At 45.6% G+C, this 141,862-nt stretch overlaps 3 protein-coding genes and 1 pseudogene across 8 annotated transcripts; 3 read left to right on the top strand and 1 right to left on the bottom strand.

Moving 5' to 3' along the window:
• Positions 1–14,958: 14,958 nt before the first annotated feature.
• Positions 14,959–20,998, top strand: CYP1A1 (cytochrome P450 family 1 subfamily A member 1). 2 transcript variants are annotated; one of them, XM_020873608.2, is made up of 7 exons: positions 14,959–15,074; positions 17,476–18,338; positions 18,885–19,011; positions 19,100–19,189; positions 19,281–19,404; positions 19,550–19,636; positions 19,800–20,998. In XM_020873608.2, the coding sequence occupies exons 2-7, from the start codon at positions 17,502–17,504 to the stop codon at positions 20,083–20,085; spliced, it is 1,551 nt and encodes a 516-aa protein (XP_020729267.2). In that variant the 5' UTR covers positions 14,959–15,074; positions 17,476–17,501; the 3' UTR covers positions 20,086–20,998. The 2 variants fall into 2 exon arrangements, with proteins under 2 accessions (XP_020729267.2, XP_020729266.2); XM_020873607.2 differs by having other exon boundaries at positions 14,990–15,074; positions 17,479–18,338.
• A 31,859-nt stretch (positions 20,999–52,857) lies between these two features.
• On the top strand, positions 52,858–109,942 carry EDC3 (enhancer of mRNA decapping 3). 4 transcript variants are annotated; one of them, XM_020873573.2, is made up of 8 exons: positions 52,858–52,990; positions 59,378–59,478; positions 75,995–76,206; positions 78,787–79,106; positions 87,963–88,298; positions 99,686–99,839; positions 104,850–105,067; positions 107,471–109,942. In XM_020873573.2, the coding sequence occupies exons 3-8, from the start codon at positions 76,043–76,045 to the stop codon at positions 107,803–107,805; spliced, it is 1,527 nt and encodes a 508-aa protein (XP_020729232.1). In that variant the 5' UTR covers positions 52,858–52,990; positions 59,378–59,478; positions 75,995–76,042; the 3' UTR covers positions 107,806–109,942. The 4 variants fall into 4 exon arrangements, with proteins under 4 accessions (XP_020729232.1, XP_070333655.1, XP_020729233.1 ...); XM_070477554.1 differs by lacking the exon at positions 59,378–59,478; XM_020873574.2 differs by lacking the exon at positions 59,378–59,478 and having other exon boundaries at positions 52,875–52,893.
• On the top strand, positions 92,246–92,388 carry LOC139038811 (small nucleolar RNA SNORA70; annotated as a pseudogene).
• A 408-nt stretch (positions 109,943–110,350) lies between the features above and the next one.
• Positions 110,351–124,560, bottom strand: CLK3 (CDC like kinase 3). 2 transcript variants are annotated; one of them, XM_020873575.2, is made up of 13 exons: positions 124,260–124,560; positions 120,462–120,613; positions 119,610–119,826; positions 117,694–117,790; positions 117,351–117,417; positions 114,948–115,064; positions 114,175–114,341; positions 112,844–112,938; positions 112,619–112,748; positions 112,286–112,368; positions 111,665–111,744; positions 111,403–111,493; positions 110,351–110,762 (listed from the first exon to the last, which is right to left on the bottom strand). In XM_020873575.2, the coding sequence occupies exons 2-13, from the start codon at positions 120,611–120,613 to the stop codon at positions 110,586–110,588; spliced, it is 1,473 nt and encodes a 490-aa protein (XP_020729234.1). In that variant the 5' UTR covers positions 124,260–124,560; the 3' UTR covers positions 110,351–110,585. The 2 variants fall into 2 exon arrangements, with proteins under 2 accessions (XP_020729234.1, XP_020729236.1); XM_020873577.2 differs by having other exon boundaries at positions 124,217–124,324.
• Between the last annotated feature and the right edge of the window lie 17,302 nt (positions 124,561–141,862).

The following is a 141,862-nucleotide window of genomic DNA, read 5'->3' as shown; positions in this document are numbered from 1 at the left end:
TGGAAAAGACCCTGGCACTGGGAAAGATTGAGGGCAGAGAAGGGGACAACAGGATGAGATGGTTGGATGGCGTCACCGACTCAATGAACATGAGCTTAAGCAAGCTCCAGGAGACATTGAAGGACAGGGAAGTCTGGCAGGCTGCAGTCCATGGGTTCACAACAAGTGAGATGTGACTTAGCGACTGAACAACAATGTTCTGGCCACCTCTGAATTCCAGCCTGGGTCCTTAATCTGAAAATAAGAGATGATGAGGATCATATGTTCTAAAGAGAGGCTCCCTCAGCCTCCTCCCTCTTGGTGAGAGATGGTAATAGTGTATGAAGAAAATTCATGCTGTGGGCTCTTCTTCACAGCAACTAGCTTGGAATCTTCAAAGTGGTGGACTTCATTAAGAAAAGAAAAAAAAAGACAAGGGCATTTCTAGAGCAAAGAGACTAAAGAGACACAACTACCAAATGCAATATGTGAAACTTGGTTGGACCCTGGATTTTAAAAAATGTTTTTTTTTTTAAAGCTACAAAAGATATTAGGGGGAGAACTGAAGACATGTGAACAAAGATTGGAGATTAGATGATATTATGGAATTAATGTTAATTTTCTTAGATACAAGCCTAGTATCATGATTAGATGGGAGAATATTTTAGAAAATATTCTTAGGAGATTAATATTCTTAGAAAACGGATATCATAAGGTTTTTTTGGGGGTTGTGTTTGTTGTTTCGTTTTGTTTTTGGCTTGCCACGTGCCCGCCACCAGACTGCCAGGGAAGTTCTCAATACCATAATGTTTAGGGGATGAAGTGTCAGCATGATTTCTGCAATTTACTTTTAAATGGTTTTCTTCAAAAATATACCATTATCTGTTTATCTCTATAGAGAGGAGAGAGTAGACAGGACAGATGTCAGCTCTCTGAGAAGGTATGTGGTCCTCTGTGGCAGGAAAGGGAGCCTCGAGGTGGAGGGCTCTTGCTTGGTAAGGAGTCCCCTGCTGGTTCTCTCCTCCGCCAGGTCATAAAGCCAAGAGACGGGGTTCTAGGAGACCCAAACCTTAAGAGCGGGATACCTGTGAGAAGGGAATGCCCCCGCTGTAAGTGCAGACGTGGAGAAGTGGGGCGAGGGAGGCCTTTGTGTGTCTGTCACACACTTTACAGCACTTCATGCTTATGGGCCCAGTGTTGTTACAAGAGCTTTATATTTGTTAAAAAACCTTCCTACTAATCCTATGGAATGGAAATTAATACTATTGTTAGATTACAGTGGAGCTGGGTTGGAGACCCGGGTTCGATCCTTGGGTTGGGAAGATTCCCTGGAGGAGGGCATGGCAACCCATTCCGGTATTCTTGCCTGGAGAGTCCCCATGGACAGAGGAGCCTGGCGGGCTACAGTCCATGGGGTCACAAAGAGCCGGGCATTTCTGAGCGACTTAGCACCACACGCAGCAGTGCGTTAGAGTTGGGGCTCTAACCTGCAGGAGACTGTGCCCCCGACCACGGCGTGCACCTGCTCGACATGGTCCCTGGATCTGGGGAGACTTGTGGACACGGAGGCTGAGCAGAGCAGCCTGTGAGGACAGGGGTAGCAGAGGGCAGCCTGCAGAGCCCAAGCAGCGTACCTTACCAGGACCTGAGCCTCCTAAGAGCTGGGGTGTCATGCTGAAGGGAGCTGGGTGAGACCTAGCTGCAGAGGGGAGGGGACCCCAGCAGCGACAGGCTGCAGGGGGCACCTTGTGGGAGTCAGCTGAGGGTGAGCAAGAGGTCAGCCAGAGTCCAGCAGCTGCGTTAGGAACTGTTTGACGTGGAGGACACGTTGGGGCTAACAGGCACTCGATGAAAAGCTGGCAGTGGAATGTCTGCTGCACACAAGGGTATTCGGAGCTAAGAGAGAAGATAAACAGCACCAGACAAACAGAAAGAGATTGGTTCATCTTCCAGCACCCTCCCTCTTTCCTTTCCCTAGTGGGGGGTGAGGAGGGTGTCAGGTGGGATAATGGGGGGGGGTGTCGGGACATAGTGGGGACAGGGGTGGGGGAGTGGGAAAAGAAAGTGCAGAAAGAGAGAGTGTCTCTCCTCTTCCCACAAACCAGGAATTTCATGTGAGAAGCACATTTTTATTTACTTAGGACTGACTGGGCTTTTTAATTCCTAAAAACGAGAAAGCTGTGGGATCAACCTGTGAATCTGACAAAGGCACAAGGCCTCTTGGAAGATTGTGGCTGAGAGGAAAGGAAAGCTGTTTTATCTTTGTATCTGCATTGGGTTTAGCTCACTCTTATAAAATGATTGAGGTTTGAGGTTAGGGTAGGTGTTGTAGAAATTGACTATTTCTCTGTCTCTCTCTCCTCCTGTCTTTTCCTTCCTCTCTCTCTCTAATGATCTAAAGTCATACTTCATTCAAATTTTTGTAGTTTTTCCTAATGTCCTTTTATCCCTTCCTGTTCTCAGATCTCATCAAGCAGGACGATATGTTACACAAAGTCACTGTTTCTCCAAGTTTCCCTTGGTTGACACTTTTTCAGACTTTGTTTTCTCAGAAGAACTGGGCAGATATTTGGTAGAATGTCCAGCTATTGGGATTTGTCTGATGCTTTCCTCAGGGTGAGACTGGGGTTATGAGCTGTTGATAGGAAGACCGCAGGAGAGAAGTGCCATTTTCATCACATTTTACCAGTGGTACGTATTGTCAACCTGACAGGAAGGCTGATGTTCGCAGTGCTCAGCTGACTGAAGTAGAGGTTACCAGATTTCTCCACGAGGGCATCACTCATCCTTGCTCTTCATACTGTGCTGTTTAGAAGGAAGTCACGTGCTCAGTCCACATCTAAGGACTGGGGGTTCTGCTCCCCTCCCTGAGGATGAAATCTCTATGTAAATTATTTGGACTTCCCTGGTAGCTCAGTCAGTAAAGAATCTGCCTGTCACCAACTTGGCCAGTGGTCAGAATGTAGTAACTGGCAGCCTTTTCCCCTGCTTCTTGTGGGGCGATTCCTTCTCTGTGACCCTCATCATTCCATTCTCATCTCTGATGTGGCTCTGGCCACTAAGAGCTGTAGTTTAGGGCCAGATTGTCACTTAATCTAAACCTTAAATCAGACTATGGGCCCCTCAGAGACAGAGGCTGAGGCCCATTCATTTCTGTGCCCAGACCTGGCAGAGAGGAAAGACCTTGGTGGACACAGGTGCTGCGGGAAACACCAGCAAATAATTAAAGCTGAAGGGGGAGGGTGTCTCATAATCTATTACATAAAGACCGGGAGCTTCAGTCTTGGACATCTAATCACCTGCTGCATGTGTCCACCCAGAGGCCCTGGCATCCTCAACATGTCCAATGGATACTGTCAACCTCCCTGCCCAGACACCTTCTCTCTGGGTTATCACCCTAGCCAGAAACCTGAGAATCCACAAAGACTCCTTCTCTTATTCACCTCCTACCAAACTCTCAAGAGTCTACTGCCTGAACATCCCTTCTCTCCGTCCAGGCCCTGGAGATGACTCTTAGCGTCACTTCCTGCCTGCACTTTTGGTTCCCACTGTCTTTAACTGGTCTCACTGGCTCTAGGCCAGTGTTGTCCAGTAGAACATTCAGTGATAATGGAAATGTTCTATGTTTGTGCTATTCAGTAGGGTAGCCACCAGCCACATGTGGCTGCTGAGCACTTGAAATGGCTGGTACAACTGAAATATTAAGTTTTTAATGCTATTCAATTTGAAGTGTATGTGGCGAGTGACTACTGTATTGGAGGGTGTAGTTCTAGGCTCCTCCCATCCCATCCCTACTATCCAGGCTGCATACTGTCACCCAAATGAACTTTCTGAAATTGCACATCTGTGCAACCATGTGTGTGCTCAGTTATGTCCAATGCTTTGTGGCCCCATGGACTGTAGTTTGCCAGGCTCCTCTGCCCATAGAATACTGGAATGGGGTGGAGTGGGGTGCCATTTCTTACTTCAGGTGATCTTCCTGACTCAGGGATCAAGTTTGCATCTCTTATATCTCCTGCACAGGTGGATTCTTTATCACTATCAGCATATCCCTAAGTAAAATCCCTTAGTACTGATTTCTTAAGACATTCAGATAAAAAAAAAGACATTCAGAAACCAAACTCAAACTCCTTAGCTCAGCATGTGAGTCATTTCCTACTCTTCTTTCACCTCATTTCCCACTACACTCTTCCTCTCATGTGTCTTTCCTACCAGTCAGAAGGAACTCTTAGAATTCTCCTAATTTTCTGCCTCTGTGCATTGTTCCCTCTGCCTGGAATGCCCTACCCTCCTCCCAACCACTTCTTCCCCATTTGACAAACAGTCTCATGGAAATTAAATGCTTCCAGGTTAAAAATGCTTACTTATATTGCAGTACTATGGTGCATGCATGACAAAGCATTCTCATCTCTCCATTAAAGCAAATCCTCCAAAACTCAGCTCCAGGTCCACCTCCTGCAGGGTGTCCTGAGCCCTATTCTGGGTAAGATCCTCCTCCATTGGGCATAGCTCTCTTACAGAACAAACACCACAGTGCCATATTACTTTGGTTTCATTTGCTCTCTCTAGACTATAAATAACTTGAGACAAGCTGTGTTCTTATTCACTCAGCTTTTAGTACAGTGCCTGTTACATAGTGGATGTCCAACTGTAGTCTTTGAGCATAAATCATGTTCCCAGCCACTGTTCTAGGAGGATACTTATAGCAGTGAATAAGACAGACCTTGTCTTCATAGAGGAGAATGACAAGAGAACAAACAGATGAACAAGATTATTGCATACTGAGCTTGGGCTGAAAATCCCCTTTTTCCTCCACATTCACTACCCCCGCCCCTTCTCCGCCCTGCTCTATGCACTGAGAGGCTGATCTCTGCAGACTACGTCAATGGGCTCCCCATCTTCTGGCTTCTTGTTTGGTTCTGTCAATGGGAGGCATTGACATGAAATGGGAGGGTGGGAGGAGTGAAGTTGGGGTATTTTTTCTCCAGACCCCCCCTGCAAAGTCACCACGCTAGGCCACAGCTCCTGTCGGGTAGCTCTCCTTTTACTTACAGCCTCTCCCTCTGGAGCCAGAAACAGATCCTTCCTCTTGCCCCTTCAGGCCCAAGATAGTAACAGCTCCTCTCTGCTACAAGTCATATGGTATCACAATATCCTATGTTAGTTTCTCTATACCCTGTTCACACCTTTGTAAATAATCCCATTATTAAACTCTTCTCAGTGATCTAGCTTGAATGGATTCTGTTCTTGCAAGGAACTTGAATAACAAAATGATTCTTTGCAAATTTCTTTTTCACCATCCCTGGAATATCAGCCTTTCCCCTAAGCTGTCTCCCTTAGGGTCACAAGATGGCTGCTAAAGTTCTGGCCATCATATCCAGACAGGACAAGGGTCAGAGGGACAAGAGTGCATCTCTTGTCATGTATCCCTTTTAAGAGTGAGGAAATCTTTCCTCAATTTAGTCCCAGATCTCTACTACATAACATTGGCCAAAATCATGTCACAGATTCATCCAAGGCAAGTAGGCCACAATGACTGGTTCAGAGCAGTCAAGACTCATTCCCTGGCTGATTCATGTCAATGTATGACAAAAACCACTACAATATTGTAAAGTAATTAGCCTCCAACTAATTAAAAAAAAAAAAAGACTCATTCCCTGGAGCCCACCTCCCCAGAAGCACATAACCCTGCAAAGAAAGATGGAAGATACTTGGATAAAATTGGGGTGGGGAGGGTGCTGGGAAGGAGGAAAAATGAAAGTGGAGGGAATGGTACTTGGGTGTCGACAAGTTGAGAAACAGTTGGGAAAGGATTCTAAAGTTAACTGAATGGCCTGCATGGGCTGGTAGGACAGCCAGGCTGTGCACTGATAGGTCTGAATAGGGCCACCTCCTTGGCAGAGACTGTGCGAGCTCATCCAGGAGCACTTGGCTGATGAAGCAGGGTCCTTGGAGACCTTGCTCTGATGAGAGGACTACAACATTCATTATCAGCAAACCTCTGTGTTTATACGTAAAAGGGCATCTCTTAACTTGGAAACAGAACAGTCCCCTGAAAAAAAAAAAAAAAAGAACAGTCCCCTGAGCTGCTGAACTTGCCCTTCAGTACAGTAGCGCAAACATTTCCCTGCAAGGCTGTTTTCACAATTTGTTGGCTCAGCAAACATTTCCCCAGCAATAAAGGCAACTGCCAACCAGAGCTGAATTAGTCAAATCATGATATCTAATGTGGGTCTAAATTAATCATATTTGGTATTATTGAAGGAAGAAGAGAAAAAGGAAAAAGAAGGTTTGCCTTTATCTCCATTATTTTGTATTTGGAGAACCTCTGCGATATCCCTTAGCCCCTTCTCTGGGCAGTGTCCCAGGGTCTGCACTGTTGCAGCCCTTCCCCACCCATCAAAATATGGAGCCCTCTTGTCCCAATCCTTCAGAGCTCTCTCTGCTGAGAGTAGCTACAGTGTCTGCTCCTTTCTGATTTTTGTGGTGGAGCCGGGTTATGGAGAGAGAAGCCGAGACCTGTTGAGAGGAAACAGGCAGCTCTGAAACTGAAAGCAGTTGAGGACTCCTGGTGATCATGGCCACGTGGTCAACAGTGAGACGCAGTCCAGATGCTGGCCCTGGGCTAATGTGAAGGTGGCATGAGGCAGGTGCCTTAGCTGGGCCAGCCTGAGATGAGCTTCTTAAGGCAGGACCATGCCTGATCACGTGTCTCCTGGCAGCAGGATGACTAGCACTCACCTGGCAGGTGCTGAAGAAAGGACCTGGATTTGGAGAGGAGTTCCATTCAGCTGGCCATCTTGGACTGGGTGCCTTGCCTACCAAGACTCAGAATCTCCCCAGGCCACTACCATTTCAAACCTGATGTATTTTCCTATTTGGAAGTTTGACATTTTCCACTTGCTCCTTGGAAGAAAAGCTATGACAAACCTAGACAGCATATTAAAAAGCAGAGACATCATTTTGCTAACAAAGGTCCATGTAGTTAAAGTTATGGTTTTTCCAATAGTCATGTATTGATGTGAGAGTTGAACCATAAAGAAGGCTGAATGCCAAAGAATTGATGCTTTTAACTGTGGTGCTTGGAGAAGACTCTTGAGAGTCCCTTGGACAGCAAGGAGATCAAGCCAGTCAATCCTAAAAGAAGTCAACCCTGAATATTCATTGGAAGGACTGATGTTGAAGCCAAAGCTCTAATACTTTGGCCACCTAATGTGAAGTGCCAACTCATTGGAAAATACTCTGATGCTGGGAAAGATTGAGGGCAGGAGGAGATGAGGGAGACCTGGGATGAGATGGTTGGATGGCATCACCAATTCAATGGACATGAGTTTGAGCAAGCTCTAGGAGATAGTGAAGGACAGGGAAGCCTGGTGTGCTGCAGTCCATGGGGTCACAAAGAGTCAGACATGACTTAGTGACTGAACAACCACAACAATTCATTTATTTAACAAATATTTATTTGGCATTCACAATGTGCCAGTTTGCTGTTGATGAAGCATTGGGCACAACAGACAAAAGTGCCTGTTCTGCAGGCACTTACATTCTAGTTGAGGAATATAGACCATACACAGCATTGAGAAGTAAAATACATAGCATGTCTGAAATTTTCAGCAGCCACATGTGGGGAGCAGCTACTGTATTTTTAAAATTTTATTATTTATTTATTTGTCTGCACCGGGTCTTAGTTGTGGTACTCAGGATCTTTCAGCATCTGGGATCTTTAGTTGTGGCATGTGAACTCTTATTTGTGCCACATATGGGATCTAGTTCCCTGACCAGTGATCAAATCTGGTCCCCATGAATTGAAAGAATGAAGTCTCAGCCCCTGGACCGCAAGGGAAGTCCCTACATAGTACGTTCAAAGTTTGTTCAGTGCCACAAACCTGTCAAACAAGTGCTACGAATAAATATCAAGTCAAGAAGAGGGATGGAGACTATGATTCAGGGTAACAATTTTACATAGGATGGCCAAGGAAGGCATTCTGAGAATGATATTCGGGTAAGTAAGATATGAGGATCCCGGGAGAAAGTGTCTCCAAGTGGCAGGAACAGCAGAAGCAAAGGCCGGATGTTGAGCAGATCAGTCGATACCACCCACTTGCCTCTCCAGACCACTCTCCACTCTTCTACTCTCAGTCCCTGAGGACTGACTTCCATGGGCTACAGGAATGGACCCTCTGCTTTTTGGCTTCTAGGTAGGTTCAGTCTGTGGACATCAGAGGGTATGAATGGAATGAGGTCAGAGTATTCAGGCTCTCTCCCTGTAGGGTCTTGGCATGCTACCTACAACTCTCCCAAAGGCCCCAGCTCCTCTCTATAGCTTTACCACAGCCGCCTTCTCTGGGTTCTGTTTTCTGCTCCTTCCCCCCATCACTTCTGGCCTTGCTGTTGCTTGCCCTGGGCTGCTGCATTGTCCTACTGATTTCCCTAAACCTCGAACCTTTGTGAGTGGTCCCTTTATCAAATTCTCCTCAATGACTCAGTTTAAGGGGGTCCTCTGCTTCCTGAAAGGACTGACCTTGACAGATACGGGGAGGGACTTGCCTGGAGTGTCTTAGGAACCTCAGGCTGCTCTGGTGCCTGGAGAGGAGTGAGCCAGGGAATGGGGAGGGATTGGAGAGGGATAAGAGGTCAGAGAGATTATGGGAGCCACAGCTGGAAAGGTCTTGTGGGCCATTATAAGGACTGTCTCCTCTGAGATTCTTCAAAAACTTTAATTGGGGAAAGGATGGTATATCTTTCTCAGCTAGCAGCTGGGAGAGAAAATAGGGCACCTTCCTTCCCAGGGTGTCTCCCAGCCAGGGAGGGTATCCGCCAGCCAGCAGGGCATGAACTCTGCTCCTGGTGCAGTGAGATGGCATAGACTCATTTGATGGTCTCTGCCTCGAGCATGGGTTCCTTCCAGACACTCCCCAGCCAACAACTCCTCAACTCCATCATGGGGCCTTCTGGAGATAAAGCTAGCTTCTCACAATGGTGCTGATGGTGGTATTGTTGGCACAGGGGCAGACCCGTTGGCACAGAAGCTGGTAGATAAGAGTAACTCCTTAGGATTCTGTCCAACCTGCCCAGGACTTCTTGGCTCTGCCTCAAGTGTTGAGGTTTAATCATTCAGCGAGCACTGTTGGGTAAGCCTCTCTGGCCTGCAAGTTTTGGCTCTAATTCTTTCAGTTGCAAGCCCCCAAACTCAACTCCTAGTAGAAGAGAAAGATGAAGAAGGGGGCAGGGAGAAGGAGGAGAAAGAAGAGGAAGTGGTAAAGAAGAGGGAAAAGGGGAGAAAGAAGACGGGAGAGGTGGTGATGCTATCAATTCACATAACAGAGAAGTTCTATGGTGAACTTCCCTGGTTTCAGGAATCTCGTTGTTCAGTGTCATCAATTCTTTCCCTCCCTCCCCTCATCCCTCAGTTCTGCTTTCCTCTAATGGGCTTCTTAAAAATGGCCACTGGTAGGTCCAGAATTATTTTATAACCAGCTTAGCCACTTCTGGCAGAAAGAGAACCTTGCTTTTCCAACAATTTCGTTAAAACTCCCATAAAGGGTTCTCAGTGGTTTGGCCTGAGTCATGTGTTAGCCTGGGGGCCTGGGACCAGGTTAGTTCCACCAAGCCTATCAGCTAAGTGTAGGGGTGGGGTGGTCCCCAAAGGACAAATGAGGTGATATTTCCAGATGAAGAGAGAATGGATGCTGGGCACACAAAACTCCTCACAGGTCTTCTATTATCAGCTGGGGTAACCACATAATGTATGTCCAAGCCAGGACTCATTTTTAAAAAAATATTTATTTATTTGGCTGTGCCTGTCTTAGTTGCGGCACACTGGATCTTTGATCTTCATTGCAGCATGCAGGGTCTTGTTGGATCTAGTTCCCTGACCAAAGATTGAATCAGGGCCCCCTGTGTTGGGAGCCTGGCGTCTTAGCCACTGGACCACTACAGAAGTCCCAAGTCAAGACTCTCTTGAGAATGAAAGAGAGAATTTTTAATATATAAGACAACAGGCTTAGACCAAGACTATCCTGAGAAAGTATCATTAGCCTGACTAGAGCAGCCAAGAGCCAGAGAGCTGGGGGCTGCCCCGATTTGAGCCTTGGATCCTGCAGACTGAATCTCCCTCTTTCTGGGCACAGGTAGGAGAGCGGAAGGCACTCAGGGCTCAGATCTCAGGCGGGGTGGTGGGTAGCTTGGTGGGGTGAGGACACATTGGAAGACAAGTCCTATTTCTCCATATTCACTTAAAGCCACTCTTCTCAAACTGTGTCTCGCCAATCTTCCACTCCCATGCTTTGTTCAAGTTACAGCCCCGCCTCATGCCAGGGCTGCCCTTCCTATAGTCCTCATACTCCAGGACTTCTCTCTAGCCCTCTGCTCGCCCCTAGGGCCCTCATCCTTCTCACAGCTCCTGTAGCATTTCCAGAGTTAGCCTAGGCTCTGTTCCAGTGCCATTCCTGCTTCCACAGCTGGGTCGGGAGTTTGTTCTGGGTCTGGTTGTCTCCTCATCCCCTGACCACATAGCCCTCAGCAGTGAAGACTGAAGACTCTAGGCTAGGCTGGGCTAAAACCCTCAGCTGTGTCTAGCCCAGAGCCCCCTCCTTTCTGCACTGCCCACCCTTTCCTCTGTGTTCCTGGTATCGATTGCTAGGGAACTCTAGCCAAAGGGCTTCTCACGCAAAGGCATACAAACTTTGACCCAGGATTGACTGTTCAACTCTAGGTCAAGGTCCTCTAACCTCCCTCCTATCTCCCTCTTTGTCTGCCCCGGTGCTCTGAGGGCCCCCTTCTGTCTTATGAGCTGTTCCCCAAGACAGGCTTGGTGATGAGAAGTGCAGGGCCTCCCATAATCCCAGTGCATTAGACTCTTGTCCAGGAAGATGGAGACAAGGGGGTACCCTGACCGAGGCGCTGAGCCTGTCTCCCTTTGGCCCCCTGGGGCTTTGCTGGTAGTCTGGGACAATAAATCACGACGGGAAGAGCTCTGGCCTGGAAGCAAGGGCCTGGGTTCTGTTTTGATTTGTCATTTGTCCTTCAGCTTTCTTTGTTCTGGTTTCAGTCTCTCCAGCTGAGACGTGGGACAGGAATTGGCTTAATTAGCTAAAATTTCTTTGGAATCAAGAGTTCCTTGGAGGACTTCCCTGGTGGACCCTGGTAGTCCTGTGGTTAAGAATCTGCCTACCAATGCAAAGGACACAGGTTCGATCCCTGGTCTGGGAGGAACCCACATGCTGAGGTGCAACTAAGCCCGTGTGCCATTGTGCCACAGCTACCGAAGCCCACACACCCCAGAGCCTGTGCTCCTCAACAAGAGAAGTCACTGCAGTGAGAAGCCAGAGCACCACAACTAGAGAATATTCCAGGCTTGCCACATCAGAAGAAGGACTGTGCACAGCAAGGAAGACCCAGCAGGGCCACAATAAAAATAAAAAAAGAATCCCTTGGAAAATGTGAGGAAAGCAACCTATCGTTTACCAAGAGAAGAGTTTTTCTGCAGATGGTCTTTCAACCATGATGAGCAGGCTGCCATGAGCCTTCTTTTATTTTTTAAATTTTTATTTATTTATTTAGGCTATTCTGGGTCTTTGTTGCTCCACAGGCTTTTCTCTAGTTTGGGAGAGAGAGAGAGGACTAATCTCTAGTTGCAGTGCACGGGCTTCTTATTGTGGTGGCCCCTCTTGTCGTGGAGCATAGGCTCTAGGGCTCCCGGGCTTCAGTAGTTGAGGCACACGGGCTCAGTAGTTGTGGTTCCCAGCTCGAGTACACAGGCTCCACCACATGTGGGAGCTCCCTGAATCAGGGGTCACACCTGTGTCTCCTGCACTGGGAGGTGGATTATTTACCCCTGAGCCATCAGGGGAGCTCTGCGATGATTCTTTAGAGCTACAGCATTGCTGGGGACTCTGAGAGCCAAAGGAGAGATTGGGCTACAGAGCAGGGTGATGGATTTGGAAGTGTCTTCCTTTGTTGCTACGGCTTCCACATAAATTCTTTCCACTCTCTGTGGCTCTAGCTCCGACTTGGTGTAAAGGATAGACCTTTCTTGGGTACTGCAAAAATTCTCAGACTGAACCTGAGATGCAAAGGTAAAATGAATAGAAGGATGCTGGACAGAATGGAAGCCCAGCAATACCTCGCTGTATCCTGACTGTTCTGTTACCTAAATTCCACCATTTTATCATTAGCACTTTGGGCTCAACACCCTGGTCATGAGCCTTAATACAGCTGGACTTAACTCCTTTACCTGTTATTAATATCTTGCAAGGTCTTGGCTTATCAGATCAATTTCCCAAGGCTGATTTTCCTCCATGTTAGAGCATGGAGGATGGAGTGACAGTTTGGGTCCGTGTCCTGGCAAGAATCAAATGTCCTGAGAATTACCACAAAGTAATGCTGGAAATAGACCAGGAGAAATCTAACTTGCTGTGGAAAGAATCCAGGAGGTGTTCTCAGAGGAAGTGATGTCTTAGCTGAGGCTTTAAGTGGGAAATATTCAAAGTAGAAGTGGGCATTCCTGTTAGGCTCTGCAAAAGATTCTGATTTCTATTCAGGTGGGAGCTACTGAAGGGGCAAGGTGGTGATGGAATGAGATTTTGCATTTTTGAAAAGACACTTGGGATGCCACAGGGTAGACAAGGAATTGGGGGCACTGAAAGTCAGATGGTACCCAGGCTGGAGGTTATTAGTACTCTGGGGAGCAATGATGGGGGCTTGGATGAGGATGGACAGAAGTCAAAGTGGAGAAATGGGTCCTTTACCCCTCAGTCTGTTCTCAGAATGTTAGCCCGTGATCTTCCTTGACTCAGACCTCACAGTGCCTCTATCTCACACAAAGGAAGCACCTTCTCAGCAGGGTGCTCTCAGCATCTAGGTCAGGGCTGTTCCCCACCCTCAGCATCCTCACTCCCACCAAATTCCAGGAGAACTCCCCGGTCACAGGACACTGCACATTTCCAATGCCCCAGGTACTGCTCCTTCTTTCAAGGACCACTGTGCAGGGCCTTGAACTTGCTGTTCCTTCTGCCAGTTGCACTCTTCTTCCAGATATCGATGTGCCTTGATTCTTGGCTGGGTGTCTGCCCTTTCTGCCTGGGCTGGGTGTCCTTTTCTCAATGTCCTTTGAATTGCAATCTGCCCCTACATGATTCCTATCCCTTCTCTGTCTTATTTTTCTCTATAGCACTTTTCATCCTCTGAGACTCTCTAGGCATTTTCTGGCCTCACCTCCCATCCCCCGAGCCCCACAATGTAAGCTACAGGTAAGCAGGAGTTTGTCAGTTTTGTTCACTTCTGTATCAGTCTCTGGCATCCAGAACAGTGTCTGGTACATAGTAGGCGTTTGGTAAATATTTATTTGTGCAGTGCCCGAGGTGGCATCTGACTGCAGTGGGAGGTGAGGGGGTAGGATGAGGCTGTTTTCTGGAATGGGCCAGCAGATGGCAGTGCCATTCGTAGGGCTGGGGAGCGTGGTTGAGCTCGGAGGGAGTGTGATGTAGTTAGTTGGAGACACATAGAGCTAAACAAGCTGTTGTTTTTTTGTTTTTTTTGGTCTGGCCATCCTACATTGGGAAGGCTCGGCAGGGGCGGGGACAGATCAGCCGACCCAGGCGGTGCTGGGGCTGCGTGTCCCGCCACAGGCGTGGGCCAAAACTATGGACACACTCAGACGTCCGCTTGTTTGCAAAAGCTCAGCTCTGCACGCAAACCTAGGTCCTTTGCACCGCCCCACCACCCATCCAATCACGCACCCACGAGGTTTCGGCGGCTTGTCTTGCTCCACCTCTGCCCCCACGCTCCGCTAGAGACTGGCCCTTTAAGAGCCCCGCCCCCGACTACCCCCCTCACCGCTCCCCGGTTTCTCCCCCCCCAACCCCCCCGCGCTCGCGTGACTGTGCCAGGACCCGAGCCGGGCCAGGGAGTTGGGCTGCTGGGTGGCTGCGCCGGCCTCCGGGTCCTTCTCACGCAACTCCCGGGCACCGCGCCCCCGGCCAGGTGGGGCTGGGATGGGCCGCGTGACCTCTGCCCCCTGGAGGGATGTACCAGACACAGGCACGCTAGCCTGGGGAGGCATCTGCGCCCGCCCCCTTTAGTAGTCCCTGGGCTCCCTTTCTTGCCCCCCACCCCCACCCCAAGGTCTCCTTCTAACCCTTTCCTCGGCCGCTGGGAGATCCGCTCGCCGCACAATTGCTCTGCCTTGCCAAAGCGCTAGTAGCCCCAGGAACCTCGAGGGCCCGAGGGTCCTGGCTCGAAGTACCCTCGGTTTGCAGAGTGGTCCTAGGGGCGTCTCCACGGGTTCAGCTAGTGCGTGCTCAGCAAGGCTGCACATTCTCCATCCCTTCCCGCATTCCGGCTCTTCCATCAGGGAGCGCGGACTTCTAGTCGTCCGGGCTCTGGGGGCTTTGGGGGTCGGGGAGGCTCTGGGGAAAGGGGCCAGCCCATCGGCGCCTCTGGCCTTCCGGCCCTAATGACCTCGGGGCTGGGGTCGCAGTGCTTCTCACGCGAGCCGAGACTCAATAACAGGGGTTAGGAGGTCATCACTGGGCAGCTCCGCCCCTGCCTGCCAGCCTGGTTCCTATCTGCTGGTAGAGAGGAGGAAGCACTCCCAGTGTTCAGTGGGTGCAAAAATGAGGGTGACTGGTTCCCGTACCCCGGGATGGAGCACCCCTATACCCTCTTTCGGTCTATCGTGTGATTTCTTCCCCAAACTCCTCCCTAGCTGGGCTCTGAGCTTGTCCAGGGGTACCTTGGAACTGAGGGTCCCAAGTGTCCCTAGCCTTTACCCCTTGAAGAGACAGCACTTGATCGAGGCATCCCCAGAGTTGGTTCTTATCTATCCCCCAGCTTCCTCTCTCGCCCCTCCCTCCTCCGTCCCAAAGCTTCCAAAAGCGACCAGTTCCCCCCCCCCGCCCCCCGCCCCTCCCTCTTTCCCATCCCCGCGCTCCGGGAGGCGTGGCCACACTTCCAAGCCGCGTATAAAGGTGGCATTGCTTTCACCCTCACTCTGAAGGTGACAATTCCTTGGAGCCTTCCTTGGTCTTCTTTGGGGTCCCTGGCTCCAGAGACCATTCTTCCCAGCCCAGCTCTGCACCCTCTCACAGCCGCAGGTGAGTGCTGGGGGTTTCTGGATTGTCGCTTCCCTCGCCAAAAGGAAAATTCTATTGCCTCCATGTCTTCTTGGTCTAGCACCTCAAAAAAGAAAAAAAAAAAAGGAGGCTATGAGTGTCCTTAGTAAGGAGGCAGTCCAGCTTCCCTCACTAAGTGGGGAAACTGAAGCCAGGGGAAGGGCTGGACTTGCCCAAGATTCCATGGCTAGTACCAGAACAGCTCCCTTCTCAGCATTCCAGGACCTAGGCTCCAGCTCATCCCCTACTGACTCCTGGAATGCCTAGGGGCTTCCCCATGGAGGTCATCTGGAAGGTTGGAATAGGACACAGGTGTGAGAGACTGGGAGCCAGTACAGGACTTCTTCAGGCTCTGTGAGGAGGAGGCTTCTCCGTGGTCAGGGTGGATGAGGGGGCAAGTTGGGTTCTTACCAGCTGTACCCTGCCTTATCGAAAAGCTGCTCCTGGCTGGAGCCACCCTCCCAAGGCATAGCTTGTCAGTGCTGAGAGGTGTTGGCTGGACAAGGGAGGCTGATCTGAGAGGGACTTCTGGGCATTGTCAGGGGCCCTCCCTGTTCAACTGTCTTCTTTGGCCTCTGCTGGGGGCCGATCAGTGTGAGAGACTGCGCTCTGCAGAAAACTTGACCCTGAAAACTCAGCAGTCACACCTCTCTTGGCCTCCTACCGTCTTATTAAGGCTAGGGGTCTTTGGAGCACCCAGTGTGCAGAAGGGGACCCCATGTCATGCCAAGGCCTAGCAGTGTCCCCAGTTCACTCAAGGAGTCTGGACTCAAGTGTGCTTTGGGGTTCAGCTCCTTCAGGAAGCCTCCCTAGACAGACAGCTATAGTAGTTCAGATAGGAACCATACAACCTCCCCATTTTGGGTGGCTCTTCTGTAGGGAAACTTCACTAGTCAGACTACGCTTAACCTCATAGGAAAGATCTGAGTTTTCTCTTATCTGAGATCAGCTGGGCACCCTGAATCAGAGATCATGTCCCATCCCTTCTCTCAGGTGATGTGACTGAAGCCCAGAAGGGTAAAATGAACTAACCAATCCAAGGCCATGTCATAAAGCCTGGAACCCTTGTGTCCTGACCTCCAGTTCAGGGCATCAGTAAGATGCCCCTGTCATAGCCCCATGTCTCGAAGAGAGGAGTCCATGAATTTGCACACCCTTTCTAGTCTGAACCTGGAGAAAGTATTGTGTCAGTGTCAGTTAAATTCAGCTCCATTACTAATTTCACATATTCCAGTCCAGAGTTTTCTTACAGCCTTTGCCTGGTAGGATCCTTCCATTTATTCACAGCTCTAGAGTGACTGGCAAATGGGGGAGGTCCAGACTATTCATTCATTGAGAATTGAGCCCAGTGAAAACCTTGGCCTGGAATTTTGTGACCAGGAGCCTCAATCTAGTTGGCCTCCAGCTGCTTTTAACCTGTGAGTCAGCAGAGCTCAGAGAGCTGGGGCTAAGGGCACTGTGACTTAGACAGTAAGGAAGTGAGGCAGTCCCCTTTCCCCTCCCCCATGTGTCCCGGTGTCTGGCCAGATTCCCTAGATCCTGGGTTTGAACAGTAGAGAACTGATGGTACTGAGAAGATGCCTTGTCATCAGTTGATCTGACCACTCTTCAAAGAGAGGTACCTATGACAGGAACATAGGAACAGGGAAGACTGGGCCATGAATCTTCCCAGGGAACTTTCCCTAAGAGGTCTGAGTCCTGGCTCTGTCTGAGAGCTGGGTGCCTTTAGCCAAGTCAGTGCCTCCTCTGGAGTTCAGTTTCCCCAGATGTGAAATGAGGCTGAACAAGAGGGAATCCTTAGTTCTTTGGTACCCCACCCTAAGTTGGGTGGGTAATACTCAAGGGGAATTGGGTGATACATATCGATTATGTGCTTAGTTTAATATACATTAGGGGAAAAAACAAACCTGTATTTTCACACAGATGTTATTGTGTGAAACGGTGCTAAGTGGGTGGATTTAAAGTTGATTTTAGAAAAATATGAAATAAATAATAGTATAGGTTTTCTATGGAAATCACAGACTGACATTGAGATTGGTATGGCAGTTAAGGTGGTCTGGAATTAGACAAATTTGGATTGGGATTTGGATTCTATCGTTGCTGGCTGTATGACCTTGGGCAAGTTATATACTTTCTCTAGGCCTCAGTGCCACCTACCACAAAGGCTGTGGCCAGGACTGAATGAAGAATGACTGAAATTCTTGGTATGGAGTTGGCAGATCAACAAACAGCTTCTCCTATCTCCTCTCCCATTTCATGCCCAGTGAACAGTTCTGGATAAGGTTTTCCCTTTTCTTGACCGGTGTGCTGACATTTTAGGACACTGGCTCCTTCCATCTCCCCGTCAGATCTTTTGACCTTTTCCTCCCATCTCACCTGTCAGCAGCCACCTTGGAATCTACGTGGATCATGTTTTCTGTGTTTGGACTCCCCATCCCTATCTCGGCCACAGAACTTCTCCTGGCCTCTGCCGTCTTCTGCCTGGTATTCTGGGTGGTCAGGGCCTGGCGGCCTCGGGTCCCTCAAGGCCTGAAGAGTCCACCGGAGCCCTGGGGCTTGCCCCTGCTTGGGCACGTGCTGACCTTGGGGAAGAACCCACACGTGGTCCTGTCACAGCTGAGCCAGCGCTATGGGGACGTGCTGCAGATCCGCATTGGCTGCACACCCGTGCTGGTGCTCAGTGGCCTGGACACCATCCGGCAGGCCCTGGTGCGGCAGGGCGATGATTTCAAGGGCCGGCCCGACCTCTACAGCTTCACCTTGATCTCTGATGGCCAGAGCATGACCTTCAACCCAGACTCTGGACCGGTGTGGGCTGCCCGGCGACGCCTGGCCCAGAGTGCTCTGAAGAGTTTCTCCATCGCCTCAGACCCGTCTTCCTCATCCTCCTGCTACCTGGAGGATCATGTGAGCAAGGAGGCTGAGGCCCTCCTGGGCAAGTTCCAGGAGCTGATGGCAGGGCCTGGGCACTTCGACCCCTTCAAGTATGTAGTGGTGTCAGTGGCCAATGTCATCTGTGCCATATGCTTTGGCCGGCGCTATGACCACGACGACAAAGAGTTTCTTAGCCTCATTGACCTGAATAATGAGTTCGGGGAGATAGCTGCCTCTGGGAACCCAGCTGACTTCATCCCTGTCCTCCGTTACCTGCCCAACACTGCTCTGGACCTCTTCAAGGACCTGAATCGGAGGTTCCACGTCTTTGTACAGAAGATAGTCACGGAACACTATAAAACGTTTGAGAAGGTATAGACTAGGGAGAGCCAGGTGGGTGGTAGGGAGTGGGTAGAGTCAGGGGTCAGGAGTCAGAGATAGCTGGAGCAGAGTGGAGTTTGACAGGCTCTCACAGGTCTTTAGCCTGGGATTTTGAAGCCAGTAGTGGAGGGGATGCCATCCTTGGCAGGAAAATAAAACTTTTTATTGACCAGCCCTTCTAACTTTCCATCAGACAGCAGTATCTACTGTAGAGCCAGTCTGTGCAGGACCCTAAGCTAGTTGTGGTAGGAACCAAGAAAAGTTAAAGAGTTGGCCTCATGGGAGAGAAAGGTGTAAAGGGCATGTGCAGATGATAATGTTACTAGACTCTGTGTCAAATGTCCTTTGAGTTGGGGCTGCAAATATTCTGGGTCAGGAGAGAGCCTTGGAGAGACAAGAGAAGCTGGGGGTGGTGGTGGGTGGGTGTGTGTGGTCACCTCTTGGATGAAGATGCTAGGGATGGGAAGGGACCAGGTCTGGATGGAGAGGCAGTTCTGGGTTTGGGATCTTCCTTACCTGTGGGCCTTCCCTACCCAGGGTCACATCCGGGACATCACAGACAGCCTGATTGAGCACTGCCAGGACAAGAGGCTGGACGAGAATGCCAATATCCAGCTGTCGGATGAGAAGATCATTAATATCGTCATAGACCTCTTTGGAGCCGGTATGAAATTCCCCATTATACCATTCCTATGGCCAGCTGCCCTGACCCACCAAGCCCCTAACCGCTCCTTCTGTTCTCCCCTGGCCAGGGTTTGACACAGTCACAACTGCCATCTCCTGGAGCCTCCTGTACCTGGTGACAAGCCCCAGGGCACAAAAAAAGATTCAGGAGGAGCTGGGTAGGTGGAGGCTTCCCTTGGAGCGCTCATGGCAGGAGGCCCAGCCAAGGTCTGAGCGGCCCCTGACTGTCTGGTCCTCTCTGCTCTGCAGACACAGTGATTGGCAGGGCGCGGCGGCCCCGGCTCTCTGACAGACCCCAGCTGCCCTATTTAGAGGCCTTCATCCTGGAGACCTTCCGACACTCCTCCTTCGTCCCCTTCACCATCCCCCACAGGTGAGGCCCCATGGATCTGCAGCTGTCTGATGCTGGGCCTTACTTCAGTTCATGTACCTGATCAGGGTGGTGGGAGGGACAGGGTAAGGGAGGCAGGGAGATCTCCTTGTGGCCCTGAACCTGACTGAGCTTCCTCCCTCCTCAGTACCACAAGAGACACCAGTCTGAGTGGCTTTTACATCCCCAAGGGGCGCTGTGTCTTTGTGAACCAGTGGCAGATCAACCATGACCAGTAAGTTGAGAGGGGGCAGGGAAAGCTCCCCTGCTCCTGAGCTTCACACTTTGCTGTCTCTGGGCCACTTGCCTGAACCCTATTCTTTTCAGCTGGGGCGCAACCCGCTTGATGGTTCTGAGTCCCCAGGCTGCCTCTTCAGCTGCTTCTCTCTGATTTACAGGAAGCTATGGGAGGATCCATCTGAGTTCCGGCCAGAACGGTTTCTCACTGCTGATGGCACCATCAACAAAGTACTGAGTGAGAAGGTGATTCTTTTCGGCTTGGGCAAGCGGAAGTGCATCGGTGAGACCATTGCCCGCTTGGAGGTCTTTCTCTTCTTGGCCATCCTGCTGCATCAGGTGGAATTCCGTGTGACCCCGGGTGTGAAGGTGGACATGACCCCCCTGTATGGGCTGACCATGAAGTACACTCGCTGTGAGCACTTTCAGGTGCACATGCGCCCTTAGGGGACAGACAGCTCTGCCCCTGTTTGGGCAGCCAGGCCAGGGGCCTAACCCAGGGGAGCCTAAAACCCACAGACTTTGTCAGGCTGATTTTTTGCAGTCTGAGCTATGGGCAAGCCTGAGGGATCATACCTGCCCCCCACCCTGGACTTGTCCTTCTGCATACTGACCACAGATAATGGACACATCAGGGGCCACACAGGAGCTGATGGAGCCCTTCTGAAGTTGTGCTGGAAGGGCTAGAGGGTCCTCAGGCCTCTGGAAACCTCCAAAGAGCTTTTGGGAAGCCCCTGGGCCCAGCACACCAGCTGGTTGGCTTTCCATGGAGTAAACTGGCTTGAGAAACATTCAGAGCAGGTCACACCAAGGCCTGACCAATCTCTTTGACAATTGGGAGCTGTCAAGACTGAAGGGGAGAGGCAGTCCAGAATACTGACACGGAGGTGGTCTCCCTACTTAAACAAGGCTGAGTAATCTGATCACTAGGGTCTGGGACACTGTGCCTGGGAGACGACCTTCCCCTCTGCAGGCAGGGGTGGGGCTGCTGCCTGGCCTTTCGAGGCCCCTGTTCCTGTCCAGGGAGGGCTGAGGACTTGTGTCTAACAGGACCAGAGAGCAGAGGGAGGGCCCAAATCCAGGCACCAGGACTGGATCAGGAGGGTGGGGGTGGTTATCGCATCATCTTCTACTGCATCTCTTTTCAATAACCCTGTGTTAAAAAAAGTCTTTTAAAAGTGTTTGTATGCAAGGACCTTTTCATTTTCACCTGTATTGTACTTGCATGTTTGTATTTGCCATATACGAGAGCTTAAGAGCAGCTTATTGGAAGCCATGAAGAAAATTCTAACCCAGGTATCCAGAAATGTGTAGGAAATATCTATCTACCTGAGCTAAATAAAGATATTATTCAGAAGTCCTTATTGGTGGAGATTTTTAAAATCTTGAATGAAGGCATCTAACGTGCCCAGTCTGAGCCTAGTCTTGTGTTGGGTTTTTCTGTGGGAGGACACTGGGGGCAGGGGAGGCGGCGGTGCTCTCAGGAGCTCTCAGAAGCCACTGCTCTCAGACAGCTCGCAGTCTGGTTTGGGCACAAGACTCTGTCACTTCACTGACTTCCTCCTTCTCTAACTGATCACACATTGATGAAGAACATTCTCTGCAGCAGACATTGGGGGCGATAAAGTGAATGAAAAATGGTTTCTAGAGCCTCCTAACCTGGTTGGGGGAACTAATTCATTAACACATCATCCAATTCATTGTCCATGCATGCATGCTAAGTCACTTCAAGTTGTGTCTGACTCTTTGTGACCCTGTGGACTATAGCCTGCCAGGCTCCTCTGTCCATGGGATTCTGTAAGCAAGAAAACTGGAGTGGGTTGCCGTGCTCTCCTCCAGAGGATCTTTCCAATCCAGGGGGGCGGTGGTTCTCAGCTCAGAAGTCATGGTCTGCTTGCTCCTCACTAGCCATGCCAGGCTCAGGTCCTGCATTAATATTAGATCCCATGCTGGTCACAGATGGAGAACAAGGTGTTTGATCATCAGGTCCCATAAGCTGACTTTGGCCCAGATTTCAACACTAAAATCATCCTTCTCCATCCGGGATGGCAGAATAGTGGTAACAAGTAGGGACAGAGGCTGGACCTACACGCTATGCTGTGCTTAGTCACGCAGTCATGTCCGATTCTTTGCAACCCCATGGACTGCAGCACACCAGGCTTCCCTGTCCATGGGGATTCTCCAGGCAAGAATACTGGGGTGGGTTGCCATGCCATCCTCCAGGGGATCTTCCCAACCCAGGAATCAAACCCAGGTCTCCCACATTGCAGGCAGATTCTTTACTATCTGAGCCACCAGGGAAGCCCATGAATACTGGAGTGGGTAGCCTATCTCTTCTCCAGGGGATCTTCCCAACCCAGAAATTGAACCAGGGTCTCCTGCATTGCAGGTGGATTCTTTACCAGCTGAGCTACCAGGGAAGCCCCTGGACCTACATAATCTGGAGCTATTCTGGCTAAGGGACTCTGAGAGGAGATGCATCTTGTGCTGTAACCCCAGCCCAGCCTTCTTCCTGAAGCACTGTGCAGTGACCAAGTGTTGCCATTCATGCACTGTGCTGTCAGGAAAGTACTCCCACTCATCAAAAGTTTCAGGCTACTTCAAGGAAGGAGCTGAAGTCAGCTGAAGCAACGCTGTTTATATAGGAGGATGAGGAATTTGGCATCTGACCATTCTTACATTGATTTATTTTTTACTTAAAACAAACAAACAAACAAAAAACCAACTTGTAGGACTTCCCTGGTGGCCCAGTGGTTAAGAATCCCCCTGCCAATGCAGGGGATGCAGATTTGATCCCTGGTTGGGGAAAATTCCACATGCACTGGGCAACTAATTCCCTGAGCCACAACTACTGAGCCCGAATTCTAGAGCCCACAAGCTGCAACTACTGAGTCCCTGCGCCACAGCTGCTGAAACTTTCATGCCCTAGAGCCTGTGCTCCGCAACAAGAGAAGCCACAGCAGGAGGCCCATGCACCACAACCAGAGAGTAGCTCCCACTTGTCACACCTAGAGAAAGTCCAGCAGCAATGTGTGCAGAAAGTGTGCAGCAGTGAAGACCCAGCACAGCCAAAACTCAGTTTAAAAAATCAATAAAATAAAAAGCTTATATGATATAAAATAAATGAGCCTTCAAATCATGATGCTAAGTGAAGAAGCCAGAGATAGCAGGCTACATATTGCATCTTTCCATTTATATGAAATGTCTAAAACATGCAAATGCAGGGAGACATAAAGTTTTGAATAGATTAGTGGTTGCCAGGGGATAGGGGGCGGGGAGAGTGAAAGGTACAGGATTTTTTTTCAGGTTTGGTGGAAATATTCTGAAATTAGATAGTGATGATGATTGTATAAATTTGTGAATATACTAAAATCCACCAAATTATGCAGTTTAAAATAGCTGAAACAGTGAAAAAAAGAAAATCTATACCAATCTTTATTCTAAAGAAGGAGCGGAATGGAGACAGCATATGCACAACAATTTAGGAAACTGTTCTCACTAAATCATATTGGTAATGGTAATACTAGTATTTTTATTTTGAAACTATAGAGCATTGTGGGTTAAGGAGGTACACATGTAACACACAAGAGGTTAAATATTAAAAATATATTGTATATATGTAATATGTATTATATATTATTATATTACACATCATAGCTCAGTTGCTGAAGAATCTGCCTGCAATGCAGGAGATCCCGGTTCGATTCCTGGGTTGGGAAGATCCCCTGGAGAAGGGCTAGGCTACCCACTCCAGTATGCTTGGGCTTCCCTTTTGGCTCAGCTGGTAAAGAAACCGCCTGCAGTGTGGGAGACCTGAGTTTGATGCCTGGGTTGGGAAGATCTCCTGGAGAAGGGAAAGGCTACCCACTCCAGTATTCTGGCCTAGAGAATTCCATGGACTGTGTAGTCCATGGGGTCACAAAGAGTCAGACACGACTGAGCAACTTTTATTTCACTTCACTTCATATTATATAATATATCTTATGTATTTATATTTCTAAATGTTAGAAACAATGACCAGCTCAACAGTGAGCATCCTGAATGCCTAAATTACCATCCAAGGCTTCTTGGAGAAATGCTGTTTACAGAATGAGGGCAGAAAATGTAAAAGATGACCTGAAACAGTTGTTCATATCAGATAGCAAAGAAACCACAAATATTATCAAGTTGATCAAGCCATGCAGGAGCCCAACAGAAGAGCCTCCAACAGGTCAAAGATTGGACAACTTGACTGTCAATAATAAAATTGCCGTGGAAACAAAAAATAAAATAAAATTGCCGTGGATGAAAACCTATCAAATATCTTTGAATCTATGAGTCTACAAGGATATATATACACACACATATACACATATCTATTTAGACTAGTTTTTGTCTTCAGAAAAACCAATTCATTACCTTAAAAAATGAAAAACAAAAGCAGAATCAAGCATTCATCCTATCTTTACTATATGGACTGTACTTGCAGATAACCAAATAGTACATAAGAATAAGCATCTCTTTTTTAAAATTTATTTATTTTTAATTGGAGGATAATTGCCTTACAATATTTTGTTGATTTATGCCATATATCAACATAAATCAGCCATAGGTATACACATGTCCCCTCCCTCTTAAATCTCCCTTCCACCTTTCACCCCAAGAAGAAACATCTCTTAATGAAAATATTCCAATTAATAATTGAAAAAGAATTAATAGAATTGAATTGTCACAACATTGTTAATTAGCTATACTCCAATATAAAATAAAATTCTAAAAAAAATAAAGAAACAATGGAATTGGAATGTCACTATTTTGCATCGACCACTGCTTCCAACAAACACCAGCATCATAAAAGGAGAGAAAACCAGATATGTGGCTCCTGGTAAAAGAAGCCAGTACTTCCCATGGTCTTTCCCATGGGACTGAACCAGAGTCTGGTCAACTCTCTGCATCCAGCTACCAATTTGCAATTAATATAGGAGATGAAGAAACACACTGAATGGAAATATCAGGGGATAACCAATAAAATTCAGACTTTGGAAAAATCTACAGGCCAAAAGCCCTGGGGTCTTCAACTGAAAAAGAGTAAGGAAAAGAAGCAAATGGAAGGAAAACTTGTCGACTTAAAAGATACATCAATTTTTTTTGGTTGCATTAGGTCTTAGGTGCAGCATGTGGGATCTAGTTCCCTAATGAGGGATCGCGTCTATGCCTCCTGCATCATGAGCAGAGCTTAACCACTGGACCACCAGGAAAGTCCCAACATAATTGGATTTTTAGAAATGAAAAATGCTAAACTATGGTATCTAGGAAATACACACTTGGCTGTAAGTCTTATAAGAATGAGGAGGTAATTACTATAACAGTTTGGAAAATGGTTACTTTTGCAGGGAGGGAATGAGTTATATTTGAAGTAGGATATATAGAAGGCTTTTTTTGTTGCTCCTTCGCTAAATCATGTCCGACTCTTTGAGACCTCCTTGGACAGCAGCATACCAGGTTTCCTTGTCCTTCACTAAAGTTCTATTTCTTAATCTGGGTGTGGTTCAAGAGTGCTTGTTTTATAAAAATGAAAGAAATAATATAAATAATTAGTATTGTTCATTGCTTTTTATAAATAGAATTTTTAACATTTTTAAAATTTATTTTTTAATGAAGGATAATTGCTTTACAGTATTGTGTTGGTTTCTACCAAACAGAAATATAATTTATATATGTTGTCAATGTCCTTCAGTCAAAGGCCACCAAGAACACCCCTAGTTAAGCAAGCTGGGTTTCTTATTCATCACAGTGAGAGAGAAAACACATCATGAGGAACTGGAGGATCTCAATAATAGGATGTTAGGAAAGAACTTAAGTGATTTGGGCTTTGTGGAGTGATTTAGGGGAGGGTTAGCTCTAGACTGGATGTTGTCAGAAAGTGGGGAAAATAGGGTATTTGGTGGGTAGCATTGTGACCTTGCTTTTATTTGTGCTTAGACAAAATTATAAAGTAGCTTTGTTTTTTTCCAATAAAAATGTTGGTAAAATACACATAGCATAAAATTTACCATCTTGACTTTTTTTTTTTCCAGAAAGTAGAAGGCAATTTATTGTGAATTTGCTCCTGGCTAAGTTCAGTGATCTGGAAGGCAGCAGAAGTGAGCATCACTGAGTTACTGATCCATAATGTATTTATGGAGGAACTAAAGAGCTTCTTGATGAAAGTGAAAGAGGAGAGTGAAAAACTGGCTTAAAACTCAACATTCAAAAAATGAATGTCATGGCATCCAGTCCCATCACTTCATGGCAAATAGATGGGGAAACAATGGAAACAGTGACAGACTTTATTTTCTTGGGCTCCAAAATGCAGATGGTGACGGCAGCCATGCAATTAAAAGATGCTTGCTCCTTGGAAGTAAAGCTATGACAAACCAAGACAGCATATTGAAAAGCATATTATTTTACTGACAAAGTTCTGTCTAGTCAAAGCTATGGTTTTTCCAGTAGTCATGTATAGATGTAAGAGATGGACCATAAAGAAAGCTGAGCACCAAAGAATTGATGCTTTTGAACTGTGACATTAAAGAAGGCTCTTTAGAGTCCCTTGGACAGCAAGAAGATCAAACCAGTCAATCCTAAAGGAGATAAGTCCTGAATATTCATTGGAAGGACTGATGCTGAAGTTGAAGCTCCAACACTTTGGTCACCTGATGGGAAGAACTGACTCATTGGAAAAGACCCTGATGCTGAGAAAGATTGAAGACAGCAGGAGAAGGGTAGGACAGAGGGTGAGATGGTTGGATGGAATCATCAACTCCATGGACACGAGTTTGAGCAAGCTCCAGGAGATAATGAAGGACAGGGAAGCCTGGTGTGCTGCAGCCCATGGAGTTGCGAAGAGTCAGACACGACTGAATGACTGAACTAAACTGAACTGAATGCACTTATGGCCACACCTTCATGTCTCTTACACTGAAATCAACCATCTTAACCAGTTGGAGTGTTTAAATTCATTCATAATGTTAGGCAGTCATCAGTATCATCCATATCCATAGTATCAGAACCTTGAAACTCTATACTCATTAAGCAGTGACTCCCTATTCTTTCCTTCCTGAAGTCATTCTAGTTCTGTGTCTATGAAGAATTCATTTTATATGTTCTCAGAATAACCTGTATGGGACTGGTGTTCTGTGAGGAAAGAACCAGAGAAGGGGAGAACAAAATGGCCCAGGAGCACCAGAACAGCCTGTAATAATACTGTGTAGTCCAGCTGGGAGCATCTCATCAGTTCCAGCTGTCAGAAGCTGTTCTTTATCCATCCTCCTTTTTGGTCAAGAAGAGACAAAGTTAGGCCTCAGGACATACCTACGTTATATTCAGATTTTCATCATTGCTGAGGTTTTGCTGATTAAGATCAATTTGCTAATTAAGAAGGACCTCCACTGAATGCAACCAGTCATTGAACTGGACCATCTGATATGACAATGGCTGCCCTACTAGGAGTGCCTCAGTGGTACTTAGATTCTGGATAGGCTTTTTTTGTTATGTATTGGAACATAGGTAATTATCAGGATCAAGGTGACTGTCAGTTTTTTTGATAGGTCTGGAAGCCAAGGACCTAGATTATTAACTACTTGCAATCAAAACATGTCCCAGAATTCAACTGGATCTATTTCAGAGAATCAGGTTGCTTTCTCTGTTTTCCCTGTAGTGTTTGCATAAGTGTAGCAGTGTTGACTTTGTGGAGTAGAGAAAACCATGGGCTATGTGATTGTCCATGATAATTCCTATTAATTGATTTATAGTATTTTTTGGGCTTTCAGAGCAGAAGTGGGGTTCTATATGATTTCTGGTATGCCAGAGACAAGTTTTAAATGTTTTTTAGCTGTGCTATTCCCACTCATGGAACTGTAATTGGCAGAGTATGTATGAAGAGGGAATCAGTTATTTCTCTTGGAAGTTCTCCTGAGTAATCTGTGCTTGCCTCATTATGGAGGCCTTGTGTCCATATATCTTAGTGTTCATAAAAAGAAATACTCATATATCACTGTGAAAATGTACAATGATGTAGCTGCTTTGGAAAACTGTTCTTCAGAAGATTAAACATAGAATTACCACATGACCCAGAAATTCCATTTTTAGTTGTGCCTAACATTCTTAAAATTTTTCACATGATTGTTGTGAAAATATTGCACAAAATACCACACAAAAATCTGCACACAAATGTTCATAACAGTGTTATTCATAGTAGCTAAAAAAGTCAAAACAATTCACATGTTCATCACTGATGAAAGGATAAGATAATGTGATATATCCATATTATTCACCAGAAAAAGGAATGAATCACTAATTTGTGAGATAACATGAATGTGCCTTGAAAACATTACTCTTATTGAAAGAAGCCAGACCACACATTATATGCAGGTCACGTATTATTTGATACAATTTATGTGAAATATCCAGAATAGGCAAATCCCTGGAGACAGAAAGTAGATTAGTGGTTGCCTGGGGAGCGGGAGGAATGGAGAGTGACTGCTAATGCATACAGGGTTTCTTTTTGGGTGAGGAAAGCACTCTGGAATTAGCAGTGATGGTTGCACATCTTTGTGAATATAGTATTGTAAAAGCCACTGAATTTCACACTTTAAAGGGGGTAGAAACAAGACCTCCTATATAGCACAAGGAACTCTGCTGAAAGTTATGTGGCAGTCTGGTCGGGAGCAGAGTTTGGGGGAGAATGGATACGTGTCTTTGCATGGCTCCATTGCTCTGCTGTGCGCATGAAATTATCACAACATGGTTCATTGGCTATACTTCGATGTAACAGCTAGAAAAAAGCCTATACTACCTCATCCAAATAAACAAAGGGATGGCTATTAGAGTACACATGTTACGTATCTCAGCTTAACAAATCAGGGACCAGGAGGCCAGAATCAACAACCTTACAGAATGTTGAAGCTGTTCATAGTCGGTGTAAGGGCCAATCAGAATTCTCTCTGCATATTCAGGGTAATATTAACTGTTAGAGGCCTGGCTGAAAGGTTTGGGAAAGATGGTATTTCCAAATGAATGCGCAACTCTATTGCTTGGCAAGTTAAATAAATTCAACTTAATCTTTCTGCTGATCTGCTTATTTTAACACTTTGGAAATTTCATCAGAATGAATGCCCTCACATCGTGGCAATTCCACAGGACCTTCCATGCTTAAGCGCTCTATTCAGACAGAATAGAGCCCTTCATTGTATACCCTTCGTTGATTATTTTCCGGTTTGTCGCTGGGTATGTCTTGAGGACAATATTGAGCTTCACGTATTTCTGCTGAGTTCTCATTGCTGTATTCTGTTATCCTAGGATATCCTAGGCTCCTTTGTGGTTCTCTCTCTGGTTAATACCTTGGAAAGCATTAGGCAATCTTTTACTAAACCTGTTTGTCTTCTGTTACTTTTACTTGATTTGTCAAATGTTTTTTTCCCCATTCCTTGGTAATTTTGCTCTGATTGTTATAAGGGAGCTTTTTTTTTTTTTTTTTTTTAGGGAATAGAGACACAGACCTAATAAGTCATTTCCACACTGGCTCCTGAGAGTTCTAATAACTTTGGGGACACACATACTTTAAAAAAATGTATTGTTTACATCAGTCTAAATTAGCTGGGTATCCTATGTTTTTATTTGCTGAATCTAGCAATCTTAATGATTGTAGCTTCATCAGACTCATGGACAAATAGTGCTGGGCATTTTATGTCTTGTCTGGAGAAAAGCAGTGCCTTGGTGGCAGGAATGTGGTATTTCTTCCTCCACAGTCTTGCTACAGGATAATATGGTGGCTGTTGGAAGTGAGGTCAGAGATCTCTGCACCAGTATGGTACTTCCAAGCTGTGTGCTAGGTTCAGACCTCCATATTTTGTTCTAATCATGCTATTTTCTTCCCTCACCTATTTGGGTTTGTCAGCATCTTACCTCAGCTCCTTTGGGTTAAATTCTTGCTTCATGCTACTTACTTCTCTTTGTAACCCTAATTCCTAAACCCGTTTGGTTAAAGTAGCAATTTTTCATTAAAGATAGTTTGAATCAGGGATGGTTTAGTGGCTAAGACTCTGCATTCCCAATGCAGTGAGCCTGGGTTCAATCCCTGATCAAGGAGCTAGATCCCACCTGCTACAACTAAAAAATCCTGCATGCCGAAGATTGAGGATCCCATGTGCTGAAACTAAGACCCAACACAGCCAAATAAATAATTAAAACAAGATTGTTTGAATCACAGTGGTCATTTTAGGGAACTTTTGTGGATTTTTAAAAATTATTTATTTATCTGTTTCTGGCTGTGCTAAGTTTTCATTGCTTTGTGAGGGTTTTCCCTAGCTGTGGCGAGTGGGAACAACTGTTTATTGTGTGCATGGGTTTTTCATTGAGGTGACTTCTCTTGTTGTGGAGCACAGGCTCCAGCCGCAGGGGCTTCGGTAGTTGCAGCACATGGCCTTCAATAGTTGTGACTTGTGGGCTCTAGACTCTGGGCTCCGTGGCATATGGGATCTTCCTGGACTAGGGATTGAGCTCGTGTCTCCTGCATTGGCAGGTGGATTCTTATAAGTATCTTCCTCAAAACAAAAAGGAAAATAACTCAGTTTTTTAAGTCTTTTTGTTGGAAAGGCTTTCATTTAATGTACACTTTAGGAATATCTAATCCATTTAGACAAATCTAACATTTAAAAAAAAGAGAGAGAAAACTACTAAATCAGATTATAAGGTCCCTTAGAATCTGTAAGAGCTTTGTGTTGTCTGTTATGGACTCATGTGAATGTATAATAAGAAAACTCAAAGAATTTCTAAAAGAAAGAGAAGATTTTAACGTACAGCATTTTAAATATGTTAATTCTTTAAAGACTTAAAAAAAAAATTTGTCTTTCTAGCTGAAGCTGAACTCCAAAGGGGAAAAAAAGGAATAATTAAGTTAATGGCCTTGGTTAATAAGTTGTAGTCAGTCAGTTTAGTCACTCAGTTGTTTCTGGCTCTTTGCAACCCCACAGACTGCAGCACACCAGGCTTCCCTGTCCATCTCCAACTCCCAGAGCTTGCTCAAACTCATGTCCATCAAGTCAGCGATACCATCCAACCATCTCATCCTCTGTCATCCCCTTCTCCTCCTGCCTTCAATCTTTCCCAGCATCAGGGTCTTTTCCAAGGAGTCAGTTCTTCGCATCAGGTGGCCAAAGTATTGGAGTTTCAGCTTCAACATCAGTCCTTCCAATGAATATTCAGGACCGATTTCCTTCAGGATTGACTGGTTGGATCTCCTTGCAGTCCAAGGGACTCTCAAGAGTCTTTTCCAACACCACAGTTCAAAAGCATTGATTCTTTGGTGCTCAGCTTTTTTTATGGTCCAACTCTCACATCCATACATGACTACTGGAAAAACCATAGCTTTGACAAGATGGACCTTTCTTGGCAAAGTAATGTCTCTGCTTTTTAATATGCTGTCTAGGGTTAAATAGAGGTCACTCATTTACCACGTCATTCTACTTAATTCCCCAAATTGTGTGTAATTATTTTATACTGTGAGGTTAAACATGTTCCCATTATGGCTTGCAATTGTAATGACCTTTTATTTTTTGTCTGGTTATTGATTGTGAAAACTGATAAACATCTTTTACTATTGTGATTATGCAACTATCATTCGCTTAATACTATTGTATCATGATTGGTCAACAGAAAATAATAGAATTCTATATCAGTAAAACTATCATTTAATAGAAAAACTTGTAATCACTTTTTAAAATCCAGATGCACAGCAGATTATCTTTGAATTCTATGAAAACTACAAATGCCCAGGTATTGCTATTCTTCTCCAAAGCTCCAGATGTATTTCTAATGAGCAGCCATGTTTAAAAACAACTGGACTATCTGATGATCTTTTACTTTTATCTAGTTTGTTTTACTTTTTAATTTCATATTCAGAGCTCCCATTTCATTTAGTTTGTTTTCCTATTTCTCCATCTCTTTGTTGTTGTTGTTCTTTCTTAAGTCTTTATCAAGCATAGTAAAAAGCTTTTGTACACACACACACATATATATTATGTATAATATAATATATATTATAGAAAGTTTATGAATTTTTGCCTAGCTAAAAAAAACTGTGACATTTTTATTCCACTTGCTTGACTTAGTATGAATAGAATGTTAGATTTCTAAATTATATTCACTCAAAACTTTGATATAATTCCATAGATTTTGTCATCTAGTATTACTGCTAAAAGTCTAGAAAATTTATTAGCTTAGTGATTTAAAAAAATATTTTTTGAAATGAGGCTTGAAGCTTCTAATCCAGTTCTGAGAATATAAAGAAATACTATATTGTAAAAAAAAAAACAAACAAACAGGAAATTGACAAGTGATACATTGTTATTAACCAAAGTACAGATTTTGTTCAAATTTCATAGGATTTTATACTACTGTCCATTATTTGTTTTCTTACCTTATTCAAGACTTCACATTGTGTTTAATTGTATTGAGCAGCTTTGGCTGCACACAACAAATTCTGGTAAATTCTCTTTTCATTTTTATTCCACTGTAAGTATTTTCTAGTTTTCCTTGTTATGGCTACTTAGATATACCCATCATTTAAAAGTGGACATGTAATTTCCAAATACGTGGGATTTTGTTTAAAGTTTTTAATATTATTTTCTCATTTGATACTAATTTATCATTTAAGTGCTTTCTTCTCTGCAATCGCTCTCTGTGTTTTTTTCAGTCTAGCTTTATTGAGGTTTTCAATGGCTAAGTTGAAGAGCTCTCTTGGTAAATGTCACTTTGCTCTTGAAAATACATGGATTATTTTTAAATATCTTTTGATATTAATTTCTAACATAATTCCACAGTGATTAGAGAATAGACTGCATATGACTTCAATATCTTTAGACCACAAAAATTTTTGCACCTTGTTTTATGTCCCTGTGTTCCAGTGACTTCTAGTTTACAGTCTATGGGAACTTGAATAGAATTTGTAGCCTACTATTCTGTGAAAATTGTATAAATGTTAATTATGTTGAATTGGTTCACAGTGTTTTTCAGGTCTACTATATCCTTCTACTTCTCTGTGTATTTATTCTATTAATTTTTGAGAGTTTGATATTGAAACTCTAATTAAAAATCTTAATTTATCTACTTAAAAATTGTAATGTATAGTGGAACTATATGTAACCTTGTTCTTTATTTTACAAGTCTCCTGTAAATGTGTTATTGTACTTTCATAATTTAAAAAAATAAAAATTGAAAAAAATCCAAAAACTTGAGACATCTCACATTGTTGTCCTGCAGAAACCAATACAACATTGTAAAGCAATTATCCTCCAATTAAAAATAATTTTAAAAATAATTAAAAATGCAGCTATGTGAATTCTAAAAATTTCTTTTTTCTGGTAATTTTTCTTATTAATATTTTTTCCTTTTTTTCACTTTATATTAATTGTTTTAAGTAACAAATTTAGTTTTTAAGGTCTATAACTGATTTGATCTCTTGAAAGTTACTATTAATTATAAAGTAAATAAGGCTTCCCTGGTGTCTCAACAGTAAAGAATACGTCTGTCAATGCAGGAGATGTGGGTTCAATCCCTGGTTTGGGAAAATTCCCTGGAGAAGGAAATGGCAACCCATTCCTTGTTCTTGCCTGGAGAATCCCATGGCCAGAAGGCCCTGGAGGGATACAGTTCATGGGGTCACAAGAGTCAGACAACTTAGAGACTAAACGACAACAACGAACAATCATATGATTACCTAAGAAAATCAAAATTTAAAGGACACTTAGAACAAACATCCTAAGGTAAGATAATAGCTTTTTCTTATTCTTTGGCTACATACAAACACAGTTATCCTTTATAAAGCTTAACCTTACCCCCAAGTTTATTATGAATCGCAGCACGCGAGGCCTCCCTGTCCATCACCAACACCCAGAGTTTACTCAAACTCATGCCCATTGAGTTGGTGATACCATCCAGCCATCTCATCCTCTGTCGCCCCCTTCTCCTCCTGCCCCCAATCCCTCCCAGCATCAGGGTCTTCTCCAATGAGTCAACTCTTCGCATCAGGTGGCCAAAGTACTGGAGTTTCAGCTTCAGCTTCAGCATCAGTCCTTCCAATGAACACCCAGGACTGATCTCCTTTAAGATGGACTGGTTGGATCTCCTTGCAGTCCAAGAGACTCTCAAGAGCCTTCTCCAACACCACAATTCAAAAGCATCAATTTTTTGGCGCTCAGCTTTCCTTACAGTCCAACTCTCACATCCATACATGACCACTGGAAAAACCATAGCCTTGACCAGACGGACCTTTGTTGGCAAAGTAATGTCTCTGCTTTTTAATATGCTATCTAGGTTGGTCATAACTTTCCTTCCAAGGAGCAAGTGTCTTTTAATTTCATGGCTGCAGTCAACATCTGCAGTGATTTTGAAGCCCCCAGAAATAAAGTCTGACACTGTTTCCACTGTCTCCCCATCTATTTCCCATGAAGTGATGGGACCAGATGCCATGATCTTAGTTTTCTGAATGTTGAGCTTTAAGCTAGTTTTTTCACTCTCCTCTTTCACTTTCATCAAGAGGCTTTTTAGTTTCTCTTCACTTTCTGCCATAAGGGTGGTGTCATCTGCGTATCTGAGGTTGTTGATATTTCTCCCGGCAATCTTGATTCCAGCTTGTGCTTCTTCCAGCCCAGCGTTTCTCATGATGTACTCTGCATATAAGTTAAATAAGCAGGGTGACAATATACAGCCTTGACGTACTCCTTTTCCTATTTGGAACAAGTCTGTTGTTCCATGTCCAGTTCTAACTGTTGCTTCCTGACCTGCATACAGGTTTCTCAAGAGGCAGGTCAGGTGGTCTGGTATTCCCATCTCTTTCAGAATTTTCCACAGTTTACTGTGTTCCACACAGTTGAAGGCTTTGGCATAGTCAATAAAGCAGAAATAGATGTTTTCCTGGAACTCTCTTACTTTTTTGATGATCCAGTGGATGTTGGCAATTTGATCTCCGGTTCCTCTGCCTTTCCTAAAACCAGATTGAACATCTGGAAGTTCACGGTTCACGTATTGCTAAAGCCTGGCTTGGAGAATTTTGAGCATTACTTTACTAGTGTGTGAGATGAGTGCAATTGTGCGGTAGTTTGAGCATTCTTTGGGATTGCCTTTCTTAGGGATTGGAATGAAAACTGACCTTTTCCAGTCCTGTAGCCACTGCTGAGTTTTCCAAGTTAGCTGGCATATTGAGTGCAGCACTGTCACAGCATCATCTTTCAGGATGTGAAATAGCTCAACTGGAATTCCATCACCTCCACTAGCTTTGTTTGTAGTGATGCTTCCTAAGGCCCACTTGACTTCACATTCCAGAATATGTAGTATAAGGATATTGGCTTCCCAGGTGGCACTAGTGGTAAAGAACCTGCCTGCCAATACAGGAGACATAAGAGATATGGGTTCCATTCCTGGGTCAGGAAGATCCCCTGGAGGAGGAAATGACAACCCACTCCAGTATTCTTGCCTGGAGAATTCCATGGACAGAGAAGCCTGGTGGGCTACAGTCCATAGGGTCACAAAAAGTAGGACATGAATGAAGCAACTAAGCATGCATGTACACGGGAACTTGCTAATGCAATCTTAAAAATTGTTTTCTGGTTATTTTGTATATCCCTTGTCCCTTTTCCCTCTTTTATTGCCTTCTTTTGTGAATTGATGATTTTTCATAATGGTATGCTTTGATTCCCTTCTCTTTATCTTTTCTGAATCAACTGTAGGTTTTCATTTGGTGCTTACCATGAGGCTGATGTAGAGCATCTTATAGATTTAACAGTCTATTTTTTTACTAATTAGAATCTTTTTGTTTCAGCTTGAGTAGTAAGCAGAGTACAAAGATTATTATTTATTCTAGGTCATAATTTTCCCTTAGTTATAAGCCCCCTTTTCCTGTCATATTTAAATTTTTTGCTTAGTAACATTATTATATGGATACATGTAAAGATTTAGTCATACACTACAATGTTGGATGACAATATTATTTGAAGTTTAAATTTAAAGATATAATTAATGTTGTTAACTAATTTTATTGCTATATTATCAGATAGCATATATCACATTCACTGCTATTTTATATCAAGCCCTAATTGAGATAAAGACTTTTCATAACAAACAAAAGCTAAGGGAGTTCATAATCACTAGATTTGCCTCAAAAGAAATGCTAAAAGGAGTTCTTCAAGATGAAACAAAAAGATGCTAATTAGTTGTTGCGGTCCTTTAATGGACCCGAACCTGGTGGTCCGGAGTTGGCGATAAGAAAGCAAAAGAGAGAAAGAGGCTAATATCCCCTGGGTTACGCAGAGAACCACTAAAGCCCTAGGACAGGGCTTGTACCGCTCACGGAGGCACAGGGCATCCTCTCGAAGAGGTCTTGAAAGTCCAGGCAGGAAAGTGAGCTCAGCAGGTTTTTATGCTCCAGAGAATTAGCCAGAGGGAGAGAGAAAGAGAAAGAAAGAACGACACAGGGACCCAAGTCTCTAGTGAAACAAGGGTATTTTATTAGCAGAAATGCAGGCTTATATATCTTTAGTAAAATGATTACTCAGCCATTACAAAGGATGAAATCCCATCAATTGCAACAAAATAGATAGTCTAACACATACAAGGTCTCCGAGGCTGAAAAGAGTCACTGAAGGGAGTTACTGAAATGAATCCAAGCAGGTACCCTTTCCCATGATCTCAGTCCTGAGAACTGAGTGCAGCTCTACTCCTTCCCGGAATAGGAACTGATAAGGAACAGAGAATCCTTGAGAAATGGCACACAAAGGAAGAAAAGTGCAACATATTGGATTCCTTAAAGTTGAATGTCCCCTGACAATTCCCCCTTTTTTATTTTTTCATAATTGGGGGTGACTGTTGATACTATAGTGAAAAAGGTCCTGACCAAATGAGTTTGTTTAGTTTGAACAATTTTAGTTGAAAGGCATCAGTATAATACACATATAACCATTAAAACAATTATTAGCGTTACAATTTCAGATCTAATATTATGTATAATGCTTTGTAACCATCCTCGAGGGTCTAGACCAGATAATTGATCAGCTAGTTGTTCAGCTAAAGTTTCCAAATTAGTGGAAGAGGGCAGACTCTTAGAGAAGGCTTCAAAGATTTCTTTTTGTAATAACTGTACATTTAAGGAAGCATTATCATGTAAGTCTTGCAAATGAAATTTGATTTGTTTTCAATTGTAGGCACTATAGTTGAACTGAACAGGGGTATTACAAAATTTAGTAGAATTTCAATCACATTATAGCAAAGCCCGCTTTGGTAAATCTATTAATTGATCTCCAACCCATTTAATGGCTGTTTTTAGTTCCTGTATTTCATCTTGAATTTCCTCATCTATCTGAGCCTGAGTGGCCCATATAGTGTGAGCATCTTTAGTCCAATTTTGGATAAAATTATGTGTTTGAATTGAAGTTCGTAAAGCAATGCTGGTGATGGCAGCAGTGGTGCAAATAGCTATTAATCCTAAAATGCCAAGAATCAGCCATTCAATGAATTGTTTAGATTGTCAGAGTAATTTAGTAAGTAACCAGGAAGCGAGCTCGGCCATGGGGTCTTCTTCCCAGGGCTGTTGGAATTTACTGGTAACCACAAATTACTTTGAGATCAAAGAATCAAAAGGGATTAATTTCTTAAGGAAATAGAAGAGTTTGCAATTTATACAAGTTACAGAATGTAAAATCTTATTGAATTGTAAGTTTCCTATAGCTATAACAAAAGGATGGGGAACACAAGCTTGTATGAAATATGATTGATTATAGTGAAAAGAAATAATTACTATGACTACAACTGGTCCCTGTGAAATGTCCAGTCCAAGTCCCAAGTTCTTTGGTGCTTGCAGCAAGTTTCCAGATGTCCCATTGTTCAGGCCCAATCTGTTTATCGAGGACGATTCGAGGACAAGGGGGTGCCATTCCACTGTCAAGCCAGCCAAGAAGTCCTTTGTCATGGTAATGTTCCATCGTAGTATTAGTAACTTTCTATGCAGAGTACATCATGAGAAATGCTGGGCTGGAAGAAGCACAAGCTGGAATCAAGATTGCCGGGAGAAATATCAATAACCTCAGATATGCAGATGACACCACCCTTGTGGCAGAAAGTGAAGAGAAACTAAAAAGCCTCTTGATGAAAGTGAAAGAGGAGAGTGAAAAAACTAGCTTAAAGCTCAACATTCAGAAAACTAAGATCATGGCATCTGGTCCCATCACTTCATGGGAAATAGATGGGGAGACAGTGGAAACAGTGTCAGACTTTATTTTGGGGGGCTCCAAAATCACTGCAGATGGTGACTGCAGCCATGAAAATAAAAGACACTTGCTCCTTGGAAGGAAAGTTATGACCAAACTAGATAGCATATTAAAAAGCAGAGACATTACTTTGCCAACAAAGGTCCGTCTGGTCAAGGCTATGGTTTTTCCAGTGGTCATGTATGGATGTGAGAGTTGGACTGTGAGGAAAGCTGAGCACCAAAAAATGGATGCTTTTGAACTGTGGTGTTGGAGAAGGCTCTTGAGAGTCTCTTGGACTGCAAGGAGATCCAACCAGTCCATCTTAAAGGAGATCAGTCCTGGGTGTTCATTGGAAGGACTGATGCTGAAGCTGAAGCTGAAACTCCAGTACTTTGGCCACCTGATGCGAAGAGTTGACTCATTGGAAAAGACCCTGATGCTGGGAGGGATTGGGGGCAGGAGGAGAAGAGGGCGACAGAGGATGAGATGGCTGGATGGCATCACCGACTCAATGGGCATGAGTTTGAGTAAACTCCGGGAGTTGGTGATGGACAGGGAGGCCTGGCGTGCTGCGATTCATGGGATCGCAGAGAGTCAGACACCGCTGAGTGACTGAACTGAACTGAACTGATGCTACTTGAGTAGCATAGTCACACACAGTACTGTCAATATCATCTGAGCAGTTAGATAACCACATACCACGGGGTGCCCAATTGACAATGGTGTGCTTAGCCACAAACATTAATTTTTCTGATTTGGCTTCACACCTGTCCCAATGAACAGGAATATACTTAAAGTTCTTATAAGTAAACCCTTTGCATAATGTTGTTTTGCCTTGTCCCTAGAGTTTCAGTAGTGTTGACATGGTTCTCATTAAAAGAAAAGGCAGTAAATAATCCAAGCAATGTCCAAAAGTCCTTTTTTGGAGTCAGGACGAAAGCCCAAGCTTGTCAGCTAAAGTTAATGCATAATTCCGTCGGACCCAAGCACAAAGGAAGGACTTCATAACCTAGAGAAATATTAATTAGTCTTCCCTCCTCCTCAGGGTGTGGGGGCCCTTTCATGCTCCAGGGAGAAGGCATATGTATGGAATCATTGGTTGATACGATCGGTCCCTTTTTTGTCCATTCTACAACCTGTAATAAAGGGGGGTTGGGTATGTAAGCCCAGTAAGTATGATTAGTTAGTTCAGCTCGAGCGGGGGTCGGGGTGGAGGGAGCGAAAGCAAGCAAAGCAAGCATAGCAACAAAAGTATTTTCAGGACTCTGAGGCATTCCCTGTTGAGAAATCAGATTTTCAGCTTGATTAGTAAGGGTTTCATCTGCCCCCAAGTAGGGAGATCATGAGGTAGATGACGTTGAGTGCGGTGTTTTTTGGAAATCTCTAAAGCCGCCATGACTTGTACTGGAATTTCCTCTTTCCGAGAATTTGGCCTTTTCCTCTTTATCTTGAACGTCGATGGTTTCCTGGGGGCAGATCTTCCGAAGAAGGAGCCAACTGACTTCATTGGATCCATCTGGAGAAATATAAGCATACCCCTTTCCCTGTAAGATTAGTTTCCCAGATTTCCATTGATTAGTTAACCCGTCTTGGTACCAAATGGGCAGAGGAAGAGAGGTATCCTTTAGTTCCTCAAAATGTTTTCCTGCTCTTGTCAAGATATCTCCCTGCAGTAAGTTTTAAAAAATTTAAAACAAATAAAGCTGTATTAACAATAGTTATAGGTTCAAGGAATAGCTTACGTTGGAATCTAGTAAAGTCTGTTTTAGATAAGGAAGACAGTAGTGTTCCTGTGTATTTTCTCTTTTTTAATTTTTTTATTTGTAGTTTTAATATGCGATGTGTTCGTTTGACTATGTCTTGAGTCTGTGGATTATAGGGAATACCTGTAATATGTTTAATAGAAAACGTTTGTAAAAATTGTTTGAAATAACTTGAAGTATAGGCAGGGCCATTTTCTGTTTTTATAGAACTAGGAGTTTCCATTATAGCAAAACAAGATAATAGGTGAGTTATAATGTGTTGTGTAGCTTCACCATGAAGAGGTGTGGCCCAGATAAAAGAAGAATTTGTGTCAATACAGACGTGTAGGAAAGAAGAAGGAGAAAGCTTAGGGCGATGATTTACATCCATCTGTCATAGTTCATTAGGTTGTAATCTCCGAGGACTAATATCTTATGTAATGGGTCAGAGAGGTATGGGTCTACAAGTAGAGCAGTTATTAATAATTTTTTAGCCTGGCGGTATGGGATTTTTCATAGCTGGTGTAGAGAGTCAGCATTGTTGTGCACCAGAGCATGTTGTTTTTTCGGAGTAGCAAAGGAAACAAGTTTATCGCCTGTTCATTACCATGAGTCATAGGACCAGGAAGACACGAATGTGTTCGAATATGTGTAATATAAGTGGGAGAAGTGTGGTTTTTAATAATGGATTGTAGTTCCAAAAAAAAGTTGTTGAATTATAGGTTGATTGGAGCTTATGGTGGAGGTTTTTATATTTTTTAATACAAAAACTGAATATAAGGAATCAGAGACTATATTAATGGGGTAGCAATGTAAGCAAATAACGAATAAGGGCATATAATTTGTTTTGTTGAGCAGAATGGAATTTAGTGTAAAAGACTTTATATTTTTTGAGAGACCAGAATGAGGCTTTGGCGTTTTTAGTCTCATCTATATAGAAAACTTTAGCTTGAGGTATAGGCTGTGGGCTGATGATGCGGGAAATAATAAATTTAGTATTTTTGAAGAAATTTCATAGCTTGTTAGAGGGATAATGAAATGAAATTTTCCCAAAATATTTTAGAAAAGCTATTTGGAAATCGGTAGAAGTTTGTAATGTATTTTTGAATTGAGATTTATTAATAGGTATTATAATTTTATGGGGATCGGAGCCAATTAGAGTTTTAGTCTTAATTTTTTCATTGATAATGATTAGAGCAATTAAGTCAAGTTAGGGTGAAAGTGACTTTATTTTTCTAAAATGGGTATAGATCCATTTCATTGGGTGTTTTTTGGGGGCAAGAAGTCTCATGGGAGAATGAAGAGAGGGGAGTACAAATAATTTTAAAGGGAAATGTAGTCTAATGCAGGTAAGAAAATGTTTTTGTAGTTTATTTTGCACTAAATAGAGTTTTTCTTGTGCCTCTTGAGAAAGTGATCGAGGGCTATTTAGATTAGGATCTCCTTTTAAAGTATTAAATAGATTAGTTAGTTGATAATTAGCAATATCCAATGAGGGCCTAATCTAATTTATATCACCTAAAAGTTTTTGAAAATCATTTAAGGCTGATAATTTATCAGTACAAATCTGTGTTAGTTGGGAAGTAATATATTGCCTGTTAACAACAAATCCTGAGTAATGGTGAGGCGTGGAGGTTTGAATTTTTTCAGGGGCAATTATTAACCCAAAGTTGTTTAAGCATTGTTGAGCTATATCAAACATGTGTTGAGTTTTTAAAACAGATGGAGCTGAAAATAATATATCATCTATATAATGAATAACAAGAAAGTCAGGAAATTATAAATTTTTTAGCAGTGTGTAATTTCTCTTTTGTAAGGGGCCATTGTTCTGTCTAAATAGGCTCGTCATTTTTTCAAGTTATTTTAATAATTGTTTTGTTTGTTAAATGAGCAGTGGCCCCTAAGAAAAATGTGGAATGTATATCTGAGTTTGTCATTGCATAAGTAAATCTCTTTTTATTAGATTAAGGGGTGTATCTATCACATAAGGTCTTAATGTTGCAGGTTGGCCTTCTGGCCCCTCACATGGATAAATTTGAGTACTCTGATAAACCTCTTGTACTTTGGTTTGAGAAATTTTGCAATTTGGCAAGAGATTTTTTGTATAGGCCAGGATTTGGGCCATAAATGTTTGGATATAATAGTAATATCAGATCCAGTGTCAAGGAGGCCAGAAAATCTTTTACCATTAATTTTGATATTTATATTTGGTTGGGCATATTTAGATACCGATGATGTCCATAAGGATTGTTTTTGATCTGTACTGTCGAATCCACCTGTCCATACAGCATTAGAGGAGTTAATAGAAATGTAAGGTGAAAGCATTACATTGCTTTATATAATGTATCACATAGATACATGGTTTGTGTTAAGTAGTCATTCCCCTTTCCTTGTTGAAAATCCATTGACAAGAGATGTAGGGACTTATTTCTGAACTATCAAGTGTAGTCCATTGACCTATATGTCTGTCTTTATGGCAGCACACTTTTGACTGTTGTGGTTTTATAGAAAGTACTGAAATTGGAAAGTGTAATTCCTCCAACTTTATTTTTCTCTTTCCCTGATAGGATTTTGCTTTTGTTCAGTTGCTCAGTTGTGTCCAACTCTTTGCGACCCCCTGGACTGCAGCATGCCAGGTTTCCCTGTCCTTCACCATCTCCCATAGTTTGCTCAAACTCAAGTTTGAGTCAGTGATGCCATCCAACCATCTCTTCCAACAGCAAAATTTCTCAGGGTCTTATTATTTAAAAGAACAATATTCCTTAGCACTGTACTTGATGTTGATATAATTCCAATGAGCATGATTTCTAATATCATAGCCTTGATACTGATAACTGAAGAAGCACCATGTTTGTCCATTTCAAACCCCCCCCCCTTTTTTTTTTGCCATATGTGGCTTGTGGCATCTTAGTTCTTCAATTAGGGATCAAACCCTGGCCCCTGGCAGTGGAAGTGCAGAATCCTAATCACTGGACCATCAGGGAATTCCCTTAAAATCTCCCTTTTGAACCTTTTTAATCTAACAGAAGAGAAGACCACAATATTCTGCTTTAGGTCCCCAGATCTTCACAGCTCTGTATATTCCTTCTGTGTGTCCAGGTGTCATCAGATGTGTTTATATTGAGATGATCCCATAACTGATCTTTTTGCTATCTCTGCAATGTCATTTGATGAATAAGTTTTCAAAATAGTGGTTGTACAGTAGCTTTTAAGACTCTGAGGTAAAAATATCAATTGGTACTAGAAGGAGGGTTTGGGAAATACCTCTAAGCTACAATTTAAGGTTTTTCCAAGACCAAGTCATGAGAATTGAGGTCAAACCTCAGCTCCTTCACTTACTCTATGATCCTCAGTAAGTGATTTAAGTCCCCTCATGTTACATTTTCTTAACTACAAAATGAGATACTTCTTACTTATTCTAAGAATGTGTATACTGGATATATTATGGTAAAGCTGGTGAGGCCATAGGACTATTCAATAATAAGACTTGAAAGAAACAAGCTTTTTCTCTCCCATGGGTCCCAGAGAGGAGGTCCCTGCTTGCCATCAGGGCAGGGGAAGTGCTAGGCTTTGGCCAGTTGCAGAAGACAGGAACAGAGAAGCCTAGGCCAGAATCTTTATTTTGGTTTCCAGAGAAAACACAGGGCAGGACAAATTAAACATCTTAAGACTGGCTCCTTTGAATAATTCCAGCAGGCTTCAAGGCATAGAGTGGTCTCTAATTGCTTTGTACCTTGTCCTGGAGTGTTTTAGGACTGGAGATATATTTCCTTCGTGTGTGAGAGTTAGATAAGAAGACAGTTGTGGGATGTGGACCCTGGATTGGTTAGTCTGTATGTGAAAAACGTGCTTTGGTCAAGCCCTTTTCTATCTGTAAGAACTGATTATCCTTAGGAGGTGCAGTCTTTCCCAGGGTCTATAAGGCTCATAAATGACAGAGCATCACTAATACAAAATATAAGAAAATATAGTTAATGTAATTAACCAATGGATGCCAAAGAGGAAGATATGGAATCTAAGAAAATGCAGAACGATTGATTCTGTGGCTTTTTGTCATCGTTTTAAGGCAACATTGTAGTAATGATAATAGAGACCTTAGAGAGCAGGACATGAGTTGCCTAAGCAGCACAGAAAGCCTATTATTATGGCGATAAGAGAGGAGGAACACAGGTAGAACTATAAGGAATCCTTGTGGGTTGGCCATAACTAAGTTTCCCATTTATATGGCATTAGCCAAACACAGATCTGAACTTTTTGGAGTTTGTAGCAATATCTTGGTGGAATTGTGGAGTATATTAGAAATATGCTCAGTTCAAGGTGGTAGGTCTGAAAGTCATGTTGTTGGAGGATATGATCTGATAAATTAGCAAAGTAAACATAAAGGTTAGTGGTATTGTATATAAGGAGGGGTAGGGATAGTTGTAGTGTCAGAGGCACAAGACAGAAAGTTGTGGTGGAAAGCTGGAGGAGAATAGCAGGAGGAGGCATTGGGGAGTGAATGCTTCTCTTCCCAGGGGGGTGCTGGAGTTGACTGACCTAAGACAGCTGCCTCCATAATGTCCACTAAACTTTAGAATGGCACAGACAGTATTAACCTCTATCAGATTTCTCTTTAAGGTTGAGAGTATACGGGGTCTATGTTTTGGCAAGGAATATACCAGGATCATGGGCTAAGCAGACAGAAGACTTGAGGAATATAATAGAAATCCTTAGTATCAAAGAAAAGCAGAAATGTCCTGTGTCCAGTATGTGTTTTAGGAGAGGCATTCCATAAGCTCTGCTGGGGTGGAGGTTTTAGCATCTGGGGTGAAGCTGTCTTGGGCACAGGGGTAAAGACATCTCCAACTTCAAGGAAGGCCTTGGATTGGGGTGATGTCACCTCCAGCAGTGAGCTTACAAGCCAGGCCAGTGTTGTCTGGGATGTAGAACTTGGGGTATCCTTTCCAAGTGCATAGCCACTTGAAAAGTGTGTATTAGCATTTTAACAAATTTGGTTGCAACAATGATTGGCTTTGGCTTTTGGGTTATAAATCATTGAAAGTACCCAAACCAATAGCAATAAGACCCTGTCCACACAGTAGTGTGAAACTGAACTTTAGTGGTTTGCTACTCCCGTCTAAAAGCCATGTCCATGTCCCAGGCCTGGGACCTGGTCAACTACCCTAAGCACAGAGTAGCCCTTAGCCATTTACTATTTTGTTTCTCTTGTTACTTCTTAGGAGTGGTCAGTTAATGGTGGCCCAATTTTTCTTTCCTTCCTATATCTATGTCCCTTGCAAAGTGACTTTCTATATCTCCTCCTGTAAAGAGGTATAGTCTATTTCCCCAGCACTTGAATCTAGGCTGGCCTCATGACCAGCTTTGGTCAACAGAATGCATTGGAAGTGATGGTATGCTAGTTCTGAGCCCAGTCTCAATAAACTTTGAACATGTCTGTCCTCTCTTGGAATCCTGCCACCACCATGAGAACAAATCCAGGTTAGTTGGCCAGAGGATAACAGACCATATGAAACAGGAAGTTAACTGAGTAAAGGCCACCTTAAAGCAGCCAGACCCTAGTCAACCTTCCTTGCGTGAATCCAGCCAAGACCAACCAGGCCTAGTCTGATTAGCAGAATAACCCAACTAACTCAAAGAGTAATGAGCTAAATAAGTGATTGTTATTTCAAGTCATTAAATTTTGGGGGAGTTTGTTACACAGCAAAAAATAACTGATACACTATGTTAATTTTGTTTCCCTTGTTCAACAATAAGCTTCCTCAGGGCAGGCCTATTTCTTTGTTGCCTCCATCCCAGCTTCTAGCTCTGGGGCTGAGCACATGGTTGGCATATCATAAGTACTTGTTCGTTAGTCAGACCCTCTTGGATAACTTTATGGGTGACTTGGAGCATCTTGTTTTCCTCTCTGGGCTTACTTTTCTCTTGTTCACACCTCTATCTGATCTTTCCAAAGGACTGGGTGATGAGTAAAGATATAATTCCCTGTTGGGACTTTTCCTGAGCATCTCTTGGTGGTTCCTTCACAGAATACTCTCAATCTACTTTAGAAAAAGAAAAGAAAGAAAGAAGAACTTCCCTGGTGGTCCAGTGGCTAAGACTCCAAGCTCCCGATGCAGGGGGCCTGGGCTTGATCTCTGGTCAGGGAATTAGACCTCACATGCTGCCACTGAAGTTCCCATGCCACAACTAAAAAAATTCCCACATACTGCAACAAAGGCTGAAGATTCCACATGCTGCAACTGAGACTTGGTACAGCCAAATAAATAAATGAATACATTTTTAAAAAAGAAAATGCAAACTTGTGAAACAACCCAGAGCATTCTTGGGTTTATCACTTTTTGCAAATGTCCCTGTATGTGAAGTTATTCATCTACCTCCCTCTTTTCCTAGCACTTCCCTTGCAAGGGGAGCATCAGATGTGTCAGGATATGGCTGTGAGGTGAGCGGTAGTGAGGAGGAGAGCAAGAGAGCAAGAAGATAGCCAGTTTGCAGTGTCCACTTATTTGGGACATGGGGGACATGCACAAGTGTCCTGAACTCCTAAACATTCTGCACAGTAGTCTGACTCTTGAGATATGCTTGGGGAGGACACCTAGCTTCTAAGTCCCCAGGAGCACAACAGACCCGGAAGGAAGCCCAGACTGTGGACTGTTAGACCTGGTGAGCTGGGAGGCTTTCCCATTCAACCCCCTCCCTACCAACATTTCTGTTGGGTCCACCTGTGTGTCTGCACAGTGAAATTGCCTCCCCTGAACATTTTAATAGCTGGCTCATAGGACCAGGTGAGAAAAATCAGGAGTGTGTCTGCACGCAACCCTTCAATCTTGCCTGGGAACCTGAGAGTTGTGAAGCTGATGTTCCTGAAACTATTTAAAGCCCTAGGACTCGAGGAAGAAGTGGCAACTCAGTGGCAGCATCTGAAAAGGCCAATTGTTGCTGAGCTGGTTTCTCTCTGAGGATCCCAGAAACAGAAGAAAGGGGAGGACACAGAGGCTGAGGGCTGGAGCTGGGAGGGGCCTCTGGTAAAGCTGCTGCCTGGCCAGTGACTGTTGCTGTCTGTTCTCTTCTTGAACATCTCTTCAGATGGGCAACACACCTACCCCTATTATCCAGCACAGTTCTAGATGCCCTCTGTTCTTTGCTTAATATCTATCCCTGCTCCATTAAAAAAATTAAGGTAATTCTTTCTAGGTTAGACACTGGGAAAGAAGCTTAAAAGAGAAAACTAAGGACATGGTAAGGATTACAGGGTGTGGTGGGAGAGGTGTAGGAGGAGAGAGGACATTGCATTGAGGGAGAGAGATTTCTAGCTGTGGGGGTGGACCACAGATTCCTTGGGATTATCCTCCAAGTCCAACCTCATCTGCAGTGATTCCTATTTAAGTTGATTTCATCAAAATGAAATATAAGGGGAAGGCAGTTCTCAGATGATTTCAGCCAAAATGCAAAACTACCCCTTGACAAATCCAGATTTGTTTCTTTGGGGAGTTCTTGTTTAACTAAGTGAGGAAATTACAACAAGTTTGAGGGGGAGATAAAGTCCTATAAGATAAATCCATTTCCCCATTAACTTCCATGATAGACTTGATGGTGTCTATCAAGTACTTTGCCCATTTTTAAATTGAGTTGTTCATTTTCTTGTTGTTAAGGTGTGAGAGTTATTTATTACGGACACTATATCCCTGTCAGATATATGATTTCCAAATATCTCCCCCTATTCTGTGCGACATCTTTTTACTTTTTTGATATGTCCTTCAAAGCCCCAATTTTCCTTTATTCTGATGAAGTACAACTTATCTATTTTTACTTTTATTGTTGGACCATAAAGAAAACTGAGAGCTGAAGAATTGATGCTTTTCAACTGTGGTATTGGAGAAGACTTGAGAGTCCCTTGGACTGCAAGGAAATCAAACCAATCAATCCTAAAGGAAATCAACCTTGACTATTCATTGGAAGGACTGATGCTGAAGTTGAAGCTCCAATATTTTGGCCACCTGAGGCAAAGAGCTAACTCACTGGAAAAGACATTGATGCTGGGAAAGATTGAAGGTGGGAGGAAAAGGGGACGACAGAAAATGAAATGGTTGGATGGCATCACTGACTCGATGGGCATGAGTTTGAGCAAGCTCTGGGAGCTGGTGATAGACAGGGAAACCTGGTGTGCTGCAATCAAAGAGTTGAATGTAACTGAGTGACTGAACTGACTGACTTTTGTTGTTGGGCTTTTGGTGTCATATTTAAGAAACTCTTGCCTAATCTAAGGTTATTATTTTTAATCTTGATCTTTGTTTAGCATTTTATGGTCTGGAACCTGTTTTCACATGTTAGTTACCTCACTTATAAAATGATGTGTAATAGTTTAAGACACTTAAACATTTGAGATCACATAAAAGATAAATAATCATATAAATAAATAGCAATGCTTGCCTGGCCCTAAAATTTATGCTATATAAATAAGGTGACTATGGATTTTTTGTCTAAGCTGAACATATTTAAGGATAAAGGTGGGTGATAATAATTATTATCAGTAACAGGTGTGAACTGGGACTGTTTCAGGCAGACTGGGACATATTCTGCCTACATATAAGTCATGGAGACCCGAGTCCCAGTGTTGAATCCACCATTAATTTGCTAAGCCCTTACCCATACAATGGGGAATGGAGCAGATAATTTTAAAAGTTTCCTTTCATCTCTACCATTCTAGAACTTCATGACAGGTACTGTCAAGTCAAGAACTATAGAGGAGTATTGTACTGTTACTGACCTAAGACTTTGTTTGATTCTTTGATGGTTGATATCCTTAATAGAGACTGTTAGGGTGGCCAAAAGCACATTAAGGCAGAAGCAAGTCTTGTTAAAACAATTGCTCCTTCCTACAGTCAGGAAAGGCAAGTGGGTGCTGTTCACTGGTTTTACCTACAAAACATTATCTACAAAACATTTACTTCCTGTGTGTATCCTGTAAATGTTGGTGTCCTTCAAAGTTCTGTCTTTGGCCTTTGACCCTTCTTATGCTATGTGTTATCCTTAGATACTCCATTATTGGAAATTCAATTACTGCCTGAGTATTGATGAATTCTAAACCTCATATCTCTCTCCTGAGCTCCAGATCTATATATCCAGTTTCCCACCAGATGGCCACACATTCCAGACTATAAAATGACCTACTCCTGGCATGTGCATGGCCAGGGCCAGAGGACACATGGAGGTCTCTATTCCCCTCCTCTTTCCTTCCTGCTCCTTTCTATGGTAAGGGGTTTTACAGGTTCACACGTGTGTTCCCCTCAGCCTGAATTCCCACTCTTCAGTCTCACTTCTCCCAAGCAGTCCCATTTTTGGCTCCTCCTTGGGCTTGGGGGCGTTGTATGATGGTGAGGTTCACCATCAGGAGGACAGGTCTGGGGAAGAGGCTTGTCTACAGGCTGCAAGTGGGCTTGGAGCCATTTGGGAGATAGTTAGGGAATCCTAGGAAGGCAAAATGGAAGGAGCGGTGTGAGCTCTGAGCAGTCTGTCACTTGAACACCACAGAAAAGTCTTGGTTCAAGGAGTTCAAGGAGTGGAAACTACCTACAGAGTGAGTCAAGGGCAAGGCCGCCAGTGTCCCAAACCTAAGGATTTTAACTGCTCCCATAGTACGTTAAACTCAACATAAGCAGACCAGAATTTATCGTCTTGCTGCTTACCTATAAGATCTTCATCCTCTTCTATTCCATATCTGAGCAAATAGCACCATCAAACAATCTTCAGTCTTAGCCATAAACCTAGGCATTGATTCTACTTCTCCTAAACATCTTTATAAACTGTCTTCTCCTTATCAGCCTGACTTGCTAATGCCTTAGTGTGAATTATTGCCATTTCTCATCTGATCTCACTCCCACCAGTTTTGTTTCTCTTAAGTCCATTCTCCATAACATCAGTCTGACCAGGACATTTCCTTGCTTAAAACTCTGCATTTGTTTCCCATTGCCCTTGGCATAAACCCAAGTCCTGATGGCATGGAAGGTTCTCTGGGATCTGGCTCCTGCCTAACTTTCTGGATCATCACTTCCCCCCTTTTTATGCTTCCCCCCATTTATGCTCCTTCCAAGCTGAACTCCCTGTGTTTCCCTGGGTAGGCTGTGCTAATGCACATTCCCTTGGCCTTCTGTGTAACTCTCCCTTTGCTGAAATGATCTTTCTCCAGGTTTCACCTAATGAATCCCTGTTCATCCTTTGTACATCAGCTTAGATGTTACATCTAGGAACCCCTGTGCTCCCCTGTCTGTGTCTGCTTCTCCCATTTCCTCATCATATATGCCTTCATGGTGCTCTGTGCTTTTGTACCATGCTCATCTGTTAATTCTTTGTTTTTCCTTCTAGAATGGAAGCACCTTGAAAGCAGGGCTTTATTCCTATCCCAGTACCTAGCACAGTGCAGGGCACTTAGTACACAGCTCCTCTACAAATGTTTACTGAACCAATCAAAGAACTATGGAATGAAAATTTTATTTACATTTTAAAATTTAATTTAATTTTTTTTTGGTTGTGCTGGGTCCTCATTGCTGTGTGTGGGCTTTCTCTGGCTATGGCAAGTGGGGGCTACTCTGCAGTGGCAGTTCATGGGCTTCTCATTGCAGGGGTTCTCTTGTCGCAGAGCATGAGGTTCTATAGTGTGGGTTCAGTAGTTGTGGTGCATGGGCTTAGTTGTTCCACAGCATGTGAATCTTCCCTGGAATTGTTTGAGCCCTTATCTCCTGAATTGGCAGGCAGATTCTTAACCACTGGACCACCAGGAAAGTCTCTGAACTTTAAAAAAAATCCTGTTTCTCTATGCTATTAATAAGCTATTTTATATACTATCAATTGCTATAAGGTAGAGGGGTTCTGAAATCAATTTCTAATATGGTTTTTGCTGATGACGATCTTTACATGGGTGTAACCATAAAAAGTGCCTCTGTTGTAATTAGCCTGGATTCCCCCTCTTCCAAACTCTATGTAACTTTTTCTGGATGCCAAAATGTTGCCCTGGGATGGTAATACCTACTGCCAGTCTCAGGCTGCCATGCATATTCATGTACTGTTTTTTTTTTAATACAGACTTTCATTTATCTTGAATAGGAGTGAGAGCACCAGGTGTATGTTTAAATATGTTTCCAATTAAGTTTTCAAAAATTATCATTAGTGACACATGGATCTTAATATATTTGATGAATTTCTTTTGTTATTATTGATGCCCAAACTGTCCTACTTTTGACCAGTGGGAGCCTCTTCAAGTTGGCATCTGAGTTATTTTAACAAAAATGTAGCAGTCTTCGATAGCTTCTTTGCTACTTTGTACAACAGTATGTTTCAGGCACATAGTGGGTATTTCTTGTCCCAGTTAGTGTTCAGTTTTAACACACTGAGTCAGTCTGTATATACGGTGGTTGTAGCAAAGACAAGAAGTTTGGAACAACATTATAGCAGGACTCCCCGGCTTCCCTAACTCTATAAGATGCTTATCTTTAATCTGAATTTTTTGTGCAATTAATGAACATCCCCAATTCTTTTGAGAGAACATACCACTTGTGTAAAACTGTGTGAAACAATGATTCTCTGTTCCAATTCTGAATGTATTTGCCATTCTCTGTAGATCAAAGGAGAAACTCAATAATGCTTAAAAGCTTTAAGAAATTTAAAAGTCTGGGTGATTGATCTTTTAATGAGGTCAAAGTTCCAAAACAATACAGCAGAATTCTCTAAGCAGAGAAATTCATTTAGTAGAATTAAGGCAGTGGTTGATCTCTTTTCCAAAGTTTATTGGCTAACCAACTCAGACTTCAGATCTGAATAGAGACTCCCAGTTTGAGCTCCAGGGAAAGTATATATAGAGGGTCTCTGGACAATCCTTTCATTCATTCAATACATACTTATTTTAGCACCTACTATTTGGCAGGCACTGTGCAAGGTGATGGGGATGCAAGAGTAGGCATAATATCCAACTGACCTCTGGGGTTACAGCAGTGTTTGCTACAGAGAACAAGATGAAAGGTTGATTCTCCTGTGAGTTTAAAAAATAATTTGGAGTGGACTATACTGAAGTGATGGAGCACACATGCATAGAACCATAACCAAAGGGAGGCACAAGAGAATTAACAACCTGTGTGTGTGTGTGTGTGTGTGTGTGTGTGTGTGTGTGTGTGTGTGGAATATCAATCATGGTCAGCAAATCTCATTAATTTCACAGTAACTGTTAGCTATTATCTCCAGAGAGGCACAGCTCCTTTGTAAAAGGATAATAATAATTAAAAAGAAAAGGTAGAGCAAAGATTCAACTCTGAGTCTGATACACCAGGGGTTCCCAAACCTTGGTTTGCTAAGAATTGGCTGGAAGAAACCTTTAAAATAATAGATGCCATGGCCTCTCCAGGTCTACTAAAACAGAATCTTTAGTGTTGGAGGAAGGAAAGGGACAGTTCTTGAAAACAGAAAAAAATTTAAAGTTCTTCAACTTATTTTGCCGAGCCAAATTTGGAACCCCTGCACTCCTCTATGCTGCCTGCTCAAGCAGTGGTTCCTAAACCACTGTCAGGCTTCAGGCTTCAAGATGACCTTGCAAACTATAAACTTCCTCATTACATTCAGTCTTGATCCTAAATGGCTGCTTTTTTCAAAATCCAGACGACCGAGACTCTAAAATGCCACAGGAAGGAGAGTGGCACTTTCCCGTGCGCTGAGTACTAGGGGTGGGAGTGGGGAAAGGTATTCAAGCACAGATTGGCTGACACTATGCCCAAAACGAGCTGAAGCTGATAAACTTTGAAGATCAACCACGAAGGAAATTTTTTCCCCTTTAATCCATCATGGGAGCTTACTAATTGCATCCCACAGCTGCAACTGATCGAGGATAGGGGCCAGGAGAACAGAAGCAGTCTCCTAGCCAAAGTCTTCCGCTCTGGCTCGGCGATTAGCATAACAGGAACTGGAAGGAAAGTCGGAGCTTTCCATCAGTACTACGAGAGGGAAGAGAGCCCCCCAGCAACCGAGCCTGGGACGCAGGCAAGACTCCAATTCGAACCCAGACTCCACCCGATATGGGTAGCCGGGGCACGGGGAACCAGGCCTAGCAGGCGCGGTTCTGGAAGGCCACACATCTGGTCCCAATAGTTATTGTTTCCAAATTCTCAAATTTCCCGGGCGCCCCGCCGCCGGGTTCCGAAGCGTCGCGCCGGAAGTGACCTCACGACGGTGGCGTGGAGAGCAGGGCGCTTCCGGCGGCGGCGGCGGCTGCGGCTGTGGGGGTGGGTGTGAAGAAGACCTTTAGTCTCAGGGTCTTGCGGAGCTTCGGGGCAGGCTTGATGTAGTGAACCGAGGAGGCGCAGGCTCGGTAGCGTAGAGGTAGGCCCGACGGGGAGGCGGGTGGCTGGTGGGCGCTCGTGGGAGGGGTCTTCCGGGGTTGCTGGGAGAGTTTGCTTTTAAGCTTCGTGGTTCCAGGCCTTGCAGACTTCTAGAGCGGTGGGTTCGAGATGGGGGCCGCTTCGGGTGCGCGGGGGCCCATTATTAGGACTTGCCTCTGGGATATGGTTTGAGGTGGAGGTCGAGTGAGCGGGACTCTCAACAGGCGAGGAATTGTGGGAGGTGTGAGGCATTAGCGGCCTAGGCTCTTAGTTTAGCCTGTTAATGGCTCCTGAAGCCCACCCCCTCATTGCTCCCTGCCTCAGTTTCCTTTTGCACAGTGGAGTACGGTGGCGGGGAAGAACGCTAGTGCCACATCCATGACAGATAGCTGGGGGACGGAGATGAATTGGAGTCTGAGAGGGAAGGGTGGCTGAGAAATTAGTGATACTTGACAGGGGCCAGCTTCTGCTATTCCTGGAGACTCCCCCTTGATTCTTTACTGTTGTTGGTGTAAGTCTTAGTTTTTTATTATCAGTACTCTTTATGTGATATTGGTTGAATTGATTAGTGATTGACTTGTTGAATGGTTCAAGTGTTTTGGTGTGGGGGAGGTATAGTCCTCACCTGCTTGGGCAGTTGGTTGTCAACAAACCTCCCAATTCCAGAGGTAGGAGGAGTCCAAACAGCCCACTCCTGCCGTTACAGATGAGGCTCTCGAGACCGAGATTGGTTTTTGTTCTCTTTCCTAGCCACAGACTAAACTGATTTCTGGTCTGTCAAATAGAGGTCTTAATCCCATCAAAACTTAAGTGACTGACTCTGAGCAGGTCACTGTTTCAACTGGAAACTTCAGATGGATTCTAGTGTTTTATTTATTAATGGAAGATTAAGTGTACTGAGCACAGAATTCCTATTTTTTGGTTTCTCTTTATGAAATGGAAATGGTTACAAAAAACATAGCTTTTTGATTGCTAAGATTTTTTAAAATATAAATTTATTTATTTTAATTGGAGGCTAATTACTTTACAATATTGTAGTGGTTTTGCCATATGTTGACGCGAATCCGCCATGGGTGTACATGTGTTCCCCATCCTGAACCCCTCTCCCACCTCCTCCCTTCCATCCCTCTGGGTCATCCCAGTGCACCAGCCCCCAGCACCCTGTATCATGCATGGAACCTGGACTGGCGATTCGTTTCACATATGATAATATACATGTTTCAATGCCATTCTCCCAAATCATCCCACCCTAGCCCTCTCCCACAGAGTCCAAAAGACTGTTCTGTACATCTGTGTCTCTTGCTGTCTCGCATACAGGGCTATCGTTACCATCTTTCTAGATTCCATATATATTCTTTAGTATACTGTATTGGTGTTTTTCTTTCTGGCTTACTTCACTCTGTATAATAGGCTCCAGTTTCATCCAGCTCATTAGAACTGATTCAGATGTATTTGCTAAGAATTTTTTGTTGAAGCCTTCTTGAGGACTGTGGGACTAATAGTGTCTCTAACCTTTGTGACCTGTGACCCACAGTTAATGTATTTTGCATGCTGACTCTTTGTGACCCCTGCATTCGTAAAGTGTGTACACAGGAAACAAAAGTTTGCCTTCTATGTATGTGGTACTCTCTAAACATTTTCTATTTGGTTGAAAAAAAAAGTTGATTGTAACTCACTAAACTGATTCTGACCTGTATTGGATCTGACTGCTGAAGACCTGTAGTTTGAAAAAGGTTCGACTGGAAAATGTTTAATTAAGATGCTTGAGAGTCCAAGATTTGTAAGTAATGCAAGGTGGAAAATATGGCATTTTTCTGTTCTTATCAACCACAGGAGCAGGGTTATTAGAATTCTTCAATCAGAACAACAGGACAGGACGTCCATATTAGTATCTCAAAGGAGTACAGTATCTGTATTGATAATGTGTCTGAATTTTGGCGAGGCATTTGAGTCTTTTCTGATGACCTGGTGGGTGAGATGGGGTGGGAGATTTGCCCTATTGTGGTTAAATTAGGTGACGTCATGACTTTGGGCATCTGTGTCTGTAGGAATTTGATTTATGGATTCAGGTACAGCTGGAAACTTACTGAGGGTCTGTCACTTTCTTATATGCAGTGTGTATTTGAAGCCTTGTCTGAAGAGTGTTCTTATCAAATTTGTTGCCTAATGAAGTGAAGAGAGAAAGTATCATCTGGTTAATCTCAAGATTTGCCCAGTGTAGTTTAATGAAATGGAAGGGTCATCATAAATTTAAGTAATTTAAATATTTAATTGAAGATGGTTTAGTGTGTAATTTCTGTTAGGTTGAAAATATTGACTTTTAAAAAATAAATACAAAGTTTTATAAATCTAATAGCAATTTGATGCTTTAAAAGTATATAGATAACCTTTCTTATAGTAAAAAAAAAAAAAGCCCTCAAAGATATTGCTATGTATAAACGGTGTATTACATTACCTGATTTTCAGATGTTAAGCCAATCTTGTGTTCCTAGAATGGATTCTGTTGAGTCGTGGTGTATCATACTTTCTATATATTGCTGTTTTCAATTTGCTGATATTAAAAATTTTTGTGAGGAATATTGGTCTGAGGTTTCCTTTTCTTGTGATGTCTTTGGACTGGACTCAGTATCAAGAGTAAAATTACCCTCATAAAATGAGTTTGGAAAACGTTACTCTGCTGTTTTTTGAAAGAGTTTATGTAGAATTGGTAATTATTTCTTTACATTTGATAGAGTTTACCACCACAGTCCTCTGGGCCTGGGCTTTTCTTTGTGGGAAGATTTTAAATTACTCATGCAATTTCTTTACTTGGTATAGGTCTATCTGGATTTTCTTTTACTTTATGATAATTTTTTGATAAATTTTGGTAATTTTATCCTGGGAATTTGTCCATTTCTTATTTTTCTTTTTTCTTTTTTGAGCTTGTGTACAACCCACAGAATTGTATCCTAAAACAGGAGTCTACAAACTTTTTCTGTAAAGGGCTTGATGGCAGGCTTTGTGGGCCATGTGGTCTCCATTAGTACTACTCAGTTCTCTCATTGAAGTGCAGAAACAGCCACAGACAGTAAGCAGAGAGCTGTACGAGGTTCTCTTCCAATACTGCTTTGTTAGTAGTGGGCCGGATTTGGTACATGGGTGTAGTTTTCTGACTCCTGTTTTAAGGTAATAAATTTTATGGTTGAAAGTCTTTATTTGTTATCTAGGTAGATCAGGTTTATGATCGAGTGGGGTGGAAGTTGATTCCCTTGCTTGCATATCTTTGTGTACTCCTAAGGATATGTGTAGTCCAGTTCGAAGATTGAGACTTCATTTCCAAGATGTTATAAAGGTAATTTAGGCATTTTTATAGTTTTGTTCAGGTGAGACAGAAGGTGACCCTCGTAGTATATAATTTTCTAGGGCCATAACTCGAATCCCCTATTTGGCCAGTATTCCTTCTGTGAAAAGGAGGTGTTTGTAGGACTTCCCTGATGGCCCAGTGGTTAAGACTCTGCTCTTTCACTGTAGAGGGCATGGGTTCAATTCCTGATCAGGGAACAAAAATCCTGCAAGCTTCACCAAAAAAAAAAAAAAAAGAGAGAGACATTTGAAATAAAATTTGTTACATGGTAGATATTATATAGGTTATCTTATTTAATCTTCACAATGGTTCTATGAGATCGTTTAATTGGTATACAGTTGACTCTTGAACAGTTGAGGACCAGGGCCTCCAACCATCTGCAAAGTTGAAAATCTGAGAATAACCTATAGTCGGCCCTCCATATACGTGGTTCTTCTGTATCTGCAGTTCTGCATCTCACATTCAGGCAACTGCCCATCATGTAGTACTGTTGTATTTAGTGAAGGAAATGGGTGTTTTAAGTGGACCTGCGCCATTCAAGCCCATGTTGTTTGAGGGTCAGCTCTAATTCCCGTTTTATAATTGAGACAGTTGAGACTCAGATTAGGATAATTTGCTCATAATTCTGGCCTTTAATGTCTGACTTCAGAAGTCCATGCCCTTTTCACTATGCTGCCTTTTGTGGAAGATAGTGACTTAGTACTAGGATTGTACTAGTAGCTGTTTTCTTTCAAGATCTCTGTCATTTCCAAGCTTTTGTTTCTACAGACACGTTTCTACATAGATATGTGGGAAAATATCTAGTTTTTCAGAAATCCATAACTAACCACTCATCCATAATTATTGGTTTAATTGTCCTTAGCATATCAAACTATTGGATCTGAATGCTGAGAGTTTGTCTGATGTGGATGAGATAGAAGTTTGTAGCTCTGTAATTGGCTAATTGTTTTTGAATCATTTCTAATGACTACCTTAATTGCATGATGAGTGGAAGACCATTTAGGTCTTCCTGACTTTGTTATCTAAAGGCTTCTTACAAGAGAAATGATACACTAGAGTCTCATAGTGTGGCATTTGGTAGTCTGGAAGTCCTAATAGCATTTGAGCAGAATCATCCTGTGTCTAGCATGTGTGCTCAGTTGCGTCCAACTCGTAACAACCCATGGACTGTAGCCCGCTAGACTCCTCTGTCCATGGACTTTTCCAGGCGAGAATACTGGAGTGGGTTGCTGTTTCCTCCTCCAGGGGATCTTCCTAACTCAGGGATTGAACCTGTGTCTACTCCTATGTAATATGCCCAGCATAAATGGGTATATTTGTCCACTACAAAGGCATATGCAAAACTGTTTAATTCTCTATTCATAATAGCCCCCAAACTGGAAATAGTCTGTCAGGAGTAGGATGGATAAATACATTGAGGCATAGTTATGTAATAGAATACTATATAGCCATGAGAGAGAATGAACTGCTGCTACATGCAACAAGGGTGAATCTCACAGATGTAACATTGAGCAAAAGAAGCCAAATACTTTAAAAGAGAGCTTTTATGATTCCATTTATATGAAGCTCAAAAACAGGTAAAATGAATCTTTTGTGATATCAGAATAATGGCTGCCTTTGTGGGAACACAGTGGGACCTTCTGGAGTGTTCACAATACTGTGTCTTGATTTGGTGTGTCCTCCCTTAGTGTGTTCATCTGACTAGAAATCCATATGTTGGCACTCCACTTGTTTTAGATATACTGTTTTCAGTTAATAAAGAAATTTTCTTTGAAACTATGAAAAATTCTACTTATTAGTTATTATTAACATAATATAAACTTGTATGTGTAATATCAGTGCCTTAAAGATATATGTTGAATGGAGAAGTAAAAGTCTTTTCCCATCTGATTGATTTCTGGCATTTCTAAAATTCCTATTACAGCTTTTTATTTTGCATCAATCTAAGCATCAGAGTAGGATTATGATGGAGTATAAATGAGAGGAAAGGAACTTCATAATTTTGTGACATTAAGTAGACAGGTCAATCAGGAAGGGAAAATAAGCATAAAATCATGTGTATTTTGTGCCTTTTCCCATCATCAGTGTCGTGGAAATTGTGTGGCATTGGAAATTCACTTGATTTCTTAAATTCTTTGATATGTATTGATAATTGTTGCAACTCAGTGATGGGTGTGTGGGGTTCATTATGCTGTTCTGTCTACCTTTGTATATGTTTGAAATACTCTGTAGTAAAAAAAAAAATTATGGATGAGCCTGCTAATGCATTGTTTCTTTTATTGTCTGTTCTGTCAGCATAGTTTTGTGATACTTGCTCAGTTAAATAATAGAGAATTACTGGAGTTTGTCTTTAGGTTTTTGTGTTTCTAATGAGACACTCCTCTTTTTTTTTTTTTTAAACTGAAGGAGTGCTTTTTGTGCTCCTTTAAATATATTTTTGCTGTTTTTCCTTTTTTAGACTTATGTTTTATGTAGATATATTTCTGAAATTAATATTTGAAAACTGTTTAAAATGCTGTTCTATATCTTTTCTATTTTTTGTGGAAAACACTAAGCCAGTGTTTCATTTTATGCTTAGTATTGTAAATTATTGTTGTTTAGTCGCTAAGTTGTGTCTGACTATTTGCAACCCCATGGACTGTATCCTCTCAGGCTCCTTTGTCCATGGGATTTCCCAGGCAAGAATACTCCAGTGAGTTGCCATTTCCTTCTTCAGGGGATCTTCCTGATGTAGGGGTCAAACTCGGGTCTGGTGCATTGGCAGGGGGATTCCTTACCGCTGAGCCACCAGTGAAGCCCCTATGTCGCCTGCTGTTTGCTGACTTCCTTTTGTGTGTAGAACAGTGTTAGATTTCATGTCTTACATAGAATTTCACATAGAATATGCTTAGGGATATTGTGTTTTTGGAACCATTTCCAAGGAGAGCTAAGGCATTTAGATATAAATATTTAGATAACTCTAGATTTTGAGGGATTAACTTCTGTCAAGTTTATTATGTCTCCTTTGATTGAATTAATATTTACTGAGTTCCTCTTCCATCCTAGGCAATCTTATTGGCTGAACAAAACAGACAAGGTCCCTTGCCCTTGTGGAGCTTCCATTCTATTGGGGTGACACATACAGTATAAATAAGATAATTCATATGGTGAGTCATTCTGAAATTATAACAGAAAGTGTTGGAGAGTGATAGGGAGTTAGCTGCGTTAATTTGGGTAGCCAGGGAAGGCCTCTGGTGTGGTGACATTTTCGAAGGTAACTGAAAGACAAGGTAGACTAGCCCTTCTTATAACTGAGGAAGAAGTGTTCTGAAAATACATGGTGCAGAATTTTGGAGGGAACAAGCTTGATGTATTTAAGGAACAGTAACAAGGTCAGTTTGTCTGGAGAACAGGAAGAGGAGTGGTAAGAGATGAAGTTGGCTGTAGCGGTTAGTAGAAATGAGATTGTGTAGGGCCTGCAGTCCATGGAAAGAAAGTTAAGCAGAATCATGACAACTGATTTACATTTTAATATTTGCTCTGGCTGCAGTGTAGAGAAAGAATTGGAGGGGCAGAAGTTGAAGCAGAGATGTAACAGGGGACTGCTGCAATTGAGATGATAGTGACTTAGAGTAGGTAAGTGGTAGGGGAGATGGAGAGAAATGGAGGTATCTTTGAAGTAGTGATAATAGGGCTTATTGATGAATTGAATGTATGGGATGAAGGACAAGAAGGGACTCAAGAAGACTCCTGATTTTTTTTCCCCTTTGTCTAAGCAGTATAGTGTATGTTGATGCCATTTACTGAGATGGGAAAAGCTTGAGGCTCAGTCGCTAAGTTTTGTCCAACTTTTTGTGACCCCACGGACTGTAGCCGGCCAGGCTCCTCTGTCCATGGGATTTTTCCAGGCAAGAATACTGGAGTGGGTAACCATTTCCTCCAGGGGCTCTTCCCAACCCAGGGATCTAACCCACATATTCTGCCTTGGCAGATGGATTCTTCTGAGCCACCTGAAAAGCCGTGAGAAAAGCTTGGGAAGGAACAAATTGGGGGATGTTGAGTGTTAGGCTGAAAAAATTAAGAATTCTGTTTTGGACATTTATGAGATGCCTAATAGAAATCTTTGCGGGGATTGTCCAATGTGTAAGTTTTCATCTTTATGTTTTATGGAAAACCTTTCTGGGAAATTAATCTCTTCTTATTGAAAGAATGACAAAATATTCTGTGTCATGCTATACTGGTTATGTTGGCTGCATATAGTTTTCCTCCTTTTTTAAAAAAAATTAAGATATAGCTTGCATACAGTAATAATGCATAGATGTTAAATGCCCAATTCAGTAAATTTTGCTAGATGTGTATAACCTTGTAACTACAGCATCAGTAAAAACAAAGAACATTTTCATTACACCTCAAGCCCCTCTGCCTCCTTCTAGTCAGTTTTCCTCCCTAAAGGTGGAAGACTTCTGATTTTTCTCACTATAGTTAACTCTTGTAGAAATTCTTATAAATAGACTCATATGAATGTATCTATGTGACTTTCAGTGTTTGAGTATCATCTTGGTTGTATTAGTAGCATAAGTAGTTTGTTCTTTTTTATTGTTAAGTGGTGTTCTGTGGTATAATTAATACCATGATTTGTTTCCTGTCTTCTCCTTGTTTCCAGTTTTTGACTGTTGTTATAAAGGTACTTTGTATACTTGTGTACAAGTCTTTTTGTTAATATATGTTTTTATTTCTCCTGGGTAAATCCTAGAAAGGAAATTTTGGGTCACAGATATATATTTAATGTAAGAAACTGCCAACCTCTTTTCCAGAGTGCTTGTATCATTTTACACTGTCAGCAGTTAAGGGTTGTTTCAGTGCTTCGCATTGTCACAGACATTTGGTGCTTTCATTTTTGGTCTGTAGTAGTGGATATAGTGTCTATGGTGGTCTTTTCCCAATCTAATAATTTTTTAAATGTAGTAAAGTATACATTTTATCATACAAAATGATAAAATGTATCATTTTAACAGTTTTTAAGTGTCCAGTTCAGTGGCATTGAGTCCACCCACATTGTCATGCAACCATCACCATCATGAACTTTTTTATCATATCAAACTGAAACTTTGTACCTGTTAAATAGTAACACTTCATTTCCTGCTCTCCCAGCCCCTGGAAACCACCATTCTACTTTCTGCCCCTGTGAGGTTGACTATTCTCATACCTCATGTAAGTGGAATCATACAAGATACATCCTTCTGTGTCTCATTTCACTTTCACTTAATGTCTTCAAGGTTCATCTATGTTGTAACATATATCTAAACCTTCCTTTTTTTAAGACTGAATGATACTCCATTTTTATGGAGTGTTTATGCATACATCCATCCTGGACATTTGGGTGTCTCATTGTGTTTCAATTCACATTTCCCTGATAATTAATGATGTTGAACAGCTTTTCGTATGTTTATTGACTACTCATATAACTTCTTTTGCCTGCTTTAAAAAACTAATGTTTTCTTTTTATTTCTTATTTGTAAGTATTCTGGATCCTATCTCTTGTGAATATTTTCTCCTTAATTGTGGCTTTCCTTTTCTTTTTTTTCTTTTCTTGTTTTGGTGTGGTTATAATAGAGGGCAGAAACATCTTTTTGACATCATAAATCTGGGAGTTTTCTTGAAATGCTTGATCCTTGGAAGTAGCCTTCACTGGGATAATGTTGAGATGGGGCTAGATTATATGGAATACCTCCCTAAATATTTTTTTTTAACAGTACCTTTGTTTTAAATGTATGATTATCTTAACCCATCTAGAGCATGATTTGGTTTGAAAAAAAATTGAAAATGATTTGTTTTGGAAAAAAGATAGTTTTCTACTATGGTGTATTGTAATCAAAGATGGTTTTACCTTTTGACTGACTGAGGCTTTATCCTGAGAAAATTATTCAAGATAAGCACAGAATGAAATTGATCATTGCTGCATTGACTATAATTATGAAAAATTGAGTTATCTGAATGTCCATTGAGGAAAAAAATGATATGTGAATGCAATGGAATAGCACATACACATGGAAAATATGCTGTTTTACTAAGAAGCTGCCTTTATGCTCTGATTACAAGTGTGTAAATATCCATTATAATCTCTGTTGTAAATTCCCCATCTGTAAAATGGGTTAGTAAAGTAGCTGTCTCATAGGGTTGTCATGAAGATTGAAGGCCGCTAAAGAAGGCCCCTAAAGTTTTAACTCAGTCCTGAGACATAGTAAATGAGCAATTAATTACTAGCTGCTGCTATTGTTACACAATATGATGGTATGTGTGTAAAGGCTGTGGGATTACATGTGTTCCATGCACCTTTTATTTTCTTAACGGTGATTCGCTGCCGACCCCCCCACCCCCCCCGCCCTTTCTGTTACCTATTACTGTGTTAAATCATTACCAAATTCAGACCATCACCTATATCAGTCTTGGTCTTGAATCTCAACTTTTTCCCTTCTCCATTGCTTCTACCTATTCCATCTTGCCATTATCTCTTAAATAGGCTGCTCTAGTTGCCTCCCAGCATCTTTTTTTAACACCTCTTCCAATTTGTATTCTTTAATGATGATTTTTGATGAGCAGGACTTTTAAATTTTGATGAAATCGAACTCATCCAATTTTTTTCCTTTATGATTAGTACTTTTTTCTGTTTTGTCTAAAAAATCTTTCTCTACTCTAAGGTCACTTAGATGTTCTGTTTTTTTTTTTTCCCCCAGTAGTTTTAGTTTTAACTTTTATGTTTAGTTTATTTTGAATTAATTTTTTGTATCTGATATGGGATAGGAATAGAAAGATATTTTTTTCTCATATATATCTGGTTGTTCTAGCATCATTTATTGAAAAATACTTTTTGATTTTTCCATTGATTTATCTTGATACCTTGTGATCAGAAGTCAGTTAACCATGTGTGTACACGTCTGTTTCTAAACTTTGTTCGGTTCACCTGGTTATCTCCTCGCATCAATACCACGTTGATTTCTATAGCTTTATAGTAAAGCTTGAAATAAGGTAGTGTAAAACAACTGCCTTTGTTTTTCTTTTATATGATTGTTTTGGCTATTCTAAGTATTTTGCATTTCCATATAGATTTTAGGGCCAGTTTTCCAGTTTCTCCAAAAAGGCCACCTGAGATCTTTATTTATATTTGATCTGCAGATCAACTTGAGGAGAATTGACAACGTTAAGCTCTTCAGTCTGCGAATGTGTACATCTCTCCATTTATTTAGATCTTCTTTTAATGTTTCTCAGCAATCTTTTGTAGTTTTTATCATAGAGGTCCAGCACAGTTTTCGTTAGATATGTTCCTAAGTTTTTGTGTTTTTTAGTACTATTTTAAATAGTGTTTTGAAGTTTCATTTTCAGTTGTTTGTTGCTATTGTATAAAATACAGTTGTTTATTTTATATTGAGCATGTATCCTGTGATCTTGCTAAAGTCATGCTCAGTTGTTTTGTGTCCTACTCTTTGTGACCCCATGGACTGCAGCCTGCCAGGCTCATCTGTCCATGGGATTCTTCAGGCAAGAATACTGGAGTGGGTTGCCATATCCTCCTCCAGGGGATCTTCCCGACCCAGGGATCGAACCCGTGTCTTTGTGTTTCCTGCATTGGCAGGCAGTTCTTTACCATTAGTGCCACCTGGGAAGCCCTGCTAAAGTTTCATACTAGTAGGATTTTTTTGGAGGGGGGTGCATTCCTTAGGGTTTTCTACATGCACAGTCAACAATAAAGTTTACAAATAAAAATAACTTTACATCTTCATTTCCAATATTTATGCTTTTTATTTCTTTTTCTTACTGCAGTAGCTAACAGCTATAATATAATGTTGAATAAGAAGTAGAACTGGTGAGAGTAGATATTCTTGCCTTGTCCCAGTCTTCAGGGGAAAGAATTCATTGTTTCACCATTAATATGATGTTATCTATAATTGTTTTATAGATGCCACTGCTCCTTTTTTATATCATAGATGATGTTGAATTTTGTCAGATTATCTTTCTGCATTTGTTGACATGATCCTACATTGCTTCCCATTTGTTTTGTTAATGTGGTAGAAGACATTTTTTTTTTTTTATTGACCTTTTTGTTTGAGATAGCTGTAGATCCATATGTACTTATAATACAGAGAGATTCCTTATACCCTGACTGGTTTCCCCTATTGGTAACATCTTGCAAAACAATAGTACAGTGTCACTACCAGGATATTGACATCATGTGGTCAAGATACAGAATGTTCCCTTACCGCAGGCATCCCTCACGTTGCTCATTTATAGCCATCCCTGTTTCCCTGTGTCTCTGCCTCTTCTATCACTCCTGGGAACCACTCTTCTTTTCTCCATTTCTATAGCTATCATTTCAAGAGTATTACACAAATGGAATCATAAAGAATGTAATCTTTTGGGGTTGGCTTTTTTCACTTTTTATCCATACCACGGTTTGTGTTTAACCTCTGACATGTGGAAAGTCATCTAACCTGTTCCAGTTTGAGGCTATTAGAAGTAAACCTGATACAAACTTTCAAGTACAGGTTTTTTTGTGAGTTACGTCTTCCATTCTCTGAGATAAATGACCAGTCGTGCAACTGATGGGTCATGTAAGAGTTGCGTGTTTAGTTTTTTTTTTTTTTAATAGCCTCCGTTTTGGCTATTTATTTATTTTTGGCTGCACTGGATCTTTGTTGGCTATGTGCAGGCTTTCTGTGGTTGCACTGTGCTGGCTTAGGAGTTGTGGAGATGAGCTTAGTTGCCCCACAGCATGTGGAATCTTCCTGGACCAGGGATCAAACCCGTGTCCCCTGCATTGGCAGGCAGATTCTTAACCACTGGACTACCAGAGATGTCTGCATGTTTAGAGTTTTTTTTTAAGTTAAAAAATGTCTGCACCGTTTAGTAGTTCCATCAGCAGTGTATGAATGTATGAGTTATTCAGTTTTTCCACATCCTTAACTTGTAGGTGGTGTGTCAGTGTTTTTTATTTTAGCTGTTCTAGTGGGTATGTAGTAGTGTATCATTGTGGTTTTAGCTTACATTTCCCTAGTGGTTAATGTAATGATGTTGAACATCTTTTCATGTACTTATTTGCCATCTGTATAGTTCTTTGTTGAAATGTCTTTTGTGTCTTTTGCCCACTATGGATTGGATTTTTTTTTTCCATCACTGAATTTTGGGAGTTCTTTATGTATTCTAGATACTGGTCATTAGTCTTTGTCATATATGTGATTTGTAAATATTTTTTCCCAGTCTGTAACTTTTTTTAAAAATCCTCCTAATCAGGATCCTTTTGCAGAATGAAAGTTTTTAATTTTCAGGAAGTCTGATCAGTTTCTCCTTAATAGGTCATGCTCTTGGTGTCCAGTTGAAGAATTCATTGCCTCACCTTAGATCCTGAAGGCTTCTCTTATGTTTATGTCTAAAAGTTTTATAGTTTGACATTTTACATTTAAATCTATGACCCATTTGAGTAAATGTGTATATAAATTATGAAATTTAGATCAAGGTTGACTTTCTACTGATGAATATCCATTACCATTTGTCTTAACAACTGAAGCAAGGTATACAGTATTTGTATTCTTTAACTGGAGATACAAAGCCTGATAAGATTATTAAACTCAGTATCTATATTATTTTATTTTTAAAAATATTTGTTTGCTGCTTGGTTCATTACAGAAGATTGTATTCTCTTCTACTGACTTTTTAAAAATTTATTTTTGAATATTTTATATACTTGTTTTATATTCTACATTATGTTTTGACATAATCAAATTACCTAAATGGAAAATTATAGCAATATATATAATTAGTGAGTTGTACCCTCAGTAATAATATATATTGTTTAGGCATGAATTAACTCTTTTAATGTTTTTGCCTTAATCTTTTATCTGATGTTTTTTACTGCAACCCTTTCATTTATTTATATAATTTGTTCAACTTAAAAACATTTTATTTACAGTTGATTTATAGTGTTGTGTTGATGTTCGCTGTACAGCAAAGTGATCCAGTCATAGATACATTCTTTTTGATTTTCTCTTCTATTATGGTTTATCACAGGATATTGAATATAGTTCCTTGTGCTGTACAGTAGGACCTTACTGTTTATCTGTGTTATATATAATAGTTTGCATCTGCTAATCCTAAATTCCCAGTTCTTCCCTGCCCCACCTCCTCTCCTCCTTGGCAGCAAGTCTGTTCTCTGTATCTGTGAGTTTATTTCTGTTTCACAGATATGTTCATTTGTAGCGTATTTTAGATTTCACATTCAAGTGATATCACATGGTATTTGTCTTTCTCTCTGACTTATTTTGCTTAGTATGATCATATCTAGGTCCATCCATGTAGCTGCAGATGTCATTATTCCATTCTTTTTATGGCTGAGTAACATTCAGCTGTATATGAGTAATCTGTATGTGTGTGTATATATACACACATATATTTTAACATCTTTTTTTTTCTTTTGAGATTTTAATGTAAAAAGTAGAAACACAGATGGGGCATAAATGTGCATTTTATACCCAAAGATAATGTGGATAATTTGGTTATTACTCATAACATTTTAACAAAATAATCTGAAATTTAGTCATTCACATTAGTAATAACATTAAGAGTTCTTAAAGGAGTTCCTCATACATCATCTCACATTGGGAGATGATGTGTGCAGTGGGCAGATAGGAACAAAAAGCAATCAATAAAGAAAATGTGATAAGTAATCTGATAGCGCTAATACTGTTTCTACGAGATAATAGTGGAAGTGCTTTTAAAAAAATTTGTTTTTAATTGGAGGATAATTGCTTTACAATGTTGTATTGGTTTCTGCCATACAACAGCATAAATCAGCTGTTATACATGTATCCCCTCCCTCTTGAAACTCCTGCCCACCCCCACCCCCACCCACTGTTTGTGACAGAGTACCAGGTTAAGCCTTGAAAACGAACAGAGATCATTCTGTCATTTTTGAGATTGCATCTAAGTACTGCATTTTGGACTCTTGTTTCTATGATGGCTATTCCATTTCTTCTAAGGGATTCTTGCCCACACTAGTAGATATAATGGTCATCTGAGTTAAATTCACCCATTCAAGTTCATTTTAGTTCTGATTCCTAAAATATTGATGTTTGCTTTTGCCATCTCCTGTTTGACCACTTCCAACTTGCCTTGATTCATGGATCTAACATTCGTGACATTGTACAAGAGGCAGTGATCAAGACCATCCCCAAGAAAAAGAAATGCAAAAAGGCAAAATGGTTGTCTGAGGAGGCCTTATAAATAGCTGAGAAAAGAAGAGAAGCCAAAGGCAAAGGGGAAAAGAAAAGATAAACCCATTTGAATGCAGAGTTCCAAAGAATAGCCAGGAGAGATAAGAAAGCCTTCCTCAGCGATCAATGCAAAGAAATAGAGGCAAACAATAGAATGGGAAAGACTAGAGATCTCTTCAAGAAAACTAGAGACACCAAGGGAACATTTCATGCAAAGATGGGCACAATAAGGACAGAAGTGATATGGACCTAACAGAAGCAGAAGATATTAAGAAGAGGTGGCAAGAATACACAGAAGAACTATACAAAAAAGATCTTCATGACCCAGATAACCACAATGGTGTATTCACTCACCTAGAGCCAGACGTCCTGGATGTGAAGTCAAGTGGGCCTTAGGAAGCATCGCTACAAACAAAGCTAGTGGAGGTGATGGAATTCCAGTTGAGCTATTTCAAATCCTAAGAGATGATGCTGTGAAAGTACTGCACTCGATATGCCAGCAAATTTGGAAAACCTCAGCAGTGGCCAGAGGACTGGGGAAAGTCACTTTTCATTCCAATCCCAAAGAAAGGCAATGCCAAAGAGTGCACAGTTGCACTCATCTCACACACTAGCAAAGTAATGCTCAGAATTCTCCAAGCCAGGCAGGCTTCAACAGTATGTGAACTGTAAACTTCCAGATGTTCAAGCTGGATTTAGAAAAGGCAAAGGAACCAGAGATCAAATCACCATTGTCTGTTGGATCATCAAAAAACCAAGAGAGTTCCAGAAAAACATCTACTGCTTTATTGGCTATGCCAGAGCCTTTGACTGTTTGGATCACAACAAATTGTGGGAAATTACCAGACCACCTGACCTACCTCTTAAGAAATCTGTATGCAGGTCAGGAAGCAACAGTTAGAACTGGATGTGGAACAACAGACTGGTTCCAAATTGGGAGAGGAGTATGTCAGGGCTGGAAGTGCCTGCTTATTTAACTTACATGCAGAGTACATCATGCAAAATGCCAGACTGGATGAAGCAAAAGCTGGAATCAAGATTGCTGGGTGAAATATCAATAACCTGAGTTATGCAGATGACACCACCCTTATGGCAGAAAGTGAAGAACTAAAGAGCCTCTTGATGAAAGTGAAAGAGGAGAGTGAAAAAGTTGGCTTAAAACTCAACATTCAGAAAACTTAAGATCATGGCATCTGGTCCCATCACTTCATGGCAAATAGATGGGGAACCAATGGAAACAGTGACAGACTTTATTTTCTTGGACTCCAAAATCACTGCAGATGGTGACTGCAGCCATGAAATTAAAAGACGCTTGCTCCTTGGGAGAAACGTTATGACCAACCTAGGTAGCATATTAAAAAGCAGAGGCATTACTTTGCCAACAAAGGTTGGTCTAGTCAAAGCTGTGGTTTTTCCGGTAGTCATGTATGGATGTGAGAGTTGGACTATAAAGAAAGCTGATCACAGAATTGATGCTTTTGAACTGTGGTGTTGGAGAAGACTCTTGAGAGTCCCTTGGACAGTGAGGAGATCCAACCAGTCCATCCTAAAGGATATCAGTCCTGAATATTCATTGGAAGGACATGCTGAAGCTGATGCTCCAATACTTTGGCCACCTGATGTGAAGAACTGACTCATTGGAAAAGACCTGATCCTGGCAAAGACTGAAGGCGGGAGGAGAAGGGGACAACGGGATAAGGTGGTTGGATGGCATCACAGACACAATGGAAATGAGTTTGAGTAAACTCTGGGAGTTGGTGACGGACAGCACGCCAGGCCTCCCTGTCCATCACCAACTCCTGGAGTCCACCCAAACCCATGTCTGTTGAGTCGTTGATGCCATCCAGCCATCTCATCCTCTGTCATCCCCTTCTCCTGCCTTCAATCTTTCCCAGCATCAGGGTCTTTTCAAATGAGTCAGCTCTTTGCATCAGGTGGCCGAAGTATTTGAGTTTCAGCTTCAACATTAGTCCTTCCAATGAATATTCAGGACTGATTTCCTTTAGGATGGCCTGGTTGGATCTCCTTGCAGTCCAAGGGACTCTCAAGAGTCTTCTCCAACACCACAGTTCAGAAGCATCAATTTTTCGGTGCTCAGCTTTCTTTATAGTCCAACTCTCACATCCATACATGACCACTGGAAAAACCATAGCCTTGACTAGACGGACCTTTGTTGACAAAGTAATGTCTCTGCTTTTCAATATTCTGTCTAGGTTGGTCATAACTTTCCTTCCAGGGAGTATGCGTCTTTTAATTTCATGGCTGCAGTCACCATCTGCAGTGATTTTGGAGCCCAGAAAAATAAAGTCAGCCACTGTTTCCACAGTTTCCCCATCTATTTGCCATGAAGTGATGGGACCGGATGCCATGATCTTACTTTTCTGAATGTTGAGCTTTAAGCCAACTTTTTCACTCTCCTCTTTCATGTTCAGGATTCCATATAGATATGTATTAATATAAAATATTTGTTTTTCTCTTTCTGTCTTACTTGACTCTGTAGAATAGGCTCTAGGTTTGTCTACCTCAGTTCAATGGACTCAAATTCATTCCTTTTTATGGCTGAGTAATATTCCATTGTGGCTATGTAGCACAACTTCTTTATCCATTCATCTGTTGATGGATCTAGGTTGCTTCCATGTCCTGGCTATTGTAAATAGTGCTGCAGTGAACACTGGGGTACATGTGTTTTTTTGAATTATGGTTTTCTCAGGGTATATACCCAGTAGTGGGATTGCTGAATCATATGGTAGTTTTAGTCTTAGTTTTTAAAGAAATCACCATACTGTTCTGTATAGTGTCTGTATCAACTTACGTTCCCACTAATAGCGCAAGAGGGTTAGTTCCCTTTTCTCCATGTCCTCTCCAGCATTTAATATGAGGTGGTACCTCAGTGTAGTTTTGATTTGCATTTCTCTAATTAGTGATGTTGAGCATCTTTTCATATGCCTGTTGGCCATCTCTGTTTCTTCTTTGGAGAAATGTCTATTTAGATCTTCTGCCCATTTTTCAGCTGGGTTTTTTTTTTTTTTTTAACTTTTTATATTGTATTGGGGTATAGTGGATTAACAAACAATGTTGTGATGTCTCCAGTGAACAGCGAAGGGACTAGCCACACATATACATGTATCCATTCTTCCCCAAACCACCCCCCATCCAGGCCATCACATAACTTTAAACAGGGTTCCATGTGCTATACAATGGGTCCTTGTTGGTTATCCATTTAAAAATAGCAGTGTATACCTGCCCATCTCACACTCCCTAACTATCCCTTCCCCACGTCCTTCCCCTTGGCAGTCATAACCTCGTTCTTGAGGTCTGTGAGTCTGTTTCTGTTTTTTAAGTAGGTTTATCTGTATCATTTCTTTTCAGATTCCACATACAAGGGATGTCATATGATATTTCTCCTTCTCTATGTGACTTACTTCACTCAGTATGGCACTCTCTAGGGCCATCCATGTTGCTGCAAATTGCATTATTTTTATTTTTTTATGGCTGATTAATATATTGTATTTTTGTACCACATCTTCTTTATCCATTCCTCTGTCCGTGGACATTTAGGTTGCTTCCATGTCTTGACTATTGTAGTAAACAGTGCTGTGATGAACATTGGGGTGCAGGCTTCTTTTCAGATCATGTTTTTCTCCAGTTATATGCCTAGGAGTGGGATTGCAGGGTCATACAGTAGCTCTATTTTTAGTTTTTTAAGGAACCTCCATACTGTTCTCCATAGTGGCTGTACTAATGCACATTCCCACCAACAGTATAGGAGGGTTACTGTCTCTCCACACCGTCTCTGGGATTTATTGTTTGTGGATTTTTTGAAGATGACCGTTCTGTAGTTCTGATTTGCATGTCTCAGTTAGTGATAGTGAGTATCTTTTCATGTGCCTGTTGGTTATCTCTTTCTTTGGATAAATGTCTATTTAGGTCTTCTGCCCATTTTTTTATTGGGTTGTTTGTTTTTTGTTATTGAGTTGTATGAACTGTCTGTATATTTTGGAAATTAAGCTGTTATCAGTCACATTATTTGCAAATATTTTCTCCCAGTCTGTAGATCATCTTTTTGTTTTGTTTATGGTTTCCTTTGTCGTACATTTTTGCTTTTATTTCTGTTACCTTGAAGGCTGACCTAAGAATGTATGATTTATGTCAGGATGTTTTGCCTGTTTTCTCTTCTAGAAGTTTTATGGTGTCATGTCTTATGTTTAAGTCTTCAAGCCATTTCGAGTTTATTTTTGTGTATGATGTGAGGGTGTGTTCTAACTTCATTGATTTACATGTGGCTATCCAGCTTTTCCATAGCCAGCTTTGGTCATAGCAAACACCCTTTTCCAACAACACAAGAGAAGACTCTACACGTGGACATCACCAGATGGTCGACACCGAAATCAGATTGATTATATTCTTTGCAGCCAAAGATGGAGAAGCTCTATACAGTCAGCAAAAACAAGACTGGGAGCTGACTGTGGCTCAGATCATGAACTCCTTATTGCCAAATTCAGACTTAAAACTGAAGAAAGTAGCGGAAACCACTAGACCATTCATGTATGACCTAAATCAAATCCCTTATGACTATACAGTGGAAGTAAGAAATAGATTTAAGGGACTAAATCTGATAGACAGAGAGCCTGATGAACTATGGACGGAGGTTTGTGACATTGTATAGGAGACAGGGATCAAGACCATCCCCGTGGAAAAGAAATGCAAAAAGGCAAAATGGTTGTCTGAGAAGGCCTTACAAATAGCTGAGAAAAGAAGAGAAGCAAAAAGCAAAGGAGAAAGGGAAAGATATTCCCATTTGAATGCAGAGTTCCAAAGAATAGCCAGGAGAGATAAGAAAGCCTTCCTCAGCGATCAATGCAAAGAAATAGAGGAAAACAATGAAATGGGAAAAACTAGAGATCTCTTCAAGAAAATTAGAGATACCAAGGGAACATTTCATGCAAAGATGGGTTCAATAAAGGACAGAAATGGTATGGACCTAACAGAAGCAGAAGATATTAAGAAGAGGTGGCAAGAATACACAGAATAACTGTACAAAAAAATTCTTCACAACCCAGATAATCACAGTGGTGTAATCACTCACCTAGAGCCAGACATCCTGGAATGTGAAATCAGGTGGGCCTTAGCATTACTACGAACAAAGCTAGTGGATGTGATGGAGTTTCAGTTGAGCTGTTTCAAATCCTGAAAGATGATACTGTGAAAGTGCTGCACTCAATATGCCAGCAAATTTGGAAAACTCACCAGTGGCCACAGGACTGGAAAAGGTCAGTTTTCATTCCAATCCCTAAGAAAGGCAATCCCAAAGAATGCTCAAACTACCACACAATTGCACTCATCTCACACTCTAGTAAAGTAATGCTCAAAATTCTCCAAGCCAGGCTTCAGCAATACGTGAACCATGAACTTCCTGATGTTCAATCTGGTTTTAGGAAAGGCAGAGGAACTGGAGATCAAATTGCCAACATCCACTGGATCATCAAAAAAGCAAGAGAGTTCCAGAAAAACATCTATTTCTGCTTTATTGACTATGCCAAAGCCTTCGACTGTGTGGAACACAGTAAACTGTGGAAAATTCTGAAAGAGATGGGAATACCAGACCACCTGACCAGCCTCTTGAGAAACCTGTATGCAGGTCAGGAAGCAACAGTTAGAACTGGACATGGAACAATAGACTTGTTCCAAATAGGAAAAGGAGTACGTCAAGGCTGTATATTGTCACCCTGCTTATTTAACTTATATGCAGAGTACATCATTAGAAACGCTGGGCTGGAAGAAGCACAAGCTGGAATGAAGATTGCCGGGAGAAATATCAATAACCTCAGATATGCAGATGACACCACCCTTATGGCAGAAAGTGAAGATGAACTAAAAAGCCTCTTGATGAAAGTGAAAGAGGAGAGTGAAAAAGTTGGCTTAAAGCTCAACATTCAGAAAACTAAGATCATGGCACCTGGTCCCATCACTTCATGGGAAATAGATGGGGAGACAGTGGAAACAGTGGCTGACTTTATTTTTTGGGGCTCCAAAATCACTGCAGATGGTGACTGCAGCCATGAAATTAAAAGTCGCAAAAAATAAATAAATAAATAATAAAAGACGCTTACTCCTTGGAAGGAAAGTTATGACCAACCTAGACAGAATATTAAAAAGCAGAGACATTACTTTGCCAACAAAGGTCCGTCTGGTCAAGGCTATGGTTTTTCCAGTGGTCATGTATGGATATGAGAGTTGGACTGTGAGGAAAGCTGAGCGCTGTAAAATTGATGCTTTTGAACTATGGTGTTGGAGAAGGCTCTTGAGAGTCTCTTGGACTGCAAGGAGATCCAACCAGTCCATCCTAAAGGAGATCAGTCCTGGGTGTTCATTGGAAGGACTGATGCTGAAGCTGAAACTCCAGTACTTTGGCCACCTCATGCGAAGAGTTGACTCATTGGAAAAGACCCTGATGCTGGGAGGGATTGGGGGCAGGAGGGGAAGGGGACGACAGAGGATGAGATGGCATCACTGACTCCATGGGCATGAGTTTGAGTAAACTCCGGGAGTTGGTGATGGACAGGGAGGCCTGCCGTGCTGTGATTCATGGGGTCCCAAAGAGTCTGACATGACTGAGCGACTGAACTGAACTGATCCAACTTTTCCAACACCACTTGCCAAAGAGATTGTTTCTTCCTTGCTGTATATTCTTGCCTCTTTGTCAAAGAGTATAGGTGTGTGGGCTTTTTTCTGGGCTGTCTTTTTTCCCATGATCCATATGTCTGTTTTTGTGCCAGTACCACACCATTTTGCTTTCTGTAGCTTCATGGTATTATCTGAAGTCTGGGAGGTTATGCTTCCTCCTTTATTCTTACTCCTCAGGATTGCTTTGGCAATTTGGGGTCTCTTATGGTTCCATATACATTTTAGGATTATTTATTCTAGTTCTTTGAAAAATGTCATGAGTAACTTGCTAGGTATCATGTTAAATCTGTAGATTGTTTTGGATAATTATTGCCATTTTAACAGTATGAATTCTCTCAGTCTAAGAGCATGGGATATCTTTCCATTTCTTTGAATCATCTTCAGTTACCTTTATTAGTGTTCTGTAGTTCTCAGCGTCTTTCACTTCCTTGGTGAGGTTTATTCCTAAGTTTTTATTTTTAATCTTTTTTGATGTGATTTTTTAAAAGGATTTTCTGTTTACATCCCTTTCTGATACTTCACTGTTAGTGTAAAGAAATGCAGCCAGTTTCTGTATGTTAACTGTGTCCTGTCACCTTGCTGAATTTGTTTTATCAGTTCTGGTAGTTTTTGTCCATTACCATTTGTTGTGGAAAGATGCATTACCTCCTTTGAATTACTTTTCCACTTTGTCAAAAATCAGTTAGGCATATTTGTGTGGGTCTATTTCTAGCTTTTTTGTTCTAGTGATTGTGTCTATCTTACACTTGTATCACTTTTGGTAACTTGTTTTTCAAGGAATTTCTTTGTTTCTTCTGAGTTGTCAAATTTACTGGCATAAAATTATCTTTTTAATGCCTGTGATGTCCTGTTGTTCGTTCCTGCTATTGAAAATATATGTTCTCTCTTTCTTGGTTAGTCTAGCTAGGGATTTATCAGCTTCATTGATATTTTCAAGAGAACTGATTTTTGTTTCTTGTTTCTTATTTCATTGATTTCTACTTTTCGGTTTCTTTCTAATAACTTTGGTTAATTTTCTCCTTTTTGCCTAGCTTCTTAAGAGGGAAGCTTCAATCATTGGTTTTAAACCTTTCTTCCTTTCTGATATAAGCATTTATATTAGAAAATATGAATATATAAATTTCTTTTCAAATACTTTTTTAAGCACATCCCACAAATGTTGATATGTTCATTTTCATTGACTTTGGACTATTTTCTAACTGTCCTTTTGATTTCTTCTTCGACTCATTGGTTATGTAGAGATAGTTTGCTTAATTTACAGTTATTTGGAGACATTTGAAAAATCTTATTATTGAATTCAAATTTAATTCTGGTTATGGACAAAAAGTATACTCTGTCACATCTCAGTCCTTGGAAATGAACTGATACTAGTTTAAGGCCCAGCATATGTTGGTGAACTTGAAAGGAATGTATGTCCCATAGTTGTTAGGTTTAGTGTTCCATAATGCCTTCAGTCAACTTCTCAAAAAAAACTTTGTCCAGGATTTTTCGTTATCTTTTAAGTGATGTCTTGGTAAATATCTGGTACATGATGGTTGAAAGTACTTAAAAGAACTATATACATAACGATATTGCTCATCATCAGTATGCCTACTCCTAGTGGGAAAAAAACGCTTTATTTTTAATGGTTTATTACCTCAGTTAAGGTTATGATAGAATATGTGTTATAAAGCAGCACCTATTATATAACCTGATATAATGTTCGCTAAATTTAACTGAAGATTTGTTTGTTTCTCAGGGTACACTGCATGATTTCTTCTCTCCACGGTAATCTCACATCTGAAACATGGCTACAGATTGGCTGGGCAGTATTGTGTCCATCAACTGTGGAGATAGCTTGGGTGTCTATCAGGGAAGAGTGTCAGCAGTGGATCAGGTCAGCCAGACCATTTCTCTCACCCGGCCTTTCCACAATGGAGTGAAGTGCCTTGTGCCAGAAGTCACTTTCAGGTGAGCGTCCTAACTGATTCTTCAAATCCAGTCTGGTGATCTGTAGAGCTTGACCTAGGTCTCATTGCCAATATTCTCTTGCATAGGACTACTTTTGTCAGGGGGGAGATTTTACAACCTTAGATCTTCTAGTTTTACTGCTGTTTCAGCAGAGACTTTGTGTAGTAATTAGCTTTCAGCTGATATTTCAGGGTTTGTGAAACATTTTTTTTATCTCTGTCAGACATGCAATATTATATTTAAATGTGTCAAATTTAGAATCATCTTTCTGTTTTCTTTTACAGTTTCAGATTTCCTTTCTCAGTTTCGTGTTATTTGTGCTTTCTTATATCTAAGGCCTTTATTGATTCCCCCCCGCCCATCCCCCCACATAACTATTTCTCTGTTATAATACAAAGATATAATACAAATCTTTGTAGTATAATTTATCTCCAGAGATACACTCGAGCTGGTAGCTAAAGTCCTTAGCTATAGGAATGTTATTTTTCTTTAGTGTTTGCCAACAAATCTCAAGCTTAGATGTTGTCTTCACATCCCTCTTTTCACAAGTTTCATAGAAACCTTCCTTTTCTTAATGTTTTTTTAAAAAAAGACTTTCTGGCAAGAGCTTCCTTGACTTCCTAAACAACACCCAGACCTAACCATTTCTGTAGGTGTGTATCCATCTTATTGCTTACCTCCTCTGAAGTCTTCACAGAAGATATACCCTTTGTGTTCAGGGCTAACCTTATCACATATGCTTTATGTATTATCGTTTTCTATATCCTTTGAGACCCTACCCCTTTTCTTTTGTGTCTTCACTTTCAGCCTTTATACTGTCTCTCTTCTCGTCACTTTCTAACTTCCCCAGGCCCCCCCCATAGTAAAAACACTCCTCCCCTCACCACACACACCTTGCATTTGCCACTAGGTATTGCCTTGACTAATGACACCTTTCACCCAAGTTAGAAACTTAGGAATCATAATGAATTCTTCATTCTCTTGATCTTCTTGTTGAGTTAGTCACCAAATTCGTTGGATTCCAAATGTTTTTTTTGGTTTCATCCTTTCTCTCTTTGTATTGTCACTTGCTGTATACACCCCCTCTTATTTCTGCCTCATCTCCTAACTGGTGCCCCTGCCTCTAGTTTCTTCACTGTTCTTATAGCCACCAGAAAAATCCAGTGTGGTTATGATCTGATCCCTAATTTTCTCTACAGCCTTACCTCCTGATGGCCCTCTACAAGCGTTTGTCTCTTTAGTAACACTATAACATTAACAGTTCCTCACATGGCCTCAGTCTGAGCCTTGGCTTCAGGTGCTCCTCTCCCGCCCATACTCTGCTTGGCCAACTCTTATCTTCCCTCCCCAACCAGACTTAGCTTAAGTGCTTCATCCATCTCTACCAAACTAACATGTATTTTGCTTTGGGGGGCTGTAGTCCCTAGTACACACCTCTGTCATAGTATTCAACACTTTTGATTACCTACTTGAATTTTCTGCCGACCAGACTTTGAGTCTTGTGTGAGCATATATTGCTTTTCATCTTTATATACCCGACTCCTACTGCAGGGGTTACCACATAGTAAGTAATCTGTGTATACCTATTGAGTGAGCAGGTAGGTAAATGAATGAAAAAAGCCATTAAGCATTCTAGAAATCTAAGATATTAATGATGGTTTTATGATTAACAATAGGTCTTTATTAACCTTTATTCTTTATTGAAGTATAGTTGATTTTCAATGTTGTGTTTCTGTTGTACAGCAAAGTGACTCAGTTACACACACAAATTCTTTTTTATGTTTTCTACTATGGTTTATCCCAGGATATTGACTATAGCTCCCTGTGCTATACAATAGGATCTTGTCCATCCATCCATATGTAATAGTTTGTATCTACTAACCCCAAATGCCCAGTCCATCTGTCTCCCACTCCCTTAACAATAGGTCTCTTTTTTGTTTTCCTTTTAAGTTTTTAATTTATTCTTTCTTTTTTAAAAATTTATTTATTTTTAATTGAAGGATAAGTGCTTTGCAGTATTGTATTGGTTTCTACCAAATGTCACCATAAATCAGCCATAGGTTTACCTATGTCCCCTCCCACTTGAACCTCCCGCCGACTTCGCTCCCCATCCCACCCCTCTAGGTTGTTACAGAGCCCCGGTTTGAGTTACCTGAGCCATACAGCAGATTCCCGTTGGCTGTCTGTTTTACATGCGGTAATACATGTTTCCATGTTACTCTCTCCATACGTCCCACCCTGTCCTTCCTCCCCCCTCAGCCGTGTCCATATGCCTGTTCTCAACATCTGTGTCTCTGTTGCTATTCTGCAGGTAGGTTCATCAGTACCATCTTTCTAGACTCCATATACATGCATTGGTATACGATATAACAGTAGGTCTCCTAAAGGTCAGTGCTGTGTCCACTGAATGTTGGTGGCTAAGTCTTGTCTTTAAGTATGCCACCATCTTTTTTAGGTTTTGCCTCTGATGACTCATTGAAATGAAGCCCTCCAAAGGTGTGGCTTGTTGCTGTTGATCTCAGTTTCATCACTGTTATATCTATTATAGTTTTGAGACTTGGACTCTTCTATGTATTTCAGGGCAGGTGACATTACAGAATTAAAAATTCTGGAGATACCAGGCCCTGGAGAAACCCAACATTTTGGAGACCTTCATCAGACAGAATTAGGCTCCTCTGGTGTTGGTTGCCAAGTTGGTATCAATCAAAATGGCACAGGCAAGTTGGTCAAGAAGCCAGCCTCTTCGAGCAGTGCCCCTCAGAACATCCCCAAGAGGACAGATGTGAAGAGCCAAGATGTTGCCATTTCTCCCCAGCAGCAGCAGTGCTCAAAGAGCTATGTGGACAGGCACGTGGAATCCTTGAGTCAGTCCAAAAGTTTCCGTCGTCGGCACAACTCTTGTAAGTTGGATTACATTAATGTTTTTTCTTAACTTGATGTCTCATGTCCACTTATCCACTGCTGTTCTTTAAATAAGTCCTTTATTACCCTAATAAAAAAAGATGCTGGCAGGGTTTCGCAGAAATACAGCATGGTTCTTTTATTCCGGTGCTGTTTCCTCAAGATGTTAAAGGGAAAGGAAATAAGCTGTTTGAGACTCACACCCTGCCCTCTCCTGCCGCTTCCTCTCCTTCAGAGAATGTCAGTGATCCGGCTCCAGTTCACGTAGACAAAAGTGATGTTGGTTTTGATCTGGTAAATGGTGGTAGTAGTGATGTCTAAGTTGAACCAGCATTCAAGCTGTTCTAGGGGGTTCTTTTTTTTTTTTCCATTTATTTTTATTAGTTGGAGGCTAATTACTTTACAGTATTGTAGTGGTTTTTGCCATACATTAACATGAATCAGCCATGGATTTACACGTGTTCCCCATCCTGATCCCCCCTCCTGCCTCCCTCCCCATCCGATCCCTCTGGGTCTTCCCAGTGCACCAACTCTGAGCACTTGTCTCATGCATCCAATCTGGGCTGGTGATCTGTTTCACCCTTGATAGTATACTTGTTTCAGTGCTATTCTCTCAGAACATCTCTAGGGGGTTCTTGAATAAGTTTTGTTCTTGTGGTTTAACTCCCATCCTCAGTTGGAGGAGAGAACGGGATGCCTAGACATCTCTGTGATCTTATAGTTTCTGACAGACTGATAGTTTTAAATTTACTGTGTTCACTGTCCCTGCCAGCCCACCAAGGAGAGCATACACTGATGTGTGTTGATGCTCAGTTCTGTGTGGTACTGACAAATTGTTGAGTGCCGTTTGCTTATTACAGAACTGTAGTTAATTCACTAGAGTCAGGTATGCTCTTTAACATACTTATTAGAATAATGTTATAGTAGTGAATTATAACAGATTCACTAGAAATTTATGTGGCCCTTCAGAAGCCAACATTTTTAAAGTTTTGAAGATGCCTGATTTCCATGAGTATAAACTATTGAAATTTTGGGAAAAAAATTAAAAAAAGAAAAAGGTATTTCAAGGCACTTTTCCTTCAGTGCTTCTTAAATAACTATCTGAATTGACCTGAGACTGAAATTGAATTGTTAGTTCTTCTCTTTCCTTTGGAAAACTGTATAATACTTGGATGGAAAAAGACTTTTTCCATTTAGACTTTAACCTTCTCTGTGTTGCTTTATTCTTTAAAACAAAACAAACAAACAAAAAGACACCTTTTTTCTTTACCAAAAAGTTGACTTGTTTGTTAAAAGTTTGAATGTCCAAGCAGTTTATAATCTCTCATGGAGGAAGATAATCTTCATTAGCAATTTGCAAATTATTTTTTCCTACATATTTTCCCCATTAGTAATATCTTACATTACTATGGTACATTTGTTATATTTAATGAGCCAGTTTTGATACATTAACCAAATCTATATTTTATTCAGATTCCCTTAGTTTTTACCTAATGTCCTTGTTACAGGCTTTCATCCAGCATGCCACATTACATTTAGTAGTCATGTCTTCTCTTGGCTCTCAGGGTTTCTCAGACTTTCACTGTTTTTGATGATTAGACAGTTTTGATGAGTACTGGTTAGATATTTTGTAGCATATTCCTCAGTTGGTATTTGATGTTTTTTTCTCATGATTAAACTGGGGTTATGTATTTTGGGGAGGAAGACACACAGATAAAGTGTCGTTTTCATTGCATCGTATCAGTAGTGTGTACTGTCAGCATGGTATGCCTTTTTCCTTGGCTGCCCTCGGTCTTGTTGCTGCATGGAGGCTTTCTCTAGTTGCAGAGCATGGGGCTACTCTCTTGTTTCTTGGTGCAGGCTTCTTATTGTGGTGGCTTCTCTTGTGAAGCACAGGCTCTTGGGCATGCAGGCTTCAGTAGTTGCAGCACATGGGCTTGTAGTTGCTGCTCATGGCCTTAGTTTCCCCGTGGCTTGTGGGATCTTCCTGGACCAGGGGTAGAACTGGTGTGCCCTGCATTGCCAGGTGGATTCTTAACCACTGGACCACCAGGAAAGTCCCACATTGTATTTCTTTTGACATTGACATTGATCACCTGACTGAGGTGGTGTGTGTCAGATTTCTCTTCTGAAGTCAGTATGTGCAGCCACACCTAAGGAGTGGAGAGTTAATGCAGAGTGTCTACATAAGTTACTTGGAGTTCTTCTCTACTAGAGATAGGTCTCTTCTTTCTCATTTATTTGTTCAGTTATTTATTTTTATCAGTGTGGACTTAAAGGGCTTCTCTAGTGACTAAGTGGTAAAGAATCCACCTGCAATGCTGGAAATGTAGGTTCGATCCCTGGATGGAGAAGATCCCCTGGAGAAGGAAACTGTAATCCACTCTAGTGTTCTTGCCTGGGAAATCCATGGTCGGAAGGAGCCTGGCTGACTGCAGTTTTTTGGGTGGCTAAGAGTCGGACACGACTTAGCAACTGAACTACAACACATGGACTTACAAGTGTTTATTTTATACTTTGGCTTATAATTCAATACCACTTTATTTTGGTAATCAGATTGTTTCAACTTTGGCCACTGGGATCTCTTTCAGTTGGCTCTTGTGTCCCTTGGACATGCTCCCATCATTGTGGATGGGTTCCCCCTCCCCCAGTACTTCCTTACTATCTAGCACTGCAAGATGCTCCAGGTTTATCTTCTGTATTTCCTGCCCCAGCCCTAGACTCAGCCATGTCTCCAAGGGGTCCTGTCTCCTTTTATTGGAGAATGGTATTACAAACTGCTGTCTAGGTACTAGATGTGTTCCTTGCTACTGGGTGTCACCCTTTCAAAAGCTGACAGAGCAAGGAAATACATATGTATATACTTAACAGCATAGATATATATATCTATAAATATTTCTATATGTAACCGTCACTACTATATTAAGCTAAATGAGTTTATGATGTGACCAAGTCTAATCCATTACCACATGGATCATTCTAGCCTCCTCCTCATCTGTAACCTCTCCCTCCAGCTGTGAGAAACCCATACTATCTGCCACCTGACTTAAATTATTCAATTCCAATATACGTATCAGAATTTTACAGTACTAACCCTAAGGTAAACCCCCATTCCCTTCATTAATTTGTTTCATGTATTTATAAAAGATTGTTTCCTTGCATTCTGCATCCCATCTGGGGATCCTCCAACCTCCTCACTCTTTTGCATACATTAAGGCTCACTCTGTACTCTATAAAAAAGTTCTGTGGGTTTTAACAAATATATATCTTATATCTAATATCTTTACAATACTAAGCAGAATTCCCTATGTTTCACCTATTTAGTCCTTCCCTTTTTCCTTCCCTGACTGCCTGTCGCAACCCCGCTCCAGACAGCTACTGATCTTTTTACCATCTACCTCTGTAGTTTTGCCTTTTCTCATCACATAATTAAAATCACACAGTATATAGCCTTTTCAGAATAGCGTCTTTCACTTAACATTATTTAAGATTTATCCATGTCTTTTTGTGGCATGATAGCTCATTTCCTTTTATTGATGAACAATATCCCATTGTATGGGTATAACACAGTTGGTTTATCCATTTACCTTCTGAAGGACATCTTGGTTGCTTCTAGCTTTTGGTGATTATGAACAAAGCTACTGTAAATATTTGTGTGCAGGTTTTATGTGGACAAGACTTTTTGGATGAGTTGGGTAAATATGCATGAGTATGATTGCTGGGTGTATGGTGAAACTATCACTTTCTTTCTTTTTCTTTTTTCCCCTGATACTAACAGTTATAGCTGGCAACTCTTGAAAGAGTACAGTTAACTTCAAAACAAGTAATTTATTTGATCTTTAACGAGTCACTCTGATCTAGTAAAAAGTGGGGTCACTCTCAGAAGTATACTCTGGTTGGTTGATGCTTCTTTTGCTTTTGCTGTTTGATCCATTCTCATTTTCTAGATTATTATTGCATGTAAATAAGGTTAAGAGATGATGGACAGTAAAATGTTGGGTTCTTTTTCCAAAAATTTCTCTTGAGTTCAGATTTGTGTGGAAGATGGCCATGGCCTGGGAGTCTGGTGATTAGATGTGACTCAGAATTGGTTTGTGATGGAAAGCAGAGGAAATTTATTTATTTGATCAGCGAACCCTGTAAAATAAGAAGTAAGGTCTGCTGAGAATTGACTGATTAGCATTTATGTAGCATTCTAAGGACCCCAAGGAAGTATATTGGTTTCTTCCCACCACAGTTGTAATGTAGATTATTAATGTTTTTTTCCATTGATGGATGAGAAATGGAGATTAAGTATTTTTTTTCACTAGAGAGCTATAAATCAGATTTTCTCTGGTGTGTGTAGATTGATGTTGAGACTAGTAGATTGGTAAAGCTATAAGAATATAATTTCTCACAAATTCTGGCTTTTAATTGTCTTTCAAAGTTAGTAATGAGTTGTTGAAGGATTTGTTGGTTCTAGTTACCTGATCCAACATTAATGTGAGATTTAGCACAGGCAGATTTTAATCTCTTCTTTTAGGTTGGGAGTTGGGAGGGTGGTTATAAAGAATAGTTTCTATAACCTTGGTCACTGAACTAACACTCAAAAGAGTATTTGTCAAGTAGGGAATGGAACATCAGTTCCAGGGAACAGAGGGAAGCCTCTTGAATCCTCTTATATGGTCTGTTTAATGTAACAGTGATCCCACCATCTAAGGTTCTAAGATTATTTTTTGCTAAGTTTTCATGGTCCTTCTGAGGTCCTAATGTGACTTCATTACCTCCTTGGATGTGCTTCATATAGCCAACAAACTTGAAAACCCTGGTGCTCCTGTTGGAACCCAAGAGGTTGATTGATTACTAGGGTCTAGAATTTGGGGAGTTGAAAAGAAGATACTAGATACTCTAAGGAACCTCCTCATAAATCCCATTGAGACTGGCACTAAAACGTTTGTAATTTGACCTTCAAGTGCCCTTTAGTGTGTTAAGTGCAGGACAGAGTTCCCCTTTACAATATGTGTGTGACAAACTCCAATAAATAAGTAGCACTGAGTGTTACACAACAATAGGTTTGTTATAAGTTATCCTGGCCAAAGAGCCTCTGTGCCAAAGGCTGGCAGCAAAATGGCACAGGAAGGCGGCCAGCCTCTAGTCTTAACACACACTTGGCCCTGGTAATTGAAAGGTTAAGAAATCTGGGAAGCACTGTTTATCTTTTCCAAGGGAACTGCTTTTCTCTCCCAGGGGCCAAAGGCCAGTTTAATGCAGAGCCAGGCCCTTTGCAGTGAGTAAGCCAAGTTTTGAGACAGCTTATTCACCTAGGACTTCCCAATATTTTTTTTAAACTATGAGGAAAGGGAAGAATAAGAGACAACTAAGCATGTTAGCCTGCCTTTAATTTACCTTACATTCTCTTTATCTTTTTCTTGCTGATATGTGATGTCAGTATTTCCTCTTGAAAGGAAATTTTTTTTCGCTGTCTGCTTTCTTAAAAGTATTTGAAACATAGCTGATCCTTAGTGTATCGTTGTCAAATGAATGAATGGAAGTTCTGTATTCAGCAACAACATGAGAAAATACCTGATACTTTCTAAAGTAAGAACTGTGGGTTTGTGAGTTATGTCTGTAGTTTGTGGTCAAGCCACAAATGATCTCCCTTTTTTCCTCTGTCTTCTTTCCCATTGATTAATTGCTTGTCTTTGTCTGTCATTGGGATAGGTTCAGGACAGTTGATTGTCAGTTCACGCTGGACTTGACTGAACTCCTTTCCTCTGAAGTCCTTGCCTCATGCTCCCTCTTGTATTGTTGACAACTCATCTTCCTGTCCTTTTCAGTCACGCAACACGCCTGGCATAGTTTTTGATGGTTCCCTTTCTTTCTCATAAGTTAGTCTCAAGTTGCCCTTTCTTTTATAACCTCTTTAGAGTTTTTTTGTTTGTTTGGGGGTTTTGTTTTTTGATGTGGCTGTTTTGAATTTTTAATTCATCAGAGGTTTTTGGTTTGTTTTTTTTTGTATGCTTATGGTGTAGGCATGGTGCTGGCTGGCAGATCTGAATGACAAATGACAGACTTAACACCTTGAGTAAAACAGAGATTCAAAGAATTCTGGTTAAGTTCAGTTAATTTCAAGAAAAACATTTTTTGTCTTTTTAATTTTAATGGCAGTCTTAGCTGGAGAAAATACCTCTGAGAGGCATGATGTAGAGCAGAGTGAGCAAACTTCTCTGTAAAAGGTGAGATATTAAATATTTTCGGGTTTATAGGCCATAAGGTCTCTGTCTCAAACATTTAACTTTGTAGCCTTAGACAATATGTAAACAAAGGAATGTGACCATATACCCATAAAACTTTATTTACAGAAGCAGGTGATGTTTGGTCTGGATTTGGCCCCAGGACTATGATAAAGAGTATACACTTAGGGTGAAGTGGTAATCCATGTCAATTCATGTTTGCAATAACTTTGTTTATTTTTTTAATTTTGGAGGCTATCTTCTTAGGTCTGGTTAATTTTTAAAAACACTCTGGTTAAAGAAGGTCTGTAAGAGGAATAGAGGAAGTGTTACCTCTGCCATTCTTTTGTTCACTTATGAGTGCATTATTGGTATTATCTTTATTACAGTTTTTTTAAGTTATCTTTTAAAGCCACTTATTTTTGTATGCTTCAGTAGTTAAAAATGTATATAGTTGTATAACATGAATGTACTTAATGCTGTTGAACTGTACACTCAAAATGGTTTAAATGATAAATTGTATGTTATGTATATTTTACAACAGTTTAAACATTTTGATGTAAATCCACTTGCTGTTATGGACTGTCACTCATTCCTCAGGCAGCTCAAATACTGCCAGTGACTGAGTAGCATGAAACTTCTTAAGGGTGCTGGTCTCCGTCTGTGCCTGAAGTTCATAAGGCTTAAATTCTTCCTTTTTTGTTAGAAGAAAAAGTAAATAAAATATTCAGTATCTTTTCCCCACATCGTCCTCTGTGGGTCATCCTTGCCCTCCTGGGTGTGCACACAACCACTGGAGAGAGACCGCTGGGCCAAAGACCTGTTTCCTAATATTGATTTAATACTGACTTAATATTGAGGCAGTACAATGATAACCTTGCAAACTAGACTTTTTCTCTGTTTCTTCGCTTGCCTGCATATATTGCTAATGGTGTTATCCTGACCATGTATTTTCATGCTTGTTCTCCCATTCCTAATCCAGCTCTGTTTTCTCATCCGTGTTTCTATAGCACTTTATATAAACTTCTCATTATATTGTATTTTAACTATTATATCTCTCCTTCCTTTTGGGTAACTTGTCTTGATTATGTACTATATTCCAGGTACTTAGCTGTGGCACACAAAATGCTCTCATTAAATGTTTTTTTCAAATTATTGAAACTAGAACTTCACCCACACTTCGACAAGCTTCTCAGTGGTTTGTAATCTCAACTTTTTATAGTGACTCAGCCAACTCTTCCTTCCTTTTATAATTTTGGTCAGCCTTAGATTTTTCTCTGAGGCCTAAATCTCATCTTTATTGCCAGCATAGCCCTTTTCCATATCGGTATTTGGCATGAGGAAGATTTAGACATGAGTTACATACGCGTAGTATACATCTTTCAGAATAATTATTGTAATTAATCTTGCTGATGTTGATTTATTCATTAAATATTTATTGATGGACTGCTGTGTACTAGAAATCCTGTTAGGGGTACCACAGTGAGCATTTTACATACAAGAAAATTGAGAAGTTGGATGATAGATTTTTTTTTTTTTTGGATGATAGATTAGACAACATGTTAATAACAGAACTGAAACTTGGCCCTAGGTCTCCTGACTCATGGTCCACTGAATAGAAAGGAGTTGCTGTGAGAAGTTAGAGCAGTATAGTTGGGATAATCTGTATGAGGGGGTTTGCTCATGATCATCCTAACCTCTACTTGGGTGTTTTAAAAATCGAGGAGCTCAGTCTTACAAAAGGAAGTACATTATGTTTATTCAGACTATGTTGAAGGTTCCGTTTGGCATACAAGTCACCTGATTCATCCTTTTGGGGTGGTCAGATGGGGATCAACCTATAAATTCAGTTCAGGATTCTCTGGGAAGGCATGGTTTGGAGAATTCTGTGGGGTCTTTGCTGCTGGAGGAGTAGTTGACTGACGTGTGGTGGCCAGGTAGAGTCCCAGAGACAAAGAGTGACTTGAGTGCTGTGGTGTTGATATGCACCTTGGTGTGGCCTCTCCAGGATTATGTCAGTATGGTCCTTGTCATCATCTGATGGTTCAGAAGTTGCTAACCTGGAGTGATAAAATTTTAAGAAAAGAGATCACATTAACCAGAAGATCTAAAAACAGGCCTGTAAGTCAAAATATATCAACTTAAACTGGCAGATGTATATCCGTCTCAAGATCTGGAATCTGTCTAAACCCAGGGATTCCCTTTCTACTGAGGTCTAGCCTGAGACTGAATTAAAAAATCAGAAAACGACTTGCTTGGTAAGCATGAAATTCAGAGCCACTTGGACAGAATCTTTCTTTGAACTTCAAGTGACGAGGACTTGGCTTTCTTTTACTCTGGTTATTTCTCTCTTAATCAGTAGCTGGACATTCAGAATCAGACCACCTGGACTTGTGTGGAGAGACTGCTGTGTTCTTGCCCTCCACTTTTTTGATATAGTCAGTTGTCAAAAAAGCCTCAATCATTACCAATTCCCTTATGAAGGGCAGAGCTTCAGATTTTCAGGAGTACTGCTTATTTCATATTCACTGTTACTTGGGTACTTTATGAAATCTACTATTCCATGAGATTTGTGGTAATTTGTGCTCCCCACTGAGCACTTTCTGTGAGTATACTGACTTTAGTCCCTGTTTTTTTCTGCAGGGTCATCTAGTAGCAGGCACCCAAATCAGGCAACTCCAAAGAAAAGTGGCTTAAAGAATGGCCAGATGAAGAATAAAGATGATGAGTGTTTTGGGGATGATATTGAGGAGATCCCAGACACAGATTTTGATTTTGAAGGGAACCTGGCCCTTTTTGACAAGGCAGCTGTGTTCGAGGAGATTGATACCTATGAGAGGAGAAGTGGTACCCGTTCCCGAGGCATCCCAAATGAGAGGCCTACTCGGTACCGCCACGATGAGAACATCCTGGAGTCAGAGCCCATTGTCTACCGTCGGATCACAGTGCCTCACGGTGTGAGCAAGGAGTTCTGCACAGGTCAGTTAACCCCACATCCCACTGGCTATTCCCTCCCCCACCCCCACGCTTTTTTTTGGTGCTTGAAACAGAATGATCCAGATTCTGAGTCAGAATCTTGTAGTAGGAAGTAGCTTAAGTGGCATGGTCGTTGGCCCATTATATTGTCTTTTAGAGATTGTGGCCAGTTTATCATCCTGCTTACCACTCGATTGGGATGGGGGCTGATTTTTCTACATGTCCATTAATATCCTGCACCTGGCAGGATCTGGTCTGCTGTTTATTAAGAAGGTTATGGTTAACAACTAAAGGCATAGAGGCTAACTCACTAGCTTGACATAGTTAGATCTGTTTTCACTTTGGCTTTCCTATTACTGCCTGTAGATTTTACCAGAAATTCAGCTCTGTTGCAGTGGTTGTTTGCTGGGGTAAGAAATAGTCAGAGCTGAGTGGTTGAAACCATTGGCTCAAATTACATAAATTACATTTGTTTACTATACTGTCCTCATCTGCTAGCTGTGGTCAATGAGGAGCTAGTCATAAAGTTCAATGACAGTAGTACCTTGGTAGTTATGTATAGGTCACCGTCAGTGTATGATAGCCTAGTCTGTTAGCTCAGTAATTTTAAACTCTTTCTCTCTTTTTTAGCATAAGAATCTTTTCTTCAAACGTGGCCTTTGAGACAGCCATGGGACAGGTGGTCTGTGTCATCTCTGTCTCTGTCCCTTCCCCTCCAAACTTATTAACTGGGCTTCTTGGAATACAAATAGAAACTATCATTATTGAGTGATTTAGGAGCTAAAGGGGGAATCATAATCATTTTAATAAGGATAATAATCATTTTGGCTTCAAGTCTTGAAAATGGGGTAGAAGTAGTTTGAAAGCTAGTAGCAATTACAGGGAGATTTATGGAAACAGCTTAATTTCATTTTGGGGAAAATCAGATATGGCATGGCATTTTTGTAGATATCAGCGGGGCTCTGATGTATTTGGTTTTGCTGTGTGTAAAAGGTTCCATGTGAAAAGAAAATAAGCAGATTGTCAGTAGAAGACAGAAATTAGTATTCTTTCTTAACCTTTCAGACTCTGGTAGGCGTGCCTTTTTGCTAACGTAGATTGCTTAAGTGATACCGGCAGTGTGACTTGCTGGACTCTTTTTTTTTTTTTTTTTCTTTTTACCACCTGTGCTAAGGCAGATAACGTAACTCAGAATCAGACTTCATTTAAATTGTCAGGTTTTAAGCTTTTCAAAGGCAGCTGTCATTCAGCAGGCTGGTAGTATACTGAGATCTTGCCATCCATCCACTTTTGACTGCTCTCCTTTTTACTGCCCTCAGTGACAAAATAAGCTGCTTCTACTGGTAACTTCCTGGAAGCTGAGGTGGTTGGCTCATGCTGTATGTGACTTCCCGGAGGTTCCTAAGCTTGGGGAGATTATGGCCTGCCTCAGAATGAAGTGGCTTAAAGGGAGACAGTAGCAGCAAGAATCAGGAAAGATTCTCAGATCCAAAAGAGCCTAAAAAAACATTTGCCAAAGTAGACAACAGAAGAGGTGAGAACTTTTTCTTACTATGTACTCCATTTTCCCAGCTTAGTCTTCACACTTTGTTTAATTTAATGAAAGAAATGAAAGTTCCCTCCTCTCATATTTTTAAATCACAGTTGTGACATACTACAAAGCACATGTGCTAGACGTTGGCCAGGAACTCAGGTATGGCCACTTGTGGTATGTCGCAGCCAGCTGGATTTCGTTGGAGCATTGACAGTGAGGGGAGAAGAAGTCCTATAGTGTCATCTGTCTGGTTTTTCTCTTTGTTCTCAGCAGTGATAAGGAGTGGAATTGAAGTCATTTTGTCAGGCAGGATCTGTGCTGGAAACAGAGCGGGCACGCAGTTATCTTGCTGAGCAACTTCTCCCACAAGTGATTTTGTCTCCTCCGGCTTCAAGGCACAATCCTTGAAGCAGGTTTTTACTCAGTGTTATTCACGTAGTGCCTGGCTGGGGGCACTTTTCCAGTTGGATCTCCTATCCAAATGTTAGTATCATAAGGCAAACTATATGGAAAATGTGAGAAACAAGCTAGGACCAAAAAAGTTAGGTTACTTGATCACCTAGTGTAATCTTATCATTTTTGCAGGTTGAGGTCGAGAGAGGCAAAGGCACTTACAAACTTTATCTATCACTTTTCTTTTCCTTTTCTGAATGTAGGTAAATTAAAGAGAAGGAAGGATATGAGAAGGATAGTTTAATGGCACTTAGATTATAATATAGTCTTTTCTTTTTACTTCCCTTAAAAGTAGACCAACTTAGATCAACAGTTGTGGAGAGTGGCTTGGCTTGCTCCCCAGTCTAGCCTTGTGGCATTCATGTCCTAGAACTCCAAACCTATTTTCTGCTAATACCCAGAGTTGCAAAAGAACAGCATGTTTACGACCCATTTGGTAATGGTTTGGGTGTCAGGAATCTGGCAGCTTGCTGCTGGTATCCTACACATTGGCTGCATGCTAAGTGGTGTCAACAGTTTCTAAGCTGTTACTCTCTCATTGCTCATATTCCTCTTGGCAATACTCTTTGCCAACTGTGTGTGTCGTTGGGGTAGTGTTATGAAAGGTCTACTGATTGGGAAAACACATTCAGGAAGCAACTAAATTTAGCTCTTTGTTTCACCCAAATCTTTTCTCTCTGGAAAGCCCCTTTGGGTCCTTTAACCGTGCTGCTGTCTCCAGCAGATTGTCGGACATTTCTCCAGCTTGGACCTACCTAAATAATGGTATCCAGTAGTTGCAGATGTGTTGGTTAAGTTTGGCTATAAAATGTGTGAGCACTCTATGTTCAGAGGTGAGAGGTCCCCAAAGAACACGTTAGGAGAGTGATAAGTCTTCAGAGAAGAATCTTTGCTGAACGTTAATAATATTGTAAAAGTAGTGTTTAAGATAGTTTGGGCCAGTCAAAATGCTGTCCTTATTATGTGTAAGTCACTCTAAGACAGTCGTTGCACCCAAATTATTAAGATGTACTAGGAAATGGAAAGATACCATATATGCCTGAAGTCCAGTGCGAATGTGGACTTTAAATCCATGGGATGTTGAGAGGCAGGAGAGGTCCTGAAGGTGGGGTGATCGGGGAAGGCTTCACAGAAGGAGCAGGACAGAAGCCTTGAAACATGGGCAAGATTTCATCAGAGAGGAAGAGGAAGATATTTATGGGTAGGCTGGGCAGATGCTGGTGCATAGTGTGAGTAAAGGGCTGTGTGGGAGATTGGCTGTTGGCTGGTTTGACCAGGGTAGAGATTTTTGTGGGGGGTGGAGGAAGGAGTAGGAGTTGAAAACAGCTTTAGACCAGAGCAGAGAGCCTTGTGTGCTAATTTGTCCCCTGTTTTATGACCATGAAGAGCAACTGAAGGATTCTGAAAAAGGCATGATCTAAAATCTGTTTTAGAAAGATTTATTAGTCTTTAGGAAGATGGGTCTTATATAGAATTCAGGTTAGAATTTAAGGAGAGAGACAAGAGCAGGAAGAAAGGTGAAGCTGATAACACAACTCATGTGTCGAGTTTGGACTTCTGAGTGGAAAAGAAGACAAATGTGAGAGAAATGACAAAGGGGAATTTAATAGGATTTCATGGTTGAGAATAGATTGAAGAGGGCTGAGTGAGCAAGAGGATTCAAAGGCATAGTATGTGCGGGGCATGAATGGCGATGAGTGTCTAGTTGTAGAAGATTGCATGAATTCAGAATAGGCCAAGTCTACATGTTTTTGTGATTTTCTTCCTGCATTGCTTTTTGGCTGAGCCCTAAGAAAGCAAATAGTAGTGTTGCCACACTAAGGGACTTCCTAATCATTAAAGGCTTCCATGCGGAGGCTTCTGTAGGATCAGAGAATTGAGTTATGTAGCTGCGTGAGGACTCCTGAACCTATTTCCTTATCTACAATGGGATAATACTTGTCATTTAAATGAGGTTATGTGATTGCAGCCAATTAAGCCGACTGCGCTCTTTTCCCCACTTCCACACGGGGGCCTGGTGTGCAGTGGCTGCAAATAGCACCCTCCTCGGTATTGTATGCAGTCTGTTGCCTGCACAGGTTGCCCTAAGGGGCCTTAGAGATAGCCCTTTCCAGTGGATACTCATTACTGCCATGCCGTCATCAGTCTAGGCTCCAGACTTGTATGTTAGGTGCCTTTGGAAAGCCCCAGGGCACAGTGACCAGGGTCCACACTGGCCAAGTCATGATGTCCATTCATACCAGGCTTCAGGACAAGGAGCATGTGATGGAGGCCCTCTGCAGGACCAAGTTCAAGTTCCTTGGCTGCCAGGAGATCTATATCTCCAAGAATTGGGGACTTGCTAAGTTTAATGTGGATGAATTTGAAAATATGGTGGCAGAAAAGCGGCTCTTCTTGAATGGTTGTGGGTTCAAATACATCCCTCACTGTGGCCTCTGGATAAACGGTGGGCCCTGCACTTGTGAGAGCCTTTGCACTGCCCCTCTTTACTCATGCTCACCAGCAAATCCTTGCTTTCCTGTCGAGGAAAAAAAAATGAGATCATGTAGAAAGCAGCTAATGTAGTGCCCAGCTTATAATTATTGTTCGGTCAGTAGTGAATTTCAGAGACATTTGCAGTAAAGTTACTTCAAAGCATCAACATTTATAAAATTTTTACTAGACGCCATTCTGGATCCTCTGGGTAAGTCATTGTCTCAGAGGCCTTAGAATATAGGGTAACCAGATGTGTAAACAAGTAAATTATGGAAGTGTATGCAAGATTTAGAGGTGGCAGAAAGGGGAGGGAAAGGAGAAACATTATGATCGATGTCATAGTATTGGATGTTCGGGGATATCAACTGTATCCTGGGCACCATTCTAAGCTCTTCACATGCTTATCACAGTTTTCGTAGCATCTCTGGGGTTACACTGTTGTACCCTTTTTATGTATATATATTTAAAATGTATTTGTTTTTGGTTGTGCTGGGTCTTCATGGCTGTGTGCAGGCCTTCTCTAGCTGTGGCAAGCAGGCGCTACTCTTTGTTGCGATGTGCAAGCTTCTCGTTGGCTGGTTTCTCGTTGTGGAGCAGGGGCTCTAGGCGTGCAGACATCAACAGTTGTGGGCTTAGTTACTCTGCAGCATGTGGGATCTTCCCAGACTAGGGATGGAACCCATGTCCCCAACACTGGCAGGCAGATTCCTATCCCCTGTGCCACCAGGGAATCCCCAGAGTTTTAAGAGTTTAAGTTCAAACTAGGGGCTGGGGGATCTGGAGCCATCACATTATGGCCTGACACCTGAGTTTTGATCAAGGTACCAGTTCATCATTTTAAAAACTGAATTCGTCTCTGCAAATGTGACCTTTTTGCTGTTATACACTCTTTGCCTTTTCACAGCCACAAGTGTCTAGCCAGAGCAAGGAATGAGTTTGATTTCAGTGTATCCACCATCCTACTTGAATTCAATATATCAAAGCTAAGTTAGTCATTCACTCCCACCCATATCTTTGACTCCTTAGTATTCCCATTTCTTTCAGTGGAATCAGTATTCTTTTAAGTGTCCAGCGTGAAACTTTGTGGCCATCTTTGCCTCTTCCTTCTCATAAAAGTTAATGACTAGAAAGAACCCTGGAGGCCATTTTTTTTCTAATTTAATAGCACACTGATTCCTTCTGCAGCAGTTTTGACAAGTTTACCTTTATCCTCAGTGTTCATTGACTCCAGATTCTCTTCTCGCTCGTGTGTGGCCCTTGAAATTGTCATGATCTTTTAGTTTATGGTGCTACCCTGCAGGCTCCCTTTGTCTTTTGAAATCAATTCTGTATAACATCATCCTGTATGAAACAAGCTGGCTTGTAATGCCTTCTGACGTCTGGCCCCGCCCACCACTCTGAGCTAGTCCTCCTGTAGGCTTGGGCTCCAGGCATCTGCTCCTGCCACACCCATTCCAGCCCCTGGAACTTTGTTCATAGCCGCGGCCCCCCCCCACCCCCCCACCCCCACCCAGTGTGCTGTCTTCTCTATCATTGTGACTGAGATTCTGCCTGTCTTTCAAGCGTGGTTCAAATTGAGGTTTTGACACTACCTGCAACTCCTGGTTTCAAATCACATTTTACACTTGTGGTCAGGATAACACAGTTTTGTGTTCTGTTATTTGCACATATATGTTTTTTTCTTCCAGCTAGGTTGTAAGACTTAAGAATGTGGTTTGTTCTCTTATTCTTTTTATTTATTTTGTTTCCTACCATTCCCCACCCTACCACTGGCTTGATGTATTATTACATTTGTAAACATTTGTTGATCATATTTGGATCTTTCTTTTTTCTCCCCAACTTTAAAAAAAATTTTATTTATTTGTGGTTGTGTTGAATCTTGGTTGTGGCCACGTGGGATCTAGTTCCCTGACCAGGGAACGAACCTGGGCCCTCCTCATTCGGAGCATGGAGTCCCAGCCACACTGGACCACTGGGGAAGTCCCTCCCCAACCTTTTATATTGAAAAAAATTCAAAATTGCAGAAAAGTTGCTCGAATAATATAATGAACAAATGTATGTCCTTCATTTAGATTCAGCAGTTAACATTTTGCTACCTTTACTTTATAGGAATACATAAACACACACCCCTGAACAACTTGAGATTTAGTTGAACTCATTATATTTTGTTTTTTGCATTTCACCCTTACTTACATATGTATTCAATAGGATGTTGCTCTCCTCAGTCACACTACAAGATTGCTCTCAGAAAACTTAAAATTAATACAGATGTATTATCTAATTTCATATGCAAAGCTTTCCGGTTGTCCCAATTACATCCTTTATAGTTATATTTTTAATCAACCATTGCGTGTTACATTTGTCAGATCTCTTTCATGTCCTTTAATCAGGACAGTTCCCACAACTTTTGTTGTCTTTTGTGATACTGACATTTGTGAAGAGTCTAGACCGGTTGATTTGTAGAATACCCCTTAGTTTTGATATACTGTTTCCTTTTGACGTGTTTCGTGTTAAACATTTTTCCCAGAGTTTGGTGGCGCTCTGTCTCTTGTGGGGTATCACATTGTAAGAGGACACAGCATCAGCTTGTCCTGTCCCTGAGGCAAGTTTGATCACTTGGTAAGGGTGTTGTCCAACAGATTTCTTCTTTGTAAAGATACTTTCCCCTTTGTAATCAATGAATCATCTTTGTCAGGAAGTCTTTTACCTCTTGAATCCAAAGCTTGTTCCACTAGAGCTTTAACCTGAAGGAATGAGGTCCAGTGAGGCTAGGAGGTTGGTCTCATTGTTAATGGGGAAAGGAACAAGTGGGGAGTCAGAAACATCCTACCCACACTTGCCTTTGGTTACAGCTGGACTCTTATCCAGCTGCAGAATGGAATGCCCTGAGGCTGTTGTACAGGTTTCCTTCCCATTCATTCATGAATTCAACACATCCTTCTGTAGCCCCTGCGCTGGGCACTGTGCTAGCACTGAAGGCACAGTGGAAAAGGGGATATGGCAGTGAACAAGGCAGACAGAGTTACTGCCCTCGTGGAGCTTACTGTCTACCAAAGTAGGTAGTCCAAAACGAAGGCAGGAGTTATTTACAAATTCTATTAAAGCACAATGAAAGCAGTAAGCAACATGCTGAGACTGAGGGGTATTTAAACTGAGACCTAAAGAAGGAGGAATCAGCCATGTGTGGTGTGAAGGAGCATTGAACAAGAGAGGAGAATGCCAGAAGAGGGAAAGCACGTGAGGGGATGAGCTTCTTAAGCCTGCAAGGAACATGGAATACTCAGGACCCAGAAGGCAGCCAAATGCCTGGAGCCTCTGGGGTTGAGTTCCAAGGTAAAGGAGCTGTAGTATGCGGGGCCAGATCATGGGAGGCCTTGTGGACCCTTGTAAAGAGTATTAGGAGTATTTAGCTTTCTTGTAACAAATTCTTCTTTCAAAGATACACCTGACACCAAATTGCGTTTTATGGCAGCCTTAATATAAGTCTACAGGGGCTCTCTGTACATTGTGGGTCTGAAGGTGTGAATTTACCAGTGGTTTTATACTCTGAAAAAGAGCTCACGATATTGCTACCCAGTTATGTGACCACCGCAGGGTGGAATAGAATTCATAGTCCTGGAGAAATCCCTGTGCCCGTAATTAAGTTCTGCTTCTCATTTGTAAGACATGGGATACACACAGCCTTTCCAAGTATAAGGCCCTGCCGGTGTGAGGATTGAGTTTGGATTAGAGAGGACACTTTGCGGTGGGAGCCTTGTTACACAACAGAAAGGCTGGGAGGTTTGAAGGAGTGGGAGGGATGTACATGCAGAGGCTGTGGAGGAAGACTTGGACATGGCACTGGAAGGCTTCTGACGGTGGGGAGGTGCAATGGAGGGTGTGAGGACATGTCCGTGTGTCCGTAAGGGAGGGAAGGGCCCAGATGGTGTGTGCTGAAAGGAGCAGTGTGAAAGGGACAGGAACTTGAAGAAGGAGCAGCATACACGGTGCTGGGCCTCAGGGCTTCAGGGCCCTGCCTCCATCTGCGGGGCGAGCTGTGTGCGGGGAGGAAGCGTCTTCTCTCCTGGCCTGTGCTGGGTGTACTCAAGCCATTTTCCTGGATACCCTAAGGTTAATCAGATCCTAAGAAGGGCTCTGCTTGTCACGAACTGGCTATAATTATATGTCTCTTATATTACCAACAGCTGTAAAGAACATATTAATATTAAGAGAAGCCCTACCCACTAATGTTATTGCCTTGGCTCCCAAACAATTAACATCCACCTTCCAACCCAAACATAGCTGGGCTTGGCCCATGTTCAGACTTCGGCAGTGTTATTGTTTGCACTTCACACGCTATGTTCTTGGTGTCCTTCCTTTGGAATTTATTTTATTCCCTCTGCCTGTTTCTGATAAGCCAGTCTGCCTGTTGGACTTTGTGAGTAAATGTTGCAAAGGAACATTTTGTGGTGCTGGCATATACCTTTCAGAGATAGAGAGTAGAGTACAGTGAAGTCCTGGACTCCATGACTGGTAGACTGAACAGAGAGAATTCCTGGCCAGATCTTTCCCTGGGCTACAAAATGTGCCAGTTTATCAGGGCCCCTGCCCCTGGTACAAATCAGTGAAATGTAATAGACACGGTTTCCGGCTGCAGCAGCCAGCCATCCAGAGTGGGGTAGGCTCTCCTCCTGCTGTGCCATCAGTCTTGTACCTCTAAGAACTATGAGGAGAAAGCAGCAAATGCTCAGCCTGCCCCCGGAGAGCCCTCAAAACCAGAGAGGAGGCACCTGCACATGTAGCACAAGACCTGGTTCCAGAAAGAAAGTTTGATTAGTGGAGTGGCAGGCACAAGATGCATTGCCCTGACCTGTTTCAGATTCACCAGAAAGGGAATAAGTAGGTAAAGAACTGCACAGACTGGAGGGAAAGCTCGCCTTTCGTGACTCTGCAGGTGAAGAGGGTGTTTGAAGTAGGCAGGTGCGTGACTTGTCTGACAGGTTTAGGGTTGTTAGTGTCTTAGGATTTCTGAGAATTCATTCAACTTTTTCACACTGCTATCAGTGGTTCCCAATTAGTCCTGATAATATGTGCATGTCTGAAGCCGACCGTAAAAACTGGCTGTTTAATCAGCTCTTGACATGCAATCAGGCTACAGCCCTCAGCATCGGCATCTGGGGTATCAACGGCTCACATTTCAGAAGGGGCAAGGGGTGAGGCTCAGCTCACTGCCTGTCATGTCTGCCCAGGATTAGGACTCAGACAGGTGGAGGAGCTCAGTTAACCAACAAGATAGTGTTCATTTTGACATGGACATGGCTTTTATTATTACATTATTATTTTGCCTTTCCTTGAGAGAAAACAGACGTGGGTACTGTAAGTTCAGTCTTTATGCTTGGGTTTCTGTTGTTAAAATGTATAGCCACAGCCTGATTCTCTGTGGTTTTAGAGATCTATGTAGGCAGGACTGGATAACTGATAGAATTCTCCTGAAGTTGTCAGTGAGGAAGAGAAATTTTTCTATACAGGGCTCTGGATGGTGATGAACTTTCTGATGAAAAGTTCTGCCTTAGAGTTCAGCCACACAAGAAATGGTAGATTTGCATCATTTATATGTTTGAGTACCTAATGAAATCTTGCCTCTGTTGGTAAATAAATACAGCTGAGATGACAGAACTGAGGTGGGGGTCGAAGAAGGAAAAGGCTTATTTCCCTACTTTGAGGAGTTTACAGTCCCGTACCGATGAGGACACAGGATCTAACAAGGCACCTGAGGGTCCAGTGGTTAAGACTCCACACGTCCAATCTAGGGACCCCAGAGTACATCCCTGGTGAAGGAACTAGATCCCACATGCCAGCAGCCAAATAAATTTTTAAAGTGATGTGGGGGCATGTGATCCATCCAGACAAAACTAGATATATGCAAAATCCCTTGATAACTTGCTGATTGAAACCAGTGAGCCCAGGGCTCACTGCAGAGAGTTTGCTCCCTTGGGGCCAGTCCAGTGGCTTTAACCTTTGTAAGGTGGCATTGGATGTCAAGGCAAAAGATCACAATTTTTGACTTTGCTGTTTCTTTCCTGTCCCGGTTCTGGGCTCTGAAACAGCACCTTGCTGCTAGACATGTAATGCTATAGACTTCTTCAAGTGTACCAAGCTGCTGAAGACTTTGACCTTGTAAAACCAAGTGTTTTTGATGGTGTACTTTCAGTGACTGTGATTCTCCCTAACCTTTATAGAGTTGCAGTTTGTTTATGGTGAGTAAAAGATTTCTTCTGAGTAGCTTAAAGCAAACCGTAGTTACTTTCCATGTACTCTTTCTCTTTGGTAAGAGTTTTAGGTTACAGTCACTCAAGAGTGGGGAGAAAACAACAAATTATTTGAGAAAGCAAGTTTTTAGTTGAATTTCTTTGGCCAAACGGAAGGGCTAAGTAGAGGAGAGTAGGAGGAAGAGGATGTGGGGAGCAGGTGGGATGAACAGGTCATCCTGCCTGAAAATTGAATAGCGGGGACCAGAGGATCAGGAGGGTTAGCTAGTGTCTGTTCCACTCTAGGCAAGAATAAGGGGTCTGCTTATGAGGAAAACCTCACAGCCAGGAGTGGCATTTCCCCTACTTTGAGAAAAGCATGTTTTAATGTGGTTGGCAGTCTTTTCTTGATAGTACCAGGTACATGTTGGTGGATTTGGCCTTCATGGTCTAAAGGTAAACTTGTAAGAGAGGTTAGGTTCACCCCCACTCTGTGGTAGCCTGAACAAGTTGTTACGTAGTTCCATATCCACTGCTTGAGCTCTGGGAGAGCTGCATAGCTTGCCTTTGTCTTGGACTATGCAGATGGGCTGAAGAGGGTCAGTCTTAAAGTCTTGGCTTTCACAGATCAACTCCACCATTTGAAGAACTGGTTTCCTGTAATCACTTTGCCTTTTTCCTCACCTCCTTTCAAACTGCAGACTCTGGCCTGGTTGTCCCAAGTATTTCCTACGAGCTGCATAAAAAGCTGTTGGCTGTGGCTGAGAAGCATGGCTTGACTCTGGAGCGGAGACTGGAGATGACAGGCGTGTGTGCCAGTCAGATGGCATTGACCCTACTCGGAGGACCCAACAGGTAAATGCCCCCAGCTGGGTGGGGGCTGAGTGTGGGATGACGCTGCTCTGCTTTGGCACCACTATGGTGCCTCACACACACAGGGGTTCCGTTGCTGCTCCTCTAATGTGAGTCTCTGTGAAGTCACTTTCCTGGACGCTACGCAGCTTTTGTTTGCCATTCTTACCCCTGTCCTGGGAGTGTTCATTATTCTCCCAATGCTTATGCATGCTCAGTCATGTCTGACTCTTTGTGACTGCATGGGCTATAGCCCCCTCTCCAGCTCCTCTGTCCATGGGGATTCTCCAGGCAAAAATACTGGAGTGGCTTGCCATGCCCTCCTCCAGGGGATCTTCCCAACCCAGGGATTGAACCCACGTCTCTTATGCCTCCTGCATTGTTGGCAGGCGGATTTTTTACCACTAGCACCACCTGGGAAGCCTCTTCTTCAACAAACCACTCTTTGATTCTTCCTTTCTGGTCGCTGTTGACTCTAAGACTCCTGCCAACTACCAGAGGCTTGCCTTCTAAGAACCTCCAGAGACCCAGTTTTGGTACAGCTGAGTGATAGGGAACTCAGACAGTACAGCTGAGGGCACTTCAGTAATGCTATGGCATGATTAGTTTTGTGTTTTAAAAACTTTGGCTGAGTAGATTAGCAGAGACAAGATTGGAGGCCATGAGACCATTTAGAAAATTATAATAGGAAACTGAGCCAGGGGCCAAGTGATGGTGGTCCCAAGTAGGGAAGAGGGGATCAGAGAAGTGGGTAGATGAGGGAACTTTTTAAGGTAAAATTAAGAGGGCAGGGTATTGAGTGGATATGAAAGGTGATTGAAAATAAAGTGTCAGTGATCCCTGAACTTTAAAGCATTCTAGCCTGGACACTGGGATGGACAGTGAGAGCAGTCACCATGATTAGGAACATGGGAAGAGGAGCAGGCATGGAGGAGGTGGTAGGTTTTGTTTTGGATGTGTTGAGTTTAGGACTGTGAGACATGCAGATGGACTATTAGCAGTCTGGATCTGAAGTTTAGAGAAAGGTCTGAGCAGAAGATAGAGATTGGAAGTCATCAGCTGGTACGTGGTATAAAAATAGGCAGGCTCCGTTAAGGAGAAGGTGTGAAGAGAGGAAAGGGCCTGGGGTGGAATTCTGGGGAACATCAGCATTAAAGCCTAGTTAAGAGATGAGCCTTCCAAAATAGCTAAGAAAGTTTAAAGCCAGAGAGGTAAGAGAACCAAGAGGGCAAGGTTTAAGAACCAAAGAAATGGTATTTGAGGAATAAAGGGATGGCAGTGGTAATGCTGAGCGAGCAACACATTTAAGGTTGACAGGTGTCTGCTGGATTTATCAGCGAAGAGGAGGACATTGTTAGTCTTGTGGGAGAGTGGTGGCTCAGGTGACCCACACTGACAGTGAGGTTTCCCCTCCTTGCTTCTCCACTCCTCTCACCCTGTAGAGTTGTGTTCATCCGCCTTGACCCTTGACTTAGGCCTGCTTTCCCACCCGGCTCTCTGGCCTGGCCTGTGCTGGGGAGGAGCCACTGGAGACCGCACAGGAGGACATGGTGCAAGTTGCCCTCTGCAGCATATCATGCCCTTGGGTCTGCTGACCGTTGAACCTCCTCCCAGAGCAGCCACTGGGGCAACCCTCGGAGTAAGCTGTTCCTGCAAATATTTGAGGCCATTAAGTGGCTTCCCAGAAATAGCAGTTTGGGGGCAGGACCTGAATGTCCTTCTCAAGTCCATTCCTTTTTGGTCAGCTTCTTGTGGTTGACTGTCCTTGTGCCTGTCTGTTCTCTCAGTGTCTGAGCTCTCAGAAGGGCCAACAGTACTGTTCTTGGCAACAATTGCTGGCTTTTCTTTGAGAAAGATACCTCCATAATTACTTTCATGTATGTTAATTGTTGTTCAGTGATGTCCAACTCTTTGCGACCCCATGGACTGCAGCACACCAGACTTCCCTGTCCTTTACCAACTCCTGGAGCTTGCTCAAACTCATGTCCATTGAGTTGGTGATGCCATCCGACCATCTCATCCTCTGTTGTCCCCTTCTCCTGCCTTCAATCTTTCCCAGCATCTGTCTTTTCTAATGAGTTGGCTGTTCACAGCAGGTGGCCAAATGATTGGAACTGCAGTGTCCGTCCTTCCAGTAAATATTTAGGGTTGATTTCCTTTAGGATTGACTGGTTTGATCTCCTTGCAGTCCAAGGGACTCTCAAGAGTCTTCTCCAGCACCACAGTTCAAAAACATGAGTTCTTTGGCGCCTTCCTTATGGTCCAACTCTCACATCCATATATGTCTACTAGAAAGATCATAGCTTTGACAAGATGGACATTTGTTGGCAAAGTATTGTTTCTGCTTTTTAATACACCGTCTAGGTCTGTCATAGCTTTTCTTCCAAGGAGCAAGCGTCTTTTAATTTCATGGCTGCAGTCACCATCTGCAGTGATTTTGGAGCCCAAGAGAATAAAGTCTCTCACTGTTTTCATTGTTTCCCCACCTATTTGCCATGAAATGATGGGACTGGATGCCATAATCTTAGGTTTTTGAATGTTGAGTTTTAAGTCAGCTTTTTCAATCTCCTCTTTCACATTCATCCAGAGGCTCTTCAGTTCCTCTTTGCTTTCTGCCATAAGGGTGGTATCATCTGCATATCTGAGGTTATTGATATTTCTCCCAGCAGTCTTGATTCCAGCTTGTACTTCACCAAACGAGCATTTTGCATGATGTACCCTGCTTATAAGTTAAATAAGCAGGGTGACAATATACAGCCTTGACGTACTCCTTTCCCAATTTGGAACCAGTCCGTTCTTCCATGTCTGGTTCTAACTTGGTTGTTGACCTGCATACAGATTTTTCAAGAGGCAGGTCAGGTGGTCTGGTATTCCCATCTCTAAGAATTTTCCACAGTTTGTTGTGATCCACACAGTCAAAGGCTTTGGCATAGTCAGTAAAGCAGAAGTAGAAGTTTTTCTGGAACTCTCTTGCTTTTTCTGTGATCCAAGGGATGTTGGTGATTTGATCTCTGGTTCCTCTGCCTTTCCTAAATCCAGCTTGAACATCTGGAAGTTCTCGGTTCACGTACTGTTGAAGCCTTGCTTGGAGAATTTTGAGCATTACTTTGCTAGCGTGTGAGATGAGTACAATTGTGTGGTAGTTTGAGCATCCTTTGGCATTGCCTTTTTTTGGGATTGGAATGAAAACTTGACCTTTTCCAGTCCTGTGACCACTGCTGAGTTTTCCAAATTTGCTGGCATATTGAGTGCAACTTATTAACATCATCATCTGTTAAGTGATGTTAAGTACCATGGTATGTTAAATATCATGCATTTTTTCACTGTGCCTTCATATTAGCATTTAATTTGCTCCTCATTGCTTCACCTCGAAGGTAAGTAGTAGACCAGGTTTTAAAATGAGCAAGCTAGGGCTCAAGAGAGCAGAAGGACTTGGCCCACGTGGCACCGGTGGTTCACGGTGAAGCTGTCTCCAGTGCCTGGACTCTGACCCCTGCTGTTGGGTCTGTGGGTGTCGTGGTCTGCTTTGAGTCCTCAGATGGGGGATGCCTCTGTGAGAGGAAGAGTTCATTTAGGGAATAAACCCGGGCGAGTCTGATGTGAACTCTGCAGTTATCTGTGAGCAGGGAGAAGTACTCACTATATTTCCTTATGATGCAAACGTAGTGAGGAGAAATTAATGACTTGGTGTATATGAAAGTACATCACTAAATTTCCCTGAATTTATTTGGAGAGTGAGGATTTCCTCTTTGGCTTGACAACATCTGTCCTCCTCTCTTTGGAGAAAACCCATAAGTGACTGTCCCGGCTCCACCCCAAGCAGGGACCTAAGCCTCTTTCTGACTGTTCATCTCCCCTGCCTTCCTGCCCGGGAGAGACGGCACTGCCTGGCAGTTGGGCATAGCTCTAGGGCTAATTTTAACCCCCTTATTTACGACTTATCTGAGACCAGAGGGGTCTCAGCCTTTCTTTTGGGGTGGGGGGGGTGGCTCCATTTTGAATAGCATAAAGCTGAAAGTGACTTCATCAGAAGTGAGTGTCCAAGGCAGCTCCCCGCCAGGAAGCCCTTAGCCTTCTGCCTTCTCTGTGACCAGAACTATAATGACAGCAGCATCAATTGAGTACTTTCGGTGTCAGTTCCTGTTCAGAGTGCTTTACATCCATTCATCCACCCAGCAGTCTAGGAAATACAGTAGATCCAGCATTGCCCTTCTTAGCTTACTGGCAGCTCAGAGAAGAGAACTTGGACTGGCAACTAATTGAGTATGATTTACAACTGCCCTCTTTGGTACTTGCTGTGAGTCTCTTAGGAGTTGAGCCAGAGTAATCCTAGAAGGAGTGGGTCAGAGATTCATAAGTGAAGGGCTTTCTGGGCAGGTGAAGTAGTTTGAGCAGAAGCAAGACAGAACCATCAGGTGCGAGAGAGAGTGATGAGACCAGTCTTGCGGCAGCAGAGCAGGCGCATTGGGGAAGAAGAATCAAGAAGCCTGCAGAGGTGGAAAAACCTCTTTGCCGAGAAGTGTTTGATGTAATAGGTCCTACAGTGAGAACAGAAAGTGTTCTTAGAAAGCAGTGTTCTGGCAGCGGTGTTGCACGGAACAAGGTCAAGCGAACTACCTAGTGCGTGCTAAGTCGCCTCAGTCATGTCTGACTCTTTGCGACTCTGTGGACTGTAGCCCACCAGGCTCTTCTGTTCATGGGATTCTCCATGCAGGAAAACTGGAGTGGGTTGACATGCCCTCCAGGGGATGTTCCTGACCCGGGAATTGAACCCAGGTCTCATGTCTCCTGAATTGGCAGGTGGGTTCTTTACCACTAGCTACACCTAAGAGGACCCAAAGATGAAGTGTGGGACAGTGGGAAGGCCACCCTGTGAACTTGGCCTGTAGTGGATTTTGTCCATCCCCTCTAGAACCTGGGCCCTGAGAGCAGCAGGTGCCAGGAGGTGTCCGGGATATGGGACAAAGGATTGGCAAGTCTCAGCTGATGATGCTTCTTTACCTTCTGTTCCAGGCTGAATCCCAAAAACGTTCACCAGAGGCCTACAGTGGCCCTGCTCTGTGGGCCTCACGTGAAGGGGGCTCAGGGTATCAGTTGTGGAAGGCACCTGGCCAACCATGATGTCCAGGTCATCCTCTTTCTGCCCAACTTCGTGAAGATGCTGGAATCCATTACCAATGAGCTGTCTCTCTTCAGCAAGACCCAGGGCCAACAAGTGTCTAGCCTCAAAGGTGAGCCCTTGTACAGGGTTGGGGCCCGCTCCCTCCTCAGTGCTTTCATGGTCTGCTGGTGCCGCCCAGTGGTGACAGGTGGAAAAGCACCACAATCATAAAGAGCACTTTGCTCATGAGTGGTCTTAGAGTCTTAAGAAAGTAAATACCCTTGGTGTTGACTTGCCTACATCCCATCCCTTCACCTTCTTCCTCCTCCCACCACTCAGATGGAGAGGTGGGGATCCATTTAGTTTTTTCACGGATAAATACAGAATGGGCACTGTTCCTGACACTGGGGATACAGTGATAGATTTTTTTTTTTCTTAATCCATGCATTTGTGGAGCTTACATTCTGGTTAGGACAGATGAAAAGTGACAGTTCTCTCAGGTCAGATGGTAGTGTTATGCAGACAAATAAAACAGGGAAGGGAGCTTGTGAATGTTGGAGGGTTGGGTGGAGGGTAGCAGTAGACTTCGACGTTTTAGGGCCCAGTCATAAAAGGGCCTGTGGATCTTTATGTAAGGTTTGAACTTTTAGTCTTGAGTGAGATGGAGAGTCACTTTAGGAATAAGTGGCAGAAAGATATAATCCAGCTCGGGTTCCAGACGATCATTACGTCTATTGTTTGAGCGCAGACTGTAGACTTACACAGATTTATTAAGGCTATTGTAATAATTGGAACGAGAAGTGATGGTGGCTGAGACAGCATGAAAGTGATGAAAGGTGGTTAGTTTCTGAAGCAACATTGAAGATAAGAGTTTATAGATTGGATGTAAAGGATAAGAGAAAGAGAAGGGTAAAGAACGACTCCAAGTTTCTTGACCTGAGTAACTGGAAGGATGGAGGTGCCATCACTGAGAGGAAGAGCTGAGGGAGGTTTGGGGAAGAAGAGCAGGAGCTCAGTTGGAGATGCCTATTGGATAGGCAGGTGGAAATACTGATTGATGGAGATGAGTCTGGAGTTAAGTGAAGGGATCCAGTGTGGAGTTACAAGTGTGAAGAGGTGGTATTTAAAGCCATAATGATCCTGGATAAGGTATCTTCTAGGAAGAGAGGATAGGATGTTAGAGTGGGTTCTTTGGATAAAAGTTTAAGGGACCAGCTAAGAGACAGGGAAAGAGTGGTCATTGAAGGAGAAGGAAAGCCTGGAGAGTCTGGTACCTGAAAGACGAATAAAGGAAAGGGTGTGAGCAGCTGTGTCAGCAGGCCTTTCTAAGTTGAGTTCAGATGAAGATTGAGACTTGACTATTGGGTCCAGCAGTGTGGAAGCCCCTGGTGATCTTGACAGGAGCAGTTTCAAGTGGTATGGTGAAGCGTGGTCTGATAGGAGTGGGTTTAAATGAGAACAGGGCAGAAGTGGAGCACGCAAATGTGGCCCAGAGAAAGGGATCAGATGGCAAGATGGGGCCAGAACCTCAGTCTCTTAACTCTCAGGTCAGGCTCCTGTGGGCATGAGGAAGGGAGGATGCCATTCCTACTCTCGAAAACTTTGGGGCTCACAGGGACACACCCATCCCCACCCGTAGTGGCCTGTTCTGAGAATCTAATTGAGGTATGTCAGTACTTAAGGCTGAGACCTGGGAAGGGGTTCTCATATGTGGGTTCCCCCTCTTAAGATCTGTAATATGATGCCCTTTTTCAGGCAGTTATTCTTCCTCAGCTACCCACAAGGCTTCCTATTCCAGTTGCTCCAGGATGTTCACCTTTGAGTTTGGTCTGACTTCTGCTAGTCTCAGTTTAACCTCCTAGGCTGGTCAGGACTTATGTGCTTATTGAGCCATCTGTTCTTACACTGTGCCAGAGGCCTGGTGAGAGCAGAGAAGCCTTTTTAAACACCTGGGAGAAGTGAGAGATTCCTTCGGCGTTCTTAAGTTTGGGCTGCAAGAAGGACTCATTTCTATAATCGTGAGGGGACCAGCAAGGCCAGGCTGTGGGAGCAGGCCAGCCTGGTGTAGAGTGAGCACGCTCTTGCCTGTTCACACTTCTAGGGCCAGACAGCAAATGGCAGTCAGCCCAATTCTCCTGGGCCCTGGTCACATCCTCCCCCTGAAGACTGACTTGGTAATAGAGCCCACCTTCCCAGAGCTTATAATTTACCAGGAAGTTAGATGTGCAGAGGAGGCAGGGGCCTCATGTCCTGAGATGCTCTGCTCACTCAGCACGACAGTGCTTCAGCCTGGGAGCTCCACGAGGACAGTGGTCCATCAGGCTGACGTACCCTTGGTCTCTAGCACCCAGCCCAACCAGGTCTTGGAACTCCCGGAGCCTGGATCCTGGCCCAACCTTGAAAAGCCTGGCCTCTGCAGAGGCATTGGAGTGGTATCTGAACAAGACACTCTTGGGGTCACTGAGGTTCTTGTCCCAGCCTGGACTGCTCTCTACTTTATAGGGGTTACAGATGGCACTCTTTCCACCTGCAGATCTGCCCACTAGCCCTGTGGACCTGGTGATCAACTGTCTGGATTGCCCTGAGAATGCCTTCCTGCGGGATCAGCCCTGGTACAAGGCAGCTGTGGCCTGGGCCAACCAGAACCGGGCGCCAGTACTCAGCATAGACCCTCCTGTGCATGAAGGTGAACAGGGCATTGATGCCAAGTGGTCACTGGCTCTGGGCCTGCCTCTGCCTCTGGGGGAGCACGCGGGCCGCGTCTATTTGTGCGACATCGGCATTCCCCAGCAGGTCTTCCAGGAGGTGGGCATCAACTACCACTCGCCCTTTGGCTGCAAGTTTGTCATCCCACTGCACTCTGCCTAGAAGGGCTCTGGGCGGGCTGGACCTCATAGTCCCCTGCTGCTCCTGACACTGAATTTGACAGCGAACGCCTTAAGGATGTGAAGCTTCATGGACCTTGTTGTTAAATTTTTTCTCTTTTCATTTTGTTTCTTTGAAAGAACAGATCATATTTAAAACTGACCTGTCACGTGCCCTGAGCCAGGGAAGGCTTTCCCACCGGGGGCACGGGGCTAGTGGCAGGCTAAGTGCACAGTGGCTCCAGGCATCTCTACACTCGGCCCCCTGCGTGGTCAGGTGGGGCTTTGTTTACAGACATAGGCAGCTCACAGACTGTATGTCAGGTTTACAGCCACGGGGCCTGGGCTGACGCCTCGCAGGGTGGGGCAGTCCTGTTGGGGGTTCTGTGCTTGCTCTGGTTCAGAGCTTGTGGCTTTGTCTCCCCTGCTTCCTCCAGCCAAGCAGCCCCTCCTCTGATCATGTAGAACTGGCTGTGCTGCCGCTGTCCACTAGAGGGCAGACTTGCATTCTCGGTTCAGTTTGAGGGCTTTGAGGCCTTCCCTGAGCCCCACTGCAAGATGATTTGGGGGCTTTGACCCTTTCTCGTGAGCTGATCAAGTTTTATGCTAGGTTTTTTTTTTTCCCCCAAGGGTCCTTCCTCCTTTCCACTCCATCACTCTGAGAGGCAGGGAAGGGGGGCAGGGTTGCATCTGAATGGTGTTATTGTATTGGGTTTTTTTTTTTTTTTTTTTTTACTGTTTTTCTGTTGTCTGCAGCACAGGTAGTATAAGCTTATGTTACTGTAGAACCACAGTGCCCATCTTGCCAGCAGTGCCCCCCAACCCCATACTCTAGCTGGGGACTGAGCCTTTGCCTAGTCTGGGGCCAGACCCCTCAGGGTGCAGCTTTAATGTTCAGTATTGGGGAGGCCCCTGGGGGAGCCTGGTGCTGAACCAGAAGAGGCTCCCTGGTGCTTCTGTCCTAAGCCACCACTCCCCCCTCCTCCTTGCCTGCACACATATCCCTACTCTCTTCTGCCCGCTCTGCCCTTCCCCTGAAATGGTCCATTGCAGCTGTGGGCGCATGTCCCTCCCACGTGGGCTCTCCCCCAGCCCCCCAGCTTTTAGTGTCTGGGCCTTGAACCCTTTGATTGTCCTCTCTAGATGTGTAGGCTCAGGGCCAGCACCCTGTCTCTAAGATGCCAAAATGAGGCTAGTTCTGGATGAGCTAGCTGGTGGGACTCAGCCTTAGGAACACAGTGCTGCTCAGATCCTAAGACACTGAGCCCCCAGATGTTCACAGGCCCCAAAAGTTGGCAGAACAGGAGCCATGTCCTGAAGTTCCCGAGTGGGGCCCTTGCAGAGGCTTGTGTTAAAGCCTTTTTCAGGGCTTCAGGCTTCCTTCTGCTCTGTGCCCACCCAGTATGGTTAAGGGGGTGAGTGGAAGGGCCTGCCAAGGATCATGGATGCAGGTTAGGCCCTGGTACCCTGGATTTCAGGATGCTTATCACTTTCCTTATCAGAGCATAGTTGGGGGCATATTAGGCAGGGCAGAGAGGGCTGGTCCCTCCTTTCCTCCCAGCCTCCCTCAGATGTTAAATTGTCTCCAGCGGTGGATGGTGGCCAGCGACTGTGAATCCCATGCTGTGTATCCTTCCTGAACCTCTGCTCACTCTCAGGGCCGAGAAGCTCCTGAATGAGGCCCTCTCTCTAGAGGTGGGCCCATGGTTTGAGGAGCAATGCTGGGTTACAGGCATTTTAGTAAGCAACCATTCAACAGGCTCCGGCTGCCTGTTAATGCGGTGAGGTCTCCCCATTGGGTCCAGTGAAAAACGAGCTAGAACCCTGGTGCACAAGACTCTGCTTGCTCCAGTAAGTCATGGTGACCCTGTGGGTGATGGCCTTGTATTGAGGGGCCACTGGGAGTTGGTGCCCAAGCCTCTATTTTCTCCCCAGGTGGCACTGGAGCCTCTTGCTGCCCTCAGCCTGGGCCTTCCCCAGTGGTGGTAAAGATAGCATGATTCCTCCATCTTCACCTCTTTTCAGAGGCATCCTACCCACAGTGCCCAGTCCCCACGGGGCCCCAGTCAGGTGGCCAAAACTCATTCATGCAGCTCTTGGGGAACCAAAAACCAGCACTACAATAAAGCTGAATGACGGGAGTCTTGTGTGCTGTGGTACATTGCTCCGTGGGCTGCAGTGAGGTACTGCATCCCCAGCCCTAGGAACCTGCCTTGATCCTCACCTGACCTCAACCACCAGTTATTGGGCATACACAGCCTGATATCTCAGCCAGAGGCAGGGCTGGAAGGAGAGGTAAACCCGTGGGCCATTCCGGTATGTTCTTTGGGGCTGAGAGGTACAGGGCCCAGGTGCCTTTCCGGACTGTTGAGCAGACCTACCGCTGCTCTCCTGGGCTCGGGGACACCCGAGATTCTGGCTAGCCTTTCCGGGCCTGGCCTAGTTCACACGTAGCTCTCCACAAGCGGCACTGCTAAGAAAAACTTTATTAATAAGGTAGGGAAGGGAGAAGGCAAGGAGCCTGGAGATGGACACACTGGTACCAGGGGTTACAAACAGTAAGAAACACTTTATTATAACTTTACAACATATAAATAGCTTGGGTCAAATCTGTGCTTTCTGGCAGCTGGGCATCAGGTCTCCTCCCCTGCAGGCTCCTGCCTTCCTTCACATTGCACTGTTCACTGGGTGGCTCTGGCCCTGGGGCCGGTGGTAGAGGTTGGAGGAAAGGGGCCGGGCAGTCCAGTCCCGCTCTCCATCTCTGGTGCAGTGGCCGCACGCCTGTCATCTGCTTGGGTTGCGGCTGGTGTGGAAGGACCGCTCCTCAGGGGTCAGACCAGCAAAGAAGGGGTGCAGCAGGGCCTCCGCCAGTGTGATGCGCTGGGCAGGGTCAAATTCTAACATCCTCCTCATCAGGTCAAACAGCTGCACGTGCTCCAGAGTGTCTTGGAGCATATAACTCTGCTCAGGGACACAAGGTGCCTCAGTGTGATGGCAGGCCGGGGGAGGCCACAGCCGGTCCCCCTCGCCTCTGGGAAGCCTTGCTGCATGGCTGAGGAGGCAGGATGCCCCCCGAAGGACTACTTCTGCCCTCCTGGACAAGGAGTAGCTCTTTGCTTTTCGAGCCTGTAATCATGTCTGCTCTGAACTTGTCAGGCTACTGGGTGTCGCTGGCTTGATGCCTCTGCCCCCATGTGCAAAGTTCTGACAGGTGGGAGTAGACAGCACCTCTGTGAAATTCAGTTGTCCAAGCAGCAAATGCAGTTGACAGAGGCTTCCTGGCCATGTCTATGTCTTCCCCCACCCTCCCCTCAGTCCTGCCTACTGAGAAAAGAGGGAGCAGGAAGTAGCAGGGTCTTGGACATCTGGCTCTTTGGATGCCCCCCGATTACATCAGAGCCACCCTGTGGGAAAGGGGAAGAGCTAAGGGCCCCTCTAGGGCAGTTTGCAAGAAGCCTCACTGCCAGCACCCGACAGCCTTGGGCACAGCCGCCCAGAGCCGGAACAAGGCGGCCATTTCCAGCTGCCTGGCCTCTGCTGTGTCTGCCCAGTGCCTGGGGGTTCGTTGCATGCGCTGAGCTGGGGGAAGCCAGAAACTGACCTTCAGAGGTTTGCAGTTCTCCTTCACATAGCGGCCGTCAGAGCTGTTCTCATCCCAAACCAGGCCCCCTTTGTAGAAATATTTCTGCTTCCTGAAAACAAAAGACAGGAAGGGTGGAAACTTAAAGTGGGAAAGACAGCAGCAGCGTGGAGAACAGCAGCGAAGCAAGGCAGGGGACCCTGGCCTGACCCAGCAGGAAGGTCTGGGCAACAGCTTTGCCAGGTCACTCTGAGGCAGGAAAGCCCTAGGGAGCAATCCTTACCTTGTCCGGTGGATCATGTGTGATGGGATGGGCCCTAGGATCTTCTCCATCATCACCAAATGCTCTCGGTTCTCGTGGGTCTGTGGAAGGGTGAGGGACACAGCAAGTGGGAATCATGACAGCCTCCGCCCCCTCAAGGTCCCTCGGAGAATAAGGGATAAGAAAGATGGTCAAGGTCTCTCCCGGCCCCAGGAGACGCAAACCCACAATGGGACAGCAGCCCCAGCCTTTCTGACCTGGTGGCAGCCTGGGACCAGGGGGGAAGCCAGCCTCTTCCCTCAGGGTGAGACTTCCCCACCCGTCCAGTGTACTGCATGATGACAGCTCATTCTGGCTAGTTCTTCTCTTTCCCTAGAAAGTGCCCTGCCCCAGCCCATCTCTGCTCACTCACACTGTGCCCCTTGGCTGGAACACTCCTCCCACCCTAGTCCTCCTTCCCTGATGACTGACTGCAAGAGTCCCCGAGTGTTCAAGCTACCCTGACTGACCTCTTCCTTCGCAAGCACCTACAGCCCTCAGGAGTCTAATCTCACAACATGCTGGTGAGTGGGTGGGAGGGAGTCCCTCCCACACCAGGCCTCTGCAGCTTAGGGTAGTGGGGTGATGAGGGAGAGGCCTTACCTGGAAGAGTGTGAAGCCCCGGTAGTACTCAAAGAGAATGCAGCCGATGCTCCAGACATCACAGGGCTGTGCCCAGCCCAGCTCTGAAAGCCAAAATGGGGTGGGCTATGAGACTCAGCTCTGTGCTCCCAGCCCAGAGGTCACAGGGCAGCTACCACGCTGTCTGCCAAGACTCCTGGACAAAACCCAGCAGAAGTCCCTTTCTTAAGACCAAGTCAACAGCCACAGAGACTCAGGACACTGGCCCCAGGTGTGAACAGGCACCACACTCCCTGTTTTCATAGCCTGCCAACAACTGCCTGCTTTATCGGGCTGGGAGCTGCAGTCACTCACCAAGGATCACCTCAGGTGGACGGTAGTGACGGGTGGCCACGATGGTCGTGTGATGCTCATGGTCAAACGTGGCACTGCCGAAGTCAGCCACTCGGATGCTGGTGTTCTTCACGGACTTCTCCTCACAGCTCTGAGGGACAGGGAAGGGAGCCAGGTCAGGAGTCTGTACTGGTGGGTAACCAACTCCTGGAACAGGGCCTCGACCATTACCCCACCAATAAATACCTTGTGCTCATTGTAGAGGGTTTCAAACTCAGAATTCACAAACAGGATGTTCTCTGGCTTCAAGTCTGTGTGGGTCAGTTGGTTCTCATGTAGAACTGGGGGAGCAGGAGAGGAGGGAAGCAGACACTGAAAACCTGGGCTTCCTCTCTGGCCCGCCTGCCAGTGCTAGGCCAGCTCCCTCCTCCAGAGCCAGCCTGCTAGAGCCCTCAGCCCCTACCCTCAGCAGTGGCAGAGGGAGAGGACCACACTGTGTCTGCTCTTCCCTCTCAAGGGTTCTCTGTACTTATGAACTCAGAGGGTTCTAATTCTTGAGGGGGCAGGGGAGATGCCTTCCATTTAGAAAACCTCCTTCTACCTGTCTGCAGGGGACCAGGTCTCTCAACAAAGCTGCAGTATCAGTCTTGGAGTGGTTCCCTCTCCCAAGCACCAGCTACATAATTTGCAAGGCCCAGGGCAAAATGAAAATGTAGGTCTCCTTATTCAAAAGTTACTTAGAATCTCAAGATGATGGTAGGAGAGCATTAAACCAAGCACAGGGCCCCCTATGAAACGATGAAGCCAGTGCTGCCTTTCTCCCCTCACCCCCTGCCCTGAGCAGGGGGAAGTCTGCCTTTTCCCTCCAACCCTGTCCCACCAACGGCTGTACCCTGCCACTCATCACTTTTCCCATCTGGTACTCAAGACCCTCCCAATGGTGTAGCCCATCTCTCTTGACATGGACCCTCTCTTCACCACAGTGAGCTGCAGCACATGCCAGGCTCTGTGCCAGCATTGGGTGGCTCACCTGGCTTGGAACGCTCTCCCTGGTCCCGTCACCTATGCAGACCCTGCCAGTCTAGCTCTAGGTCTAGCCGCCACCTCTCCAGTGAGCCTTTCCTACCTGTTTCAACCACTACAAATCCTGCAGCACTGAACACAGGTACCACCTTAGAGGCTGGCAGACAGATGGGAAATAATGGTGAGACAGACGGGGTCTGTGCAGATAGGATCTGTGGGTGGGATCTACCAGGTCAGTCTGTGACCTCTTCATCCTATGCAGGAAGGTAGGAATGGGGCTGGTACGGGGGTAATCCTAGAGCATCTCTCTCCCTTCTTCTCTTCCGGAGAGCCTGGGGTCAGAGGCCAGCTCCAGAGGCCCCTGGAGGGGACTGCAGCCTCTCCATCATCACAGATTCCTACTTGAAGGCCTTTCAGCCAAAGGGGCCCTAGTGTCTCAGGCCCAGCAGAACAGTCAGCAATGTGTTGGAGCAACTGATGGGAGGGCAGGGCCCCCAGGTGCCTTTGCTGCAGACAGGAGGCTGCCCCTGCTCCACTTGAGGGTGGGAACTTACATCTAAGGGCGTGGCAGAGCTGGTAGGCCATGTGCCGGACATGTGGTAGAGGGTAAGGCTGGAAGTTATTCTCCTTTAGGAACTCAAAGGTGTTCTTGCCCAGGAGCTCAAAGGCGATGCACATGTGACCGTGGAAGTTGAACCAGTCAGACATCAAGACGCACAGGCTGGAGAAGGACGGATGGGGCTCAGGGTCTGTGCTGGGGGGCTGGATGCCCACCCGCTCCCTCAGGTGAAGACAGTCCCACTCCCTCCCAGGTTGCTGGGTCACAAACAGGATGCAGATTCACAAAAAAGAAAACTATGGGCACAGTCCCTGGTCTCAGAAAGGTGGAGTAACCAGGCCACTCCATAGGACGAGCGCCTTCTGCCGAGCTTCCTGAGTCTGCAGGGCTCAGCACAGTGCTTGGCGGAGGTGACTGCTCCGTGTCTGTGTGCTCCTTTGGATATCTCCGACTACGTGAGCATCCCAAACAGTTTGGGGTTTATATCTTGTCTAATGCCCACCACAACCCAGTGAAGCCTCTTAATTCAAATGCAGGGCAAGGAGGCCACCTCAGAACATAGACTTGGTTGCAGTGGAGCCTAGACTGAAACCCAGCTGTTCCTTCCAGCAAGACTCACTCTCCAGACCCCACGTCTCTGGCTGTCGGGAGAAGGCATGGTGCCGACCCAGCGAAAGGGTACTGCTTGGCCTCACTGAGTCTGGGCCGCTGGGTTGGACACACACTGACCCCTAGGAAGCTTCCCGCCCATCCCCTGCCGATACTCACAATTTGTTCTCTTTGTCCTTCTCCTTGATCTTCTTGAGAACGTTGATTTCTAGCCGGGCGGCCTCCCGGTACTTGCCTACATTGCGGATGATCTTCAGGGCAACCTGAGACTTCCCTCTGGACCGGGGAAGGAAGCAGCAGTCCTCATGAGAAGCTATGCAGCCCCTCCCCCACCCTCCACCCCAACCTAGCAAACTCCTCGCAAATGCTACTTAGGACTCCAGGAACAAGGGCTGCCCTGAAGACAGCAGATTCTTGATGCCTAGCCTGCCTCACACAACTCCAGACCTCTACCTGTGCAATATGAAGTTGCTGTTGACAACCGTGCCAGTCTTAGGTTTTTATGATCTCAGCTGCTGCCACCTCCCAGGAGGAGTGGGCAGAGAAGCAGAGCCCTATCCTGCTGACCAGCACCGGCCCTAGAGCTTGCTCAGTTACCTGACCTGGAGGCCAGTCAGTCCTGACCCTGGTCAGAACCCTGGTCATCCCACTCAGAACCCTCTGCAGCACCTCCTGACTTTCCTGAGCACATCACCAACTCTACACAAACTGTTCCTCCTGGGGTTCCAGGAGGGAGTGAGAGCCTGGCAGGAGGGAAAGGTGCCAGCAGAGGCTCTTCCCCTCACTGAACCCCAGGACCGATCCCTCAGCACACCTCCTGGCCCCACCTGTCTCAATACCAGCCGTGGCATTTGTCAGAGACCCCCCGAGCACCAGGAACCCTTATTCAGCGTCCAATGAGGATTTTAATAATTCCTGCTCCATACCTCCCACCTTACCCCCAGCACCACCCCTGTATGCCATGAGCAGGTGCCCAGCAGAGAATAACTGGGGAGGTTAGGCTGTCAGGCCCAACACTCTCAGGGAGAGCCAGTGCTCAGATGCCCAGTGGGAAACTAGACTGATAAGCCCTGGCCCACAAGGGTGTGGCCTAAGGCCTCTGGGAAGCTGGCCGTGGTGCCAGAAAGGTTCACAGGTCAAAGGGCAGAGGCATCTTCTAGAACACTGTGCATTTTTCTCATCCCATTTTCCCATATTTTCAGAGTAGGAAAGGGCCTCAGAGGAAAAGCCATAACTCCAGACTCCTGGAACAGCATCCCTTAATAGCATTCCGACCCTTGAGATGAACTCATCACTTCCACACAGCTACTGCCAGAGTTGGGCAGCCCTTCCTTTTGTGGAGCTGAATTCTGCCTTCTCACAACAAGCCCACTGGCCAACTCCCTCTGGACTCCCTAAAGATTCCCTGAGCCCTAGGCCTGCCCTTTAGTGACTTCAAAGGCTCGCTTCCCATCTAGCTGCTCAAAGTGGCAGCCCAGAGAGCCCCCAGGTGCCACAGCTCTCAGATCTGCCACCTCTCACCACTGTATCGTCTACATGTCCCTAAGCCCACTGGTCCCAGCCCTAACTTCTTGGGCCACATGGGGTCTGAAGAGTGTTTAAATGGGAACTGGGAGCCCAGGGAGGCTTCACTGGTAATAATCACTACCTTAGATGGGGGTCACATGGCAGGCTGAATTGCTAGGTTTAACTGTCCTCTCCAGGCACCCCTCAACATGGGAGCGCCAAGTAGAGCAGTGACCAGCTCCTCCATTCGAGCTGGGGGATACAGGCAGACCCTGAGCATGCTTCTTCATCCCTAAAATCATACAAGAGTCACGTACAGGCAGCACGTGGCTCAAATAAGACAGCAAGGACACAGGCACTTTCTGGCCAAAGCGCCATACCAAAGAGAGGCCATTTAAGGCTCGAAGGCAGTGGGTTCGCAGGCGGCAGCCTCACAGCCTAAGGGAGAGGAAGCAAGGGTTCTGGTCTCAAGGAGTGGCAAGGGATAGAAAAGTTTTTCACTGTTCAGCCTATAAGGGAGCAAGGGACCCCCGGCAGGATCCCAATACACACAGGTGTACCCCTGTTCTACCTGAGCACATTCGAAGGGGCCCAACCCCTAGCCACGCTGCAGAAGGCAGCAGCCCGCTTGATGAGAAAGCCCAGGGTCTTGTTCCTCTCAACAGGGGCCTACATGGCCTCTCAGGCAGACCTCCAGAGGGTGGAGGCTCATGCTTGAGTTGGGCTCAGCAGTACACTCAAACCCCTGCCAGGCCCCTAAAAGAGCTCACAGGAAGCAGATCCAGACCATGGCAGGGCCAGGGTCTTGCCCTGTTCTGATCTCTACCACAGCCCTGAGGAAGTGGGGAAACTGGAACAGCACCATTCAATAACCATCAGTTCTTAGGCAGAGATGCAACATGCCCATGAATCCCAGGAATTTCTCCCTATTTTAGGGAATCAGTAAAAACCCAACATGCATAGGAGCTTTGGTGCTACTCTTCGAAGAGAAAAAGGTTAAGCTCTGCCACCACCTTCAAGAACCTCGGGCCGGCTCTTCCCAGGAGGACAGCTTACCTGGCATGGTCCAAGCACTCCACCACCTTGCCAAAGGTGCCTTCACCCAGGTTCCCCACAATCTCATCTAGGAGAGAAAAGAAACAGGGCATGAGAACCTGGAGGACAGAGGGCTGGCAGCTCCTGTAAGTTCACAGCATTCAAGTTCTCAAAAACATAAAAGGTTTCTTTCTCACTGCTACACTCTTAAAAACAGAAGTTGCTAGCGTCTGTGTCATTCAGGCAATTACTGGTGGCCCCTCTAAGGCACCACGCGCAATAGAGGCCCCTCGGGCAGGAGAGGTCTCGTCTAACAAGGGGAATAGAAAGTAGAGAGGTAAAGTTTTACGAAAGGTGGCTGTACATCGCTCTTGGAGCCAATCGCCGATCCGGCACACCAGGTGGCCCTCCTTGTCATCTTCCACACTCCGGCTGCTGCGCTTACTGCTCTGTTGGCTTCTCTGCATGCACCGCCCCCCGAAACGCCATCCGACCAATCGCATGGTAGGCGGTTCCGATTGACAGATTGAGGTGTCAGTCAAAGGCAGAGGTGGAGACGGTGAGGAGCCGGTGGGTTGGTTGATTGGATTTTCCAGATCCCAGCATTTCATAAGGCACACAGCATATATAACGATAGGGATATTGCAAGGGACACGTCAAGACACAAACTGACTTCAAAAACAGAAAAGTAAAAACAGCTACAGGTATGTAAAGAAAACTCGGACATTATCTAAGAGAAAGGCGCCGCAAATGCTCAGAAAGACGCCCAGCCTCTGCTGCTAAGGGGCTGGGCCATGTGGAGAGTCGCAGGCCTGACTCCCGCCTCCACTGAGTCTCCCCCTCCCGGCCCTCCCGTGTCAGCTTCGGCCAGGGTGAAGACGCAATGAGAAGGGTGCAAGAAGACGGCAGGCCGAGCCTCGGTCTGATCATCCGGAATGGTCAGAGGCCACTCGGTTCAGCTGCAGAATGCCCAGTCTGCCTGCCCACGCGGTCCTACACATGCCCGACAGCTGCCACCTGCCCCTAGACAGCATCTGTGGCCAGACTCAGCATCACCAGCAGAACCAGTCTTTCGTCGGCAGCCCTTGCACCACCAGCCTCGAGCAGAGAAGGAGCGCTGGATCCTCTGGGCTGGTCGACTCTCCAAGGCCTACCACCACGACGGCCCACACAGGCCCCAAGCCAGCTCCTGCCCTGGCCTTGGCACCGAGGCGACTCACAGGCCAGGCCCAACCTGAGCCTCATGACAACAAAGGGCACCAAAAAGAGAAGAGGAGGAGCCACACACCTGTGGCAGTGTGCAGAGAGGGGACCAGGCCATGCCGGGTGCCTGGTCAACCCTCAACCCACGGCCACTCAGAGAAGTCACGGAAAAGCGCGGCAGAGAAGACACCTGGCCCCCCTCCACTGCTGCACCATACTCCTCAGGGGCCTCGTGGCCGGGAGCCAGTGAGGGAGGGCAGAGGGCTGGGAAGGGAAGACAAGACACCATATACCCTCCGAGACACACAACTGGCCTTCCTTCCCAGAGAGCTGAGCGCAGAGCAGGTTCCTGGTCTGAGCAGAGATCTGTACAACACTCCACAATAAGAATGCTTCCAGGCCCTGCTCTGGGCATGTGACCTGCAACTGGACACCGCCGGGAGCTGGGGGCCTTTCTGCCATTTCCTCACAGGCAGCTCATCCCCCTTGCCTTGACTGCCCCTCACATGAAGAGGTGAGGCTGAAGAGGGCGTGCCTCCAGGTCAGAGTGCAGGTCCCAGTCCAAGCTCACTGACAGATGAACCCCACCCCCCACCCATGGGCACCCCAGCCTCCAGGCCTTTGGTGAGGGGTGTGGAGAGGAGACTGCAGAGGTGGATGCAGTCCACACCAGTCAGAGCACTCAGCCTTGTGGCGGGGCAATCTCTGGGTGGGAAGGACCAGGTCAAACAGCTCCAGACCACATACCAGCAACCCTACTAAGGATCCTGAAGAAGTGTCCCTGGCCACTCGCACACGTGGCCTGTGCCTGGAGCAGTGTGGAGACAGGGAGGCCAGGGGCCAGCCAGCGCCGGAACCAGAACCCCTAAGTTGCCATTGCCAGTGGGCCAGAAGACAGAGGAGCTGGGCCCCTGCTCAGCCCTGCAACTGGACCAGACAACACATACACACAACACACACACACACCAAATGCGCGTGCATACGGCTGGCAGTACTCACCCAGACCAGCCACCTGAGAGAAGGCTAGAAAGAGACGAGGCCTTCAAGCCCCAGCAGCACACTCTGGCCACCACTCACCGAGGAGGCGCTGCTACAAGACCTGGTGCGGCGTTTGTGGCAGTGGTGGGCATGCTTGCGGGTCCGGTACGGCTCCCTCTCCCGTGACCGCCGGCGATGATGGCAACGTGAAGATCCATAGTAGTCCTCTCCAAAGGATGGGCTCCGGTCTTCACACCGGTATGTGTCGCTGTCACGGTGCTCCCGGTATCTCCTCTGGTAGGGCAGGCGGTCATGGCTGCCAAGAGTCACTGGTCAGAATTTCCTCCCCCCCAAGCAGGCTCCTGCTGCCAGGCAAGACTTGTGTGGTGGGGTCCTTGCAAAGGGCTCACAAGGGTCGCCTGTTGGAGCAGAGGCATCCGGACTATGGGAGGTGGGGAAGGGGAGCACGTGTATGTGAACTCCAGTCTCCAGACCCTGGGCTCTTGTCGGCATCCATCCAGGGCCGAGGGAGGCAGAGCACAGGGGAAGGTGGGCGTGGCGGAGGGCCTCTGAGACTGTACTTTTGGCCTAGGGGCTGAGATAAGACCAGAGACCAACCTCGGGAAAGGGCTGAGATTATGTTTCTAACCCACACTGAGGAAGGCTCAGAGGTTAGCAGGGGAGATGCTGGCCTACAAAACGGGGGAACATGTTAGGAGAAGGAAGACTCAAGGAGAGAGAAAGAAGGAGTGGCAAGGATGGCGGTGAACTGAGGCCAGGGAATGCAGGTGAGATCAGAGAAGGAGACGGAAGAGGACAGGGCAGTGATCCAGGTGCAGCCGGGCGGAGGCGGCAGTCACCTGAAGAGGCCCAGGGTGCCACAAGCCTCCAGACTATCTCCCGAGCCCAAAGGGGTAAGGAGTCCTTTCTTGTGACCTAATTCCCTCTCACCTTCTAGACCGAGATCTCCGGGGCGGAGGCTCCCTTCGAGACGGGTATCGCAATCGCCCTTCGTGCTCCCGACTGTAAGACCTCCTCCTCTTCCAGCGGTAGCTCAGGTATGGGTCTGGCTCAGGGGAGCGGTATCGCTTACAGTGATGCATCTAGGCCACAAGAAATAGAAAGCCCTGCTGAACACACAGCCAGCCACTGGGCTGCCTAGGCACTCCTGAAGAAGAGGCCCATTGTTCTGTTTGGGGGCAGCCCCTCCCAGGGGTTTATGAAGTGATGAAGAACTCTGAGGTCACAGTGGTCAAACAGCAGACAATGGGTAACACCCTTCTCTGCTGGTGAGCAAACAAACAGCTGCCTCCCCAGCACAGCATCAGTGGCCTGGTGGCCTGAGCACTCAGGGAACCAGGTGAGCCAGGACCGGTGTTGAGGCAGAATGCAGGAAGGGGCTGGTGAGCACCCCCACAGAAGACCCCCAAGAAGAAAGGGAGCCTCTTGTGCTCAGTTCCCTCCTGCTTGTCTGTAGGGTCCTATGAAGGACCTGTTCTGTTGAGCCAGAGGTCAGAGTCAAAAGGCTGCTGGCAGGGAGCCAACACACAGGAGCAAGGGGTGAAAGACCTCGAGTTTGAGAAGCCAAGTTGCCTGGTTGAGGCCCTGAACTGTACCCCACTCAAGGGAGCAAGGACCACAAATCAGTGTGAGGAGCCACAGGCAGAAATGAGATCAGCCCTCGGACAAAGAGGGGCCCCAAAACATTCCCGAGCCCACCTGAGGGTCTGGTCAAGCAGACATGGGGGTCTATCCAGCCCTTGTTCGTCTAAATTCAGTCTCAGAATCAGTAAAGATGCCAGGCGTCTTCAGAGCAACCAAGTGAGTTGCCCGAAGCCTATTTAGCACCCTTAGACCACCTGCCACTGGTGCCATGGCCAGGCAGTGCCTCACCCCCACAGGACCATTACTGTTCCCTCTTCTAAATCCCCTGATCCAGTACCCTCTTTTGTGCCCATCTCAGGAGGAGCCAGAAGGTTGTCTGTCTGGCAGGCTCTGTGTTCACAGAGGCAGGCCAAAAGGGCCCCACCTCACTATTCCAAGTTCAGTGGGAATTTATGTTCACCACAGGAAATTGCCAGGTTGGTTCAGCCATGAGCTATGTGAGGCCAGCTCCCTGTTCCACCCATACCCCCAAACGTGACACTGCTCCCTTGGGAGGGCTCGGTCAGAGACTATAGCTAGCCTCCCTCCCAATCCTTCACTTGGCCATAGCCAACCAATGGTGGTCAGTCCTGGGCTTGCCTGATGAAGCACATTTTGGACAAATCCATTGAGGCTGCCCCATCTCATGAGAAGGGTCTGGAGGAGAAAAGGATGGAACAGCTCTCCGTGAATGAGCAGGTCACCAAAGCATATCTGACAAAACACCTGGGAGCTTTCCTGGGATCCCAAGAAAGTCACTGCCCTCAATCTCCTGGCTAGCAGCTATCTTCTGCCCTCTACCTAAAAGTCTAGGCCCCAGCAAGCCTTGGAGATAAATACTTTGTAACAGCTCAAGAGGTCAGACTGCAGTTCTGTTCTGGTGATCAGCAGATTAATGTTTCACTGTTTCCCTGCCATTATGGCTGGGTCAGGTCCCCAAGTAATGGAATGAAGGCAGTATCTCACATCTCACTAAGTGACACGGAAGATGCTCCAGTGACCAGAACAAAGGCACTGCCCATCCTCACTGGGCAAAGCATCAGACCTGGTCTAGTCCACAACAGGCCAAAGACTCCCTCCTGAGACCTACAAGGTTCATGTACAGACACGGTCATGTTAATGGAAAGAGCACAGCTTCAGAGTCAGAAGTCAATCTGAATCCTGGCACTGCCACTTCCAGCTTGTGCCTTTAGGCAAGTTATCAAACAACTCCAACCTTCAGCTTCCTCTTGCAACACAGGGATAGTAATTTCTTACAGGGCTCCGTGAGGATTAAATTATGCCACCCTTTAAGTAACATGCCTAGTACATGCCTTAAGGTCAAATGCCTAGCACAGGTCTGGGCCCACAAGACGTACTGAAGGCAGCTTTTCACTAACAACATTAAAAAGGTTCTAGGTAACAACTTTGGGTCTGTGTTAAATGCCTTAAGAGCATTGTGTGTATGCATGCTAAGTCAATTCAGTCAAGTCTGACTTTGTGACCCTTTGGGCTGTAGCCTGCCAGGCTCCTCTGTCCATGGGATTCTCCAGCCAAGACTACTGGAGTGGGTTGCCATGCCCTTCTCCAGGTGATCTCGACCCTGGGATGGAACCTACATCTCCTGCATTGGCAGGAGGGTTCTTTACCACTAGCACCACCTAAGGACATTTTAAAAGTCACTTCCAAGGAACCAGAGGGGAGAGAGCTCTGGGTAGAAAACCCTGAACAAAGTCCCAGTACTGCTGTTTACTGGTCTCTTAACCTCATACAAGTCACTCTGGGCCTTGGTTACCATATCTGGAAAATGGAGATAACACAACTTCCCAGCCAACTTGGCAAAGGAGAGGACAAGTGTAAGAGCTATATAAAACACCACACACAAGGCAATCATAGAGAATATAACTTCCTTTAACACATTCTAGGCAGCTGAAATATTGGAAATACCAGATGCTCATTATTTCCATCTAGGGCTCTAGGGCCCATTTCTCATCAATTATCTCTAATTCTTAGACCTCTGCAAACAGGTTGTTAAAAGAAGGTAAGGGCCACAATTATGCTCTGGAAGGCTCTGCTCTGCACAATGAAGAAAAATGTAATGCGAAGAAAACCAGGCAGAGGATGCCAGCTTTTTTTCTGAGCACAGGCTTACATCTCATTTGCTGCTCCTGGCCAGAGAACTGGGCTGACAAGAAGAGCAGCCAGCCAGGTCAGCGGCTGCCCTCCCGGATCCCTGCCACCCCAGCGCCCCACGGTTATTTTTGGCTGACGCTGCCCCACCACTGCAACCTCAAACCTGCCACCTTGCAAGCCGCCACCACCGGGTGAAACGCTCCTCCTTTTCAAGGGCATGGAGGAGGGAAGCTGGAAGGCTGCCAACTCTGCTTCGACGGAGCCCTGGCTCAGGCGATTCCCACCCCAGCTCCACACCAGGTCACCCGCACCCGGAACTAAAGCACAGAGACTCCTGGAGCGAGGAGCAGCCCGGGCATTTGTACTGTCAGCTTGGCCTGGCCCCTCCTCAGGGCTGGAGCGGATCCATCATCACAACAAAACAAGCAGGGGGCCTGCGGCCCTCGCTCGCGTCCCTTCCTGACGCTCGGGTCCCAGAGATCTCAGAGCCCCGTCCCCCGTAACCGCCAACAGTGGAGGCGAGGGGAGACCTGGGGTGGGCGGGTGGGGGGCGGGGGAGGCAGGCCAGCTTGGGCCGGAATCAAACTTCAAGCCGCGCGGGGAAGAGGTGTCTGCGAACTAAGCCTCGAGCCAGGGGGAGGGAAGGGTCTGAAAGCCCCTCCAGGGTATCCCAGGTAGGGCCCCGACCCCATTCCGCGGGCAGGCTGCAGGGCCAAAACTGGATGGATCCCAGCAGGGGCCTCAGAGGCCTCTTATGCTCGGACGCCGACACGCGGGAGCGAGCGGTCGGGGTCTGTGGTGATCGCCCTCTGGGGAAGAAGCGGCGGGTCAGGGGTGAGAGGTCGGGGCCGCGGCCTGAGATGGGCAGAGAAGAAAACGAAAGGGAGAAGCCCAAGACCGAACCAAGAGCCCCGGGACCCACACCTAACGCGCCCTCCCCGTCGACTCACCGCCCGCCACTGCTCTCGTCACGGGCCCGGGCCCCACACTCACGGTCTGCCAGGCTCAGGCTGCTGCTAGGCCCCACTCCCCGCTCCGAGCGCCTCTTCCGCTTCCGGCTCCGGCCTCCGCCCGTGGCAGCCCCGCCCCTCTCGTGACGCAGCCGTCCTCAGCCCGGGGCTAGACCTGGCTCTGCCCCCGGCCCCGGCCGCTCTAACCCCCGACTCGAAGGCTCTGGCGGACCCGTCTTCTCTGTACGGCTCCGTAGGGCAGCTACAGAACCTGGTTCCTGTAGGGTCGAGGGGAAGTCCTTGACCGCGGTCCGCCCTCCCGCCGTGTCGCGTCGCACGTAGGCCCTAAAGACGCGACGGGGGCTCGTCCCGCGGCGGACTGCGCCGAGAGCCAAAAGGTGGAGCCCCAACCCCGCCCGTGCCCGTCTGTCCCTTCCTGCGCGCCGGGAGGCGGGCATTGTTTCGCTGTTGCCTCCGTGAAAACCAGGCGGGGCTTGAGCGCAAGGCCTGGCTCCGGGGCCCAGGAGTGCGGTAAAGATCACGGAGACTCGAGCAGACGGTCCCAACTACCGGTTATGTGGAAGAAGCAAATGAGACCTTATTCTTTGTGCAGGTTTTTTATTTTCTTTAAGCCGTGGGGCACACCCAAGTCCCAGTGTAGGTGCACAGCAGTTTGAGCCTATCCCGAACAGTCTTGTATGCGGGGTCTCTGATGGGACGGGGTCTGGAAGAAAGCGGGTGGTGGTGTGTGTGTCCTTCTCCTAGAGCATCCTTGGAGGATGGCAGTAAGCGGACCAGCATTGTTTCTCAGTTCATAAGCCCCCACCAAAGAAAAGCCCTTAGCCCCGCCGCGGCCAGACTGGGCTGCAATTTCTCTTCGAGTCACTCGGTGAACCTCTCTCCCGCGGCTCACCAAAGCCCCGCCCACCTACAGTTCCGCTCTCGGCCAGGGCGGGTTAACGAGGCCCTGTTTTCCAGATGACAAAAGTGAGGTCGAGTGTTTTGGGTCTGTGAGCGTGCACTCCCCGCCCCCGGGCTCTCGCTGGCGTCGCTAAGCGAAGCGGCCTCTAATTGTCACCGCGCCACGCCAGGGACACAGCATCCCTCCAGACCCCGCCCCTCCCCGGGAGACCACAGCGGAAACCCGGTACCCGCCAGCCCTCTCCCTGGCCCGGTCCCGGTCCCGCCCCAGTGAGAGCTGGGCACGCCCCTGACGCGAGGCGCTGCCTCCCCGCCAACCTAGCTCGGTAGGAGCGGAGCCGCCCCCTCGGAGTTACGAAGCTCTCCGGTGTCTAACCTCTGGCTCTTCTTTAAACTGGCGTCTGGTGGCGTGGCTTGAGCGAGGGCTTAGTACCCCAAAAATCTCCACTAGTTCCACCATCCCTACTGGAAGTAAACAACCGAAGTAAAAACGGGGTGCTTGCTACACTACTGCAGCCTGAAAACCGGCTCCCGGACCCCCTTCAACCAAATGCACCCAACTCCCCAGTATAGAAATTCAGGAACCGCTTCTAGTGTGCAGTTGGTGACCGAGAGCCCGGAAGCCTGCGCCCCTAGATTCTGCGCCTTTAGGAGTCCAAATTGCCATTCTTGCCTGGGCCTCGAAGCTTGGCCCATGGCCTGTGGCCACAACAGCCAGGTTTCGTCTAAGGGTTTCATCCACTCAGTCGCGGTGGAAGGACTCTGATATCTCCTCCCACCTCTTCGTGTTGCCCGCAGATCTGTGGCTCCTAGAAGCCGGGATCACGTTGGCAACTGAGGGAGGAGCAGCTCAAGGAGGTTCCTGTCCCTAGCCCTGCTGTGGGCACCAGGCTCTGAGGGGGTAAGTTGGGCCCTCTTCCCACTAGCCCTCCTGCCATGGAGAACCCAGGAAAAAAGCAGAGCTTTCTTTTTCAAAAGTAAAATAGAGGACTTCCCTGGTGGCACAGTGGATAAGAATCCGTCTGCCAATGCAGGGGACATAGGTTCAATCCCTGGTCCAAGAAGATTCCACATGTCTTGGAGCTAGAGCCAGAGCTCTAGAACCCCAGAACTGCAACTACAGAAACTTGTGCACCTAGAGCCTTTGCTCTTCAACAAGAGAAGCCAAGCAATGAGAAGACCGTGCACCCCAAGGAAGAGTAGCCCCCACTCACCATAACTAGAGAAAGCCTGAATGCAGCAACAAAGACCCAGTGCAACCAAAGAATTAAAAAATAACAAAATTCTTTTCTCTTTTCAATTTCTGATTATACTTTTGGAGAGGGTTGGTATTATAATTTATTTTTTTTAACTTTTTATTTTGTATTGGGGTATAGCCAATTAACAATGTTGTGATAGTTTCAGGTGAACAACAAGGGATTCAGCTATACACAAACATGTATCTATTCTCTCCCAGCCAAACAGAATGTGGCTTTTCTGGTAGCAGTATTGAAGGCAATTAACTTAAAGCAGGGCTTCCCAAGTGACTCAGTGGTAAAGAATCTGCCTGCCAATGCAGGAGATGCAGGAAACATGGGTTCAATCCCTGGGTCGGGAAATCCTCTGGAGAAGGAAATGGCAACCGACTCCAGTATTCTTGCCTGAAAAATCCCATGGACAGAGGAGCCTGGTGGGCTAGTCCATGGGGTCACTCCCTCTCTAAAATCTTAAGTCCAGCAGCTGTCCTGCCTGAAATTCTACCTTAGAGCCTCATTCTTTTGTTTCTTTGTTCCTAAAAGAACACAAACCTAGAAGAAAGGCAGAGTATCAGGCACTTGGAAAAAGTAAAGTATGGGTAACCCCTTCACCCCTAGTTCACCCACCCCACACCCCTCATTCCTCCAGTGCTGGATGGCTGAGACCTTGGCAATGGATGGCTGAGAAGCTCAGGGCCTGGGACACCTGCAGAGAAGGTTTACTCCACATCCTCCACCCCTTAGGTCCAAGCTCTTTCTCAGAGCCTCAACCCATGTGCCTGCCAAGTCTTTTCTGTGCCACCAAGGAGATGCCTCTGCCCCGCACCCTGTCACTAGCCACCTGAGCGCCACAGCAACTCCAGCCCCTTTCATCTCCCTTGTGCCCCCCTGGGCTCTTGACTCAGCTTACCTCTCCAGACCCCAGCTTTTCTGATCCCCTCCTTGTCCTGCTGTTCTTCCTCTGTCTGCCACATCCGTCTTTGCCCTTTCCAGGACAGTTAATTCACCTTCAGGCCTTAGCCCAAGGGTCATCTCAGGAAAGCCTTCCTGGGAGTTCCCAGGGAGGGTCAAGCGCCCTTCTCTCTGCTCCCACAGCCCTTGGTGGCTGTGCTTCCTCGACACAGGCCACACAAGCTCAACAGCCTGGCCTGTGCCACTCCCCACTGTGATAAATCCTCAGTCCTCACCCTCAAACCAAGCCAGGCAAGCTCAAGGTCTCAGTAAGGGCTGGGGGCTGCCCATAGAGAGTCCCTGCCTCTAAGTGGGAAAGACAGAGCACCCAGCCAGGGTGGAGTTATGGTGCTGTGCCAGGGGGAGGTGGGGGCAGAAGCAGGTCCTCATGGTCCACTTTGGAGATGATTTGTGTGATGGTGAACCCGAGGGGGACAGCTGAGGAGGGAGCTATAGGAACCTGAGCCTGGAGTTGGGAGAGGAGAGTCAAGGTGTCTAGAAGGGAGAGGTCCTGGTGGGTGGAGGTACATCCCGAGCTGGGGCAGGTTGGGCATGTATGTGAGGAGTAGGCAGGTCAGTTGTGGGTAAGGCCCCCATCTTACAGTTGAAGCCAGAGAGGTGCTGAAGCAGGGACTTGAACTGAGGGCTTCTGACCCCCTATATCAGAGCTAAAATACAGCATCTCCCCAAATGTGCCCTTGCCCCCTGCCACTGCTATACTCCCACACTAGGAAGGACAGCAGCAGAGTGGGGGAACGTGGGCCCAGGTCCCAGTGGACTGTGTGTGACCTGGGGCAAATGAATCCCAAACTCTGAACTTCCGCCCCCCGACCCCAAACCCAGGAGGATCAAATGAACCCACAGTTGTTCAGCATTGGCCAGGCCATAGTCAGCACTCACAGATCATAGAATCTGTTGAAACTGAGAACTGTTCAGTGAGGTTGAGGCTGGTGTTTATTTGAAATCTGAATCACCAGGGAGCATACTGGGTGAAAGGTTGGGGTTGAAGGGTTTAAGTGCCTGCTCAGCCCCAGGGCTCAGTTTCCACATCTGAGGAAGGGCCTCCCCTCTGTCCTGCTGTCAAGACCCATGGAAGCAGGACCCCATGAACTGACGCCTGGCCTTGCCTGCTGTCCCCATCACACACATCGCCCCTGGCCACTGGAGTATGCTTGCCACTGAGCCCCACTGAAGGATGCAGGTGAATGTAGGGGAAGTGGTGTTCCAGGCTCTGGGGCCCCTGCTGAAGCCTGGCTGCTCTTTTCCTGGCAGGTGCTCAGACAGGGCCCCTGAGCAAGACGGAGACAGAGATGGATGTGGTTGGCAGAGAGCAGGTGGCAGTGGGCCAAGCTAGCTGGCTGCCTGCAAGCAGCACTGGAGGCCCTGTCTGGGCAAGCACAGGTGCTACAGAGGTGGGAATGAGAGCTGGGACTCAGCAGGGCCCAGTGAGCTGCTGGCTCTGAAGCAGAAAGTAAAACTCTGGTCCTTTCCCCCGATCCTCCTTGCTGGTCCAGAGCCCTAAGGATGTTGCCTGAGCAAACAAACTCCCCTTACTAGACTGAAAACCCCAGAATGCTCAGGGCTGGGGCCCATGTCTGTCATGTTCTCAGGAAGAAGTCTTGTCAGGGTCTAGGGCATCCAAAGGAGACAGAGGAAAATGGAGTCCCTAACAGGGCTACCATGTTGAAAGTGTCATCTGTGAATGGACCCCTTGGAGGTGTCTGGTGCATTGCCTGGTGGGGCTGGGAGCAGCAGACAGACACAAATGATGGACCAGGTAACCTCTGTCCCTCCCCTCCCAAGAAGAGTAAGAGGGAGGGAGGTAGTTGGTTTTAGCTCAGTGGACAGGAGAGTTTCCTCAGAAGCCCAGTCACCGCTGGGGAAGCTTCAGTCCCCAGGGAGGGAGAGAGGGTTATGCAAACTGAGGCTTCTAGAGGAGATATCCAGCACCCCTGCCCCATGTGAGCCACCTATGATGGCCTAGGTACCTAAGCCTTTAGTGGCCTGGGGGGTCTCAGCCCACAACTGACCCTTCTAGAGCCATGGCTCTCTACCAGGCCGGGGGGACCCTGGGGACCCAGTTGACCTGCCTGCCAACTCTCCAGCATCCCACAGCAGCATCCCCTGTACTTTTCCTGGAGCTCCAGAACCATGAGGAGCTGGGTGGAGAAGGGGATGTGTGTTGAGTCCAACTGGAGGTGGAGGGTTTCACATCTAGAGCCGGCAGTGACAACGGCTGCGCAGCTCCTCAGAGCCTCAGGGCACAGGTCCCTACTGGGCTCCCAGCTCAGCTTATCGCAGCTGGTGGGGTAGGCAGGACCTGCTTTATCAGGGGCTAGACACTGCCCTGCCTGGGTGGGGGATGTGTGTGGTGAGGCTGGACCCGCCCTCTCCAGGGGCTGGTGCTGCCTTCAGCCCTCCTCCTCGGCCCCCCACCAACCCAGCAGGTGGAATGCTCTGTGGCCTGCCTGGAGCAGGAGAGGCACCAGCTGTAGGAATCACAGGGACAGAAGGAGTGGAGGAGGCCAGACAAGGACACAGAACACAAGTGATGGTGCGGGAGATGGGAGAGGGGTGGAGTGGCAGAGGATGGGCAGAGAGTCCCTTCTGTTCCCAGTTTCCTGCTACTGCAGACAGAAGTGGAAAAGGCCCAGCTGTGTCTGGACCAGATGAGCCGACAGTCCCCTGGCCCTGGGGGCCCCTGAGATAGGGAGGACCAGAGGCCCTCTTCAAGTGGGAGCCTGGTATGGCCCTGAACACTAGCCCTCCTACATGCTTCATTCCGAGGTCTTCATTTTTGGAACAGTAGCTGGGGAAGGAGGGCGGTGCAGGAGATGCTGTTCAGCCCAAGAGGGACACCTCCTCCCTACATTTGGGAAGAACTTGCCATCATCCAGCTGACTCCTCTCCAGCTTCAGATGGGAAAACAGTTGAGCAGGCAGAGAAGAGCTTGTTCAGGGTCCTAACAGTGGGTCTGAAGACTGGGAGGAGCCTCTAGACTGAGCATACCTGCAGGAGATGCTGGTACTAGGCCAGGAGCCGTGGTGGGAGGGCCTCAGGGCCCAGACAGAGTATTGATGGGGGCAGCTGAGATGCCTGCACAGGCTCAACCTTCCTGCAGAAGCCGCTGTTGAAGCTCACCCTGGGGGGCCACAACAGGGAACTTGTCAGCCCTGCAGGGAATCCAGGTACTAACTCAGCCAGGCTGTGGCCACCTGTGCCGGGGGGCAGAGAAGCGGGGGGCCTGGGCCCTGTCCTTGGGGATCCTGAGGTTGAGGGGCCCTAAGGACACCATGCAAAAGAGAATGATCAGGAGGGACAGCTTGGAGCAGGGCCCCCCCACAGTTCTACTCTGGTGAGCACGGTTCACATTGTAGGTCCACTGAAACAGCACCCTCTGCTGGTGGGCATTGAGGAACTGTCCAGCCTTAAATCATTTGGTCCAGAGTTGAAGCCGCCTCTGTGTGCTGGGATGGTCAGGGGTGGGCTCCTGGAAGGGCTGAGTCTCAGAGGATGTGGAGGTCAGGAACTCGGGAGGAGGGAGCTGCAGGGCTAAAGGCCCAAGGGCTAGCCTAAGCAGACAGATCGCACGCAGTGGAGCCCCTCCCCCACCCTGAGGCTGAACCATGACTCTGGGCAGAGTGGGGGTCTTCACTGGCGAACAAGAGACTCTCAGAGGAACTGGGCCAGGGCCACCAACAGCTAGGGGCCTGCTTAGAGCAGCTGCAAGGTGAAAAGACAGCCTTGTGTGGCCCTGGAAGCACAGTGTGTCTGGCTGCTTGGGGAGAAATTGGTTATGCTAGCAGTGCCGGGGCAGCCCTGGGCCAGGAGGCTGGCTCACCCCTCAGTATCAAGCTGGGCTCGGGTAGGGGGTTCTCTTCTGACACTGGTGGGATGGACTGCGGGCAGGAGGTGGGCCAACCTCTGTCACCACAGGTAAAGGAGAGGAGACCAGAGCCCCAAACCGCAAATCATGTAGCCAAGGCCAGATGCCCTTTCCTGGGTATCAATACTCCTGGATATCACATTCTGGATCATTCTTGGGAGCATGTGGGAAATCTGTCAGTGCCAACAAGTCCTGGCTCCCCTCCTCATGGCTAAGCCCCACCTGCCAGCCCAGGGCCAGACCAGAGGGAGGTGAGGTAACCTTAGCTGCTGAGCTCAAGTCAGGATGCTTGGGAGTGGAAGCGTTCAGGACAGAGGGCTTCGTGTGAGCAGGGAAGCATGATGGAGTTGTCTGCCCCACTCCCCATCCCCGCCATCAGGACATAGTGAGGACATCCATGCGACTTGGACAGGAATCATTGAACATGGGTGAAAACAAGGTGATCTCAGGCCCATGCGGCGCCCAGACCACCCCATTCCTACTATTAGCACACTCAAGGTCTAGCAGGGACCCGTGCCCCTCAGGAAAGAGTTGGAGGAGGAAGGATCATATCCCAGGCTTCATGAGAAGGTGGCTGAATAGTGGAAGGCATGCTGGCAAGAGGTAGCAGTGGTCCTGAAATTTACAGAGGAAGAACCACAGAGGCTTCAGAGGCAGAATAAGGTCTGGCATCCCCGGATCCGTGCAGTCTGTCCACCCCTTTCCTCTCCCTCCCCATTCTCATCTCCGCTGTCCTGTCCCTCCCCCAGCATGCCAATGAATCTCTTCCCCCTTCTCAGGATGCCCCTGGCTTTGTCCTCCACTTCTTCCCCTCTGTCTCTTCCTCGTCATGCTCTTGCTGTCATTCTCTGCTCCCCCATGCAGCGTGCATGCACTAACCACCAACTACACACCTGCCCTCTTCCACACATAGAAGAACCGAAGTCAGAGCAGACCACTCCCTTCCCCCCAAAGCTTCTGGTATGGGAGGGGGCACACATCAGGTGGGCAGTTAGAATTTAATGTGCCTGATGAGGGGAGAGGCACTCTGAGAGCTGCGGGTGGGGCGGCAGACAGCAAAGTCTTCCCCAGAGAGGGGGCTTCTGGGCTTCAAAACCCTGCAAAGGGACAGGGGGTCTCAGCCGCAGCACTGAGCTGGCCTCAGGCCCCAGAGAAGGTGGCTGTGCTGTGTGCTGTGCTTCGTCTTTCAGTCGTGTCTGATTCTTTGCTGGACTGTAGCCCGCCAGGCTCCTCTGTCCATGGAGATTCTCCAGAAAAAAATACTGGAGTGGGCTGCCATGCCCTCTTCCAGGGGATCTTCCCAACTCAAGGATCAAACCCAGGTCTCCCGCACTGCAGGCAGATTCTTTACCATTAGAAGGTGGAGTTGGTCTAAATCAGTGGATCTCAAACTGGGGTCCTATCAGTTCCTGAAGGAAGCAAATTTGCAGTACCAGTTCTGCCACCACACATGTGTACAAAAAAAAAATCTCTGCTTTTGTCTGTTTCTCAGCCCAGACTACTGAGGGTCAGAGAAGTCTCCGTGGGGGCCTGGAGGGACTCTCCTCTTTATGGGGTGTGCAGTGGCCCATGTCCGAGAGAACACAGGGACCGAGGGCTGGGCCCTCGGGGCAGATGCAGGCTCTGGGAAGGAAGGAGGTGGACCCTGGGGAGCCCTGTGCAAACACTATGCAGATGGCTTGTAACCAGTGTAGACGTGGGCCCCGGAGCTAGGGTCTCCCAGCCCCATGCCCGTGTCCTGCAATGTCTCCCTCTCTCCAGTTTCTGGGGGCCCCTCCGAGGACTCGCCTGTGAGCGAATGTGAGCCCCAGGCTCTGTGCCTGTGCAGAGGAGGTGACCTAGAAATTGGTCGTGCATCATGGGGGTCCTGTGTGGAGCAGCCAATGGGCCAAGCACAGCAGAGAGGGAAGCAGCAGCTGGACAGGGCCTGACGCTGCACCAGCGACTGGCTGCAGGGGGTGCAAGGGGCGCCCGGGGCCTCCAGCACTCTCCACCTCTAGTCCCTTCCGCCACCTCAGGCTTCTTCTACCCTCCTCTTCTCAGAGTCTCTACCTTAGTCTGTCTTCCTTTTCAATCCCAGGATTCTGTGGGCATCACTGTCCCCAAAATAGAGTTTAAGAATCTACCTTCCAATGCAGGGGACACGGGTTCAGTCACTGGTCGGGGAACTATGATGCCACATGCCACAGGGCAACTAAATCTGTGCACCACAGCAATAAAATCCCAAGTAGGCAAAAAAAAAAAAAAAAAAGGACTGTGGGCTATGGAACCTGACCACTAGCTCATTAAATCCTGACCTCCCCCTCCCCCCCATTACACTATTGTGTGCCCACATTGTGTACTCCACTTCTCTGGGAAGTGAAGTGAAGTGAAAGTCGCTCAGTCGTGTCCGACTCTTTGCAACCCCATGGACTACAGAGTCCATGGAATTCTCCAGGCCAGAATACTGGAGTGGGTAGCCTTTCCCTTCTCCAGGGGATCTTCCCAACCCAGGGATCGAACCCGGGTCTCCTGCATTGCGGGTGGATTCATTACCAACTGAGCTATCAGGGAAGCCTCTTTGGGCCTCATCTGTAAAAATCAGGCAGAGTAACAGTTTTCCTCCCTCAGCAGCTGGCTGTGAGGATTGAACTGGACAAGCCTGTAAAAGGCTCAGTGCTGTTCTGGACACGTGGCGCATAGTCCTAAAATGTTAGCTGCTCTTGTTACACACTTCATGCTACTGCAGGCCTGGCTGCATTGAGGCAAAAGTCCCCCTTCTGACTCAGGGTCCCTTTAGGGCCAAGGAGCTGCCATGGGGCTTTGATCTTACGTACCCTCTGGGTTAGCCTGTTAGGGCTCCCCACCTCCCTCCTAAGTCTCTTCAGTTATGCCCAACTCTTTGTGACCCTATGAAAGATAGCCCACCAGGCTCTTCTGTCTATGGGTTTCTCCAGGCAAGAATTTTTTTATTAAAAAAAAATTGTTTGCTTATTTGGCTGTGCTGGGTCTTAGTTGCAGCATGTGGGATCCAGCGCCCTGACCAGGGATGGAACCCGGGCCCCGTGCATTGGGAGTTCGGAGTCTTCGCCCTGGACCACCAGGGAAGTCCCCCTGCTGCCTTCTTGTTGGGTGGGTTGGGTGTGACTTGGGATCTTGGGGACCCAGCTGTTCCTTGTCTCGTTTCTCCCCTCCTTTAATCCCAGGACCCTGACACAACTGCAGAGGCTCGCGTGTCCACAGGAGGGGCATGTGGTGAGCCCCCAGACACCTCATCCACAGAGGGGTGGGGGAGGCAGATTGGGGTCCAGAATGGAAATTGGGCTTCTCTACATGCCGGGCCCTACCCAGATGGAGGAGCCTGTGTAGGGGTGTCTGTTGGCATTAGAGGATGGGGGTGGGGTTCTCCTCAGATGGGGCTGCAATCTGTCCTTCCTTGTCTGGCCCTGGCTAGTGACAGGAGCAAGATGCAGGCTTTGGGGAAGAAAAACAACCAGAGGGCTGCCAGGATCCAGGTGGAAGGTGGAAGGTGCTGGGAACTGTCTGGGGTCGGGGGAAGAGGGGCCCACCTGGAGTCAGGACCCTCAAGAAACCCTTCTTGAAGACCCTAGAGACTTTCCTAAGCAGAAACAAGGGACCTAGTGCAAAAAAAGCAGACAGCCCCAGCTCTGTCATAGGGACTAGCCCCTTCCCCTCATGGGGGCCTCAGCTTCCCTATCTGTATAATGGGTCATAAACTCCTTGTCTGTATAATAAGGACTAGGCCCTTCCCCTCATGGGGCCCTAGATTTCCTGTCTGTATAATAGGTCCCAAACTCCCTGTCTGAGCCTCTGCAGAGCTGGGGGCTCAGGTCCAGAGTGTAGTCTCCTGGACTGAGGCAGCCCTTCTGCTCACAAATGGACAAGGGCTTCACACTCCAGGCTGAACGGGATGACTGGGGGCAGGAGCGGGACTCCGGGTGCAGCTGGCCTTGGAAGCTGCAATGTGAGCTACTAGGGGCGAGGGTCTGTGCCCTCAGGTGAGCGTGACCTAGGTCTGCCCACACCTGAGAATGGGAATGTGAGAACCAGGATAGTGCAGCCAGCCAAGAAGGGAGGCCAGCAGCCCAGGTGTTCCCAAGTCTTCGGCACCCGCCCCCTTCCCACAGGTGCAGGCCCCAGCAGACAGCCCAGGCGATCTCCCGGAGTCTGTACAGGCAAGGTGGGCTCCAGGCCTGGGGGAGGTCTGGGTCCAGCTTGGCTTCTCTTTGGGGACCAGACGACATTTACTGAGTGGGCACCAGCCACGCCCACTCCCTTCAGCCTCCTGTCCACTGTCTGTGGGCCAGGCCGCTGTGGAGCTCTCCCTGGGTCTCCCTGCAGCAGGCTTTCAAGAACACAGAGATGGGTTGAGGCCTGCTGGCCTTGGACAAACCCTCTGCTGACTCTGGGCTCAGGTCCCCCTCTGTGCACTGGGAGTGGACTGGCGGGACTCAGGGGTTCTGACCCTTGGGGATTCCATGACTCTATTTGGTTTACCCATTGGGCCGCTGTCCCTGGGTCATGCCCTCTCTAACTCTTTATGGCCTGCTTCCCAGTGGAGCAGCCCACCGGCCTTGGTTGGGTTAATGAGGTTCAGAACAGGGTGAGGGCCAGGGACCAGGGTCCTGCTGTCCCCACCAGGCCCCAGGTGCTGCCAGAGCCGAGGCCCACAACGGAACCCAAGGAGTGTCCAGGGTGGGCCCCCCCAGAGACAGAGGGGAGAGCTTGGGAGCAGGCCCCCGCCCACCCTCACAGAAGGTGACAGCTGGCCTGGCTGGTCCTGGCTGCCCTCCCTCAGGGCTGGGGATGGGGCTGGAAGTAGGGCCTCCCAGACAGAGGATGCAATGGTGTGGGCCAGGCCCTCTAGGACTACACTGGGTCCTTGTGCTCAGGAAACAGAGGGTCTGGGACAGAGGCCGAGGCCACCTAGGAGGTGAATGTAAGGTGAATGGAGGAGGTGGGGAGGGGAAGGCTTGTGAATCGGGATCAGGATGTCTCTACTGAGGGCCAAGATCTGAGCCCTGGGGCCCTTGCTCCTTCTCGGGGTGGCCCTGGGTGGGGACCAGGCACCCAGTCCTCACCGGGACAAAGCAGATGCATCAGGGTCAAGGCTCTGTGGGCCCGACCTGGCACACCTGTGGGTGCACAGGGGCTGGGTGTGGGGAGGGAGGGAGGATGTGGAGATTGAAGGGGATTTAGGGGCTTGGGCTTGCCCTCAGGCAGCTCTCAGATGGGGTGGAATCAGTCACACAGGAAGCACTGAGGGAGTATCACCCATCAATACTTTTGGATTCAGGGAAACTTTTAGTCACTGAAAAATTTGGAGGGGAAGAAAACTGACCACCACCCACTGACTAGATTAGCAAGAACAAGTCTGCCTTCTCTAAACCTCTGTTTCTTCATCTGCAAAATGGGGATACTGACAGTACCTACCTCAAAGGAAGATGTGAGGATCACACAAGACCCGGGGCACTGTGCCTATTTCTGGTGCCCCTGAGCTTATTTATACCCGGGGTCCAGTTCAGGTGTCAGTATTAAAGCCATAAAACCAGAGACCCAAGATCAACTGTGTAGGGGGGCGTTAGCGACATAATCTATCCATTGTTCCACCAACAAGGCATTGTTCCCACTTCTTATTAAGTTCAGGAAACAATCAGATATAATGAGCAGCCACCAATGACAGACAATGTAGCATGTCCACGGCCTGGAGCTTATATACTGTTCGTGCTCGGATACCGCACTAACAGGGATCAGGCCTCACCCTTATGACTCTGCTTGGAGGAGCTGGGTGGGGGCTCCCGTCCTTTGCCTCAGCTGCTCTCTGGGGATCCTGAGCAAAGCAGGGCAGGTCCATCAGTGGACCCTCAGGCTGGGAACTGTGTCCTCAGGAAACAGGAGCCGGTGCAGCTCTGACCATCAAGGGCTCCGGTGCTGGGAGGACAGGCACCTCCAGCCAGCTCTCAGCTGAAGGCATCATTTGGGGATTCTCCAGAGGGGGACCTCCTACCTCTCTGTGGGACCCAGGCCCAGTTTCTCTCTCTGCCCTTGTCTCGCTGTCTGCAAACTGGAGGGAGAAACAGGGGCCTGAAGGGTCCTTCCAGTGTGGGCCTTGCCTGGTTTGCCTAGCTTCCTCAGCTGCTCGCCCTTCCCTGGACAGGGCTGGGGCTACTCCATATCTGGTACCTGCTCTGACCCTGTGCCCTCTGTGGGGGGAAGCCTCTGCCTTATCCGCTCCTAGACCTCAGCCACAGCCCTGGAACCAGAGAGGAAAGGAGTATCTCAGAAAATCTGGCGGCCAGGGCCAGCGCCCAGGCTGGGGAAGAAAAGTGGTGTGGAGACTGGGGCCCAGAGCCACCAGGGGACAGGCTCACAGCCTCGCCCTGCAGCACACGATTGAGGTCAGCCCCCAGCCCAACCCCCGTGAGCAGGGCAGTCCTGGCACAGAGGGTCTGGACTGACAGGCCCCAGGAAACCAAGGTTGGGGGGGGGTACAAAGACTCTTGGGGAGAGAGGAGGCCCCTGTGGCTATGCCTTTAGCCCCCAAGGACAAGCTGTCTGTCAGCCTATTGTAGGTAGCTGCAGTCAGAGGCTGTCTTTGTCCCCCACCTGCCATGGGGCCTGCAATGCTCATGTGGCATAAGGTTCCTGACTCTTCGTGGGTGAGACTGCCTGGCCCTTTCCCAAGGGGACCCTGTGGCTCAGAGTAGAGCTGGGCAGGGAGTAGCCAGTGGGGATGCTGGGATCCTTGTGGGGCTTGGGTGGCTCACTCATTGCCCCTGTGCCGGCTGAGTGATGGCTTGGACCCTCTGTCTCACTGCCTTGGCACTGGGCTTTTGACTTTTCACAGTGAGTTTTCATTTACTTGTGCTCTACAGTGTCCATTTCACAGACAAGAAACTCCCCAGAGAAAGGCAGTAACTTGCCTGAGATCACACAGCAAAACAGCAGGTCAGCCCCCTGGCTCCCTAACCTGTCCCAGAAGGGTGGTTTCTTATTTCACACTGTCTATTCTGAGCTTGATAGCAGGGCCACCTTCAATGCCCACAGGCCAGGCCGCTTAGGGTTACATCCCCCTCGAGGTCATCTGGCTGTTTTTCTTTTTCTGAACTTCCCTCCCTACATTCCTGGATGCTTCCTTCTCTCACAGAGCTCTGTCATCTGGGCCACATGCCCCCAGACCCTTCCTAGATGCTGTCACTGAACACTCCCTCCATCAACCGCCATAAGTGAAGCAGGGTTTTGCTGAGGAGGACTCTGGCAGGGTGACAGGACAGAACATCTCTGGGATTGTTTCCCCAGCATCATCCTCTGCAAAATGTTCTCTGCCCTTCCTGCCATATACAGGCCACTGTGGGGGCTGCCGAATTCTCCATTGAGAGATCCAGTACTGGATACCGAACCCAACTGAATCAATGGTCTCCTTCCTAGGGTCACTTGACTTGGGACAAAAGAGTAATCTATCCAAGGCTGAAGACTGGACACATAAAACTGGGGACCCTGTTTTTCTCTGTGGAAAAAGCTGGATTTCAGTAAGAGCAAATGGAACTGACAATTCCCAGAAAGTTAAATTGGGACAGATTTTGCTTCAGCCCAAGGGGTCTCGGGCTTCCTTAGTGGTTCAGATAGTAAAGAATCCCCCTGCAATGTGGGAGACCTGGGTTCCATCCCTGGGTTGGGAAGATCCCCTGGAGGAGGGCATGGCAACCCACTCCAGTATTCTTGTCTGAAGAATCCCCAAGGACACAGGAGCCTGGCAGGCTACAGTCCATGGGGTTGCAGAGTTGACAGACTTAGCGACTAAGCGCACACACCAGGTGGTCTCATGCATGCTGAAGATATAAACTTGACCTTTGGTTTGGTCCTCTCATTTGTTCTGTAACTCAGGCAGCAGGTTGGGCTGGTCATTGGGAGGACAAAAATACCTTCCATGGGCAGTGCTTCTGGGTTCCAGACCCTTCCTGGGGCCAGCCTGAGGGCCCACTGCCCTAGGGCACCTCCACACATTCTGGAGTCGGAAAGTAAATACCCATCCTTTCTGCTCACATGGACCTGTTTGGATCCCTTACCAGGGAAAAACACCGTCAGTGCCTCCAAACCAGAGGACTGCCCCCTGTCCCAAAGGTCCTCCCTGGAGGCCGAGCAATGCCCTCCCCTGGCTTATCTCAGACCCGGCTCCGGCTTGTTCCCTCCGCACAGACCACCCCACCACCCTTGGCCTTCTTGTGTGTCGCGTCCCAGCTGCTGCAGCGCCCGGTACTCACCGTCTCCAAGCGCAGCCGAGTGGCCCCCCGCTTTCCAGTCCTGCTGGTCTGGTTGGTTCCTTCTCCCCTTCCTTCCCGTGGTGGTTACAAACCTTCTCTTCCAGAAGCCCCAGGCCACCAACTCCTCCTTCTTTGGGAGCAGTAACTTGCTCTCCATTTCGCAGGGACTCGGGCGGAGACGCGGTCTGCCCTGGGGGCTTCCCTCCGCTCGCCGCGCGACTTTCCCAGTCGCCCCGCCCCCTCACCCCATTGGCTGCGCGGAAGGCACATACCCAGCCCTGACCAATGAGGTGAGGGGGGCTGCGGTAGTGGCCAGGAAAGCTGGTCCCCGGGAAGCTGGAGTCCCTCAGGTGATTCCCTGCTGTGCGCGGCGTGGGGACGATTGGGCCAGAGCGATAATCAGACCCACTCTGTACGCTCTGCTTCCTTCTCATCACCGCGCTGGGTCACCCCGGCCCTAAGTGAAAAAAGGCACATGCGGGAGAGGTGGGACAACTGCGTTAAAAGTCTGTTCCCAGCCTGCCATTCACTACATGTGACCTCGTGTACATTTCTGCTCTTTGGCTTCTTCATCCGCAGAATAAATAAAGTCACTGCCTCACACGTCTGTGGTTTTAGTGTTACATGAGACACTTGAGTATAGAGTGCTTTGCCTCGCTCGTGGTTAGGGCACAGACTCTGGGCTCCGTTGCCAGTGACTGCTCCTTTCTTCGCTCTGGGACCTCATGGCTAGCTACTCAACCTCTCTGTACCTCCCATCTCAAACGTGTAGAGGAGCAAATGAGTTAATTCCTGCAAAGAACTTAAAAGCACACCTAGCTCACACCAATGTTCAGTAATTGGGACTTTTACAGCCTCTTTATCACTGCCAGCTACACATGTCCCACGTTTTGGGGCACACGTGCAGATTTCCTCTGGAGTACAAACCTGGTAGCAGAATTGCTGAGCCCCACGGCATGCTCATGTTCCACTTTACTAGGAAAAGCCAAAGTGTCTTTCAGAGTTAGGCTGATTTACACTCCTCCCAGCAACAGCTCAGCCGGTAAAGCGCCTGCATACAATGCAGGAGACCTGGGTTCGATACCTGGGTCGGGAAGATCCCCTGGCGAAGGAAACAGCAACCCACTCCAGTATTCATGCCTGGAAAATCCCATGGACCTGGTGGGCTACAGTCCATGGACTCGCAAAGAGTCGGACACGACTGAGCCACTTCACTTCACTTCAGCAATCTGAGAGCTCCCATAGCTCTCCATCTTGGCCTGGTGTTTGTTTGTTTGTTTTTTGGCCATACTAGGTCTTCCTTGCTGCTGGCGGGCTTTCTCTAGTTGCAGCGATCAGAGGCTACTCTTGCACTGACTTTTCTTGTTGCAGTGCTCACACTCATAGCGTAAGGGCTCCATAGTTGTGGAGCAAAGGTCTAATTGTCCCTTTGTGTGTGTACTCTTCTGGGACCAGGGATCAAATGTCCCTTGTTTTGGACCACTGGACCATCAGGGAAGTCCAAGTCCTGGTATTTTAAGACTACAATCTGATGACAGCAAATGTTTTTTCTGTATGTTTCCTTGATCACTGATGTCCATTTTATTTCCCCTTCTGCGGAACACCTGTTTATGACTTTGCCCCCGCTGCTCAATCTTTTTCGCTTTTGTCTTCAGTTCAGTTGCTCAGTCATATTTGACTCTTTGCGACCCCATGAACTGCAGCACACCAGGCTTCACTGTCTAACACCAGCTCCCAAAGCTTGCTCAAACTCATCTCCATCAAGTCAATGATGCTTTCCAACCATCTCTTCCTGTGTCATCCCCTTCTCCTGCCTTCAATTTTTCCCACCATCAGGGTCTTTTCCAATGAGTCAGTTCTTCACATCAGGCGGCCAAAATATTGGGAGTTTCAGCTTCAGCATCAGTCTTTCCAATGAATATTCAGGCCTGATTTCCTTTTTTTTTAAATTAATTAATTAAAAAAATTTAATTGGAGGCTAATTACTTTACAATATTGTGGTGGTTTTTGCCATACATTCATATGAATCAGTCATGGGTGTACATGTGTTCCCCATCCTGACCCTCCTTCCCATCCCCTTCCCCATCCCAACCCTCAGTGTCATCCTAGTGCACCAGCCCAGAGCACCCTGTCTCATGCATCGAACCCGGACTGGTGATTTATTTCACATGTTTATTAATGTATATTAATATATACATTATATGTATATGTATATATAATATATATTAATATATACATATATATTAATACATAAAACATGTATATTAATACATGTTTCAATGCCATTCTCTCAAATCATCCCACCCTTGCCTTCTCCCAGAGTCCAAAAGTCTGTTCTTTACATCTGTGTCTCTTTTGTGGTCTTGCACATAAGGTCATTGTTCCCATTTTT

The sequence above is a fragment of the Odocoileus virginianus genome, chromosome 16 (assembly GCF_023699985.2).
Source record: "Odocoileus virginianus isolate 20LAN1187 ecotype Illinois chromosome 16, Ovbor_1.2, whole genome shotgun sequence".
NCBI lineage: Eukaryota > Metazoa > Chordata > Mammalia > Artiodactyla > Cervidae > Odocoileus > Odocoileus virginianus.
Note: the sequence above shows the minus strand (reverse complement) of the source record. Positions and strands in the feature narration are given on the sequence as shown.

Coding starts and splice junctions, on each gene's coding strand:
- CLK3 (XM_020873575.2), bottom strand. CDS start 120,613: ATGCATCACTGTAAGCGATACCGCTCCCCTGAGCCAGACCCATACCTG. Junction 114,342..114,947: donor AAGGACAAAGAGAACAAATT/GTGAGTATCGGC, acceptor GTCCTTCTCCAG/CCTGTGCGTCTTGATGTCTG. Junction 110,763..111,402: donor AGAACTGCAAACCTCTGAAG/GTCAGTTTCTGG, acceptor GTCCCTGAGCAG/AGTTATATGCTCCAAGACAC.
- CYP1A1 (XM_020873608.2), top strand. CDS start 17,502: ATGTTTTCTGTGTTTGGACTCCCCATCCCTATCTCGGCCACAGAACTT. Junction 18,339..18,884: donor ACTATAAAACGTTTGAGAAG/GTATAGACTAGG, acceptor TTCCCTACCCAG/GGTCACATCCGGGACATCAC. Junction 19,405..19,549: donor CCCTTCACCATCCCCCACAG/GTGAGGCCCCAT, acceptor CTCCCTCCTCAG/TACCACAAGAGACACCAGTC.
- EDC3 (XM_070477554.1), top strand. CDS start 76,043: ATGGCTACAGATTGGCTGGGCAGTATTGTGTCCATCAACTGTGGAGAT. Junction 79,107..87,962: donor CCGTCGTCGGCACAACTCTT/GTAAGTTGGATT, acceptor TTTTTTCTGCAG/GGTCATCTAGTAGCAGGCAC. Junction 88,299..99,685: donor GAGCAAGGAGTTCTGCACAG/GTCAGTTAACCC, acceptor TTCAAACTGCAG/ACTCTGGCCTGGTTGTCCCA.